Genomic DNA, 144,179 nt, shown 5'->3' with positions numbered 1-144,179 from the left:
CAGTCCTCGTTGATTAGATACAAATGACAGTTCATTGGGGAGATTTGGGGAAATGTCTCTAGAAAGGGATATAAAGCAGTGGCATGGGGTTTTTTTCTCTCTTTTTTTTTTGGATTTGAATGTTGTTGCATTAGAACTGCTGCAGCCATGTTGCTCTCATGGCAGAATGAAAGACAAAGTCGTTCTGAAAGTGCTGAGGAAGGCAGGTAACTTGGGTCCCTGTTGATATTGCCCTGTTGCTGAAAAATCTACCTCTGAATTTCTTGTTGTGAGGCAATAAGCTCCTTAAGCATTTTAGCTACTTTGTTTTTCTTGTTGTTGGAACTCTGTGACTTACAGCTCAAATCATCCTAACTGATTCAACCTATAATCAAATTTCAAAATGAATCTTTTTTTCGCCTTCCTATAGGAGATAAATAGCTCAGCAACATGATAGCTGCTACTTGGATAAGTAGAGCTTTGATATCACTCCTGCCCCATATAATGGTTCATTTTAAGGAGAAGGAGTACACACACAGACATGCACACATTCTGCCAAGTGCTTTAAAATAACTGTTTAGTGTTTCACTCACATTTGAATTAAAAGTTTGGAATGAATTTAAATATCTACCAATACGGCACTAGTTGAATATGGTATATAATGGACAATGGAATACTAGGCAATAGTTAAAAAGAATAAGATAGATCTATATGGATTTATCTGGATAGATCTTCAATATATATTTTATGTAAAAAAAGTTACATATTTATATATACAATATATTATTTCATATTTGTGTATATGTATAAATGTAGGTATATACAAATTATATTTTCACTGAAATATATTTATAAATAGAAAAGTTCCAGAAAATTTAACAACAAATGGATGGTGGTGGTTACCTTTGGGAAAAGGAGCTATCCTGGGGGAATTGAAAGGTATATTATAATTTTTGCTCTATGTATTTAAGTAATATTTGAATAAATTTACTGAATTTATTCCTGTGTTACTTATGTAATTAAACATAAAAAAAATCTACAAATCATGTTAAAATACTTACAGTTGCTTTTAACTCTGTGATTATTACTTCCCACCTAATCCATTAAACAAAAGTATGCATGTATTTGCTTACTTTTAGTGATATATTGAACAATATATAGAGTTTTTTTTGACTGTTGTGCACCTACTTTTCTCCCCCTTCCCCCTCCAAAAACACAGCTATTAGGCCCACATGTCCATTTTGTGAAACTTTTCTATTACGGGTAGTCCAAGAAGGGTGGATATTCCCTGGCTTCAGACTTCCGCTCTGGCCTCTAATCTGAGGGACCAATTCCCTGGTTTAGCCAAGAGTAGGAGGCGCTTGCTCCTGGAACTTTTACGTGAGTGATTCAAGGTGAAAATAGTGTTTGGGCGTCGGACTGGTCACAGAGAGTGGCCCAGTAACCAGATTTTTCCTGCCGTAGGGCATGGATCCTTTTGTGGCCCAAACTATGAGAGCTTCAGACCTCTTTGGGTTTCTGCCTGCTCTCCAAACCTTGCCTTGGGAACCCCCAATGTCCTTCCCACCTTTATGATTAGATAGCTGAGTGCACTTTTCTTGTATGCAGCCAAGAACTGACTGATACAACTAATATTAACTAAAATAGACCCGTCTCTTTTTCTACATGAAATGATCAATAATCACTAGAACCATCCTATGGGAAAAGACTATTTTTGGAATATGAATGTCCATAACAAAGTTTTAATTTGTGATTTATACAGCAGCAAGCCAGCTCTGGGGCTTTTTCTGTTTAATCATAGTAATGATGATGCATTATTCTTTTATATCCCTCAGACTGCATTTACTTTTGATAACATGAAGAAGGAACAGAATTCCTAAAGACCTAATGAATCGAGATGTCTTTCACCTGGAGATTGACTCTTTTAAAACATCCTATTTGTAACTTGCTTTATAGTTGTAAATTGTGGACCTACAGAATGGTTGTCATTGAATTTAGTCCCTGAAAGAAACTCAGTAATTATCTAGGAACATGCTCTTATTTTATAGCTAAGAAACCAAAGTCCTCAGTAAAAAGACTTACCCCAAATCACATAGCTATTTAAAAGCAGAGTTGGGCTTAAAATTCAAGTCTTCTGACTCCCAAGTCCAAAGTTCCTTCTCTACATGCCATTCTCCAGAGATTTCATGATAAAACAAAGAAAGATGGAGTTAAAACGTCACTTTGCTTTGAAAACAATAGTAAATATATTCATAATAATGCTTTTTAGACTATGGTAAACATTTACATTGTTTTGATTAACAAGTTTTAGGAAAATATGCCTTTAGATAAGAAATTGGAACAAGTAAAAACCATTTTTAAATGTTTTTCTTTTCTGCCCTTTTCCTTAATTCTACATGTCAAATACAGTCATTTCCCTAGAATATTCAAGGTGTAAATAAGCAGAAAACCCATATTTCACCTTTCTTTCTAAAAGTGTGACTGTAGCCTGGGGTTCTGCAGGACGCAGCTAACTGGGACAGCTTTAGTACTCTGGGGACAGTCTCCACATCTCCAGGCTTTACTACTTCATATTATTTTTCTTTTATGTGTGTGTCCTGACCCCTGAGTGAGATTACCTTCTCAGAGGGCCTTCAGCAAATATGTTTTGATGGTTTAACTTTCATTTGACAAACATGCACTGGGCATCTACAATGTGTCCTGCATTATGATGGGGATTAGTGACACAAGGATGAGAAATAACAACCTTTACCCTCAGGGAACTCTTTCTACTCAGCAACCTGAATTTTAAAGTGACAGATGGTAAGAAATGATATACAATCAAAGTAGGGTACTGTCATTCTTAAAAATCTATCATTATATCCTTAAGAACCCAGATTAAGAACCTCTGTTACAAACTTCTAACTAGGTTTTACTTTGAGCAGTCTGCAGAGGGCTGTATAATAGTCTGTGAAGGCAATTATAGTGGTAATTAAGACAAAATACATTTATTCCTATGGATAATAATGAAATTATCTCAAATACTACAAATCGGTAATTTAATTTCTGTTTTTTCCAGGACAAGAATACATGTTTTTAGCAAATATGGGCAAGAAAATGCTTAGAACAGATCAACGTGAGCCAAATGGGTAGAAAATGGGCTGAAACTTCTGTGAAGATTAAGGGAGAATGGGCAACATAAAAATTGTAGAGTGACAGGGCTGGCATGCTATGGACTTAGCATCAGCTTTGTCTTGGCAATGATATTGGGAGGTTCCATGTTTGTTACTGATGTATAGATACATTCATTCATTCAGCACATCTCTTTTGAGCATAACTTTGTGTCAGACACTGTTCAGACACCTGAGATACATCAAAACAAAGATGCCTGATCTTGTGAAGCTACATTTTTGTCTTTCTTGCTTACGACATTTCAAATTATTCTCTATACGTTCAGGATAAAATCCAACAACATTAGTGCAGCATACAAGGCCCTGCTGATTTCTGCAACTCTCGACACTCCTCTTACTCTAAGCTCCAGTCATGCAGAGCCACTTCCAAATTCTGAAAACAAGGAAAAGAAGTTCTGTCGAATCTTCACATTTCACACATACTCTTCCTTCTACTGAAATGATCTTCCCAACCCTTTTAACCACCTACTCAACCTTCAGGTCTCAGCCAGCTCAAATGTCATTTCCTCCAGAAGCTGCTTCTGACTTCCAGAATAGGTCTGGGCGTCTCTTCTGTGTTCTCATAACATCCTGTGCTTAACACACATCACACGCCATGGAATTTGCCTCTTTATCTCTTTGTCTCTCCAGAGAGTCCTTGAGATCAGGTACTGTGTCCTGTACACTAGCACATCCCTAGTGCCTCACATGGTGCCTGATACCTAGATATTTGTTTAAAATTGACAACACATGGGGAGCCAATGAGATGTTACCAGCCAAACGATTACACCAGCCATAGGATTTTTCTTCAAAGAATTCACAGTTGGTTGGCTGTCTACTACCTGAATCAAATAACAAATCTTTATCAGAATTTTCTCACCAATGGATTAGATACATTGTGAATTCCAGTCATATGCCTAGCTAGAGTTAGATGCTCTTTTGTTTTTAGGGGGAGAATCCTGGAGTTGAAGAGAGAAAACTAATACAGTTAGGGAGAAAGCTTGAAAACAAAACAATTAGAGAAAAAGCAGTACAAGGTAGATACGGACTGTCTGACTATGTGTGGCAGGTTATGCTCATTGTTGGCACTCAGAGGAAACAGAGACCACTGAAAACTGAAACAGTCATAGAAGAATTCATTGAGGAGGTTAAACTTGAGTAATCGCTGTAAGCTCTCCATGTGTAACATTTCGTCTAAATCTTACAGTTACTCTTCTTTGTGGTCATTATTGTTACCACTGTTATAGAGAAGAGGAGACATAAGCACAGAGAGGGTAAAGGTCTTGTTCAAGATCATGCAACTTATAAATAGTGGAACCAGAGTTGAATCCCAGACTTGTTCAACTCTAACCTCATGCTTCGTCTTGAACACTTCACTGGGGGTGAGGACATACATCCAGCTTTTGAACTGTGGCACTATTCTAAGCACCTACTTTAAAAAGGAACATACTCAGAACATTTGCTTCTGCACATGTTAGAGTAACTGGGATGAGACTTTACCATCAACAACAAGAAAACCAGAAGAAATAAATGAAACTTCTGTAAACATTGGACATCAGTAAATGTGGGGAAATGATCACTATGAGAGAGGCAGTTAAGTGAGGCGAACCCTACATTTTCCTTGGATTTCAGCCTGGAGGCATTTCTGGACTAAAGTACAGGGAAGAGACCCAGCCAGAACACAGTGGTCTCACTGAGTTGAGAAGAAATTGAGGAGTTGAGGGAGGCTGAGGTGGTTGGCATTTGCAGGGAAAATAGCAGAGAAGTAACTCAGGAAATTTGCACAGGGATACTTTTGATTCTTTTGCTGAATATTCAGCCACAAATGATGCTAGAAAAGGAACAAATAGAAAGCTCTAAGCTGAAGCAATTCTCATAGCTTATGCCAGGCTAGAAGACATTCGAGTTCTAATTAGCCAGAATAGAGGGTCCTCAATGAACACTTGGGACATTCAGTAAAGACCCTAGAAAGCTCATGTATAAGTGGTATGTTTAAACTAAACCCACCTCAGCAGAACTTTAAAAAAAAAACCTCAAAATAATCAAGCTGAACAAGTAACTTAACAACCTGACAGAAAAATGTTTAACCCTTTTTAAGAAAGAAAACAAAATCTGGCGCTCAAGAACATAAAATTCAAAATGTCCAGCATATGATAAATACAAAGAAATGAGAAAATGTAACCCATTGCCAGGAGAAAAAAAGCCAAGTCTACAAACAGACAAAGAAATAAATGAGATATAAAATTAAAAGAGTGACACTTTAAAAAATAAAAGATAGGTAGACTGAAGTTTTTTAAAGATAGATAGACTTTGAAGGAAAACATAACATAATGAGAGAAATGGAAAAAAGACCCAAATGGAAATTGTAGAGCTGAAAAATACAGTGCCATAAATGACAAATTCATTGGATTGGATTAAAAGAGGTAAACTTTGCAGGAAAAAAAAAAGATCAGTAAACTTGATGACATAGCAGTATGTATTATATATTATACTGTGTGAAGCACAGAGAGCAAAATGTCTGAAAAAAAAATGAACAGAACTTCAGTGACCTATGGGACAAAATTAAGTAGACTAGAATATGAGTAATTGGAATCCCAGAAGGACAGGAGTGGGGAGAGCAAAAAAAAAATTGAATAAATTAAGGCCTAAAATTTTTTCAAGCTATTTTGAAATTTTTCACTGATGAAAATTATAAATTGACTGATTCAGTAAGACCAGTGAGCTACAAGGAGGATAACACAAATAGAATCACACCAAGGTATACTAAAATCAAAATGATGAAAATCTGTGATGAAGATAAAATCCTTAAACTATTTATAAGGAAAAAAAAAACCACATTACATATAGAAAATCAGCGAATTACTGTAGCCATTCCATCAGAAATAATACAAGCCATAGGACACTAAAAACACCTTTGAAGTTTTCAAAGTAGAAATCGTTCTATCTGTATTTCTATATCCAATAAAAAGATTCTTGGAAATAAAGGGGAAATAAAGACATTTTCAGACAGACAAACGTTGAAAGGAATATGTCACCAACAGACCTGTTTGAAGATAAAGGTAAAAATGTTTCTCAGACAGTGCATGCAAAGAGGTGATTATAATGATTGGTCATGAAATTTAAGTTGAGTAAGGGAAGGAGAGAAGTCAAAGGGACAGGGTAAGGGTATATAGTCAATATACTGGCTATCAAGTTGGTATCATGAGAATGTTGAAACTGAGGTTCTAGAGGGAATGAGGTGGGAAAATAGGGTTATCAAAAAACCAAAATGTATAAAATTAAGACTATTAAAGGATTTGTAGTTACTGGTAATGATGAGAGGTTCATGGTAAGGACCATGGGAGTGGAAATTCTGTTAAAAATGGATGCTTGCAGAAATGATACATAACAGAGATATATCCACAAAGATGACATTTTAGCCACCATGACAGAAAAGAGGGGCCCTACATCTTTTTTCACCTACACAACTGCTGATTATCCCTGCAGGTACTTCATTCCAGCCGTGGTCTCCTACCTGACTTCTACTCGCTGTCTCAGGCTCAAGGGTGGTGGTGGACCCAGTTCTGACTTCATGGTAACTATTTTTTCGTGAGTGATGAGCTTGACAATATAAGATAAGGGCAGAATTCTATATCATTAACTGAAGTGTTGTTGTTAAAATTAAAAAAAATAATAGGAAGACACGGAGACAGAGATGGAAGCAGCCTTTACAAGCTCTTTAGGGGGAAATTGCCATTCCAGTTAGACCCATGGGCTGTCACCTCAGCAAACCCATGGCCAACCATTCAAACATTGTGTCACTAGGGACATGCTTGTCATTTTGACTAAGTCGTGCAACGTGAGTCTTCAACTGCAGGTCACTGTGACTTTTTGTCTGAGAAACTGATGGGCTGCTAACATTGGCTGAAACAGGCAAATGCTGGCTGCATGGACAGCTCTGTTGAGTGTTGCTGAAATTCTCCACTTTCAGAATAATTATCCTTAGACTTCCTCAGGATTTATATAGGTTTTTTCCTAAGCTAAATAACAACATAATGCAGGAGGAATAGAAAGACTATGATGGGGTGAGAAGAGAGAAGAATGAATCTGCTTGAGAATTTAACTAAGAGTAGATTTCAAATTAATTGGGTTATTCCATTTCCCAAAGACTATGATTCTGATCTTTCTGAAAAAGATTTTTTATCCACCAAGATATGGTAAACTGAATAAAATGACAGATGGCCCTCTTTTTGGTAGCTCACAAGAGTCCCTCCAAAATGTGACCAGTCTAAGTTCTGTGCTTTGTTCTAGAGATTGCTCAAGATTATCTTCCTCAATGAATCCTTCTATGACTGTTCCAGTTTTCAGTGGTCTCTCTTTCCTCTGAGTGCCAACAATGAGTATATCTGCCACACATAACTAGGCACTTCTACACTATCCTGTATTGCTTTTTCTCTAATTGTTTTGTTTTCAAGCTTGCTCCCTAATTGTATTAGTTTTCTCTCTCCAACTCCAGGATGGTCTCCCTAAAAACACAACAGCATCCAACTCTAGCTGGACATATGATTGGAATTCACGATATATTTAATCCATTGATGAAAAACATTTTTTTAAGGATTTTTTTTGGATGTGGACCATTTTAAAAGTCTTTATTGAACTTGTTACAATATTGCTTCTGTTTTATATTTTGGTTTTTTGGCCACGAGGCATGTGGGATCTTAGCTCCCTGACCAGGGATCAAACCCACACCCCCTGCATTGGAAGGTGAAGTCTTAACCACTGGACTGCCAGGGAAGTCCTGATAAGAAACTTTTGATAGAGATTTGATATTTGATTCAGGTAGCAGATACAGCTAACCAACTTTGAAATCTTTGAAGAAAAATCCTATGGCTGGTGTAATTGTTTGGCTGGTAACTTCTCATTGGCTCCCCATGTGTTGTCAATTTTAAACAAATATCTAGGTATCAGGCACCATGTGAGGCACTAGGGATGTGCTAGTGTACAGGACACAGTACCTGATCTCAAGGACTCTCTGGAGAGACAAAGAGATAAAGAGGCAAATTCCATGGCATGTGATGTGTGTTAAGCACAGGATGTTATGAGAACACAGAAGAGACGCCCAGACCTATTCTGGAAGTCAGAAGCAGCTTCTGGAGGAAATGACATTTGAGCTGGCTGAGACCTGAAGGTTGAGTAGGGGGTTAAAAGGGTTGAGAAAATCATTTCAGTAGAAGGAAGAGTATGTGTGAAATGTGAAGGTTGGACAGAACTTCTTTTCCTTGTTTTCAGAATTTGGAAGTGGCTCTGCATGACTGGAGCTTAGAGTAAGAGAAGGAGTGTCGAGAGTTGGAGAAATTAGCAGGGCCTTTGTATGTTGCACTAATGTTGGATTTTATCCTGAACGTATAGAGAATAATTTGAAATGTGGTAAGCAAGAAACCACCGTGGTCCCATCATTGAAAGAACACTCTAAATGGAATGTGAATGGAATGGAGGGCAGGAATAGATGAGAGGAGAGAAACTGGAGGTGAAAAAGTACAGAATTTTTTTAGTGCTATAATATATTATTTTTTCCCCACATTTTATTATTTCTGAAGTCTGCATTTATCTTACCATTGGTGGCATGTTTTAGATTAACCTGAAGCTTTTATTTTCTTTCTCAGTGATACAATAAATAATAGTGCAGTTTACATAGTATGGAGGCTTAGATTCCAGTAAACGAAGCCAGGAATTATTGCCCTCTTAACTAAAATAGTAGTAGCATGATGAAGAAAAGCGGATGTGAAATCAAGGGGTATTTTAGAATTTAGATCATCAGGATCTGATGATTGATTGCATTTGGAAACGTGAAATTGAGGAAGAAGTTGATTAGTTCTCCTATTTTCATTTTAATTTTTTCATTTGGGCAGTTGGGGGTGTGATAAAGAACTCAACAGGGTTTGTGGTGGTGAGGAAGGGAAAGTAATGGGATAGAGGAGATAAAAAGTACAGTTCTGTACATAATGAGTGTGAGGATTCTGGGGACCATCCAAGTTAGAATGCTCCATTAGGGTCTGTATCCACATCTCTGTTGATGAAACGAACCTGAACGAGAGATGTAGGCTCTTCTGAGATGGTTTTTAATCAGCAAACCCATTAAATAACCACAGATGCCATGCACTACGAGGGAAACAGTTTCCATTCAAAGACTACTCATGTCATTAGGTCTCATTCCAGAACAAAGCGTCTCTAAAGCATGAACTCTGATATTGAGTTCTCCATTTTCTGCATGTTGGGTAGATTTCCCTTAAGAAAAGTCTTATCTTCTCTTTCCTGGATCCTCCACATCTTCTAGCTTGTGTTTATTTTCACATTAATGTCACACTTTGTAGAAAAGTCAAATGTATACTCATCCTGAGTCCAGGAACCTAAATTTGAGAGAAATTAGCTGTTAAGTCTTATCTTCATAACTTCAAAGACCAGGAAGGAGGTGTATAATTGTCTGTAGGAATAGTAAAAAGATAAGAGAACGAATAGAGTCTGTATTCTGATCATGTCCCTACCTGCTCTCTCTCCATAAATTCTTCCTAGACTACCAGCGTCATCCACCTCCTGATTAGGCATCTGACAAGAACTTTGCCAGGCACTGGTCCTCCTTTCCCTGTGGTAGGGCTCAGAACCTTTGCAGGTACTGCTGGGTACATGGGTTTGCCTGATGGGTATGATCAGGAGACTCTGGGCTGAGCTCCTGGATCTCAAGTGCTTTCTGGATCCTGAATGGGGCTTTGGAGTAAGGACTGAAAAATCGCATATGACCTTTTTTATTCTTATGGTATTTACATTTTATCAGAAGTTTTCTTATGCATTATCTTATTTGCTCATCATAAGTACTCAAATAGATTAGTTTGATATTTTCACAGTCATTATATTTCCATCAAGAACGTTGAGTTTCAGAAGAGGGAAAGTTCAAAGACAGGCAGTCTTTGGCGTATTAGAACCCGAGTCTCCTGAATTCCAGTTCAGTTCTCTTCTTACTGGGAAGCTCTTGAGAAGAGAGGTCCTCTGGATCCTCTGATCTCAGATGTTATGGGGCCTTCAAAGTACCTCCCAGACTTTGTCCAATCTTGCAAAAACAGGAAGGAAAGCCACATATGGAAGTGTTCTCATTTACTGAAGTCTATATGTATTTCCTTCATATCTCTGTTGGAAATGTTTGGCCTATTTAAGCCTGTGCTTTCTGTAGTTCTCAAGGGTAAGCTATGCACATACTTAAATTGTGCTTATAAATAAATACAAATTATTAACCAGCCTATAATAATTTCCTACAGAAAGTGAATTTAATCATTACTTTTTTAACCATCTTCTAAGCAAAAAGTGATACTTACTCTGGGAAGGTGACTAATCAGTTCCTCCAGGGCTCAATTGAACTTGATAATTCTAATCTCTCTCAAATAAATTCAGTGACTGGAGAAAAGAGCATGTCTCCAGAGGTGACTGCAAAGGAAATAAGGAAGCGATAAGGAGGCCCAGTAGCCTATAAGCACCTATGCCCTTGGATATCATCTCCTGACCTATTTCTGAACAGGTGGCTGCCATCTTCTGAATGTCAGGGTTTGAAGAAATAACATTTTGAAAAAACACCAAAAATTTCCCAGAGAGATTATATCCAAATGTCAGGTGTGAGTTGTAGTAGAAAATAGATACTTTCTGGAAGCATGGCCTTTTTGTATGTGTGTGTTTATTTAAAAATGTATCTGCTGGCATAGAAGGCAAAAATCAAAACGGTTTATGGAACTGTTTATGGAACATGGCCATCCAAGTATTTTTCATCCACTAAAATATTTACTCACCATTTTCTAACTACCACATAGCGTATCAACCAACATCATCACACTGTAGGCTCTGCCAGATGTTGGTACTGTCCTCATCTGTAAGTATATCACATTAAATTATTTTATTTTACCCCTTATATCTTTAACAATAATAATTCTCAGACTTTCCTGACTGGCCTTACAGGTAGAATGCCAAGGCAGACACACCCTAAGATCACCCCAGGGAAGCACACCTTTGTGTAATCCTTTCCCTTGAATGCAGGATGGACGTGTAGTTACTTCTGGCCAATAGAATATGGTAAAGGGATGTCACTCCCTTGATTAGGTTACGTTATATGGCAGAGGTGCTGGGATGTCACTCCTGTGATTATGTGAGGTTATATAAGCCTCCTTCTCAGCAGACCAGAGTGAGAGCTTCTTCTGCTGGCCTGGAAGAAGTAAGCCAAATACAGTGGGACAGTATATGGAGGGGGACCTGTGGCAGGGACCTAGGGAGTCCTATAGGAGCTGGGAGCAGTATACAGCCAACTGCTAGCAAGACCTTAATCACACAGCCACTAGGAAAGACATTTTTCCAACAATCTGAATCAGCTTAGAAAAGGAGCACAGGCTCCAGATGAGAACTTGGTCCAGTTGACACCTTGATTGCAGCCTTGTGAGATCCTGAGTAGAGGACCCAGCTGTGTCCAGAATCCTGACCTATGGAAACTGTGAAATAATAAGTGTGTATTGTTTTTTTTTGGGGGGGGGGGTCCATTTGTTACACAGCGATAGGAATGAATATAGATGCTATGTCCTGCCTATCCTATTCATTTTCATTTCCCTATTGAAAGAACTGAGTGCTAACAGAATTGTAGAGTATTAATATAATTTTAAATGATTTCAGCTTTTAATAAACTTTAATAGCTCACTTAAGGTTACTAGTAAATAGTCAACCTTTTAATTGTATGCAAAAATGGAAGCCTAAGGAAAGGCAAGTCATTTGTGCACTCAGAGGGGATTCCGTATGGGAACCAATTGTGGGATGCTTGAGTGAGCTGAGGATTTGTGCTTTCTATTATTGCTTTCTATTTTAAAGCTTGGAATTTTTTTGGATATCTCAGCTGCTAAGCATTGTAAACACATAGGTGTTTTCATGACACTAATTGCTCTGTTTTCTGGAGTTATGATGGGTAATGTAATCAGAGGGGCATCCAATAGAAAAAGGAAATTGTAGACTGTGACATTATTCCTGAATAAGGCTGAGAACTATAATTTAATGTGAGGACCTCTCTAACTTGCTCTTTGTTTCAGTTTCTTTAAAAAAAAATAACAACCTAGATTTTTAAATTACAAAATTAATGTAGTTCCAAGGTAAAAATGTCAAGCCATGCAAAAGTACACACTAAAATATCTGCTTCTGACCTCAGATCTTGAACTCTTTCCCCACGGGCAACAACCGTCAGCAGTTCCTTATGCATCCTGTGAGGAGTGTGGGATGCATTTAGATGTTCACATATCATTTTGGAGATTTACGTGAACATATCTTTTTGGACATACTTAGGAGCACAAGACCCACTCTGTTTTCTCTTATTTTTTTGAGTGTAACAATATATCCTGGAGATTTTTTCTTATCAACAATGAGCTTACAGTGTTTTAAAATAATTTAAAAATATGACAATTTAAAATAATTCAAAAATATAACAATTTTAAAATATCACAATATTGCAAATATAATTTTTAAAATATAACAATATTTTAAAATATTTTAAAAAATATTTTTAAAAAATATTTTTAATTTAAAATATCATATATACCTTTATATATGTATGATACAAATTGTGTCATAAGAACCTTATATGTATTAACTCTTTTCTTCTCAACAACAATTCTATGAAATAGAGACTTCTTTTAGCACCACCTTACAGGTGAGGACACTAAGGCACAAGAGCTTTAGGCCCTTGTTTGGGGTCACAGAGCTATACCAGCCCAGGCAGTAGAGTCCCAGGGCTCATGCCCACTTAACCCTCTAACTGTACTGATACTTAGATTGTTCCCAGTTGTTTTTATTTTTTTTAATATGTCAAACTGTGCTTCAAAGCCTTTTTCGGGGTACATTTACAGTTGCACAAATATGAAAGTCTATCTGTAGGATAAATTCCTCAAGATCAAATTTCTGAGTTGGCGGGTATGCACACTTCTAGCTTTCATAGATACTGTCAAACTGCCTTCCAAGGAAGTTATGACACTGTGTACACCCACTGCCAGTGTGTGATAATGCCTTTTTCCTCACAACCTTGCCAAGACTGTATACTATCAAACTATTGCCAATCTGGCAGCTAAAAACTGCTATCTTTATTTTGCTTTAATTTGCATTTATTTATGAAAAGGATTGGGCATCCTTCCATCTACTTATAAGCCATATGTGTTTATTTTTTCAGTGAAATGCTTATTAATCTATATTTTCCTAAAGGATTTTGGGTATTTTCCTTATAGATTTTTAGGACAGTTTTATATTTTGAGGAGAATAGCCTTTTATTTTTGAATATATTACAAATATTCTCCCTCAATTTGATTTTTTGGCTTTTGTCTTCTATACTATTTGGTTTTAACCACACAAAAGTTTCAAATTTTCATGAGGGCAGTTTACCAACATATTCTTTTATGGCTTCTGGATTTTCTAGTCTTGATTTAAAAAGTTTTTTAACTTCAGAATTTTGAAAAATTGGGATATATTCTTTATTATGGTTATAATCTCATTATTTTTCCTTCCAAGTTTAAACCAGTTGAATTTATTTTTGTATCAAGAGTGAAGGAAGAATTTGACTTTACTCTTACTTTAAATAGCTAACTAGTTTATATTTCTGTACTCTTTGTAATCAGTACATAATCTGGCTACCTAGGCTTCCCTCTGCTCCCCACCCCTGCCTCTTCATTACTGGGTTTTTTTTTTCAGAATTTTCTGGCTATTCTCACATATTTATTTTTCCAACTAAACTTTATTTAAAATTTTATTTTTAAAATAAAAATTGTATATATTTGAGGTATACAGCATGATGTCTTGATATACGTGTACATAGTGAAGTGATTACTACAGTCAGGCTAATTAATATATCCATCTCCTCACATGGTTATCATTTGTGTGTGTGTATATGTGGTGAAAGCACCTGATAGCTACTCTTTTAGCAAATTTCCAGTATGCAATATGGTATTATTAACTATAGGCACTATGCTGCACATTAGATCTCTAGAATTTATTCATCCTACACAGCTGCAACTCTGTACCCTTTGATCAACATCTCCCCATTTTCCCCATCTCCCTGCTTCTGGAAACCATTGTTATACTCTGCTTCTATGAATCACCTTTTTTAGATTCCTCATGTAAGGGAGATCATACAGTATTTTTTTTAGTGTCTGGCTTACTTCACTTAGCATAATGTCCTCCAGCAATTAAAGTTGAAAAATAATTTGTCTCTTTACAAAAATATGTTGTTATTGTTAATGATATCACACCAAATATTTAGATTAATTTATAGGAAACTGTAATATTTATTATTGAATATTTTAAACCAAGAATAGATATATATTTCCAGTAGTTCATATGACTAAGAAAATTTTGAGGTTCTCTACCCATTTCTTTTTTTATTATCAAGTCATACATGAATGTGTGTACATGAGTGTTGTTGTTGGTAAATAGGATCTTCCCTTACACTGTGCTATTTTTCAAATGGTTATAGTTGTTTCTTTTTTTAAATTTTATTTTTGGCTGTGTTGGGTCTTCGTTGCTGTGCTCAGGCTTTCTCTAGTTGCGGCGAGCGAGGGCTACTCTTTGTTGCGGTGCGCGGGCTTCTCATTGCGGTAGCTTCTCTTGTTGCAGAGCACGGGCTCTAGGCAGGCGGCTTCAGTAGTTGCAGCACGTGGGCTCAGTAGTTGAGGCGTGTGGGCTCTAGGGTGTGTGGGCTTCAGTAGTTGTGGCACACAGGCTCAGTAGTTGTGGCGCACAGGCTTAGTTTCTCCGTGGCATGTGGGATCTTCCCGGACCAGGGATCGAACCCATGTCCCCTGCATTGGCAGGTGGATTCTTAACCATTGTGCCACCAGGGAAGTCCCGGTTATAGTTTTCATACAGGAAAGCAATTGGATTTTTAGGATACCAATTTTGTAACAACTAACAAATGTTTTGTTGTTTCTTTCCTTTCTTCCTCCCTCCCTTCCTTTCTTCCTTCCCTCTCATCTTCCTTTTCCCCTCCCTCCCCCGCTTTCTTTCCCTCTTTCTCTCATTCTCTTTCTTTTCTTCCCCTCCCCTCTCTCTTTCATTCATTCATTCTTTCTTCCTTTTGATTCTCTAGTGTTGTTCAGATAACAGTTATATCATCTGTAGATAATTTTGCCACTCTTTTCCTCTAAAACTCTTATTTTTTTCCTCTTAGATAATTGGATTGATTGGTACTTTCAGAACAATGTTGAATAATACATTAAAAAAAATTTTTACCTTGTTCTTGACTTAATGGGTAAGCTGTTGATTTTTAACCACTAAAAGGCTCTTTGCTGTAGGCTTCTAGTAAATCTGTTATCAATTGTATACCAGTTGTTAAAGGATATCTTCCAAATTTAGCCAGGAATTTTTGAATTTTACTAAACAGTATTTTTTATTATGTACAGAAATGATAACATGTTTTTTTACTTTACCTATTATGATGAATTATATTAACTGTTTTCCTATTATTACTTGTTTATGGTGCATTGATCTTTAAATGTGCTACTGAAATGTAGTTGCTAAGTTTTATTTTGAATATTTTTCATTGTTATTCATTGTAAATGAGATTGGTCTGTTGTCCTTTTTGTGGGCTATTTTGTCTAGTTTGGGTGTTAATATTATGCTGCCTTAGGAGAAAGTATTTTGAGACGTTCTTTCACTAGTTATGTTCTGGAACAATGTAAATAACACTGAAATAATCTGTCCCATTCACAAATATATTCAACTTTTCTTATTTTTTAAAACATTCTGGACTTTTCTCATTAGAGGGCAAGTTCTTATCAGACTCACCAGAATCTGATCAGATTCTCAAATGTAACTAGTCAATTTTAGCTTTCTGGAATTACTTTTAGCAATATTTCTCTAAAATTGTTTAGAAATGACATTTAGTTTTTCCAGATATTTCAAATTTATATGAAGAGTTTTACAAAATATTTTTGCTAATTTGTGCTTTTTTCCTTTTTTTTTTTTTTTTTTAGATTTGCTGGCAGTTTATATACTTTCATGTTGTTTTCTCCACTGCTCCAAGAACCGCCTCTTGTTTTGTTCATTATTTCTCTTATTTTATTTACATTATCGAAATAATTTTTACTTTTATCTTACCTTTGATATTTTTTCTGTATTGTTTTTTAACTTTATTAATATATTTTTAGTATTTATTCTTGAATAACATGGTATAAATTTCCACTGAGTATTGCTTTAGGTATATTACAAAAATTCTGATTAGTGGCATTATAAATATCATAATTTTGCAAAGTAATTTGGGGGTATTAGCAATGCTTTTTTTTTTTCTATATTTTTATTTTTTTTGCTTTTCCTGGGAGTATATTTATACATTTGAACATCCTTAAGTTACTATTACTTTATCATCCACAGGTAGAAGCTAGTGACTCTACCCTATGAAAGATAAAGAAATCTCAGTCTTTTTCTCCTATCTTCTGGAGCTCATTTCCTAAATTTTGTTAGTTAAATTATAACTTTTAATTTTACTTCATAATACTGGTATAATTATATTCTGTATCTATAATTTATTTAACATCTGTTTTCAAAATAATTCAATGCTTAGCATCTCTCATTTTTAAGTGGCTTGTCCAATTATTTCTTGGGGTTTTTTGGATTTTGTAATTCTATTTTTCTCCTCAAAATACATGAATGTCTATTTAAAAATCAAACTGTTTTATTCATATAATTTTCTTGTGTCTTTTCTTTTCGAGTGTGCTCCACTATCTTCTTCTCATCTGTTTTTTATGATTTTGCTATTTTATTTTCATTTTTAACGCCATTTTATTTCTACAAAGCAATACATACACATTGCAGTAGATTAGAAAATAAAAATAAGCAAAAACAAAATCACAAGATCACATTCCAACCCCCAAACATCACCTGTACAATACCACTAAATGGGTACAGTACATATCCTTTAGATATTTTCCACACATACATAAATATACACATACATAATAGTTTCCTTATCATCTAAAATATGAAAGTTCTTTATTAATAATCCAAGGCCATCCTGTTTGTATTCAGCCTTTAGTAGCTTGCTTTTTGGCCTGGATCATAGTACATTCTCAAACTTGAAGTCTAATAGTTTTACCAAATTGTGTTACTGTATTGGTTATTCTATAGTTTTCCCACCAGGGTGTGTATTCCCTTTTAACTTGCAGATTCTGGATTTTCTTTATTTCATTGTTCTGATATTAGAGTCAGAAAACAGAGCAGTTAAAAGCTTCAGGTATCTCTGAAAATAATCTTAAAATACAGGCATCCCTCGGTATCTGCCAGGGATTTTTTCCAGGACACTCCCATGGATACCAAAATCCTCAGTGCTCAAGTCCTTTATATATAATGGCTTAGTATTTGCATATAACCTACACACATCCTCCCACATACTTTAAATCATTTCTAGATTACTTATAATACCTAATACAATATAAATGCTGTATATATAGGTGCGGGCTTGTAGCAAGCTCAAGTTTTGCTTTTTGGAACTTTCTGGAATTATTTTTTTTAATATATTTGATCCACAGTTGGTTGAATCCTTGGAAACAGAACTGGGGATACAGAGCACCAACTACCTTGGACCATGGAAGGAGAACACACTGAAACCCTCCACAATGTTGGCAGTGTTGGCATTCCAAACCATATTTAAAGATGATCTCTCAGACCACTTTATTCATAGAAGTTTAACTTTATTGATACTTTTACAACTATTTCCATGTTAAGAAGAACTACCAGTTCTTTTTCAGTTCATTTCATTTATTTAAAAAAGAAGTCATTTCCAGGTCTTTCTCTTTTTACCTCATGGTGAATTTCTACCATAAATTTCAATTGGTGTAGAGTAATTCAAGAAGGATTTTTGCTGTACTATTTTTTTCGTATAGTTTCCCCCTTACTTCTTATTTTCCTATTTCTTTTTCTCTTTTTTTTCTGTCTCTCTCTACACGTGTGGCATGGAAACACATATGATAACACACTCATGCACACCCACACAGGCACATACATTTTCAGTCTTCCACTGTTTTTGTCATAAGTGTGGTGACAGTCTGAAAATTAATACCATCATATGGTACTGCATATGGACCCATATGGTCATTGTACAACTATAGAAAGTATGCTTCTGAGGTAAGAGGAGGTTGGAGTTTCTGTTGAAATTTCCTAGGGAAAGTAAGTGAAAGGTCCAATATAATCCATTATATTTAACAATAGTCCAAAACAATGTTTCAGGTTTCCTTTTTCTCTCTTCTCATAAAGATTCCAAAACAATCATGGAACACGGATAGCAACATGAGGTTACATGACAGAGGGTGGAGGAAAAGGATTAAAACAAAGCAAACTAGTTTTATAACCTAACCATCCTTGGAAAACCAGGCTAATGAAATGCATTTCCCTTCTAATGGTTTTCATTTCAGGGTACTGTTCGTTTTTTCCCAAAAATGTGATGAATTCTTGCTTTACAAATCATTTCAATTTCCTCTTATTGTCACATTCTGTGTAATTTTGCTGAGTTACTGGCTGTAATTGACTACAGTGATGGAGAATTATCACCACCAGTATTACCAGGGATCAGAAAATAGGACTGAAATCATATCTTCCACTAAGAGTTCTGTGACTTAATTTTCCTGCAGCTTAACTGATAAGGAAAACAGAAAATGACATGTTGCTTTATAATCTCATAGGCTTGACTGTGAAATGCCCTGTATAGAATCTTCTCAGGGTAGGTGCTCAGTAAATATTGATTTGTTATTGAACGAAAGAATGATGGACAAATAAAAGAAAGAAATTTAAAGAAATAATCATGAGGTTTAGACTCATTAGAAAGGACAATTTATGACTAGGATAATTCAGTAATTTCTTCCCTGATTATTTGGCCCAAATCCAAAACACTGTCCATATTGTGGGACTTGCAAACCTCTGCTACTGAGAAGGAGCAATTCTGAGTCCTTGGATGGATAACTTTTTGCACAATGGTACACATACACATACTCATTCACACATATGCAATCACACCCAGTGCAGAAACATTGTAGATTAAATTAATGTTGCTCTTGGTATTGTACTGTAATGATGGGAAAGACTGGGAAATGGATCAGCTCTCTATTTTATTGTTCATTATTGGCCAACTCAAGCTCAAAGCTGAAAAGTTTAACTCCCAGGCAGTCCCTTCAAAGTTTGGAGATTTATTCAGGATAAACATCTGGAAGACTGGAGGCTTATCTACATTATTCAGTCCCATCCAGCCCCAGATGTGGTTAGAAACATAACAAGATTCTTTCCTGTGGGAGAAAGTTGGACTTTTCTCTTGTCAGCAAAACTAGAACTGTTGGATTTTTTTTTTTAATTTAAGCAATTTCACAGTTTCTCGTAATCCAGCTGTGTCCAGGAAGTGACAATTATAATCAAAGTATAATTCATATGTTTTACACTCTTTCCAAAACCTTGGGAAATTAGGAGATGATGGAGATTTATGTGTATTTTTCATTCCTAATAAATTCAAATGTGATTGGATTGGTTTTTTGGGAAAGAGGGAATTGAATACCTTGAACCTATCTCTGTCAAAACAGAGACTTTTTTTATATCAGCTAGAATCACTCAGTAGAGTGCAAACCATTTTTGTTCTTTCGAGGAGATACAGATAAATGATTTGAAGGATATTTTCCAGAACCGAAATAATGGCACTATCTTGTTGTAAAGGGACAGAACTTTGGGTGGCCTGAGGACTTTCCTGGGCCACAGGCATCAATGAGTCTTGCTTCAGGGATGGTGGCTTTGGTATGTCATATACAGAATTCATCTTACAGGAGTTGCTAGTGTAGGTTAATTTTTAAAGCCCAGGATCTTACGAATCACTCATGATTTAGGGATTACTCCTGTACCCATTAGAATCACAGATTTTAATATAATAAGAAATTGAGATAATCTAGTCCAGTGGTTTTCTTAAAATAAAATTTTAGTGTTCAAATTTGAAATTCTTCAAACACACTGAAAATTATGGAAAATAACAACCTGCATTCACTACCAGTATTAAGCAAATGGTAACATTTTGCTATATCTGCTTCACATCTCTTTTTAAAAAATAGGAGAAAATATGCCTGATACAGCAAACCACCCCTCTTCCACTCCCCAATCCTTTTGCATATTTTTTTCCCCAGAAGTAACCTCAACCTTGAAATGCATACAGGGTTTTTAATCTTTTCTACATATGTCTTTATTCAGGAACACTATATGGTATTGTTTTACATGTTGTAAAATTTACATAAATTGAATCACATTATGAATTCCATTTTGCAAATTGGCACTTATTATTGATTTTTGAGATTTTTACTAACATGGTACATTTGCCATGTTGGTAAATGGAGATCTAGTTCAGTTATTTTAACTGCTGTATTGTATTCCATTTTACATTTGAGAAATGGTTAAGTTATTTCCCGGTTCTTATTATTCTGAACAGTACTTCAGTGAGCATCCTCACGCATGTCTCCTTGTGCACATATCCCCTGTGCTTCTCCAAGGTCAGGAAGGTGGAAATAAAAGTGGAATTTCTGGGTCATAGACTACTTACATTTTAAATTTTATTGGCTCTAGTTCAGTTGCTCTCCATCATGCTTGTACCAATTTATATTCAATTTACATTCACAGCTATTCAGTAATAGCTACCTGGCAAAGAGTTTGTACTCTTAGATTGATTAATTTTTGCTAATGTGACAAGTGTGAAATAGTATCACGTTGTAGCTTACTTTGCATCTCCCTCGTTTATTAGTGACATTGAAAGTCCTTCATCTCCCCTTCTGTGACTTGTCTTACTGTATGCATTGTTTATTTATTTTTACTGGTCTGTTATTTTTCCTCATGGTTTTCTATGACTTCTGTATATACCCTGGATTCTTTGCTAATTACATGGGTTGCGTTTGTCCTCTTCTAATTTGTGTCTTACCTTTCACTTTGTTGGCTATGTCTTTTGTTGAAGAGAAATTTTATCTTTATATTTACTGTGTCTTAAGAAATTCTTATCTTCTCCAATGTCATAAAATATTATAAACTTTCTTTGAAAGTTTTCATGTTACTGATTTTCTTCTTCTTTAATTCATCTGCATTTTATTTTTGTGAATGACATAAAGTAAGAATGGTTTATCTTTTTCTGTATAAATAGCCAATTTTCCAGAAGTATTTATGGAGTAGTCTACTCACAACCCATTGGCCAGATCTAGTCACATGGCCCCATCTAACATGAGGGGGCAGGAAATTCACTTCTACAGTGTGCCCAGAGTCAGGGAGAATTGCACACATTGATGAACAGCAATAATTACTTACATGGATGCAATGGTTTTAACATACATTCACAGATTCTTTGACACTCCACTTTTCAGAAGGTGGAGTCTAATTTCTCTCCTTTTGAATGTGAGCTAGACTTAGTGATGCACTTATAATGAATAAAATGTGGTAGAAGTGATGGTGTATGGCTTCCAGGATAAAGTCATAAAAAGCATTGTGGATTCCTCCCTGTTTTCTTTTGGATGACTTGCCCTCCAGGAAGCCAGCTGTCACACCCAAAGGATGCTCAAGCAGCCCTATGGAAAACACATGTGGTGAGGAACTGAGGCCTCTTGGCAACAGACAACACTAACTTGCCAACCATGTAAACAAGCCACCATAAAAGCAGATCCTCCCATCCCGGTCAAGCCTAAAGTGGACTGCAGCCTTGGTCAAAATCTTGACTGCAAATTGATGAGAAGTCCTGAGCCAAAACCACTCAGCTAAGATTTTCCTGAATTCCTGATGGACTGAAGTCGTATGAGATAATGAATGCTTATTGTTGTTCTAAGCCAGTATATTTTGGAGTAATTTGTTACACAGCAATAGATAATTAATAAATTGAGTTTTTCCGAATTTGAGAATTACGTTTGGTTCAGTATGACTTAAAATACAAGCCCTGTGACATGAATTATATCTAATTTAGTAGTTCTACGAGATCATCTCAGAGAAACTTAACAACCAGAGCAGATTAAACTGATGGACAACCAGAGGCCTGGAAACACACCTATGCCTGTTAAGGTGCTATGGACAGAAAAAAACAAAAAACAAAAGAGTAAACACTAAGAGGAACCTCAAATAGAAAGTTGTAACTGTGAGTGCTCCAGATTGCAGTGACTAACTTGCTATTCATCTGCTTTTTACACAGGCAACTCCATGGAACTATGCTTCAAATTGACTAGAGATTTGTTTATTTAATGTCATGTTATTGGGGAACAAGAGGAGGATCCAGCTAGTCTTTAGCATAGAAATATCACCACTGGCCTCCACACTTCATATCGTTTTGGGATGGTTAAAGTAAATAATGTGAGACAAGGTTTTGGGAGCACAAAAAAACTGTGCAAATGTATCACTGGAATTACAGATCAGCCAGAAAAGGTTAGGTTTTGCTGTGGTAATGGAAACTCCAAAATCTTAAAGCCTCATGTTAGTCAGTTTCAGGTTGGCTCTGGCTTTGTCATGTCATCTTCACTCTGAGACCCGGAAGGCAGAGCAGCCTCTAGCTGGAGCAGTGACACTTATCATGAGAGAGGAGAAAAAGCTGTGAAGGACTTCCTGGAAGTGACACTGTGTCAGGGGTCCCCAAGCTCACCCCTAGATATGGTGACTCACTAGAAGGACTCACTAAACTCACAGCATATACTCATACGGTGGTGATTTATTACAGTGAAAAGATACGAAGCAAAATCAGCAAAGGAAAAGGTGCATGATGCAAAGTCTGGAGAAAACCAGGCACAAGTTTCCAAGAGTCCTCTCCCAGTGGAGTCACACAGGATGGGCTTAGTTCTTCCAGCATCAAATTGTGAAAACATGTCTGAAGTGTTATTTGCTAGGGAAGTTCATTAGAGACTCACCACCCAAGAGTTTTACTGGAGGATAGTCACATGGGTACCCTCTGCCTAGCACATACCACAGTTCTGGACTCCAAGAAGGGGGCCCTGTGTTCAGCATAAGCCACACTGTTTGTGCAAACAGTTTGGGTACAGTGAGCTCGTCTTACCAGAGAATGATGGGAACATTCTGAAACCAAACTCCCCAACACCAGCCAAGGGCCAGCCTTGAAAGTGGGCCTTTCTAAGCCTAACCACCTCAGGTCTGCTATGTTTACTCACTTCTGCACAGATACATATCACTTCTGCTCACATTTCATTGGACATAGCAGGTCATATGGCCAAACCTGAAATCAATGCAATGAGAAAGTATAATCTTCCTGCAGGGAGTGGCAGGCAGTCCATAGTTTTGAACAATAATATAATCTACTACAGATTATTACATATAGATCTTCTAACAAAAAAACAACAAGAAGAAGGAATTTATACCTCCTATACATGTGTATATGTACACCTTATACATATTTTCACGGCCTGGGTTCAAGTAATTTAAATATTTTTGTTGAAATGAATTGAACTACATAATGACATGAAGGAAAAATGTAGCAACAGATATTAGAGAGACACTGAGTACTGATAAATAAAAAAGCAATCATTCTTTCTACATTATAATTTTCTTTTTTTTTCCAGATCAGATGGGTCTCTGATTCCTTTTGGAGGCAAGCACTTTCATTTTGTTTTTGACTTTCTCTGAAGCAGTGCTATATTTGTTAAAGCTCTAATTGTTTTGGGCACTTGTGATTAGACCCTGAAGGGCTGTTGCATGCCCTTTACTATGTTTTCTTATTGCTCTATCTTTTGAGCTTTCACCTGTATTTTCCAGTTCTGGCCTGCCTATGGGCTTCAGCATAAATTCCATCTGCAAAATGGTTTGCTCCAATGCTTTCCTCATCTCTCCTCTCAATTGTTTTTATGCTTCTTTTTATTATCTTTCCTCAGCTCTTTGACCTTTTATTCATTAGCTTAAACTACATGAGATACATTTTTTTTTTGGTTAAGGGTTAAGTCAGAAAAATGGAAAAGTGGTTGGCTTTTGGCATATGTATATTACATTTTTAACTTTTCTATTTTTGTATTTCTTGTATAGTTTGTTTTCATTAAAAAAAAATCTTGTTCCTCCTTCAAAAGAGAAGCAAGTTTAATTATCTAGAAATAGAAATAAAAATCCCAGTTTTAAAAACTGCAGCTTTTAACCTCTGCCTCTGCCACCAAAACAGTTATTTAATAGGAACTCACAATGTATGGAGGCAACGATATTTTGCAGCTTAGTTTTAGAAGATAACATCTCCCTTTTCAATGAAGGGAGGACTTTATGTGAGTCTCTTCTTTATGGTTAGATGGCAGAATGTTTTATTGCTATTCATAAAAGCCTGCATTAAAAGATTGCAATTGATTCTCCCAGAGTGGGATCTGTTTGGAAAACTAATTATCTCCAAAAGGCTGCAAATTGTCAAGAATCTGCCAAGAAGACAAATCAAGAATACCATCTAAATGACTTACTGCAGTAAGGGATACTTTGGAGCTCTTGGGACCTCCCCAGCAGCTATTTAAAGCCCTCCTGCTCCCTTCCTCTCCTCCTCCATTCCAACCTCTGCAAACTACCTCAGCTCGTATTTCACAGAGAAAATAAGCACCAACAAGGGAGACCTTGCTCAGCTCACTCTCCTGCCCTGCCTACATATTTATCTGCTTTAATGGCGTTCTAATGCTCTTTCCTTCCACCTCAGTGGAGGACTGTGCTCTGCTCCATCAGAGGCTGATCCTGCCTCGTGAGTTCCTGCAATTTCAAGGTTCTTGTTCCATCAAACACCTCTCCCTCATCTGCAATTCCCCCACTGCCTCTTTTTTGGCTCTTTCCTTTCAGCCTATAGATCTACTCAAGTTTTTTCAACTTCAACAACAACAGTAACACCACACACACACACACACACACACACACACACACACACACACACACACACTTGCTCCAGCTACTCTTTCTCTTTCTCTTAGAGAGGTTGTTACTGTACCATCCAACACTCTGTGCCGTGGCAGGCGAGGCAGTGCGCGAGGGATGCTGCTGCAATCTGAGTGCAGTTTGATGAGGGCTTCATCACGACCACTTCTACTTGCTTTTCATTTCTCATTCCACAATATATGCAGCACAGCTTGGTTGAGCATGTATTTTTGGTAAATACCTCAGCTAGTAAATACTTAAAAGGCAAAGAAATGATCTCCTTCCTTTCTCCCGATGGGGTAGATAACATGTACTGAGAACTTATTATGTGCTAGACACTGAGCGACACTGTTTATGTGGATGATCTCATTTTATCCTAATGATAACCTCATGAGACAGATAGTATTATCATTTCCTTTCTTCAGATGGCAAAACTGAGACACCAACTGTTAAGTAACTTGCTCAAGCTCAGACAACAAGCAGGCAGAACAGCCAATTGTTTCCTTTCCAAGACTTCAAGATCATCATTATCTGTCTTTGGGGGTTGGACACCATGTCCCTAGAATAATGCCAGCCCTCAGATGACAGGAGCATCCATTCTCTGCAGTTCTCCCAAGGTCATTGAGATACCTCATGTGCCGTCACGTCTGCTTGTTCATTCTCTTATCATAGTGGTTTTCAACCTAGGCTGTGCATGAGATTCATGCCTGGCCCCAATCCAGACTAATTTAATCAGAAGCCCTGGGTGGAGTGTGGGTACCTGTGTTTTAGAAAAGCTTCCTCCCCCGACAAATGATTGTGATGTGCAGAGTGGGTTGCCAGCTCTCTCTTCCCTCCATCATCCTACTTCCTGTTGCCTTTCTTCTTCTGTTTTATGCTTTTCTGTGTGGAGAAAAACATTGTATTTTGAACAACAAAATCGTTTGATAATCAGCTTCCTGTGGATAGTGTTACTGGGAATAATTTTATAATTGTGTTTATTTCACTAAAAATAAGTGCAGCTCATACTTGATTGAGTAAATACTTATGGTATTGTTAAAAGATTTTTAAAGGCGCAATTTTTCCCCTGGACACTAGAAAAAACATGAATCAGATGTCCTCAGGCTGTTTCTAGTCCAAGGTTCTACTAAGTCTTGGAAACATTCAGTGAATCAATGTTACCTTTTAGTTCCTCTACTCATACCACAGTTTCACACCAAGTATTCCATCGAATCACCAAGCTACTGAATGTGCTATATTGCAAGGAGGTAGAAAAGAGTTATGAGGTGACTGGCTTCTCTTCTTTGCCAATTTCAATTTAACTCTGATAGTCTATGAAACAAAACACCAAAACTAAATTTGAAAAAAAAACTAAAATAATAATTTAAAAAATTCTATACCACTTTGTAGAGGGAAAATAATTATTTTCAAAAAACATTTCTTACTTTGCTAATTTTGAGGATAATCTGTGGCTCTCCGCTGAGATTCGATTTTTTGTCCTGGTGGAGGTATCGATCACCAGAAAATTGCTGTACTGCCTTCTAAATATTGCACTTCATCCTCAGAATATGTACAGTACTTCTAAGATTTATGACACTAATGGAACTCTCCTGGCAGCAGTGTGATCCATTTTGCTGACGTACAGGAAGCAGACACAACTCTAATCTACTGTTGCACATATCCAAAGACTGAAGAAATCAGCATCCTAATTAGCGTGGAAACAAGAGATGTGGAAGCCTTCAGTCCCTTAATTAGTGTGGAAACAAAAGATGTGGAAGTCCTGTAGTAGAGCAATATAGAAAAGAATTAGTCTTGATCGTGTTTTAAAAAAAATTGAAACAAGCTTTGGCCATTACCTGCTACATCACTTTAATCAGAGGGCATCAGAAAATAAATTCAATTGGGATTTTAAAGGGCAACCTCTATTTCATAAGATAAAGTTTGTGACCTGCAAAATAACTGTATTTATAGATTTTAACAAGGAATAACTTGTACATTAAAAAATATAACTCTGAAATAGAGTGTGTCAGAATTAAAGAACACTAAACTAAAGTCAAATTGAATTTCAATCCCTGTTTTTCCATTAACTAGCTGCGTGATCTTGGGTCAATTACTCTGTCTTTCAGGGCCTCACTTCCTTTGCTGGACTAGATAATCTCCAAAGACCTTTCCAGCTGAATCATTTTATGATTTCATTAGATTTCCCATAGTAGAAGCTACCAAGTGAGCGGGAATTGTAATAAACAAGACTACTCTTCTCTAGTGAAAAGGATTACATGACTATAAGTCAAAAGAACTGCATTCTACTCTCTGCAGCACCACTTAAAAACCACCTGACCTGGGCAAGTTCTTAATTTCCTCATCTGTAAATTAGAGATAGTGGTACCTCAATGCATTGATAGGAGTTTTAAATGAAATGCCATATCTATTATTCCGCTTGGGTTGGCATAAATAAACATAAGTTGCGCTACTTAAATACCAGAGATTTATTTTCTTACAGTTCTGGAGGCTAGAAAATCCAAGACCAAGGACCAGCGGGGTTGGTTTCTGGTGAAAGCTCTCTTCCTGGCTTGCCAGAGGGCTGCCTTCTCACTGTATCCTCACATGGCTGAGAAAGAGCCCTGGTGACACCAGCCCTATCAGATCAGGGCCCCACCCTTATGACCTCATTTAACTTTTATCACCTCTTCATATGCCCTGTCTTCAAATACAATCACATTGAGGGGTAGGTTTTCAATATATGAATTTTGGGGGACACAACGGAATTCCTAGCATCATATATGAAAATTCTTTGTAGATACATACTACTAATGTCTAATAAGAATAAGGATCTGTGGCTAAATGGTCCTTCTAATGTTTGTGGGACTACCCAAAGTTATAACGTTTTTGAAGGACTATTTAGCAATATCCATTAAAATGTAAAGTGTTCATACCTTTTGAACCAGTATTTGCACTTTAAAAATTTCTACTCCCGAAGCACTCTTAGAATTACACAAAGATATATGTATGGAATAGTCATTTAAATATTGTTGAAAAATGGAAACGATCAATAAACAAATAATTTAATATGTTATAGTAGATCATACAATGAACATTTTATGTGTGATATATACCCAGAATATGAAATATTATATATCCGTTAAAACTATAAACACTGACATGAAAGGATGTTCAAGATCTGTTAGAGAATAAAGAAGTGCAAGTTGCAAATTTTCTATAGTATGATTGCTTTTTTGGGTAAAAAAAATATTTTGGAGGTATTATACATTAAACTGTTTATACTGGCTTTCTTTGAGTGGTTTGGAATTCCAGGAGACTTTCACTTTCCAAGTTATACTTTTCTCTAATTTTTAATTTCATTTTAAGGACATATATTACCTTTGTTTTAAGAACATAAGAGATTAAGAGACTGTAAACTATCTCTAGCTCAGACTCTATCAAATCTTCAGTTTATATTTGAAATACGTTTAAAATTATTTTTTATTTTTATTGACAAATAAATGTATGTAGTTTAAACAATTACAAAGCTTATTACGAAAAACAGAAGTCCCTGCCTTTGCCCCTTCCTACTCCTGGTCACCTGGGGAAAATTTATTCTACTGTGTCAGCAGTTTCACTGCATATTTACCTATGTGTTATGAAATAACATGCATATATTGATATTTGTTGATGGCTTCATTTTGGACATTATCTGCTGATTTTCATCCACAGAAATTTTAAACTTCCGTCTTTGCTTTTTGCCTCCCCCTCCCCCAAAATTACTCCCCAGCCTGTCACTTTATGGATATCACAACTTTGGCTTAATTAATATTCAGGGTTTACATTAGTATTACTATGTCAATATTGTTCATAGTTGAGCTACATACTCTTGTATTCCTGTAGTTACTAATTACCTTATATTTTGTCTGTTTAGTTTCCTATGCAAGTATCATTATTTCATTCCCAAATTTTTCCTTCAGAGTTCTAAAATTCCTATCAATATGGTCAAACACAACAGATAATGTATTAGTTTTATTTTAAGTGATGTCATCTCTCCTGGTGTGTCATACAGAAAGCCAGTAGATAGCAGTGTTTGGAGAGCTAATTCTCATGAAATAGTAACAAATTTCCCCCTTGCCTTTTTCTTTAACTTTCGGTCCTTTCCTCTGGGCACCTAGATCATTCTGTTCTTATTTTCTCAGGTAAAAAAATGACAGCAAAAAGGTAGAAGAGGAAGAGGAGTCTTTTCCTGACTTTGAATTCCAAAGTTTATACCCTGAGGAAATGAAAAGGGCTTATGGTATGTAAATCAAAATATTTTGGATAAAACCCCAAGAGTAAGAGACAAATGTCCCCAACTCCACTCCTCCTGCCAGACTAAAAGTCAGAGGAGAAATGATGGAAGAGAGGAGTCTGGGGTGACTGGGACAGGACGTAGCAGAGTCAGTGTTGACTGATGGCCTATTGTCCACTCCTATGGGCACTTCAGACCCCCACACATCAGGCTTAAGTTAACAATTCTTTTATCAGTTCCTGGTGAGAACATTCCTCAACAGCAGCCAGCATATCTTCCACAGAACACCCCAGGTGTGAGATGCCTGTGACTTTGTAAACACCCCCCCCCCCCGCCCCCAACTCCCAATGACACAGGACACTTGCAAACCTCAGAAGAGCTTGGGATCTGGATTCCTAGCACTTGGTGGTGCTGAACAAAACCAGCTTGATCTTCTTCATGACTTGGGTCAGTGCAAAAGCACAGTCGTATTATAAGTGCAAATGCTTTAGGACAAATCGAACTGTTATATAGGCTGTCTGTTAAAATTGTTGAACCAATGAGTTAGAGAATAAATGTAATGAAAAGCTCCCATAATGGCCCAGTGGAAGGAACAAGAAGCCTAAATTCAGGCAAGTCAATTAATTACTGTACCTGATTTCTCATCTGTAAAAGGAGGCGAGCAATAGCTTTCTACTTTTTAGAATGGTTCTTTAGCTGTGGTGTAAGTAAAAGCATATTGAAACTTTAAATGCATAACACTAGGTATTATTTTATATATATGCCAAATATTTGACCCATTCACTGATTTCATAATTCAGCAAACATAAGTAGGGTATAGACACTAAATTTGAGCAGAACAGCAAGAGCATATTTTCACAAGTAAGCCCATTATTAGTATTGCAGCATTTCATTTTGCAGCAGTATTTCATATTGCCTCTCCAAGTGATTACACCTGAGAAAGGTCACTCAAATGTTACATATTAATTCTAAATACTTCTCTAGGCTATTTAATCTGTATTTCAAACTCAGTGCCTACTTGTCAAATATAATCTGTAAACACTGATTAAGCCTCTGTGAGTACCACTGCATGCTTGTCACCCACAAAGCAAGTTATGAGACCTTGTCCTGTCACCTGAAAGCATTCAATCTGACCATGACTGAGTGCCAATTTTAATAGTAGAGGATCTCTAAGAGTCTAAACTTAAATAATATCATGGTGCCTCACGAAAAGCAAACAGTAAATTTTTAGGGATAATTGTTTTCATCCACCGTAGCTCTCTTCTTTGACAATGGGAAAGAAAGCAGAGAAGCGAAATCTACTTACAGAAGAATTCCAATTAATAAATATAGGAGGAATGAGGAAAATAGAAAGTCATCACTAGGCAAACATAACTGTTGCAGGGAAGGTCCACAGATGGATGCCAAATGGAAGTTTGAGGAGAAACTATATTTGCATAATCTCTAAGGGCAAGCTGGGTGAAGGGTATATGGGGACTCTCTGAACTGTTTTTGGGGGTTTTTTTTGCAACTTTTATGTAAGTCTGAAATCTTTTCAAAGTAAAAATAATTAAAAATATGGAAGAAATTTGTATTATAAATTTCCGTACCCCAAACATCTTTTTTTGGTTTCTTAATTTTACTTTAAAACTCATGCTTCATATCTTGTTGACCTACAACAGCATTCACCTTCCTTACACAAATCTTCCATATTGTTTCCATAGTTGCTCTGAAGTCCTCCCCACTTACCTTCTAGTACCAGTAGAGGACTGTAAACATTCAAGAAAGACTTCTTCAGGTATGTCTTGAATATCTACTATTTTCATGGAAGTGTGCTAACAGCTGCAAGGGACTAAAACTCAGTCTATAATCCAGTCCTCCCTCGAGGAGGTAATAAGCATGTTGGGAAGATAATAGTATGCACGTGAAAGAATAAAATAGCAACTTGTGAAATTATGTATGGTCATGCTTTATTTTCATGGTATTAGTTACAGGAGTTGATAGAGACAGAGAAAAGTGACACATTCATGAATAAGAGCAAGCTGGACCTAAAAAATATGTAGGTCTTGTATGGTGAGTGGATACAGAGAGTGTGTACAGTCTTTGTGGGAAGCAGTCATAAGACCCATCTGAATGGGGTGGAAAATTTGAGGTGATGAGAAGAGGAATGGGCCCAGATAGAGCTGAGCCAGATCACAGAGGGTTGTGAAAGCTAGACTGAAGAGTTTTTGGTCCAGACAGAAAAGGGAGGCTATTTCAAGGGCTTTGTTAGGGTCAAATTACTTTTCGAGCACAAATGTAAACATGTATGGTGGATCTCAAGCCAGAACCAGCTCCATTTTGAAAATCGTATATCTAATAATGGAACTTTGAGAAATCTTTTCTGAAATGCAAATTAAATTGTCCTCGTCTTCTCCACCCTACCCCACCCTCTTTCTCCCTAAAACATTCTAGAGGTTTCCTTTTACTTTTAGGATAAAGACCAAAATCCTGAACATGGCTCTAGGAGATTGGACCCCTCCCCATATGCCTAGATTTCTCTGTACCCTATTCCCCTCAAGGCTTGCCTTCTTTTGCTTCCTTCAGAACTCTCTTCTGTTACAGTTTGCATACGCTCTTCCCTTTGATTCATCCTTATCTCTTGACTAGTTTACTCCTTTTCATCCTTCAGATATCAGTTCAACACCCCAGTGATCACCTCCAATGCAGAAACCTTACTTTCTGCTCTGAATGGAATTATTCATAATACCAAGTATCTCAGTCTGTAAAACTGTCAACATTTGTGTATTTACAATATGGATTATTTGATTTAATTATGTGATTATTTGATTAATGCCTTTTTCCCTCATCAGACTGCAGACTTCTGAAGGCAGAGACTATTTTCATCTGTGTTTCCCATTGTATCTCCTGTCTCTTGCATATAATAGGTACTCAATAAGAATTTGCTGAATAAATAAGGAAACAAAAATATTAAAATACATTCATTTTCTCCATTCCTAAGACACTATTCTATTCCAATGATATGATCTTCTGAATCATGAGAAAAATGTCCTATCTCAACTTTGAAATTATAAAACAGGGAACTGTGCTCAATATTATGTAACAACCTAAATGGGAAAAGAATTTGAAAAAGAATAGATACATGTATATGTATAACTGAATCACTTTGCTGTACACCTGAAACAAACACAACAGTGTTAATCAACCATACTCCAATATAAAATAAAAAGTTAAAAAAAAGAAATTGTAGTATACTCCCAGTATTTTAACACTTTTGGAATGTGGGCTCTAAAAGTGTTATTCAGATGATTACACTGGATTGAATTACTAGAGCTTAAATAGAACTTGTTGATCAACAGATCGATATCCATGTTCAGGGCACTTTACTGAGCACTGTGAATTATTCCAAGCTAAATAATATATGGTTTCTTCCTAGCTTATAATCAAGTAGGGGATAAAGCTACCTATATTATATGATAGACAGTGAGGGTGCTAAGTACTATAGAAAGATGGAAAGGGGAAGAGTTATTCTGACTGAAGGAATCTGACAAGGCAATAGTGAAAAATAACATTTGAGTCAGGTCTGGAAGGATAGATGTGCTTTTGACAGCCACACTTTGGGAAGATAAAAATTCCAGGCAGAAGGAAAATAATAACTAAAACTACAAAGCACAAAAAGTGTAGAGCACTGTAGCAGAAAGGCAAGAGGGGATAGAGCAGAGGGTGAGTGGGCTGCAAGTACGTTGTGATAGGGAATAGATTAGAAAAGTGAGGTTTGAACTAATAATATGCTACACAGTTGGTACATATTTGATGGGTAATGAGCAGTGACCAAGGATAATGAACAGGGAAGTGCCACAATCACATGTGTGGTGTCCAGTGGTAATGTGATATGATAGATTAGAAGAGAGCTCTACAGATTAAAGAGGGTAGGAGACCAGTGGCAAGGAGAAGAGAAATTTACAATGGCCTGGGGGAAGCTAAGCAGGACCTGACTGGGTTAAGTAGCCGTGGAAAAAGAGAGGATAGTTGACGGAAGCATTCAGAATGTGGAAAGAATAAGATTCAGCAAACATTTAATATGAAAATTGAAGAATAGAAAGTTGGAAAGTTTTGATCTCATGGCTTAACTGATAATTTAACTAAATGCAAAACTAGTAGTGAGAACAGGTTGGTAAGAGTAACCTGTTCTTGCTGCCTTAAATCTTCTTGTAATAGTAATATTTTTAATATTATCCAAATCTCTTGATGGTGAGTAATTACATCATTCACATTTTTACATTATCTAATAATGTATTTGTCTGTAACTTTTGTTCATACTTGTCAGCTGTTGAGTCTTTTCTGATTTAAAATCCTGCAGAATTTATTGGTATTTATTCCTTTGCATGACTCCTTTTCACTGCCTCATTTTTCTAGTTGTCTGATTTTATTTTTAGCAAAACATGATTATGCTTTACATGTGGATCAGAGGATAACACCTTCTTTCTGCTGTCTGAAACCCTCTCACTTCCATTATTCTTTGAGCAATTCAACCCAATGGATGCTGAGTTTTTTAAAATATGTATTTATTTATTTACTTATTATTGAAGTATAATTGACTACAATATTATATTACTTTCAGGTATAAAGCATAGTGATTCAATGTTTATATAGATTATACTTCATTTAAAGTTATTACAAAATAATGGCTCTATTTCCCTGTGCTGTACAATATCCTTGTTGCTTATCTGTTTTATACATGGTAGTTTGTATCTCTTAGTCCCCTCCCCCTATTGTGCCCTTCCCCCCTTCCCTCTCCCCACTGGTAATTGCTAATTTGTTCTCTGTGTCTGTGAGCCTGTTTCTGTTTTGTTATATACTTTTTTTTTTTTTTTAGATTCCATGTATAAGTGAAAGCATAGAGTATTTGTCTTTGTCTGACTTGTTTCACTAGGCATAATGCCCTTTAGGTCCATCCGTGTTACTGCAAATAGTGGACACTGATTAAGTAAGTAACTATCTGCCCAACATCCTGGGAGTCTCAGATGATTAAGGCACTACCTTCAAGGAACCCGTATAGATGTAGAACTTCAATCCCAGTTAAATATAACATGATATAGAATATTATAGCACTAGTACAAATAATTATTATAATTATTCAATAATCATAATAATAATACAAACAACAAAAGCTACCCCTTACATCTCCTTTCCTTTCATTCATTCCTTCCTTTAACAACTGTTCTGAGAGCCTCTGCCCAGTCTTTAGCCAGGAACACGATTTAGAGCAGTGAACAAACCTGAGCCAAAATGCGCTCCTGTGGAGCTTATTATAGTGAAGGAAGCTTACACTAAAAGGTAATATGCAAATAAATAAATATAACGACTGTGTAAATACAAGCTGAGGACATCTTGTGAAGCACTGGTAATAATAATAGCTATCATAGGACTAATAGCAATATTTGGTTAGATCTTAGTTCTAAGTGCAGGTACTCTGGTTCCAGAGCTAATCACTTTATATTACATTATCTACAATGACAGAAAATATATTTTCTCAGGTGGGAGTATTTACTTATATAGTGTGATAAGCAAAGGCTTGTCTAAGAAGATAATGTTTAGGCTAAGACAAGGTGGATAAAAAGGCAAAATCTACACAAAGATTCAGGGCAGAGCATTTCAGGCAGAAGAAATAGGATGTAAAAAACCAGAAAAGAGCTTCGTATTTTCTAGGAATAAAAAATAGGTTAGTTGGCCTTCCCTGGTGGCGCAGTGGTTGAGAGTCCGCCTGCCGATGCAGCAGGGGACACGGGTTCATGCCCCGGTCCTCGAGGATCCGACATGCCGCGAAGCGGCTCCGCCCGTGAGCCATGACCGCTGAGCCTGCGCGTCCAGAGCCTGTGCTCCGCAACGGGAGAGGACACAGTAGTGACAGGCCCGCGTACCACAAAAAAAAAAAAAAAAAAAATAGGTTAGTTTGAGTTGAAGATAGTGAGCCATGGGAGAAAGGATTTGGATGGGATTGAAGAAATAAACAGGAACCAGATCATTCAGTAGGTCTTGTCGTATACAGAAGAGAGTTTGGCTTTTATTTTAAGAGAAATGAGAAAACATCATTTGCTATTTATATTTTTAAAGTATCCTTCTGGCTCCTATATGAAAAATGAATTAGAAAGTGCAAAAGGGGAAGTTAAAAGATAAGTGGCAAAATCAGGATTTGAATTCAAATTGTGACTATAAAGTCAAGACTTATACCTACCACATTACTCTATTCCCTAAGCTGTAGTAGATTTGCAACCTGGCGGGGGGCATTGTCCTACCAGGTATCAGAGATCCATAAATTGTACCCTTTCTTGAACTCTCCTTGCCTCTGTGACCCCCCACTCTGTCTTTTTTAGGTCTTGGGGCAGGGACATATTTAAAGGTTTTCTTGAGAAAAGAAGAAATGATGGATGTTAATGACTTTTTAGCTCATCCTTACTCTCTTCTTGTTTGAACATAACTTCCCATCTCAGCCACACTGGCATACAGTAGTGGTTTTTAGAGTATATAATTTAAAGTAGCTTTTATAGTACATAATTAGTTGCCTGGTGGGGTGCCGGTGGTCAAAATGCAAATATGTGACTCACACCCCCAGAGATTCTGATTCAGTATAACTGAATTGGGGCATTTTAAATAAGCACTCCAGTTAATTCTGAGCCAGATGATCCAAAGACTACATTGTAAGGCACCAGTTTACGGTGAATAGGTTTAAGATTTTATCCCAAGCATAGAATGATGACATGGACATATTGATTCTGTTAATATTATCAACATTAGAAGCCATCAATTGCAAGTAACCCCAGAATTTAGTAGCCTATATATTTTTGGTAGACATCACTCCCCAGTGCAATATAATACAATACACGGATCATCAATTTGATCCCTTTCTTCAAGCAAGAGACCAAAAAATTTATATAAACAATTTCCTGACTGGTCAGTCCCCATGTGGGCTAAATATATCATGCAGATTAATGATAGAAGGGTTTTTCCAGCTGGGTAGAAACAGAATATTGCCTTCCCAATATTAATACAGGGTTACATACAAGATTCAAGTAATTATTGCCCAATAACTCTTTTGGAGGTAGTTTTGTAATATAGACAGGACAAAGAAGTAAATAAAAAATGAAAGTGAATCAAACTTCTTCACTACACATCTTGTACAAAATAATTACTAACCTATATAAGTGGTTATTTAAAAGGCAATAATAATAGCCAATAAGATGAATCACAATTATAAGTCATTCTAAAAATCAGCACCCTAATTATATTTTGGAGTCATATTCTGAAGAACACTCTTTACTGTAGGAATCACCCAGCTTGCTCCTTATAGCTGTGCCTTTTGTAAAAATGGCATACATCATTAGTGATTTTCCTGCCATCTTAAATCTTTTCCATGGTTAATATCATGCATAATTAGGCCTTAGGACATCTAAAATATACTGACTTTTTATCTTTTACATTGGTCTTAACTAGTCTGCATTTTACATTCTCTAAATGAATGAGGTAAAGAATCAGGACACATGTCTGTTCTATGATGCTCAAAATTGCTAATTATTAGAGAAATGCAAATCAAAACTTCAGTGAAGTATCACCTCACACTGGTCAGAATGGCCATCATGAAAAAGCCTACAAACAATAAATGCTGGAGAGGGTGTGGAGAAAAGGGAACTCTCCTACACTGTTGGGAATGTAAATTGGTACAGCAACTATGGAGAACAGTAGGGAGGTTCCTTAAAATACCAAAAGTAGAGCTACCATATGATCCAGCAATCCCACTCCAAGACATATATCCAGAGAAAACCATAATTTGAAAAAATACACGCACCCCAATGTTCATAGCAGCACTATTTACAATAGCCAAGACATGGAAGCAACCTAAATGTCCATCAACAGAGGAATGGATAAAGAAGATGTGGTGCATATATACAATGGAATATTACTCAGCCATAAAAAAGAATGAAATAATGCCATTTGCAGCAATATGGATGGGCCTAGAGATTATCATACTAAGTGAAGTAAGTCAGAGAAAGACAAATATCATATGATATCACTTATATGTGGAATCTAAAAAGATGATACAAGTGAACTTATTTACAAAACAGAAACAGACTCATGGACTTTGAAAACAAACTTATGGTTACCACAGGGGAAAGGTTGGAGGGGAGGGATAAATTAGGAGTTTGGGATTAACATATATACACCACTATATATAATATCGATAATCAACAAGGACCTACTGTATAGCCCAGGGAACTCTACTCAGTATTCTGTAATAACCTATATGGGAAAAGAATCTGAAAAAGAATAGATATATGTATAAATGAATCACTTTGCTGTACACCTAAACCTAACACAACATTGTAAATCAGCTATACCCCAATATAAAATAAAAATTAAAAACAAAAAAAGAATCAGGACATGTGTCTGTTCAGGACCAGTTCTGATTTTGTGTCAGCTCCAAACTGGTCTCTTGAGAACAGCAATATTACTCCCAAATCTTAATGGTCTCAGTTACAACAAATATATAATAACTGAAAGATATCTCAGTATGTGCTCTATAGAGGCAGGATTTTATTAACCAAATTTACAGATGGTTTTAAGAATTACTCATATATTTCATGAAAAAAGTATTCATTGAGCACCTAGTAAGTATCAGGCACTATTCTACGCTCTGGGGCAACAGAGATAAAAAAAAAGAAAGTGTTTCTGCTCCTGGAAATTACACACTAGGCAGTGAGATATACAATATATAGAAAAACAAGTATAATATGATAGATAAGTACAATGCAGGAAAATGAAGGTTAGGGGAATGGAATGTGACAAAAGTGGTCAAGGATGACCTCTCTAGAGATGACAACATGTATGCAGACACTTGAATGAAGTAGACAGTGAGCTATTCAATTATCTGGGGGTGAGAAATCTAGGCAGAGGAAATAGCAAATGAAGAGGCCCTAGATAGGAACATAACTGGTACATCTGAGAAACAGATAGGAGGATAACAAGGGGAAGATTAATAGAAGATGGGATTGGAGAAGTAGCAGGAACCAGGTTGTATAGGGCCTCAAATTGCCTTGGTAAGTAAGGACTCTGAGTAATATGAGAAGTGTGGTCGATTAAAAATGGCCAAATATTATTTGCTAATCCCTCCATTGAGAGGTGGAGTCTAATTCCCTCCCCTTGAATCTGGGCTGGCCGTAGTGACTTGTTTAACTAATAGAATGCAGCAGAAGTGATATTTGGAAACAAAAATGGGTCATAATAAGTCTTGAAACTTCCACCCAGGTATCTTGGAACCTACCAGCTGCCATATAAGGAGTCTGACAACTCTGAGATCACCAGGCTGTGAGGAAGTCCAAGCTAATCATGCAGAGAGCTCTGTAGGGAGAGAAACATAAGACGATGTCCAGCCAGACCAGCTGTTCCATCCATTCCAGCCTAGCTACCAGATATGAGTAAGGAAGTCATCTGCGTCAATCCGACCTCAACAGATGTCAGATGAAGAAGAACCAAGGCCCCAGACATATGGCCCTAGCAGAGCTGTTCTAGCCACTTCCAGCCATTCAAATGGGCACAGCTGCGGCTCACTAGGGAGCAAAGGTGAACAATCTCCACTGTGCCTTTTACCATTTCTTGACTTACAGATCATGAACATAATAAAATGGTAGCTATTTTATACCTCTAATGCTTGGATGATCGATTTTGCAGCAATAGATGACCGGCACAGGATAGATGAGAACAGGAAAATGTAAACTTGATCTATACTCTAAAAGGATGCCTCTAGCCACTGAGTGGGATCTAGACTTTCAGGAGAACAAGAACGAAAACAGGATGATCAGTTAATTCAACTAAAATTGAAGCAAGAGAAAATAGTGATTTGGATTAAAATAGTGGCATAGGAAACAGTAAGAAGTGTTTGAACTTGAGATACGTTGTGAAGATACTTGACAAGGGCTTCCCTGGTGGTGCAGTGGTAGAGAGTCTGCCTGCTGATACAGGGGACACGGGTTCGTGCCCTGGTCTGGGAAGATCCCACATGCCGAGGGGCGGCTGGGCCCGTGAGCGATGGCTGCTGAGCCTGCGCGTCCGGAGCCTGTGCTCCGCAACGGGAGAGGCCACAACAGTGAGAGGCTTACGTACCACAAGAAAAAAATAAAAAAGATAAGCTGACAATATTTGTTCAAATTACAGACAATATCTTTTTTTTTAACATCTTTATTGAAGGATAATTGCTTTACAATGGTGTGTTAGTTTCTGCTTTATAACAAAGTGAATCAGTTATACATATACATTTGTTCCCATATCTCTTCCCCCTTGCGTCTCCCTCCCTCCCACACTCCCTATCCCACCCCTGTAGGTGGTCGTGAACCACCGAGCTGATCTCCCTGTGCTATGCAGCTGCTTCCCACTAGCTATCTATTTTACGTTTGGTAGTGTATATATGTCCATGCCACTCTCTCACTTTGTCATAGCTTACACTTCCCACTCCCCATGTCCTCAAGTCCGTTCTCCAGTAGGTCTGTGCTTTATTCCCATCTTACCCCTAGGTTCTTCATGACCCCTTTTTTTTTTCTTAGATTCCATATATATGTGTTAGCATACGGTATTTGTTTTTCTCTTTCTGACTTACTTCACTCTGTATGACAGACTCTAGGTCCATCCACCTCACTACAAATAAATCAATTTCGTTTCTTTTTATGGCTGAGTAATATTCCATTGTATATATGTGCCACATCTTCTTTATCCATTCATCTGATGATGGACACTTAGGTTGCTTCCATGTCCTGGCTATTGTAAATAGAGCTGCAATGAACATTTTGGTACATGACTCTTTTTGAATTATGGTTCTCTCAGGGTATATGCCCAGTAGTGGGATTGCTGGTTCGTATGGTAGTTCTATTTTCAGTTTTTTAAGGAACCTCCATACTGTTCTCCATAGTGGCTGTATCAATTTACATTCCCACCAACAGTGCAAGAGGGTTTCCTTTTCTCCACACCCTCTCCAGCATTTATTGTTTCTAGATTTTTTGATGATGGCCATTCTGACCGGTGTGGGATGATATCTCATTGTAGTTTTGATTTGCATTTCTCTAATAATTAATGATGTTGAGCATCCTTTCATGTGTTTGTTGGCAATCTGTATATCTTCTTTGGAGAAATGTCATTTTAGGTCTTCTGCCCATTTTTGGATTGGGTTGTTTGTTTTTCTGTTATTGAGCTGCATGAGCTGCTTATAAATTTTGGAGATTAATACTTTGTCAGTTGCTTCCTTTGCAAATATTTTCTCCCATTCTGAGAGTTGTCTTTTGGTCTTGTTTATGGTTTCCTTTGCTGTGAAAAAGGTTTTAAGTTTCATTAGGTCCCATTTGTTTATTTTTGTTTTTATTTCCATTTCTCTAGGAGATGGGGCAAAAAGGATCTTGCTGTGATATGTCATAGAGTGTTCTGCTTATGTTTTCCACTAAGGGTCTGATAATGTCTGGACTTACATTTAGGTCTTTAATCCATTTTGAGTTTATTTTTGTGTATGGTGTTAGGGAGTGTTCTAATTTCATACTTTTACATGTACCTGTCCAGTTTTCCCAGCATCACTTATTGAAGAGGCTGCCTTTTCTCCACTGTATATTCTTGCCTCCTTTATCAAAGATAAGGTGACCATATGTGCATGGGTTTATCTCTGGGCTTTCTATCCTGTTCCATTGATCCATATTTCTGTTTTTGTGCCAGTGCCATACTGTCTTGATGACTGTAGCTCTCTATATAGTCTGAAGTCAGGGAGCCTGATTCCTCCAGCTCCGTTCTACTTTCTCAAGATTGTTTTGGCTCTTCGTGGTCTTTTGTGTTTCCATACAAATTGTGAAATTTTTTTGTTCTAGTTCTGTGAAAAATGCCAGTGGTAGTTTGATAGGGATTGCACTGAATCTGTAGATTGCTTTGGGTAGTAGAGTCATTTTCACAATGTTGATTCTTCCAATCCAAGAACATGGTATATCTCTCCGTCTATTTGTATCATCTTTAATTTCTTTCATCAGTGTCTTATAATTTTCTGCATACAGGTCTTTTGTCTCCTTAGGTAGGTTTATTACTAGATATTTTGTTCTTTTTGTTGCAATGGTAAATGGCAGTGTTTTCTTAATTTCACTTTCAGATTTTTCATCTTCAGTGTATAGGAATGCAAGAGATTTCTGTGCATTAATTTTGTATCCTGCTGCTTTACCAAATTCATTGATTAGCTCTAGCAGTTTTCTGGTAGTGTCTGTAGGATTCTGTATGTATAGCATCATGTCATCTGCAAACAGTGACAGCTTTACTTCTTCTTTTCTGATTTGGATTCCTTTTATTTCCTTTTCTTCTCTGATTGCTGTGGCTAAAACTTCCAAAACTATGTTGAATAAGAGCGGTGAGAGTGGGCAACCTTGTCTTGTTCCTGATCTTAGTGGAAGTTCTTTCAGTTTTTCACCATTGAGGATGATGTTGGCTGTGGGTTTGTCATATGTGGCCTTTATTATGTTGAGGAAAGTTCCCTCTATGCCTACTTTCTGGAGGGTTTTTATCATAAATGGGTGTTGAATTTTGTCAAAAGCTTTCTCTGCATCTATTGAAATGATCATATGGTGTTTCTCCTTCAGTTTGTTAATATGGTGTATCACGTTGATTGATTTGCATATATTGAAGAATCCTTGCATTCCTGGAATAAACCCCACTTGGTCATGGTGTATGATCCTTTTAATGTGCTGTTGGATTCTGTTTGCTAGTATTTTATTGAGGATTTTTGCATATATGTTCATCAGTGATATTGGCCTGCAGTTTTCTTTCTTTGTGACATCTTTGTCTGGTTTTGGTATCAGGATGATGGTAGCCTCATAGAATGAGTTGGGGAGTGTTACTTCCTCTGCTATATTTTGGAAGAGTTTGAGAAGGATAGGTGTTAGCTCTTCTCTAAATGTTTGATAGAATTCGCCTGTGAAGCCATCTGGTCCAGGGCTTTTGTTTGTTTGAAAATTCTTAATCACAGTTTCAATTTCAGTGCTTGTGATTGGTCTGTTCATATTTTCTATTTCTTCCTGGTTCAGTCTCAGCATGTTGTGCATTTCTAAGAGTTTGTCCATTTTTTCCAGGTTGTCCATTTTATTGGCATAGAGTTGCTTGTGGTAACTCTACAAGCTTGATCCTTTGTATTTCTGCAGTGTCATTTGTTACTTCTCCTTTTTCATTGGAGAGTCTTGATTTGAGTCTTCTCCCTTTTTTTCTTGATTTGAGTCTTCTCCCTTTTTTTCTTGATGAGTCTGTCTAATGGTTTATCAATTTTGTTTATCTTCTCAAAGAACCAGGTTTTAGGTTTATTGATCTTTGCTATCGTTTCCTTCACTTCTTTTTCATTTATTTCTATTCTGATCTTCATGATTTCTTTCCTTCTGCTAACTGTGGGGTTTTTTTGTTCTTCTCTCTCTAATTGCTTTAGGTGCAAGGTTAGGTTGTTTATTTGAGATGTTTCCTGTTTCTTAAGGTAGGATTGTAATGCTATAAACTTCCCTCTTAGAACTGCTTTTGCTGCATCCCATAAGTTTTGGGTCCTCGTGTCTCCATTGTCATTTGTTTCTAGGTATTTTTTGATTTCCTCTTTGATTTCTTCAGTGATCACTTGGTTATTAAGAAGTGTATTGTTTAGCCTCCATGTGTTTTTATTTTTTAAAGATCTTTTCCTGTAATTGATATCTAGTCTCATAGCGTTGTGGTCGGAAAAGATACTCGATATGATTTCAATTTTCTTAATTTTACCAAAGCTTGATTTGTGACCCAAGATATGATCTATCCTGGAGAATGTTCCATGAACACTTGAGAAAAATGTCTATTCTGTTGTTTTTGGATGGAACGTCCCATTAATATCAATTAAGTCCATCTTGTTTAATGTATCATTTAAAGCTTGTGTTTCCTTATTTATTTTTATTTTGGATGATCTGTCCATTGGTGAAAGTGGGGTGTTAAAGTCCCCTACTATGATTGTGTTACTGTCAATTTCCCCTTTTATGGCTGTTAGCAGTTGCCTTATGTATTGAGGTGCTCCTATGTTGGGTGCATAAATATTTACAATTGTTATATCTTCTTCTTGGATTGATCCCTTGATCATTATGTAGTGTCCTTCTTTGTCTCTTGCAATAGTCTTTATTTTAAAGTCTATTTTTTCTGATATGAGAATTGCTACCCCAGCTTTCTTTTGATTTCCATTTGCATGGAATATCTTTTTCCATCCCCTCACTTTCAGTCTGTATGCGTCCCCAGGTCTGAAGTGGGTCTCTCATAGACAGCATATATATGGGTCTTGGTTTTGTATCCATTCAGCCATTCTGTGTGTTTTGGTGAGAGCATTTAATCCATTTACATTTAAGGTAATTATCAGTATGTATGTTCCTATTCCCATTTTCTTAATTGTTTTGGGTTTGTTATTGTAGGTCTTTTCCTTCTCTTGTGTTTCTTGCCTAGAGAAGTTCCGTTAGCATATGTTGTAAAGCTTATTTGGTAGTGCTGAACTCTCTCAGCTTTTGCTTGTCTGTAAAGGTTTTAATTTCTCCATCAAATCTGAATGAGATCCTTGCTGGGTAAAGTAATCTTGGTAGTAGGTTTTTGTCCTTCCTCACTTAAAATATGTCCTGCCACTCCCTTCTGGCTTGCAGAGTTTTTGCTGAAAGTTCAGCTGTTAACCTTATGGGGATTCCCTTGTGTGTTATTTGTTGTTTTTCCCTTGCTGCTTTTAATATGTTTTCTTTGTATTTAATTTTTGATAGTTTGATTAATATGTGTCTTGGCGTGTTTCTCCTTAGATTTATCCTGTATGGGACTCTCTGTGCTTCCTGTACTTGAACTATTTCCTTTCCCATATTAGGGAAGTTTTCAACTATAATCTCTTCAAATATTTTCTCAATCCCTTTCTTTTTCTCTTCTTCTTCTGGGACTCCTATAATTCAAATGTTGTTGCGCTTAATGTCGTCCCAGAGGTTTCTGAGACTGTCCTCAGTTCTTTTCATTCTTTTTTCTTTATTCTGCTCTGCAGTAGTTATTTCCATTATTTTATCTTCCAGGTCACTTATCCGTTCTTCTGCCTCTGTTATTCTGCTATTGATCCCTTCTAGAGTATTTTTAATTTCATTTACTGTGTTGTTCATCGTTATTTGTTTCCTCTTTAATTCTTCTAGGTCCTTGTTAAATGTTTCTTCCATTTTGTCTTTTCTATTTCCAAGATTTTGGATCATCTTTACTATCATTATTCTGAATTCTTTTTCAGGTAGACTGCCTATTTCCTCTTCATTTTTTAGGTCTGGTGCATTTTTATCTTGCTCCTTCGTCTGCTGTGTGTTTTTCTGTCTTCTCATTTTGCTTATCTTACTGTGTTTGGGGTCTCCTTTTCACAGGCTGCAGGTTCGTAGTTCCTGTTGTTTTTGGTCTGTCCCCAGTGGCTAAGGTTGGTTCAGTGGGTTGTGTAGGCTTCCTGGTGCAGGGGACTGGTGCCTGTGTTCTGGTGGATGAGGCTGGATCTTGTCTTTCTGGTGGGCAAGTCCATGTCTGGTGGTTGTTTTGGGGTGTCTGTGGACTAATGATTTTAGGCAGCCTCTCTGCTAATGGATGGAGCTGTGTTCCTGTCTTGCTAGTTGTTTGGCGTAGGGTGTCCAGCACTGTAGCTTGCTGGTCGTTGAGTGAAGCTGAGTCGTGGTGTTGAGATGGAGATCTCTGGGAGATTTTCGGTGTTTGGTATTACGTGGAGCTGGGAGGTCTCTTGTGGACCAGTGTTGTAAACTTGGCTCTCCTTCCTCAGAGGCACAGCAGTGACTCCTGGCTGGAGCACCAAGAGCCTTTCATCCACACTGCTCAGAATAAGAGGGAGAAAAAATAGAAAGAAAGAAAGAGAATAAAATAAATTAAAATAAAATAAAGTATTTAAAATAAAAAATAATTATTAAGAAAAAAAATTTAAAAAAAAAACAACGGACGGACAGAACGGTAGGAGAGATCATGAAAGCAAAGCTATACAGACAAAGTCTCACACCGAGGCATACACATACACGCTCACAAAAAGAGGAAAAGGGGAAAAAATAATATATCTTGCTCCCAAAGTCCACCTCCTCAATTTGGGATGATTCGTTGTCTATTCAGGTATTCCACAGATGCAGGGTACATCAAGTTGATTGTGGAGATTTAATGCGCTGCTTCTGAGGCTGCTGGGAGAGATTTCCCTGTCTCTTCTTTGTTGACACAGCTCCTGGGGTTCAGCTTTGGATTTGGACCCGCCTCTGCGTGTAGGTCACCTGAGGGCGTCTGTTCCTCCGCCCAGACAGGAAGGGGTTAAAGGAGCAGCTGATTCAGGGGCTCTGGCTCACTCAGGCCGGGGGGAGGGAGGGGTACGGATGTTGGGCGAGCCTGCGGCGGCAGAGGCCAGCATGACTTTGCACCAGTCTGATGCAGGCCGTGTGTTCTCCCGGGGTAGTTTTCCCTGGATCCTGGGACCCTGGCAGTGGTGGGCTGCACAGGCTCCCGGGAGAGGAGATGTGGATAGTGACCTGTGCTCGCACACAGGCTTCTTGGTGGCTGTAGCAGCAGCCTTAGCATCTCATGCCCGTCTCTGAGGTCCGCGCTGATGGCCACGGCTTGCGCCTGTCTCTGGAGCTCCTTTAAGCAGGGCTCTTAATCCCCTCTCCTCACGCACCAGGAAACAAAGAGGGAAGAAAAAGTCTCTTGCCTCTTCGGCAGCTCCAGACTTTGTCCCGGACTCGCTCCCGGCTAGCCGTGGTGCACTAACCCCTTCAGGCTGTGTTCATGCCGCCAACCCCAGTCCTCTCCCTGGGATCCAACCGAAGCCCGAGCCTCAGCTCCCAGCCCCACCTGCCGCAGCGGGTGAGCAGACTAGCCTCTTGGGCTGGTGAGTGCTGATCGGCACCGATCCTCTGTGTGGGAATCTCTTCGCTTTGCCGTCCGCACCCCTGTGGCTACGCTCTTCTCTGCAGCTCCGAAGCTTCCGCCTCCACCACCCGATGTCTCCGCCCGCAAAGGGGCTTCCTAGTGTGTGGAAACCTTTCCTCCTTCACAGCTCCCTCCCACTGGTGCAGGTCCCGTCCCTATTCTTTTGTCTCTGTTTATTCTTTTTTCTTTTGCCCTACCAGGTACGTGGGGAGTTTCTTGCCTTTTGGGAGGTCTGAGGTTTTCTGCCAGCGTTCATTAGGTGTTCTGTAGAAGTTGTTCCACGTGTAGATGTATTTTTTATGTATCCGTGGGGAGGAAGGTGATCTCCGTGTCTTACTCTTCCGCCATCTTCTCAAATCCACTCCTACAGACAATATCTTTATGTCAATTTCAATCTTGAAAACATTTAAAAAATATACTAATATTTCATGTATTACACTTACTTAGAAATACCCGGAGCATATGACCAATCTAAGGTCTGTTAAATAAATGAAAATATATTGAATCTTTCTTTGACTCAGAATCTGTCTGTAGGTCTGGTTAATCATTTGAAGCATCAAATAATATCATATTTTCATTGTAGAAAGTTTTATTCACCCAGGGCTTGCCCTAGAAGCTTTTAGTGTGTGCCTTTTTTTTCTCCACAGAACTCATTTGTTAACTTTTTTTAGTTCTTTCAACAACTATTTATGAAGAGCCATCTATGGATACATTGCTAGGTATTCAAGATACAGTTGTGAACAAGAGTAGGCATAGTTTCTTTTGATGGAAGGTAGACTTTTTTTGAAGGTGGATTTTAAACAAATAACCATCCAAATAACTATGACAAATTCTGTATCCACTGTCAGGGTGATAATAGGAAGTTTTGACTTAGCAAGGTGAACAAAGGTTTTCCTCAGGAAATTGAAGAATAAGTTGAGATCTGGAAGCAAAGTCAGAGTTAATTACTGTAAAGTAATTAACTTCACAGTGCAAGAGTACTCTAGACAGACAGAAAACCAGTGCAAATGCTGTATTGTCTAGAGCATGATATACTAATGAAACTCAAAGAAGAACTCTCCAACCTCTGCAATTTGGTCTTCTCACTGAAACTAGAATGATCTTTCTGAAATCTAAACATGGAATCTCCTACTTGTCTCTTAAAATGCTAGATGGCTTATCCTCCTAAGTGCAACACAGATGGTGATTCCATTTACTGCTTTCAGAAGCTTTGGAAGAGACAAAATAAGTTAAGTTTTGGGGAGAAGAAAATGAGTTAAGTTTTGGACATATTGGATTTAAGATGCTTTTGAGACATGCTAATGGATATGTCAAAAGTGAATTAGATATATGGGTAGGAAGGCCTGTCTGGAGATGTGTAAGTTATCAGTCTATAAGAGATACTCAAATGGCATGGACGAGCACTCTCACAGAGAGATCATGAAAAAAGAGGAGACTGAGGACCACACTTTAAGAAACCCCAGTGGAGAAAAATATACATCTAAGAAAGAGACAAATAGAAGTTGCCAAAGAGGTAAGAGAAAAACCTGGGGACTATAGTACCATAAAGGCCGAGGGAAGACAATCTTTCAAGCAGATGTGCATGGTTGACTACATGGGACACAGCTGAGGGTCAAGAAAGCTAAACAATTTTTTGGATTTAGGACACATAGGGAGTAACGGGTGGTATAAGGAAAGAACATTGTTCTTGAAATACAAGAACTGATATCTGTCACCTGTACCACTAGGCAGACCTGTTGGCCTGTTTATCCATCTTCTCTGTGCTTCATTTTTTCATGTAGAGCCTCTTGAGCCCTTTCCCAGATTTACTTACAGATCCAGCAACAACTTATTGAACTCCATGAATTATAAAACATATGCTGATCTCCTTAAAGTTTTCAACTATAACTTCCTTAAGAAACATAGTTAAGCAAGTAAACACATGAAAATATATTCAACATAATTGGCCATTAAGGAATACAAATTATAAACACAATGGGATACCACTACACACCTATAAGAATGGCTAAAATTAAAAATAGCAATAGGGCTTCCCTGGTGGCGCAGTGGTTGAGAGTCCGCCTGCCGATGCAGGGGACACGGGTTAATGCCCCGGTCCGGGAAGATCCCACATGCCGCGGAGCGGCTGGGCCCGTGAGCCATGGCCACTGAGCCTGTGCGTCCGGAGCCTGTGCTCCACAACGGGAGAGGCCACAACAGTGAGAGGCCCGTGTACCGCAAAAAAAAAAAAAAAAAAAAGCAATAACACCAAATGCTGGTGAGGATGCAGAGCAACTGAATTACTCATGTATGTTGCTGGGAATATAAAATGGTACAGTCTCTGTGGAAGAAGTTTGGCAGTTTCTTAAAAAGCTAAACATGTAACTATCTTGCAACCCAGAAATTGCACTCCTGGGCATTTATACCAGAGAAAAGATGATTTATGTTCATATGAGAACCTGTACGTGAATGTTTATAGCACCTTAATCTATATTTGCCCCAAACTTGAAACAACCCAGGTATTCTCCAGTGAGTGAATGATTAAACAAACCATGGTGTATTCATACCATGGGAGTATTATTCAGAAATAAAAGCAGTGAACAGTTGATACATTCAACAACTTGGATGAATATCCAGATAATTATACTGAATCAAGCTAGTGGGAAGCAGCCACACAGCACAGGGAGATCAGCTCGGTACTTTGTGACCACTTAGAGGGGTGGGATAGGGAGGGCGGGAGGGAGATGCAAGAGGGAGGAGATATGGAGATATATGTATATGTATAGCTGATTCACTTTGTTATAAAGCAGAAACTAACACACCATTGTAAAGCAATTATACTCCAATAAAGATGTTAAAAAAAATTCAATCACAAGTGGTTACATACTATATGATCCCATTTATACCACCTTCTTGAAGTGACAAAATTATAGAAATGGAGAACAGATTAGCAGTATCCAGGGGTTAAGGAGGGGGTGAAGGCAGGAGTGAAGTGAGTATGGCTATAAAAGGGCAATATGAGGGATCCTTGCAATGATGGAAATGTTCTGTATCTTGACTATATCAATATCAATATCCTTCTTGTGATATTGTACTTTAGTTTTGCAAGATACTATCATTGGGAAAACTATGTAAGAGGTTAACAGGATCGTTTTATATTATTTCTTACAATTGCATTTGAATCTACAATTATCTCAAAATAAAATTTTTAATTAAAAAATAAACATGTTCAGGAAAGAAACTGTGACATAAAAGAGAAACATAGATGAAATGTTACAGTATAGGGAGGGAGAACTTATTTAGATGGGGAACTTGGGAATGATTTCATGTAACAGATGGGTAGGATCTGAACATTCAAATCTAGGGGAGGACGTTCCAAGCAGAGAAAATAGTATAAGATATGAGGCCAGAAAGCTTGTGACATATTCGGAAGCCATGTTTAATTTCACTGGCGTCCCATGTTATTGTAGGACAGCAGTGAAATAAGATTGGAAAAATAGATTGCAGAGAGACTGTGGAAAGTTCCAAATGTTGTACTAAGGGATTTGTTTCTGTGTGTGTGTGTGGACCCTCTAGAGGATTTAAGGTGGGAAACAATGGCTGACATTTTGTTTTGGCATCAGAATGTTGGAAATGGTTGGGGGCAGGTAAAGATATGGGAGGCAGGAAAACCAGTTGAAAAGGATGGTGATCATTTAGGAGTTTAGGTAAAGGAGTACAGTGGCAGTGGGAAGAAAGAGGTGGTTCAGACCCAAAGCTGTTTCACAGTTGTGTCTTTACCTGTACTAAGCACAGCACCTGACCCACAATGTTTAATAAATATTTGTTAAACACAAACATGAAAGGATATATAAAGAAGCATCTTTATGGATATAATAGAAGCATCCTGGGCTTCTATTTGTGGCAGTTTTACTACCTGGGATACTTGCTGTTTGAAGCCTCCAGCCTATGTAGTAGACATTTTACCTTTTCCAAAACTCTCACATCTGCCGTGAGAGTTTCAGAAATTTACTGTTTGCTCAGAATAATCCCATGTGCCCTGTTGAAGTCCATGGTGTATGACTTACTTTTTTCAAGTTGTTGATAATATATCGTGTCATTCCTGTCTACACCTTCATGGCACATGTTGAAGATCTCTTAAGTTCAGTCTCACAGTTCCTCATCTTTGAATTTAACTTCCAATGCTCTCTAGCCAAAGACCTCCGTAAACACATTTGTTGTATGTTACGTTCATTATTACATTGATTATTATGAACTAACAATTTAGGTTAATTACCATAGCAGCAAGGGAAATGAAGGTGTTAGAAAAGGATTTGGGCTATGATTGAATATCTTAATAAATCTTATCTAGGAGGAAGGCAAACTAGATCCAGGCTAGCACTGTTAATTGGTAAAGCAGCAGCAGTCACTCTTTATAGGGCAACTAGCATGGGAAGCTGTACAGGACAAACCACTCAGCTTCTTTAACAAACAAATTACAAAAGAAAGAAGGGCAGGGGGAAGCCACAGTCACTCATATTGGCCAGAAACGGAACGTGTTGTCACTTTTGCGGCTTGGACGATGTTCATGTTTTGCTTGTGTTCAGACATGCTGGCAGAGTGGTCTTGGTTTTTGCCTTGATCTATCACAGCCTTGTGGAGTGGCCTTGTCTGACGTTAATGTTCTGTGAAATTGTTTATGCTTGTCAGGAGGACATCAAAGTCTTACTGTGACTGCAAATACAACTTATAACAGCACCAAAGCATGATAATACCAGGCAAGCTCCTGGGTGCCAGGGGATACTTTTATCTTTCTCACACTAAATACGCATTAATTTCTTCTCCAAATTACTGTAGTACTACATCTTACTGTGAGATTTCATTAGATGCAGCTTCCTTAGTATTAGACTACAAGTGTACTGTCTCTCCTCACAGAGAGGATAAGCATTATAGGGTAGTGACCACAGCTTAGAGCTTTTGGTCTCAATCTTGGTATTTAAAATCCTCTAGATCCAATTCCAGTAATAGATGTTTACTGTTAAGTTTTTAAATGAATGAATGAATGAATGATTTGGGCTCAAATAAAACTCATTTCAGAGTTTTTCAATTCTAAAGAATTAAAGGAAAAGAAATCAATTCTTGTTTAAATCAAATAAAAAGATGTTTTCCCTTCATATGATAAATCAAAGAAGAATTGAGGTGAAAGTAAAGTTGATCAAGTTGATGCAAATATTTGAGTGAAGAAAAGTCTTGCTAGTGCAGTTGAGACATCAGTAATAAAAATCTTTAGCTAGATATGAGGCATTATTCAATAAAAAATGGAAATTGCTTTTTTTTTTTTTTTTTTACCGTGCGCGGGCCTCTCACTGTTGTGGCCTCTCCCGTTGCGGAGCACAGGCTCCGGACGCGCAGGCTCAGCAGCCATGACTCACAGGCTTAGCCGCTCCGCGGCATGTGGGATCTTCCCGGACCGGGGCATGAACCTGTGTCCCCTGCATCAGCAGGTGGACTCTCAACCACTGCACCACCAGGGAAGCCCGGAAATTGCTTTTTATTTCAAAACTTGATGGAATATTTCACCTGCCAAAAAGAAAATTTATTCATTTGGATATTATCTTCTAATACACGACTAAATCTTCTCCCTTCCTCTAAATGCTAAAGTATTCACTATCTCCATGAGTTTCTGTGAATTTCAAATTTAATTCATAGATGCATAAAAATTGATGTTCCATTTTCATTTACATGTTTTTATTTACTTTCTTTTGAACTAGGTATATTCCTAACAGTTGGTAATCACTAAAATAAATACCATAAATAGAGCACTTAATAAAATCAGGGGGGAAATATATTAACATTTTTAGAGTACTGTGACTTAAAAATCTCTCTGCAAATAACTCAAAATATGGAGGTAATATCACTAGGATAATAAGTTATATCTATATATGTGTTTATACCTAGAGAGATTTTAAGGAAGTGGATCACATGATTATGGCAACTGGCAAGTCTCAAATCCATAGGGCAAGCTGGCAGACTGGAAATTGAAGTAAAATTCGATGTTGTAGTCCTAACTTTGAAGGGTGAAAACTCAGGCAGTCTGGAAGCAGAATTCTTTCTTCTTCAGGAAACAGTCTTTGCTCTTAAGGCTTTCAACTGATTGGATGAGACCCACCCATATTATGCTTTACTTAAAGCAATTTACTGTAAATGTTAAAGTTATTCATGCATTAAAAACACTTTTGCAGCAACATCTAGAGTTTGACTAAGCAACTATTTTCTATAGTCTAGGCAAATTGATACATAAGATTAAACATCACAATATATTTTTGACTACTCATTGACCTGATGCAAAAAGCTTATATTGAAAGTTTCCCTCTTGTAAAACAGTCAATTTTTTAAAAAATCAACTTTTCAGTGATATTTTAGTAGCAGATATAATCATTCTGTTGTATAGATGAGGACACAATATTTGGGGAGTTGAATGATTTGCTTGAGATCATTAGTAAGTCTGTGATGTAGCTTTTTAATAAAGAATCCAACCTTCTGTTCTCAATCCAGCATATCAAGGCCACCCTATTTCTGTGAAATCTTGGTGTGCATGACAATTCCTTACACATTTTAAATGTCTCCTTTTGTTACCCACTGAGGCATTAACACCAGCCATCCGTAGATGCTTTCATTATAGTCCCCAACTAATGGCAGTTTTTCTCCAAGCTAACAAATGTCTTCCTACTTCTAGATAATGTAAGGGTAACCCCCATTCCCACTCTGTTAGAACATTGGACAGTCATCGTTGCTTCTTATCTCTACTTTGGCTCCTTTGATTTATGATAGTCACAATTCCTATTTTAAAGAAGAGTCAGAGAGCTAGATAGAGGGCTCTAGCAATTGGTACTTTCTCTCCTCAACTTCTACCTACCCAAATCTAGTTTCTTACTTTAATACTGTACTTTCCAAGGTTCAGATTCAGACTTCTAATGCTGTCACATGCCACGCCCCTCAATTTTGTACTTGCCGCTTATTCAATATTCCCATTGATTCTGAATCCTGTATTGGCCATTTAATAGCTTCGTGATTTTCTGAGATTCAATTTTCATCTTTTGTTAAAATATAGGCGCAAATTCTAACCTCACAAGATTTTTTTTTTTTTTTTTTTTTTTTTTTTTTGCGGTATGCGGGCCTCTCACTGTTGTGGTCTCGCCCGTTGCGGAGCACAGGCTCCGGACGCGCAGCCTCAGCGGCCATGGCTCATGGGCCCAGCCGCTCCGCGGCATGTGGGATGTTCCCGGACCGGGGCACGAACCCGCATCCCCTGCATCGGCAGGCGGACTCTCAACCACTGTGCCACCAGGGAAGACCCTCACAAGATTTTTTTAACATGATGTGTGCTATATACATACCTCCCCACAGTGTCTGGCACCTATTTGCTGTTTGATAAATGCTAATTACCTTACCACCCACTTACGATTTTCTAAATCTGCTTACATAACTCTTAATCTGCCTCTAGCCCCATATTCTCTCTTCCCTGATCAAATTGAGAAATGCCATTTTCTACAGTAGTTAGGATCACGATAATAAAGAGTGACAGGGTGAGAGTGAAAATATTATTTTGCCCCATTGTAAAGCTTTCAAGCTAATCCTGAGTGATAATGACAAGCTCTGAATGGATCCCCAATCAAATTCTACCACTTGGAGTTAGAGCAGCAGGTTGCTGTTGGGAGGTAGAGGGTTGGCTTGAAAGAAAAGTGAAATAATGAGGAATCCAAAATTGAACTCTGAAAAATTATTGAGTCAAAGTGGAATCAAACTTCCTCCAGGGCAATTACTTGTACTATTTAAACTTCAGTTGCTAAAAATGTGATAGATGGAAATGATCGGTGACTATTTCATGTACCACTCTCATAGGTAAAACCTGAAATGAGGAATAGTCATAATTTTTCTATTTGTCAGGATAAATATTCTGTGAAATGGTGCATTGTTTAGAGTACATGACATCTGCCATCATGAGATTGAGTATTAAATGACGCCTAGTCACCTATCTTCCTAACAATTGTCACAACCGTATCTTCCACAATTATTTGTCAAGAGGTGCATGAAGAGAGCGTTCAGTGCCATATAAAATAGTATACACACTGGTGTGTTTAAACATGCATGCAGACCTTCATATTGTAAGTATCAGAAAACCTATAAAGTTACATTCTAATCTTATAATACTTGAGATAATTTTTACTTCTAAATGTAGAACATGGATAGTGATGTTGGTAGTGATGATGATGATGATGATGATAAAAATACGTTGCTATTGTACTCGGGTACCTACAGCAATTTATACCTCCTTCTCTTAGAGCACATAGCGCATATTTGTAGTTAATTTATTTATATGCCTGTCGCTTTCACTAAACTGTGAACCCTTTGATGGCAAACTCTATGTCATCCATCTTATCTTGGTGCTGGACATCTGCCTGACACATAGTAGACGGTAACCATACATTTGATGGATTACATTTTGTTAAATGATAGAAGGAAAGAACTCCATCATATCATGATTTTAGCGTTTACTGCACTCAAGGCACTATATGAAGTCTTATGTTTAGCTAAAGCCGTTTAGACACAGACTCTATCCTCATGCTTCTTATAGTGGCTGATTTAGAGAGTTTGAGTATTTACTGCCACTTGACTCTGAGCTTCCCTTTCCTGATGGTCTGGGTGTTTTGAGGAGCTGTTTCCCATTAGGCATGTACCTGAAGGCTCACCCATGATTTTGAGCTTGGGAAAGCTAACTGTAACCTAGTCATAAAGCCAGCTAAGATATCCAGATTGCTTCTAAAACATGTATCAGCTTGTATACAGTCTCTTGAGAATTTGATTTCCAGGTGTAGTTTTATAGACCAAATATCCACTGTGCTAAAGAATTTAGTCATCCAATTTGAGATTATAGGAGGGAAAGAAGGAACATTATTAAATTGTGCACCCAGCTATATGCTTTAATTACACAGCAAAAAAAAAAAATAAAATGAAGTTAAAAGCTATACTGTGTCCCAAAATATTCGTAAAGTCATGTCCATTAAATGTTAGAAAATGATGTGATATACTGTACTGCAGAGAACTCTCAAATCATCTTATTCATTTTTTCTGTTTGCTATAAAAAAATCACAAGCAAGTCAATTAAATGACAGAGTGCTGGGATTTTAAAACGACATATGCTTTAGTTTCATTTGGCTTTTAAAATCTTAGGCATCAAAAATAATTTTAAAATATCATGGACTATAAAAAAGTAATTGATTTCACTCAATTCCAAGTGTCAAATTATGGACAGTAGTAAGGTATTCATGAATTGTGGCCATTCTGCAGCAAATATGCAGAGTTGGCAACATTTCTACCAAAGACAGCTCAACTAATGGTCTCCATGCTGATCAACAGAAAACTATTTGAACTGTGATAAGGATCTTCTAGAAGTAGTTTTGCATTTTTAAATTTTAATAACTTAGGTTATATGTATATTAGAAGGAAAGATCTATTAATGACACCTAAAAGCAATTATTGTAAAGTTCAGGACCATTATAATATGTACCTTTACACAATATATTTTCATTTCTGGCCTGGAAACTAACAACAATAATAACAAAATAGCTGACACAAAGCCCAAGGCTACCAGAATATCAACTCTCAGGAAAAAAGGAAAAAGACAAAGAACTACAAAACCAAATATAGACTTTTTTTTTTTTTTTTTTTGCAGTACACGGGCCTCACTGCTGTGGCCTCTCCTGCTGTGGAGCACAGGCTCCGGACGTGCAGGCCCAGCGGCCACGGCCCACGGCCCATGGGCCCGCGGCATGCGGGATCCTCCCAGACCGAGGCATGAACCCGTGTCCCCTGCATCGGCAGGCGGACCCCCAACCACTGCGCCACAAGGGGAGCCCCAAATATAGACTTTTTATTAGATTTTTTAAGTAAAAATTTTAAACTACTACTGACTTATTTTTCAAAATAAGATTTACTAGATGTAGAATCAAATAAAGCATGGGTGGGAGGGGTAAAGGTGAAAAAAATTAAAAAGAACTGACTTGTAGATATCACTGTGCTATTTCCAAGTGTTATTGTGGAAACAATTGTTTAAATACAACCCAATCTCTAAATGTACGCTTGTCTTATTTCCCTCCCTCTCACTTTAGACTGTAAGCTCTGGAAGAGCAAGAATTGTGTAATTAATAATACAGACTGTATAATAATATACGTGTGTATATCATTAGGGCCATTTGCTAAACTGAATTGTGGGTACAAAAAGCCTTCCACAGTTTTATAAGGAAAGACCTGTGGCCACAAATCAACACCTTCAGTCTCATGCACACACTTAAAGTGAGCTATATTCGTTGGTTGCATTTTTAAAATAAAACAGAGAGGGTGCTTAAAACTATTTGTACATTATGTGAAGGAAATGTTATTCTGTTGTTCATCAGCATACTTACTAGACTTAGTTGCTCATATATTCTTTGGTATTTAATGAACTCTTATCTAATATAAGAGGTCCTGTGTTAATTGGAAGAAGATCTTCAGCATGAGAGAAATGTTTTTCAGTGGCTGATGAATCACTCATTTTACAAACAAGTAAAAATAAATGGAAAGACATCCCATGTTAGTGGATTGGAAGACTTAATATTGTTAAGATGTCAGTAATACCCAAAGTCATCTATAGATTCAAGGCAATTTCTATCAAAATCCCAGTGACTTTTTTGGGGGGCAAAAATAAGAAAAAGTCCATTTTACAATTTGTATGGAATCTCAGAGGACTCCAAATTGCCCAAACAATCTTGAAAAAGAAAAACAAAGTTAAGCACCTCACATTTTCTGATTTCAAAACTTACTGCAACGTTACAGTAATAAAAACAGTGTAGTACTGGCATAAAGACAGACATAGAGACCAATGGAATAGAATAGTGATCCCAGAAATAAACCCTCACATATACTGTCAGCTGATTTTTTTTTAAACAACTTTATTGGAGTATAATTCCTTTACAATGTTGTCTTAGTTTCTGATGTATAAAAAAGTGAATCAGCTATATGTATACATATATCCCCATATCCCCTCCCTCTTGCGTCTCTCTCCCACCCTCCTTATCCCACCCCTCTAGGTGGTCACAAAGCACCAAGCTGATCTCCCTGTGCTATGCGGCTGCTTCCCACTAGCTATCTATTTTACATTTGGTAGTATATAAGTCCTTGCCATTCTTTCACTTCATCCCAGCTTACCCTTCCCCCTCCCCGTGTCCTCAAGTCCATTCTCTACCTCTGCTTTCTTATTCCTCTCCTGCCCCTAGGTTCTTCAGAACCATTTTTTTTTTTTTTTAGATTCCATATATATGGGTTAACATATGTTATTTGTTTTTCTCTTTCTGACTTGCTTCTTTCTGTATGACAGACTCTAGGTCCATCCACCTCACTACAAATAGCTCAACTTCATTTCTTTTTATGGCTGAGTAATATTCCATTGTATATATGTGCCACATCTTCTTTATCAGTTCTTCTGTCGATGGACACTTAGGTTGCTCCCATTTCCTAGCTATTGTAAATAGTGCTGCAGTGAACATTGTGTTACATGACTCTTTCTGAATTATGGTTTTTCAGGGTATATGCCCAGTAGTGGTATTGCTGGGTCCTATGGTAGTTCTATTTTTATAAGGAAAGTCCTTACTATTCTCCATAGTGGTTGTATCAATTTACATTCCCACCAACAGTGCAAGAGGATTCCCTTTTCATGACACACTTCCCAGCATTTATTGTTTGTAGATTTTTAAATAATAGCCACTCTGACTGGCGTGAGGTGATACCTCATTGTAGTTTTGATTTGCATTTCTCTAATGATTAGTGATGTTGAGGATCGTTTCATGTGTTTGTTGGCAATTTATATATCTTCTTTGGAGAAATGTCTATTTAGGTCTTCTGCGCAATTTTGGATTGGGTTGTTTGTTTTTCTGATATTGAGCTGCATGAGTGGTTTGTATATTTTGGAGATTAATCCTTTGTCAGTTGCTTCATTTGCAAATATTTTCTCCCATTCTGAGGGCTGCCTTTTCAACTTATATATAATTTCCTTTGCTGTGCAAAAGCTTTTAAGTTTCATTAGGTTCCATTTGTTTATTTTTGTTTTTATTTCCATTTCTCTAGGAGGTGGGTCAGAAAGGATCTTACTGTGATTTATATCATAGAGTGTTCTGCCTATGATTTCCTCTAAGAGTTTTATAGTGTCTGGCCTTACAATTAGGTCTTTAATCAATTTTGAGCTTATTATTGTGTATGGTGTTAGGAAGTGTTCTAATTTCATTCTTTTCCATGCAGCTGTCCAGTTTTCCCAGCACCACGTATTGAAGAAACTGTCTTTTCTCCATTGTATATTCTTGCCTGCTTTATCAAAGATAAGGTGACCATATGTGCATGCGTTTATACCTGGGCTTTCTATCCTGTTCCATTGATCTATATTTCTGTTTTTGTGCCAGTACTGTACTGTCTTGATTACTCTAGCTTTGTAGTATAGTCTGAAGTCAGGGAGCCTGAAACCTCCAGCTCCATTTTTCTTTCTCAAGATTACTTTGGCTCTTCGTGGTCTTTTGGATTTCCATACTAATTGTGAAATTTTTGTTCTAGTTCTGTGAAAATGCCATTGGTAGTTTGATAGGGATTGCAATGAATCTGTAGATTGCTTTGGTCAGTATAGTCATTTTCACAATGTTGATTCTTCCAATCCAAGAACATGGTATATCTCTCCATTGTTTTTATCATCTTTAAGTTCCTTCATCAGTGTCTTATAGTTTTCTGCATACAGTTTTTTTCTCCTTAGGTAGGTTTATTCCTAGGTATTTTATTCTTTTTGTTGCAATGGTAAATGGCAGTGTTTCCTTAATTTCTCTTTCAGATTTTTTGTCATTAGTGTATAGGAAGGCAAGAGATTTCTGTGAATTAATTTTATATCCTGCTACTTTACCAAATTCATTGATTAGCTCTATAGTTTTCTGGTAGTGTCTTTAGGATTCTCTATGTATAGTATCAGGTAATCTGCAAACAGTGACAGTTTTACTTCTTCTTTTCCAATTTGTATTCCTTTTATTTCTTTTTCTTATCTGATTGCTGTGGCTAGGACTTCCAAAACTATGTTGAATAATAGTGGTGAGAGTGGGCAACCTTGTCTTGTTCCTGATCTTAGAGGAAATGGTTTCAGTTTTTCACGATTGAGAATGATGTTGGCTGTGGGTTTGTCATATATGGCCTTCATTATGTTGAGGTAGGGTCCCTTTATGCCTACTTTCCAGAGAGTTTTTATCATAAATGGGTGTTGAATTTTGTTGAAAGCTTTTTCTGCATTTGTTGAGATGATCATATGGTTTTTCTCCTTCAGTTTTTAATATGGTGTATCACATTGATTTATTTGCATATATTGAAGAATCCTTGCATTCTTGAGATAAACCTCACTAGATCATGGTGTATGGTCCTTTTAATGTGCTGTTGGATCCTGTTTGCCAGTATTTTGTTGGGGATTTTTGCATCTATGTTGATCAGTGATATCGGTCTGTAGTTTTCTTTTTGTGTGACTTCTTTGTCTGGTTTTGTTATCAGGGTGATGGTGGCTTTGTAGAATGAGTTTTGGGAGTGTTCCTCCCTCTGCTATATTTTGGAAGATTTTGAGAAGGATAGGTGTGAGGTCTTCTCTACATGTTTGATAGAATTCACCTGTGAAGCCATCTGGTCTTGGGCTTTTGTTTGTTGGAAGATTTTTTAATCACAGTTTCAGTTTCAGTGCCTGTGATTGGTCTGTTCATATTTTCTATTTCTTCCTGGTTCAGTCTTGGCAGGTTGTGCTTTTCTAAGAATTTGTCCATTTCTTCCAGGTTGTCCATTTTATTGGCCTATAGCTGCTTGCAGTAATCTCTCATGATCCTTTGTATTTCTGCAGTGTCAGTTTTTACTTCACCTTTTTCATTTCTAATTCTGTTGATTTGAGTCTTCTCCTTTTTGTCTTGATGAGTCTGGCTAATCAATTTTGTTTATCTTCTCAAAGAACAAGCTTTTAGTTTTATTCATCTTAGCTATTGTTTCCTTTGTTTCTTTTTCATTTATTTCTGATCTGATATTTATGATTTCTTTCCTTCTGCTAACTTTGGGGGTATTTTTGTTCTTCTTTCTCTAATTGCTTTAGTTGTAAGGGTAGGTTGTTCATTTGAGCAGTTTCTTCTTTCTTTAGGTAGGACAGTATTGCTATAAACTTCCCTCTTAGAACTGCTTTTGTGGCATCCCATAGGTTTTGGGTCATTGTGTTTTTATTGTTATCTGTTTCTAGGTATTTTTTAATTTTCTCTTTGATTTCTTCAGTGATGTCTTGGTTATTTAGTAGCGTATTGTTTAGCCTCCATGTGTTTGTATTTTTTGCAGTTTTTTTCCTGTAACTGATATCTAGTCTCAGCGTTTTGGTTGGAAAAGAAATTTGATATGATTTCAATTTTCATAAATTTACTGAGGCTTGATTTGTGACCCAAGATATGATCTATCCTGGAGAATGTTCCTTGAGCAGTTGAGAAGAAAGTGTATTCTGTTGATTTTGAATGGAACGTCCTATAAATATCAATTAAGTCCATCTTGTTTAATGTATCATTTAAAGTTTGTGTTTCCTTATTTATTTTCCTTTTGGATGATCTGTCCATTGGTGAAAGTAGGGTGTTAAAAGTCCCCTACTATGATTGTATTACTGTTGGTTTCCCCTTTTATGGCTGTTAGCATCTGCCTAATGTATTGAGGTGTTCCTATGTTGGGTGCATAAATATTTACAATTATTAAATCTTCTTGGATTGATCCCTTGATCATTATGTAGTGTCCTTCCTTGTCTCTTATAACATTATTTTAAAGTCTATTTTATCTGATATGAGAATTGCTACTCCAGCTTTCTTTTGTTTTCCATTTGTGTGGGATATCTTTTTCCGTCCCCTCACTTTCAGTCTGTATGTGTTCCCAGGTCTGAAGTGGGTCTCTTGTAGACAGCTTATATATGAGTCTTGTTTTTGTATCCATTCAGCCAGGTTATACCTTTTGGTTGGAACATTTACTCCATTTACATTTAAGGTAATTATTGATATGTATGTTGCTATTACTATTTTCTTAATTGTTTGAGTTTGTTTTTGTGGGTCTTTTTCTTCTCTTGTGTTTCCTACCTAGAGAAGTTCCTTTAGCATTTATTGTACAGCTGGTTTGGTGGTGCTGAATTCTCTTAATTTTTGCTTATCTGTAAAGGTTTTAATTTCTGTGTTGAATCTGAATGAGATCCTTGCTGGGTAGAGTAATCTTGGTTGTAGTTTTTTCCCTTTCATCACTTTAAATATGTCCTGGCACTCCCTTCTGGCTTGCAGAGTCCTGTGATCCAGGAACTCTGGATCCTAGGAGAAACAACCCAAGACACAAAAATTAAATACAAAGTAAAAAAAAAGGAGCAAGAGAAAATCAACAAATAACATACAAGGGAATCCCCATAAGGTTAAAAGCTGATCTTTCAACAGAAACTCTGCAAGAGATAAAGCTCTTAAAGGAAACAGGGGAGAAGCTTCATCACATTGGATTTGGCAATGATTTCCTGGATTTGAGATTAAAAGCACAGGAAACCTAAGAAAAAGTAGTAAGCTGGACCTCATCACAACTGAAAAATTTTGTACATCAAAGAACAATATTAAAAGAGTGAAAAGGCAACCCACAGAATGGAGTAAATATTTACAAATCCTATATCTGATAAGGAGTTAATATTCAGAATATATAAAGAGCTTCAGTTCAACAACAGAAAATCAAACAACCCAGTTGAAAAAGTGGGTAAAGAACTGAATATATATTTCTTCAAAGAATATATACAGATGGTCAATAAGCACATGAAAAGACGTTCAACATCATTAGCCATTAGGAAAATGCAAAAAATTAACATAGAATTATTGTAAGATTCAGCAATTCTGCTTCAGCAATATATGCCTCAAGTAATTTAAAGCAGAGACTCAAACAGATATTTGTACATCAATGTACACAGCAGCTTTATTCACAACAGCCAAAATGTAGAAACAATTCAAATGTATATTGATGGATGAATGGATAAACAAAATGTGGTATCAACATATGATAAAATGTTATTCAAACTTAAAAAGGAATGGAATTTTCACACATGCTACAACATGGAGGAAAATTGAAGACATTAAGCTAACCGAAAGAAGCCAGACACTATAAAGTACAAACACAGTACGATTCCACTTACATGACGTACCTAGAGCAGTCAAATTCATAGAGGCAGAAAGTAGAATGGTGGTTGGCCAGGGGCTGCAGGGAGGGGAGAATAAAAGTTATTGTTTAATGGGTACAGAGTTTCAGTTTGGGGAGATGAAAAACGTTCTGGAGATGGAGGACAGTGATGTTTATACAACACTGAACTGTACACTTAAAATGGTTAAGATGGTAAATTTTATGTTATGCATATTTTACCAAAACAAGCAAACAGACAGGCAAACCATCAATAGCCTAATGGATGAAATAAAGATTTAAAATCTCATGGAGTTTCTCAGAAGAAAAGGTCTCCACAATAGTAAGTGAAAAGGCAAGACATTGTTCAGATTCTACCATTTATCAATTAAGAAGGAGGTATCATCACTGAAAAGACAATATTTCACAGGTTTGGCTTGAAACACCAGGATTGTCGATTTAAATACAAAAGTCCCCATTCTAATGTATGTCCGGTAATGCTGCTGAAAAAAAAAGGAAATCAGCAAAAGCTTATTTTTTTCTCTCTATTTTAGTTGCATGCAATTTTCAGAGCTCTTACGGATTCCCATGAGAAATAGCTTTTGAATTTATAGATTTACATCTATACTCTTCTTCCATGTTCTTTTAAGAAAGCAATCAAAGCTGTTGCTGAGAAGTGAAAAATGACAGATATCACTAGGAGAGGTTTTTTCAAGGACAGGGAACTGGTTTTTATTGAAGGGTAAGCTGTGTGTGTGACCCAGAACACAGTTGGAAATCTTTGGGTACCACTAATCTAAACTACTAACACCTTGAAAGCTTCCTGCTGTAGTAATTAGCTAACCCGAGAACTCAGAGGTGACTTAATCAAATAGAATATAATGCTTGTATAATGTATGTTATAAAATTAGATTTTAATAAACATTTGCAATGGTTCCCACTTCCGCAGAAATGTAAAGCAAACTGTAGAAAGGTCAGTCTGTTAGCACAAACAGCTTTTCTTAGCAACCCAGCATTGAACTTGGAAGGCAAAAAGGAGCTCTGCCTGAAATCAAGGCAGAGACAGACTTTTCCTAAGGAGAAGCCTTGGAACTCTGCTCCACCGGACCAAAACACCATTGTTCTGTAGTTCAATCCAAGTCTGTTTTCCTCCCACTTGCAACATTGCTGTAGCTACTTTGGGGAGAATAAACCATAGGAGAGGAAAATTAGTTTTTTTTGTTTTAAATTTTAATTAAATGTATATTTCTATGTGGGTGTGTTTGTTTTGCTCTTTATTTTCCCCCTAGTATTCCTAGCTATTTTCAGCTAAATTATGTGATGAGTAGGAAAGATTTTAAAAGTCTTTTGCTATATCTATCTATCTATCTATCTATCTATCTATCTATCTATCTATCTATCTATCTATCTATCTATAGTACCCTGTGCCCTGTGGGGTGGAAGAAGAGACACTGGAGTTATATAGATTCTTTATTAATTTTTTCCCCAAAGAATAGTTTTGTTTTCAAAAGCAATAATGAGCCCTGAAAACCCTCAGATCCTGAGGGGAAGACACTACCATTCTAAGCGTACTCTTTATTTTCTGGAAATAAATTCATTACATAAATCACTACTTATCATTTAGAATAGTGCTTCTCAATTTTTCTGAATGTATTAGGATCACCTAGGAAGCTTGAAAAATACTGGTGTCCTGGCCCTTAAATGTGAATCAGCATCTATGGGTTCCTGACATTCATGTTTTTAATAATTTCTCTAGTGATTCTGATCTGACCCAACGCCTCAGAACTATCAACACTCTGGAAGACAAGTAGTTAGCATCATTGTGCAAATTTCCCACTCTAAAGCTAAATGGAGTTTTTCTGGTCCCCACTCTTTCTGTTGACAACAGTTAGTGGCTCCTTGCGTTGACCAAAGTTCATGAGTTTGTAATAATACCAACTAGTGAGCTCTTGAACTACCTAAAGAAATTATATAAGCATCATATACTTTTATTTGGAAGCTGTGGACAAACTAAGCAACGAGAACAAAGAAGCCGATAACAATTTACTTGCTGTGGTAGTAGAGAAACCCACTACGTCATACGGTAAATGGAGAACCTGCCATATTCGACCTCCATATGCAGATCCTAAGGGCTTTTCAGTAAGCCTAAGTAAAGAGGGAAACTCTTGGTTATGGAAGTTTTCTTGAAACAGGTTGAAAATTTCTGGCAACATCTAAACTATTGACTTTCCCGAGATTAATTAGTACTTTTGAGGTAATTGGGAAGCATAGAATCTAAACTTTATCTTATGTTATCTATCACGAAGACATAGATTTTTCTTTAGACTAATAGCATTTCCACATAAGCACATATGAAATTAACTCTCATTCTCTATTGCCTTAACTCTTGCTCTTCAAGAAGTTACCAAGTTGCACGGCATCTCCACAATTACAGATTTATAACAGGGAGAGAAGAAACATGTTAACACACAAAACCCAACCTCTAAAAAAAAGTAAGGCAAGTTTATTCCCATTTTCCAAGCAAGGCCTATGGCAGAGTCTTAGAGTAAACAAAGAAACAGGATTATTTTATTTTTCCAAATGTTAAAAAGCACAAGATCAAAGTTATTGCATTTCTTTGCTTTTGCTTTTCTATTTATAAAATGTTTGCAAAATGCCAAATTTAGGCTCTTGATTTTTTGCACAGGGCATGGGCTCAATTCAGTCATCATGGTGCTTCTGAGATGGCAATGTTAATTCTACAGTAGCAATAACAACAGTTGGAGCTCCTGGGAATGCCTTCAGCATCAGTTCCTTCTTTCCTGCTACAGTTACCATTTTGATTCTGTCTTAATGACTCCACGTTCCTCAGTGGCAGAGTCAGGGCACATTGCTGACTCCACCCAACAGAGCAGATTAGGACTGTAAATCTCAGGGCACAAACTGCTTACAGACATCTTCTGTTGAGTTGTTTCTCTGTTGTAATTACAGATGAGCATGCACTCTAGGCTCTTTTATGCTCTGGGGAAATCACATGTGTGTCTGAAAGGCATTGTCACTCTAGGTTTACATTCACTTCCTATCAAGGCTTTTTTTTTTTTTTCAGATTGTAGTAAATTCAGCTCTTTACTAGAGAATTCATTAGTTTGATGATGTCAAATGGAAAGTGTGATCCCTGGACTCCACACTTTCCATTTACTAAAGAGCAAGCGAACAGGAAGAGGGAAGTCCAGAGTACTTTACTAATATGACTAGATTCTTGGTTAAAGTGGATGCAATATTAATATGGGATCTAACTGTTCGACTACTAAGAGATTAAGCAGTTATGTATAGATTATTATAAATTTCTCTCTTACCAGTGTGTTATTTTATCACACATACATGAAAAGTAATCTTTTTATTGGGCTATTTTATATTATGTTAGGCTGTTAAAATTATTTTTACTTCTTCCTTCCTTTTCTCTCTTTCTCTCTCCCTTCCTTTCTTTCTTCTCTTCCTTTCTTTCTTTCTTCTTTCTTTCTTTCTTTCTCTTTCTTTCTTTCTTTCTTTCTTTCTTTCTTTCTTTTCTTCCTTCCTTCCTTCCTTCCTTCCTTCCTTCCTTCCTTCCTTCCTTCCTTCCTTCCTTCCTTCCTTCCTTTCTTCCTTTCTTCCTTTCTTCTTCTCTTCCTTTCTTCCTTTTTCTTCTCAACTTCAAATACTCCAGCTTTGGGAGTGTACTGATATCCAGAATTACACAAGAGATGTTTCCTCCAAATTAGGGACACCATCAGGATGAACATTTTATCCAGCATTAAAAGTCAAGTTCAAATACATATACAGTTCTTAAAAACTTAGCTCAATCAAATAATTAAGTAAGAAGAAAATTTTCCACATATATTAAATAGGATATATGTCTGACAATACAATATATTTCCAATAAATATTTTCAATTATTATTTTTATTTATAACCTGAATTACCTAGTCCTTGACTCCAAATATTACTCAGCTTCAGTTTTCTTCCAAACTTGGAAACTTCATTGTTTTTTTCTTCTTCTTATTTTTTTATACAGCAGGTTCTTATTAGTCATCAATTTTATACACATTAGTGTATACATGTCAATCCCAATCGCCCAGTTCATCACACGACCACCACCACCACCCCACGGCTTTCCCCCTTGGTGTCCATACGTTTGTTCTCTACATCTGTGTCTCAATATCTGCCCTGCAAACCAGTTCATCTGTACCATTTTTCTGGGCTCCACATATATGTGTTAATATACGATATTTGTTTTTCTCTTTCTGACTTACTTCACTCTGTATGACAGTCTCTAGATCCATCCATGTCTCAACAAATGAATCAATTTTGTTCTTTTTTATGGCTGAGTAATATTCCATTGTATATATGTACCACATCTTCTTTATCCATTCGTCTGTTGATGGGCATTTAGGTTGCTTCCATGACCTGGCTATTGTAAATAGTGCTGCAATGAACATTGGGGTGCATGTATCTTTTTTGAATTGTGGTTTTTCTCTGGGTATATGCCCAGTAGTGGGATTGCTAAATCATATGGTAATTCTATTTTTAGTTTGTTTTTTAAGGAACCTCCATACTGTTCTCCATAGTGGCTGTATCAGTTTACATTCCCACCAACAGTGCAAGAGGGTTCCCTTTTCTCCACACCTTCTCCAGCATTTGTTGTTTGTAGATTTTCTGATGAAGCCCGTTCTAACTGGTGTGAGGTGATACCTCATTGTAGTTTTGATTTGCATTTCTCTAATAATTAGTGATGTTGAGCAGCTTTTCATGTGCTTCTTGGCCATCTGTATGTCTTCTTTGGAGAAATGTCTATTTAGGTCTTCTGCCCATTTTTGGATTGGGTTGTTTGTTTTTTTAATATTGAGCTGCATGAGTTGTTTATGTGTTTTGGAGATTAATCCTTTGTCCATTGATTTGTTTGCAAATATTTTCTCCCATTCTGAGGGTTATCTTTTGGTCTTTTTTTTTTTTAACATCTTTATTGGGGTATAATTGCTTTACAATAGTGTCTTAGTTTCTGCTTTATAACAAAGTGAATCAGTTATACATATACATATGTTCCCATATCTCTTCCCTCTTGTGTCTCCATCCCTCCCACCCTCCCTATCCCACCCCTCCAGGCAGTTACAAAGCACCGAGCTGATCTCCTTGTGCTATGCGGCTGCTTCCCACTAGCTATCTACCTTACGTTTGGTAGTGTATATGTGTCCATGCCTCTCTCTCGCTTTGTCACAGCTCACCCTTCCCCCTCCCCATATCCTCAAGTCCGTTCTCTAGTAGGTCTGTGTCTTTATTCCTGTCTTACCCCTAGGTTCTTCATGACATTTTTTTTAATTCCATATATATGTGTTAGCATACAGTATTTGTGTTTCTCTTTCTGACTTACTTCACTCTGTATGACAGACTCTAGGTCTATCCACCTCATTACAAATAGCTCAATTTCGTTTCTTTTCATGGCTGAGTAATATTCCATTGTATATATGTGCCACATCTTCTTTATCAGTTCTTCTGTCGATGGACACTTAGGTTGTTTCCATCTCCGGGCTATTGTAATTAGAGCTGCAATGAATATTTTGGTACATGACTCTTTTTGAATTATGGTTTTCTCAGGGTATATGCCCAGTATTGGGATTGCTGGGTCATATGGTAGTTCTATTTGTAGTTTTTTAAGGAACCTCCATACTCTTCTCCATAGTGGCTGTACCAATTCACATTCCCACCAGCAGTGCAAGAGGGTTCCCTTTTCTCCACACCCTCTCCAGCATTTATTGTTTCTAGATTTTTTGATGATGGCCATTCTGACTGGTGTGAGATGATATCTCATTGTAGTTTTGATTTGCATTTCTCTAATGATTAATGACGTTGAGCATTCTTTCATGTGTTTGTTGGCAATCTGTGTATCTTCTTTGGAGAAATGTCTAGTTCGTCTGCCCATTTTTGGATTGGGTTGTTTGTTTTTTTGATATTGAGCTGCATGAGGTGCTTGTAAATTTTGGAGATTAATCCTTTGTCAGTTGCTTCATTTGCAAATATTTTCTCCCATTCTAAGGGTTGCCTTTTGGTCTTGTTTATGGTTTCCTTTGCTGTGCAAAAGCTTTTAAGTTTCATTAGGTCCCATTGTTTATTTTTGTTTTTATTTCCATTACTCTAGGAGGTGGATCAAAAAAGATCTTGCTGTGATTTATGTCAAAGAGTGTTCTTCCTATGTTTTCCTCTAAGAGTTTTATAGTGTCGGGTCTTACATTTAGGTCTCTAATCCATTTTGAGTTTATTTTTGTGTATGGTGTTAGGGAGTGTTCTAATTTCATCCTTTTATATGTAGCTGTCCAGTTTTCCCAGCACCACTTATTAAAGAGACTGTCTTTTCTCCATTGTATATCCTTGCCTCCTCTGTCAGAGATTAGTTGACCATAGGTGCATGGGTTTACATCTGGGCTTTCTATCTTGTTCTGTTGATCTATGTTTCTGTTTCTGTGCCAGTACCATATTGTCTTGATTACTCTAGCTTTGTAGAATAGTCTGAAGTCTGGGAGTCTGATTCCTCCAGCTCCTTTTTTTACCCTCAAGACTGCTTTGGCTATTCGGGGTCTTTTGTGTCTCCATACAAAAGATTTTTAGATTTTTTGTTCTAGTTCTGTAAAAAATGCCATTGGTAATTTGATAGGGATTGCATTTAATCTGTAGATTTCTTTGGGTAGTATAGTCATTTTCACAATATTGATTCTTCCAATCCAAGAACATGGTATATCTCTCCATCTGTTGGTGTCATCTTTAATTTCTTTCATCAGTGTCTTATAATTTTCTGCATACAGATCTTTTGTCTCCTTAGGGAGGTTTATTCCTAGGTATTTTATTCTTTTTGTTGCAATGGTAGATGGCAGTGTTTCCTTAATTTCTCTTTCAGATTTTTTGTCATTAGTGTATAGGAAGGCAAGAGATTTTGGTGCATTAATTTTGTATCCTGCTACTTTACCAAATGTGATTAGCTCTAGTAGTTTTCTGGTGGCATTATTTAGGATTCTCTATGTATAGTATCAGGTAATCTGCAAACAGTGACAGTTTTACTTCTTCTTTTCCAATTTGTATTCTTTTTATTTCTTTTTCTTCTCTGATTGCTGAGGCTAGGACTTCCAAGACTATGTTGAATAATAGCGGTGAGAGTGGACATCCTTGTCTCGTTCCTGATCTTAGAGGAAATGCTTTCAGCTTTTCACCATTGAGAATGATGTTTGCTGTGAGTTTGTCTCATATGGCCTTTATTATGTTGAGGTAGTTTCCCTCTATGCCCACTTTCTGGAGAGTTTTTATCATAAATAGGTGTTGAATTTTGTCAAAAGCTTTTTCTGCATCTATTGAGATGATCATATGATTTTTATTCCTCAGTTTGTTAATATGGTGTATCACATTGATTGATTTGCATATATTGAGGAATCCTTGCATCCCTGGGATAAATGGCACTTGATCATGGTGTATGATCCTTTTAATGTGTTGTTGGATTCTGTTTCCTAGTATTTTGTTGAGGATTTCTGCATCTATATCCATCAGTGATATTGGTCTGTAATTTTCTTTTTTTGTAGTATCTTTGTCTGATTGTGGTATCAGGGTGATGGTGGCCTCATACAATGCATTTCAGAGTGTTCCTTCCTCTGCAACTTTTTGGAAGAGTTTGTGAAAGATGGGTGTTAGCTCTTCTCTAAATGTTTGATAGAATTCACCTGTGAAGCCATCTGGTCCTGGACTTTTGTTTTTTGTAAGTTTTTTTTTTTTTTTTTTTTTTGCGATATGCGGGCCTCTCACTGTTGTGGCCTCTCCCATTGCGGAGCACAGGCTCCGGACGCGCAGGCTCAGCAGCCATGGCTCACGGGCCCAGCTGCTCCATGGCATGTGGGATCTTCTCAGACCAAGGCACAAACCCATGTCCCCTGCATCGGCAGGCGGACTCTCAACCACTGCACCACCAGGGAAGCCCTGTTTTTTGTAAGAATTTTAGTCACAGTTTCTATTTCATTACTTGTGATTAGTCTGTTCATATTTTCTATTTCTTCTTGGTTCAGTCTTGGCAGGTTATATCTCTCTACGAATTTGTCCATTTCTTCCAGGTTGTCCATTATATTGGCATAAAGTTGCTTGTAGTAGTCTCTTAGGATGCTTTGTATTTCTGCGGTGTCTGTTGTAACTTCTTTTTCATTTCTAATTTTATTGATTTGAGTCCTCTCCCTCTTTTTCTTGATGAGTCTGGCTAATGGTTTATCAATTTTGTTTATCTTCTAGAAGAACCAGCTCTTAGTTTTATTGATCTTTGCTATTGTTTTTTTGTTTCTATTTCATTTATTTCTGTTCTGATCTTTATGATTTCTTTCCTTGTTCCAACTTTGGGTTTTGTTTTTTCTTCTTTCTCTAGTTCCTTTTGGTGTAAGGTTAAATTGTTTATTTGAGATATTTCTTGTTTCTTGTGGTAGGCTTGTTTAGCTATAAACTTCCTGCTTAGAACTGCTTTTGCTGCATCCCTTAGGTTTTGGATCACCAAGTTTTCATTGTCATTTGTCTTTAGGTATTTTTTGACTTCCTCTTTTATTTCTTCAGTGATGTCTTGGTTATTTAGTATGTATTGTTTAGCCTCCACATGTTTGTGTTTTTTTATGTTTTTTTCTCTGTAAATGATTTCTAATCTCATAGCGTTGTGGCCCTTCTCCATTGAATCTGAATGAGATCCTTGCCGGGTAGAGTAATCTTGGTTGTACATTCTTCCCTTTAAGGGAAGTGTCCGACTATAGTCTCTTCAGATCATCCCTTTAAGTATATCGTGACACTCCCTTCTGGCTTGTAGAGTTTCTGCTGAAAAATCAGCTGTTAACCTTATGGGAGTTCCCGTGTACGTTATTTGTCATTTTTCCCTTGCTGCTTTCAATAATTTTTCTTTGTCTTTAATTTTTGCCAATTTGATTCCTGTGTGTCTTGGCGTGTTTCTCCTTGTGTTTTTCCTGTATGGGACTCGCTGTGCTTCCTGGACTTGGGTGGCTATTTCCTTTCCCATGTTAGGGAAGTGTTTGACTATAATCTCTTCAACTATTTTCTCGGGTCCTTTCTCTCTCTCTTCTCCCTACTGGGACCCCTATAATGCAAATGTTATTGTATTTAATGTTGTCCCAGAGGTATTTTAGGCTGTCTTCATTTCTTTTCATTCTTTTTTCTTTATTCTGTTCTGCAGCAGTGAATTCCACCATTCTTTCTTTCAGGTCACTTATCCGTTCTTCTGCCTCAGTTATTCTGCTATTTGTTCCTTCTAGTGTAGTTTTCATTTCAGTTATTGTATTGTTCATCTCTGTTTGTTTGTTCTTTAATTCTTCCAGGTCTTTGTTAAACATTTCTTTCATCTACTCGGTCTTTGCCTCCATTCTTTTTCCGAGGTCCTGTATCATCTTCACTATCATTTTTCTGAATTCTTTTTCTGGAAGGTTGCCTATCTCCACTTCAGTTAGTTGTTTTTCTGGGGTTTTATCTTATTCCTTCATCTGGTACATAGCCCACTGCCTTTTCATCCTGTCTATCTTTCTGTGAATGTGGTTTTTGTTCCACAAGCTGCAGGATTGTAGTTCTTCTTGCTTCTGCTGTCTGCCCTCTGTTGGATGAGGCTATCTAGGAAATTTCATTGTTATCCACAGGGTTTGGCTGAATCTTTTTCTTCAGATATTATCTATCAGTAAATAGGCATAGGTCTATCCTTAAGCAAAATAAAAACACTCTACATGTATGGAGTTGAGAAGTATTATGATCTCAGTTTTAAAGACTAGAAAAGGGTGTCTTGAGGTAGATAGAGGCACAGAGGCAAACCTGCAAGGGGCTCAGATCTGTGGCTGCCTAGACTAGGGAGCTTCACACCATACTCTCTACTCCAGTGGTTCCAGGGGTTCATGGAACATTAAAATAGGTATATTTGGGGAACCAAACTAGAATTGGAATTTTTTTTCTTTCCCAAGTATGTTGATTAGACAGTACTGTCCACCATCTGCTGTCACCTTATTTCATTAAATCGAGTAAATTTATTGCCAAAAACATAGGAAGGGCATGATTTCAAAATAAATGGCAGTCTTTAAGTTAAATAAATTCAGTGCTATGAAAAATGAACTCCATTGCTCTTATTCTCCCCACTGTCTTGGGGATGGTAATGCTGCTCTGTCCTCAGCTCTGAGATCTGGTGTAGTTTTGGAAAGAATATAGACTTTTTGACCCAATACTGTCCTGAGGTTAAATTTTTGTTTTCTTATTCAGTAGCTAAATGGCCATGTGCAAACCAGCTTAACTATTCTGAATGTCTGCTTCTTTGCTTCTATAAAAGAATATAATAAATCTAGCTCTCAGTTAAGTTGTCCTGAATAAAATAGATAGAATATTTAAAATATCTAGAACTTTGGCATGAATAAAATAAAACCTAGAAAACTTTACAACATTGCATGCATTTCCAAAGAAAATAAAACAGAGTGTGGACACTGCAAATAACTTGAATTCCATCAATAGGAACATTTATGTAAGTTATGATACACACAAACTATGAAAAATTATGTAGTTATTAAAAAGAATGAACTAGATCTATATGTATTGACCCAGAGAGGTGTCAATGATTTACTTTTCAGGTGAAAACATAGGTTGCAAAGTAATGTATATAGTATAATATAATCCCATTGTGTAAAAAGCATTTAGGCAAACAATATGCAAGCATTTATATTTGGAATACTTATGAGAACAGAGAAAATTACCGAAAGATGTTTTCACTCACTTCTCCAACATCATATACTCACTCAAGTGCCAACTTCTCAGCAAGGTATTTCCTGATGGCACTATTCAAAACTGTTCACCTGCCCTGTACCCCTGCTCCTTCTATCCCCTTCCCTGTTCTATTTTTCTCCATAGCTCTTATCATCTCTGATATAATATTTATTTTACTTATTTAGTTTAAACTGTCTGTCTTCCTCCACTAGAATGTAAGCTCCAGGAAAGCAGGTATTTCTTTCTGTTTAGTTCACACACCAAAAACACACCTCTGTCATAATAGGGCCTGATAAAAAGCGAATAGTCAACACATATTTGTTGAATCAATACACAACAAAACTATTGTGGATGCTGATTTTAGAAGAAGAGGGTGGTGTTGGGGGGGTGATAAGAATACAGTTGACTTTATTTTATGCACTGGTTGTGTTTGCATTCTGTGAAAATGTACGCATTGCTTTTGAAATCTAAAAGAACAATATAATAATTTATTAAAGAGCAGTACACCTAGTATACTTCCTGACATTACCTGATACTCAGTGAATGACTGTTCCTTTCCTCCCTCACAATCTCCTCCTCATCCCCAGCTCTGCAACACATATGCTTTTCCCTGTGTGCCCAGGAAAGGATTTTCTTTGTCTTTTAAAATTTAGTGTGAATTTATAATAACCTGTTAACTACTTGAAGGTGGTTTGCATTTAACTGTACAGCAAATTTCTTTCGTTTTCTTCTGGAAAAGAAGATAGAAAACAATGACAAAATGGATCTCTGGGGCAGGCTGGGGATAAATTTGGGTTACAGGGTAGCAAAGTGATGAGAGAGCAAACCAGGGAAGCAGTGAGGAGGTGGAGGAGGAGGATAAGGTGGCTATGGGCTGGAGACAGCAGATGCTGGGGGCTGGACCCTAAACAAGACGAGGAGAAGGGGCTTCCCCCTGAAAATGGCTTGTTACTCGGGGCAAGGAGATTGGTGTGGAGAAATGAGGGAGAATAATGGGCTCCTGGTGCCTATTCATGAGACCTTTTGGTTATCACAAATCATGGTCTAGGAGGTTTGTGAGATCATCTATTTTACTGCCCTCAAGTTACAAATGAGAGAATCGAGACCTCGGGAGCTCATCTTCCTAGCTCTTGCACAGACATTTCAAACAGTGGTTATACTTGTGGGAAGTATGGCTCTCTATCCCTTCTTTGCAGGGCAACAGGTGTGAGGTTTTCAGAGCCTGGGGTAATGCACAGTTCTATGCCCCTGAGCTGCTAAGAAAGTAGCCACTTCTATAGAGTAACTAGTATTTTAATGATTCTGAACCCACCAGGGAGACATAGGTGGTACATGAAATACCCTTTTCTGAAGAAAGAACTGAAACATCATTGCAGATCAGAGGGTTATTCCTGTTAGGTCTGAGTTGAGAGATCCTGTGAGATGCCACAAGATGTCATATCCGAGGCCAGGTTTATGGACTTGAACCTGAGTTAAGTGGTCAGTAGGGAATAATCTCAGCGTGACATGAAAGGTACTTTCACAAATCTCTTTCTCCTTATCCACTTGAAAAAGTTGTCTTGCTACTGAATCCCCTGACAACTGGTATTTCTTACCAACATAAACTTTTGGAGCTTTTGCACTTTATTTAAATCTGTTTGTGTTTCTTTGTGGGCCTTATGAATGCCAGGCTGGAAAGGACGGGTAGCTTAAAAATGATATTCTCTAAATCTTCACCACCAGGCTGAAAACGAAGTGAATGTCAAGATCTGCGGTATAGGATAATAAATTTGATTAGCAGAAAACGCTCATGGGTGAGAACATTGGAACAGGAAGCAGCAGTATACCATGGCTGGTGTGGCACAACTGAATGTCAGCGCTTAATTGCAAAGCAGGAGGCCATTATCCACTGGCAGCAATTCCCCCGGTGACGTTGTTTGTTTTACAACAAAATATTAAAGCAGTGGGAGAGCAGTGCACTCAGTAGCAAGGCACTGCCTCTAACAGGGGCTCTCTCCTGCACCACCCCCAACCCCAGGGTGCCACAGCTTCACGATGCCTGCCTGCCTTTGTGGACTGGGGAGTCTGGAGTGAGAGGCAGAACACGGAAGGGGGCTGTGCCCGGCATAGGGCACCTCTAGGCTTCTGATCATATATGTCTGGATGTGTGGCGTTAGGACTTGGATTGACAAGTCTTATTCCTTTGCCACTAGCTAGCTGTGAGATCTGGAGCAAAGTAAGTTGACTGACCTATTGGGCAGCCATGAGAAGGAGTCTTGCAGACGTCCTACCTCAAGGAGAGTAATGGACACAGGGTCCCAGCACCTGAAATCCATCACAAGGCTATTAAGGCAGCCACATCCCTGGGAGATAAGGGGCAGCTTGGTGACCTTGGCTCAAGGAGCTCCCTGGTTGAACATCCTTAGTTCGGGGCTGAGACAGTGGCAGAAGACACATTCCCCCACCTACCTCATGGGCTCTGACATATTGAGAAGTCAAATACACATTTGACTCATTTCTAGTATTCTGGGCAGTTGTGTTTTATTCCAGGATGATATAGAAATATTCAAAAAAGGTTAGAATCTCTTCTGTGAAGTATGGAAGAGGGGATTAGTTCTCTGGCTCTTTGAATTCCCGTGAACACATCACCTCTCTCAGTGATACCTGAATTTAAGCTGTACTTCTAGTTGTGTTCCCTGTTAAAGTAATCAACGAGCAAGCAGAAGAAATTGGAGAAGGAAGGGCTTCCCTGTTCATGGACTGAGAGCATGCTAGTGCAGACCACCATCCAAGTGCTCGTCCTACTAATAAGCAAAACAGAACAGTCTCAGCCTGGCACAGGGATCAGGAGTCTTGTTTTTAATCAGATTTATTCCAGACACATGGGAGCCATAGAAATCTATAATTAAGGAAAAGTAATCAAATTCAGAGGTGAGAGTTTATCTCTGAAGCATAAATATATGATGAATATATATAACAAGGGCTATACTTCTCCAGGCAAGCAGACATTTTCCAAAGGCCAACTGGCAAAAATGGAATCTAGTGATGGTGACCAGCAGTGTTAATATGATCGTATCAGGGATGAGGAACATTTTTGAAGTCATCTCTTACCAGCAATTCTGAAGGAAGATGGATTTTCGAAAGGACAGTTAAACCTTCACCATAGTTATGCTTTTAAATCTAAGCTAAAGACTTTCTTTATTGAAGTCTAACCTATGTACTTTCCTACTTCAGCCATTTAGCTTCACAGACATAATTTTCATCAGAAAAAGCGTTTATTTTGTTGTTCTCAGAGTCCAAGTGTTTTTCAAAGTTCTTTGGCTTTTGACCTTGGACCAATCACAGTATCTTTTTATGCATGCGCCTGCCCAGGAGGATGTTAATAAAAATGTTCTCCGTGCCCAGGTGGGGAGCAGCACTTTGCATAACTGTCCCAGGGCAAGATGGTTGGGTGACTTACCATTCAGTCTAAATGTGTCAGAAAATTTAAACCCACTTATACACGCATTAGGAAAAGACTCACAGATGCTGTTTTTTTTTTTTTTAACGTCTTTATTGGGGTATAATTTCTTTACAATGGTGTCTTAGTTTCTGCTTTATAACAAAGTGAATCAGTTATACATATACATATGTCCCCATATCTCTTCCCTCTTGCATCTTCCTCCCTCCCACCCTCCCTATCCCACCCCTCTAAGAGGTCACAAAGCACTGAGCTGATCTCCCTGTGCTATGCGGCTGCTTCCCACTAGCTATTTTACGTTTGGTAGTGTATATATGTCCATGCCACTCTCTCACTTTGTCACAGCTTACCCTTCCCCCTCCCCGTGTCCACAAGTCGATTCTCTAGTAGGTCTGCATCTTTATTCCCATCTTCCCCTAGGTTCTTCATGGCCTTTTTTTTAAATTTCAAATATATGTGTTGCCATACAGTATTTGTTTTTCTCCTTCTGACTTAGTTCACTCCGTATGACAGAATCCAGATCCATCCACCTCACTACAAATAACTCAATTTCCTTTCTTTTTATGGCTGAGTAATATTCCATTGTATATATGTGCCGCATTTCTTTATTCATTCATCTGTTGATGGACACTTAGGTGGCTTCCATGTCCTGCCTATTGTAAATAGAGCTGCAATGAACATTTTGGTACATGACTCTTTTTGAATTATGGTTTTCTCAGGATATATGCCCAGTATTGGGATTGCTGGGTCATATGGTAGTTCTATTTTTGGTTTTTTAAGGAACCTCCATACTGTTCTCCATAGTGGTTGTATTAATTTACATTCCCACCAACAGTGCAAGAGGGTTCCCTTTTCTCCACACCCTCTCCAGCATTTATTGTTTCTAGATTTTTTGATGATGGACAGTCTGACTGGTGTAAGATGATGTCTCATTGTAGTTTTGATTTGCATTTCTCTAATGATTAATGATGTTGAGCATTCTTTCATGTGTTTGTTGGCAATCTGTATATCTTCTTTGGAGAAATGTCTATTTAGTTTGTCTGCCCATTTTTGGATTGGGTTGTTTGTTATTTTGACATTGAGCTGCATGAGGTGCTTGTAAATTTTGGAGATTAATGCTTTGTCAGTTGCTTCATTTGCAAATATTTTATCCCATTCCAAGGGTTATCTTTTGTTTATGGTTTCCTTTGCTGTGCAAAAGCTTTTAAGTTTCATTAGGTCCCATTGTTTATTTTTGTTTTTATTTCCATTACTCTAGGAGGTGGGTCAAAAAGGATCTTGCTGTGATTTATGTCATAGAGTGTTCTGCCTATGTTTTCCGCTAAGAGTTTGATAGTGTCTGGCCTTACATTTAGTTCTTTAATCCATTTTGAGTTTATTTTTGTGTCTGGTGTTAGGGAGTGTTCTAATTTCATTCTTTTACATGTAGCTGTCCAATTTTCCCAGCACCACTTATTGAAGGGGCTGTCTTTTCTCCACTGTATATTCTTCCACCTTTATCAAAGAAGAGGTGACCATATGTGTGTGGGTTTATCTATGGGCTTTTAATCCTGTTCCATTGATCTATATGTCTGTTTTTGTGCCAGTACAGTACTGTTTTGTTTTTTTAAAAATATATTTATTTATTTTTGTTTGTGTTGGGTCTTCATTTCTGTGCGAGGGCTTTCTCTAGTTGCGGCGAGAGGGGGCCACTCTTCATCGCAGTGCGCGAGCCTCTCACTATCGTGGCCTCTCTTGTTGCAAAGCACAGGCTCCAGACGTGCAGGCTCAGTAGCTGTGGCTCACAGGCCCAGTTGCTCCGAAGCATGTGGGATCTTCCCAGACCAGGGCTCGAACCTGTGTCCCCTGCGTTGGCAGGCAGATCCTCAACCACTGCACCACCAGGGAAGCCCCATACTGTCTTGATTACTGTAGCTTTGTAGTATAGTCTGAAGTCAGGGAGCCTGATTCCTCCAGCTCTCTTCTACTTTCTCAAGATTGTTTTGGCTATTCGTGGTCTTTCGTGTTTCCGTAAAAATTGTGAAATTTTTTGTTCTAGTTCTCTGAAAAATGCCAGTGGTAGTTTGATACGGATTGCATTGAATCTGTAGATTGCTTTGGGTAGTAGAGTCATTTTCACAATGTTGATTCTTCCAATCCAAGAACATGGTATATCTCTCCATCTATTTGTATCATCTTTAATTTCTTTCACCAGTGTCTTATAATTTTCAGCATACAGGTCTTTTGTCTCCTTAGGTAGGTTTATTCCTAGATATTTTATTCTTTTTGTTGCAGTGGTAAATGGGAGTGTTTTCTTGATTTCACTTTCAGATTTTTCATCATTAGTATATAGGAATGCCAGAGATTTCTGTGCATTAATTTTGTATCCTGCTACTTTACCAAATTCATTGATTAGCTCTAGTAGTTTTCTGGTAGCATCTTTAGGATTCTCTATGTATAGTATCATGTCATCTGCAAGCAGTGACAGCTTTGCTTCTACTTTTCTGATTTGGATTCCTTTTATTTCCTTTTCTTCTCTGATTGCTGTGGCTAAAACTTCCAAAACTATGTTGAATAATAGTGGTGAGAGTGGGCAACCTTGTCTTGTTCCTGATCTTAGTGGAAATGCTTTCAGTTTTTCACCATTGAGGATGATGTTGGCTGTGGGCTTGTCATATATAGCCTTTATTATGTTGAGGAAAGTTCCCTCTATGCCTACTTTCTGCAGGGTTTTTATCATAAATTGTTGTTGAATTTTGTCAAAAGCTTTCTCTGCATCTATTGAGATGATCATATGGTTTTTATCCTTCAGTTTGTTAATATGGTGTATCACATTGATTGATTTGCATATATTGAAGAATCCTTGCATTCCTAGGATAAACCCCACTTGATCATGGTGTATAATCCTTTTAACGTGCTTTTGGATTCTGTTTGCTAGTATTTTGTTGAGGATTTTTGAATCTACGTTCATCAGTGATATTGGCTTGTAGTTTTCTTTCTTTGTGACATCTTTGTCTGGTTTTGGTATCAGGGTGATGGTGGCCTCGTAGAATGAGTTTGGATGTGGTCTTCCCTCTGCTATATTTTGGAAGAGTTTGAGAAGGATAGGTGTTAGCTCTTCTCTAAATGTTTGATAGAATTCGCCTGTGAAGCCATCTGGTCCTGGGCTTTTGTTTGTTGGAAGATTTTTAATGGCAGTTTCAATTTCAGTGCTTGTGATTGGTCTGTTCATATTTTCTATTTCTTCCTGGTTCAGTGTTGGAAGGTTTGCATTTCTAAGAATTTGTTCATTTCTTCCAGGTTGTCCATTTTATTGGCATATACTTGCTTGTAGTAATCTCACATGATCCTTTGTATTTCTGCAGTGTCAGTTGTTACTTTTCCTTTTTCATGTCTAATTCTACTGATTTGAGTCTTCTACCTTTTTTTCTTGATGAGTCTGGCTAACGGTTTATCAATTTTGTTTATCTTTTCGGAGAACCAGATTTTAATTTTATTGATCTTTGCTCTTGTTTCCTTCATTTGTTTTTCATTTATTGCTGATCTGATCTTTATGATTTCTTTCCTTCTGCTAACTTTGGGGGTATTTTTGTTCTTCTTTCTCTAATTGATTTAGGTGTAAGATTAGGTTGTTTATTTGAGATGCTTCCTGTTTCTTAAGGTAGGATTGTATTGCTGTAGACTTCCCTCTTAGAACTGCTTTTGCTGCATCCCATAGGTTTTGGGTTGTCGTGTTTTCATTGTCATTTGTTTCTAGGTATTTTTCAATTTCCCTGTTGATTTCTTCAGTGATATCTTGGTTATTAAGTAATGTTTTATTTAGCCTCCATGTGTTTGTATGCTTTTACAGACTTTTTCCTGTAATTCATATGTAGTCTCATAGCGTTGTGGTTGGAAAAGATACTTTATACGATTTCAATTTTCTTAAATTTACCAAGGCTTGATTTGTGACCCAAGATATCTATCCTGGAGAATGTTCCATGAGCACTTGAGAAGAAAGTATATTCTGTTGTTTTTGGATGGAATGTCCTATAAATGTCCTATAAATATCAATTAAGTCCATCTTGTTTAATGTATCATTTACAGCTTGTGTTTCCTTAATTATTTTCAGTTTGGATGATCTGATTGGTGAAAGTTGGGTGTTAAAGTCTCCTACTATGATTTTGTTATTGTCGATTTCCCCTTTTATGGCTGTTAGTATTTGCCTTATGTATTGAAGTGCTCCTATGTTGGGTGCATAAATATTTAGAATTATTAAATCTTCTTCTTCGTTTGATCCGTGATCTTTATGTAATGTCTTTCTTTGTCTCTTGTAATAATCTTCGTTTTAAAGTCTATTTTATCTGGTATGAGAATTGCTACTCCAGCTTTCTTTTGATTTCCATTTGCATGGAAAGTCTTTTTCCATCCCCTCACTTTCAGTCTGTATGTGTCCCTAGGTCTGAAGTGAATCTCTTGTAGACAATACAGGTCTTTGTTTTTGTATGCATTCAGCCAGTCTATGTCTTTTGGTTGGAGCATTTAATCCATTTACATTTAAGGTAATTATCAATTACCATTGTCTTAATTGTTCTGGGTTTGTTATTGTAGGCTTTTTCCTTCTTTTGTGTTTCCTGCCTAGAGAAGTTCCTTTAGCTTGTGTTGTAAAGCTGGTTTTGTGGTGCTGAATTCTCTTAACTTTTGCTTGTCTGTAAAGATTTAAATTTCTCCACCAAATCTGAATGAGATCCTTGCTGGGTAGAGTAATCTTCATTGTAGCTTTTTTTCCTTCATTACTTTAAATATGTACTGGCACTCCCTTCTGGCTTGCAGAGTTTCTGCTGAAAGATCAGCTGTTAACCTTATGGAGATTCCCTTGTGTGTTATTTGTTGTTTTTCCCTTGCTACTTTTAATATTTTTCTTTGTATTCAACTTTTGATAGTTTGATTAACATGTGTCTTCGCATGTTTCTCCTTGGATTTATCCTGTATGGGGCTCTCTGTGCTTCCTGGACTTGATTAACTATTTCCTTTCCCATATTAGGGAAGTTTTCAACTATAATCTCTTCAAATATTTTCTCAATCCCTTTCTTTTTCTCTTCTTCTTCTGGGACCCCTATAATTCGAATGTTGGTTTATTTAATATTGTCCCAGAGGTCTCTGAGACTGTCCTCAATTGTTTTCATTCTTTTTTCTTTATTCTGCTCTGCAGTAGTTATTTTCACTATTTTTTCTTCCAGGTCACTTATCCATTCTTCTGCCCTTAGTTATTCTGATATTGATCCCTTCTAGGGTATTTTTAATTTCATTTATTGTGTTGTTCACCATTGTTTGTTTGCTCTTTAGTTTTTCTAGGTTCTTGTTAAACATTTCTTGAATTTTGTCCATTCTATTTCCAAGATTTCGGATCATCTTTACTATCATTATTCTGAATTCTTTTTCAGGCAGACTACCTGTTTCCTCTTCATTTGTTAGGTCTGGTGGGTTTTTGCCTTGCTCTTTCATCTGCTGTGTGTTTCTCTGTCTTCTCATTTTGCTTAACTCACTGTGTTTGTGGTCTCTGTTTCACAGGCTGCAGGTTTCTAGTTCCTGTTGTTTTTTTTTTTGTCTGTCCCCAGTGGCTAAGTTTGGTTCAGTGGGTTGTGTAGGGGGTGGGGGGGGACTAGTGCCTGTGTTCTGGTAGATGAGACTGGATCTTGTCTTTCTGGTGGGCAGGTCCACGTCTGGTGGTGTGTTTTGGGGTGTCTTTGGCCTTATTATGATTTTAGGCAGCCTCTCTGTTAATGGATGGGGTTGTGTTCCTGTTTTGCTAGTTGTTTGGCATAGGGTGTCCAGCACTGTAGCTTGCTGGTCGGTGAGTGAAGCTGGTTCTTGGCCTTGAGATGGAGATCTCTGGGAGATTTTTGCAGTTTGATATTACGAGGAGCTGGGAGGTCTCTTGTGGACCAGTGTCCTGAACTTGGCTATCCCACCTCAGAGGCACAGCCCTGATGCCTGGCTGGAGCACCAAGTGCCTGTCATCCACACGTCTCAGAATAAAAGGGAGAAAAGAAAGAAAGAAAGAAAGAAGATGATAAAATAAAGTAAAGTAAAATAAAGTTATTAAAATGAAAAATAATTATTAAAAAAAAATTTTAAAGTAAAAATAAAAAAAAAGAAAGAAAGAAGAGAGCAACCATACCAAAAAACAAATCCACCAATGATAACAAGTGCTAAAAACTATACTAAAACAACAACAAAAAATACAGACAGACAGAACCCTAGGACAAATGGTAAAAGGAAAGCTATACAAAGTCACACACAGAAGCATACACATACACACTCACAAAAAGAGAAAAGGGGGGAAAAAATATATATCATTGCTCCCAATGTCCACCTCCTGAATTTGGGATGATTCTTTGTCTATTCAGGTATTCCAGAGATGCAGGGTACATCAAGTTGACTCTGGAGATTTAAACCGCTGCTCCTGAGGCCACTGGGAGAGATTTCCCTTTCTCTTCTGTGTTCCCACAGCTCCTAGGGTTCAGCTTTGGATTTGGCCCCGCCTCTGTGTGTAGGTTGCCTGAGGGCGTCTGTTCTTCTGTCAGACAGGAGCAGGTTAAGGTAGCTGATTCGGGGGCTCTGGCTCACTCAGGCCGGGGGGAGGGAGGGGTACCAAGTGTGGGGCGAGCCTGTGGCGGCAGAGGCCAACGTGACGTTGCACCAGCCTGAAGTGCACCGTGTGTTCTCCCCGGGAAGTTGTCCCTGGATCACGGGACCCTGGCAGTGGCGGGCTACAGAAGCTCCCGGGAGCGGAGGTGGGGATAGTGACCTGTGCTCGCACACAGGCTTCTTGGTGGCTGCAGCAGCGGTCTTAGCATCTCATCCCCGTCTCTGGGGTCTGCGCTGATAGCCGCGGCTCACGCCCGTCTCTGGAGCTCCTTTAAGTGATGCTCTGAATCCCCTCGCGCACCAGGAAACAAAGAGGCAAGAAAAATTCTCTTGCCTCTCTGGCAGCTCCAGTCTTTTCCCGGACTCCCTCCCAGCTAGCCATGGCGCACTAGCCCCCTTCAGGCTGTGTTCACGCCGCCAACCCCAGTCCTCTCCCTGCGATCCGACCGAAGCCCAAGCCTCAGCTCCCAGCCCTGGCCACCCCGGCGGATAAGCAGACAAGTCTCTCGGGCTGGTGAGTGCTGGGCGGCACCGCTCCTCTGTGCGGGAATCTCTCTGCTTTGCCCTCCGCACCCCTGTTACTGCTGTTTCCTCCGTGGCTCCGAAGCTTCCCCCGCTGCTACCCGCAGTCTCCGCCCGCGAAGGGGCTTCCTAGTGTGTGGAAACTTTTCCTCCTTCACAGCTCCCTCCCACTGGTGCAGGTGCCGTCCCTATTCTTTTGTCTCTGTTTTTTTGGGGAGTTTCTTGCCTTTTGGGAGGTCTGAGGTCTTCTGCCAGCATTCAGTAGGTGTTCTGTAGGAGTTGTTCCACGTGTAGATGTATTTCTGATGTATCTGTGGGGAGGAAGGTGATGTCCGCGTCTTACTCTTCCGCCCTCTTGAAGCTCCTCCTCCTATAATCCAGGTGCTGGTTCTTAATACTCATTTTTATTCTAATTTGGCAGTTCCAAATGGAACCTAACTGCATTTTTTCTGAAGGCAAGAGCTTTGGGCTATCAGGGTAGAAATGCAAGGACTCACAGGTGCCCTGGAGAAGAATTTGGTCATCTCTTCCCTTTACGAATGAGCAAACCAAGGTGCAGGGAACATGGCTGGTGGGGCTCAGAGCTGGCTAATTTCCTCAGGCCCCATTCTGGCCATCCTAGAATATGCTCTGACGGCTTGCAAAACTTCAGGAGTAACTTGCCACTTGGAGCTGTGCTGTGTGACCCACCCTGCCACAATTTGGAATTAGAGAATTCTAGAGCTGCCTGGGAGCTTTTAGCCTCACCTGCCCAGTTCACAGAGGTAGAAATGAAGTAAGGCTAACAAAGTGGTTATTTTCTGGGGGTCTCACAGCTGGATTAATAAGTATCTCTAAAGTGTTCCACACACCCAGAAAGGTGAAGCCAAGAATAAAGCCCACTTCTCCCAAGTATAGTATTCATCACAGGCCAGGCTGCCTTCCTATTCTGTCACACTTCAGTGAAATTAATTTTGGAATCATTTTTGATCAATATTTAATTTTACCGATACTTACCCTAGTAATAACATTTAATTCCATCAATGGATAATTTGATAAATACTTAATTCTTACTTTTAAATATATTAATGTTTGAATTTTGGTGGGGGCAGCGTATTTGCATTAGATTCCTCTCCCTTTCTGTGTGCTCTTTCTTATAGCAAAGATTTGTAATTAGTTTCTAAGCCAGAAAGAAGTCAGATCCTCCTGTGAGGAAGACCTTTGTGCTGTAAAAGGTGTCTGTTTACTGGGGAAAACATGGCTTTGGTAAATTTTCATAACAAGAATCATTCCCCTGGCTTTGAAGCTTTTAGGTACAGCTCTGCTTGTCCCATAGTGGCTGGATTAGTTAGAATTACAATCCGTTTTTTGTCTCAGGGCACTTCTTCAGCTGTATCCTTGGAACCAGAGGACTCAGCAAGGCATTTCTGGTTGCTTCTCGAAGCTTTGAAAGTATTTCATAATGTGTGCCTGTGAGCGTATGTATATGTATTTAGCTAACATTTACTGAGTACTTTATTCTGTACCAGACACTGAGCTAAGTACTGTACATTGCTTAGTTCACCCTTAGGAGAATGTGTTATGTTCACCATTTTAAGGATAAAGAAACTGAGGCCTTTGAGAGGTTAGGGGACTTACCTAAAGTTGCATGGATAATTTGTGGCAGAACTTGTCTTCTGAGTCCCAAACCTGCATTTTCAAGCTGAGTGCTCTACTGTTCTCTTTTTGAAGGAGGCATAGCCTGTCTCACATTCACGTCTGGAGTTCTCAGAGGAAGCTTTCCAATTTCTAAATCTTTAAAAATCACTTCATCTTCCACAAAGAAAGCAAGTACCCACCTGCTGCTGCCTATTGTGTCCAGAAAAGATAAGAATTTTCTTCTTTTGCAGAGCCAATTGCTTTAGTGTTTCTTTCATCTGTTTTCTAGGAGCAAAGGAGATTTTTCAAAAAGCATTAATCTCACAGAAAACATACCTCTGCACTGAGGGGAAGTTTGGTTTTTCCCTTTAGTCTAATCTCTCTTTAAAAATGATGGATGAGCCTTTATGCTTATGAGCTGTCCCTTCTCACATCTTGAATTTTCCTATGCAGAGAGGTAATCTTCTAAGCTGAGGTTCCGTAAGTTAAGAATCTCCTAAGAGCAACATTCTCATACAGTTATTATACCTCATTTTATTTTGTTTCATGGATCTAAATATTGTTAGTGACTAGGGAAATAATTCACTAAGAAATGAACATTTGACAGACAAAAGAAGAAAGGAGCATGTACTAGTATTCTTTTTACAGATGATTCTAAAATTGGTTCAGTGGTTTCTGCTATATTACAGCACAATTTTGTCTGGTAGGATTAAGTTAAATTTTTTTTTGTATTTAAAAAATTGTAATAATACTTGTTAGTGTATATTTTAAAGTAGCCCAGCATGGTCTGTTATGAAATGTAAGTATGGTTCAACAATAGAAATGTTCATTAAATATTAACATTAAAGTAGTTAGAGTAGAAAAAGAAAGCTATGACAATATTGATAAGTACCAAAAAAGCATTTAGTAAAATTCAACAGTCATTCTTAAAAAATAATGTTGAAAAGAGGAAGAGAAAGAAATACCCTTAGCATTAAACACACACACATGCTCACAATTCAGAAACTAATGTCAAATATACTTAATAGTAAAACATGAAAAGAATTCCATTAAAGTAAGACCAACACTAGGCTGATCACTGTCAATGCTGTTTTTTAAGTTAGCCTGAACTTTTGGGAAAAGAAAAAGCACAAGTAATCATAGACATATTGTGTGTTTGGTTTCTAGGTTAGAGTGACAGCATTTTTGGTGGTCTTAGTATGTTTTACAATGCAGCAGTTTATTAAGGACCTGTGGAGGGTCATGAAATTGGGGGCATCATCACATTGGATGTTGGGATCAACTCCTCGCTATTCCCTGCCTTGAAAATGCCCCCGACACCTGTTGGGCATCACTGTGGCTGTACCTGGTGTAACTGCCATTTTGGTTTCCTGTAACAGACACTGCACTTCTGCTTCCCCAGATCAGATTAGCAACCCTGGTTTAACTTCTCAATAAAGTTATTGACCCCACATCAATGTCTCAGCACACCCACAACTCAGCTTTAGCAATGAGATCTAAACAAGTTCCTCACACAGCCTAGCAGAGAGGTGGTACAGCACAGTGGTTAAGCATGCACGTTCTCTGGGACCTCACAGTCTGGATCCAAATCTTGGCTCTGCCAGTTACTAGCTGGGTGACTCAGGGCTTATTACTTAACTTCTCTGTGCTTCAAAGTCCTTGTCTGTAAAATGGAAATGACAATGCTAATAGTATGTACTTTATAGTTTTGTTGTGAGTATTAAATGAGTTAATGTAAGTAAAGTGCTAAGAAGAGTTTGCCACGCCTGCTAATGCTTTTGTAAAATGTGACCTATCCAGGTAATGTAGTGAATTTGTGTCAAATGCATAAACACACCCTCATACAACTTCTATGAGTAACCCTCACTACCCACCATCCTGCCTAAACCAGGAGTCAGGTCAAGTCACTCCTTCGCACCATGTTCCAGCCACATAGGACGCTAACGTTGTCTAATCTGACTCCCTCATTTTACAGATGAGGAAGCTGCAAGCTAGAGGTGAAGTCAACTTGCCCAAACTCGCAAAGTTAATTGGTAGCCAGTTCAGAGCTCATATGCCTTTGGTTTTATAAAGAACAAACAGTCTGAATGTTATTTTATTCCCACTCTTTTAATGAAGTTTATGCTCATAAAACAACAGTAATAATGAACAATAAAACCACCCAATCTTACCAGGGTATTTCCCTTAAGGGAGAGTTGAATGTGACATATTTTCTTTTTTTTTTTTTTTTTTTTTTTTGCGGTACGCAGGCCTCTCACTGCTGTGGCCTCTCCCGTTGCGGAGCACAGGCTCCGGACGCGCAGGCTCAGCGGCCACGGCTCACGGGCCCAGCCGCTCCGCGGCATGTGGGATCTTCCCGGACCGGGTCACGAACCCGTGTCCCCTGCATCGGCAGGCGGACTCTCAACCACTGTGCCACCAGGGAAGCCCGTGACATATTTTATAATTCTAAATTACTTCGAACATATAAGCAAACAAAATGATGACATGGCATGTTTGGATTTTCTTTACCACTGATTTCTTTGAAGTTCTTGAAACTATGAATGCAAAGTGGAATAGTCCTCTTACTCACATCTCCCTGAGACTCATACAAGGTCAAACTCATTTAATATGTGATGAATATTGAAGGGAAAGTGACTCTGTCACCTACAGTTCATGACATAAAGCTTAAGTTCAGTGTTCCAAATCTTGGAACAGAAAAATAAGACCAAACTCTCTATTAATAATCCTTCCCAACCATTATTTCCCAAGAGACTCTTACATCGTTCCCATGTCACACTCAATTTGCTTCAATAATCATCAGATTTATTTCCAACCTCATTCTCCATTTTGAAAATTAGATTCTGACTTCCAGCACAGGTTCCTTTTCAAATTAAACACTAGGGGTTAGCTTCTAACTGATATGTTAAATAGTCTTAAATAGAAGTTGTTCTAATGTTCGTAGCTATATTCAGTATTAAGGGGCAGAAAATGCTAGCTGTCTGTGAGAGGTCCATCATTTATTATTTGTTAATTATAAAGCTAGTTAAAATGGGAAATTGAAAGGCAGATCTCAAAGATGATCAATTACAAGTATTTTACATGGAAATTACAAAACACATTATCCTAGTCCCCTGATTCCCTGCAGTAAACAATTTTAAAACCATCACCACAACCTTATGCCAGCCTTGTCAGAAAGAACCTTTGACTCACTCATTGATGCCTGAAATCTACAGTTAAAAAGTAATTCTTTAGGTCGGTGTTTTCCAAGTGTGGTTAATTTTCAGAGTCACCTGGGTTCCTTGACACCGGGGTTCCCTGACACCTGGGTTCCCTGAGATCTGCTGAATCAGAATCCTCAGGAGTGGGATTTAGGAATGTGCATTTCTCACAAGGATTCCAGATGTTTCTGAGAGTTCACTACACTTGAGAAGCTCTGCTTTGATTTAAGATTTATATTCTCTTATTAAGGGGCACACCTCTGCCAAATTCAAGATATTGAAGCTCTGTAGTGAGCTGTTTACATCTGAACCTATGTGATTTTTATACTAGAACAATTCTGAAGCAAGAGCTGTGAGTAACACCACTGAGGAAGAAAAAAGAGAGTACAAAGAGGGAAGACAAATTTCCATAATAGTGCCCAATAGTGGGCTTTGTACCCACTCCTTTGTTTTTCAAATTTATTGAAGTATAGTTGAATTACAATGTGATATTAGTTTAAGGTGTAAAACATAGTGATTCACTAGTTTTGTAGATTACATACCATGCAAAGTTATTATAAAATATGGATTGTATTCCCTGTGCTGTACATCATGTCCCTGTAACTTATTTATTTTATAATTGGTAATTTGTATCTCTTAATCCCCTTCACCTATTTCACCCCTCCTCCCACCCTCTTCCCTCTGGCAACCACTAGTTTGTTCTTGTATCTGGGAGTCTGTTTCTGTTTAAGTTTCAACATATAAGTGAAAGCATAAAATATTTGTCTTTGTCTGACTTATTTCACCAAGCATATTAACAGTCAGGTCCATCCATGTTGTCATACATAGCAAGATTTCATTCTATTTTATGGCTGAGTAATATTCCAGTGTATATATACCACATCTTCTTTATCCATTTATCTGTCAGTGGACACTTAGGTTGCTTCCATATCTTGGCTATTGTAAATAATGCTGCTCTGAACATTGGAGTGCGTATGTCTTTTTTGAGTTAGTGTTTTCGTTTTCTTTGGATAAATATTCAGGAGTGGAATTGTTGGATTGTATCGTAGTTCTATTTCTCTTTTTTTGAGGAACCCCCATACTGTTTCCCATAGTGCTGTACCAGTTTAGATTCCCACCAACAGTACACAAGGGTTCCCTTTTCTCCACCTTTTCATGAACACAATTCTTGTCTTTTTGATTGTAGTCATTCTAAGAGGTGTGAGGTGCTATCTCATTGCGGTTTTGATTTGTATTTCCCTGATGATTAGTGATGCTGTGCATCATTTCATGTACCTGTTGGCCATCTGTATGTCTTCCTTGGAGAAATGTCTATTCAGGGCCTCTGCCCATCTTTTTAGATTGTAAAAAATTGATTTGGGTTAGTTCTTAATATATTTTGGATATTAACCTCTTATCAGATATATCACTTGCAATTTCTCCTATTCAGTAGGCTGCCTTTTTGTTTTGTTGATGTTTTCCTTCACTGTGCAAAAGCTTTTTAGTTTGGTACAGTTCCATTTGTTTATTTTTGCTTTTGTTGCCCTTGCCTGCTTTTTCTTCTAGGAGTTTTATAATTTCAAGTCCTACATTTATGTCTTTAATCCATTTTGAATTTATTTTTGTATATGATGTAAGAAAATGTTCTAGTTTATTGTTTTACATGTAACTGTGCAGTTTTCCCAGCACCACTTATTGAAGAGACTGTCTTTTACCCATTTTATATTCTTGCCTCATTTGACATAGATTAATTGACCATTACACGTGTGGGTTTATTTCTGGTCTTTCTATTCTGTTCCATTGATATGTGTGTCTGTTTCTGTGCTGATGCCATACTGTTTTGATTACTACAGCTTTATGAATAGTCTGAAGTCAGGGAGCATGATACCTCCAACTTTGTTTTTCTTTCTTAAGATTGCTTTAGGTATTCGGGGTCTTTGGTGGTTCCATACAAACTATAAGGTTATTTGTTCTAGTCCTGTGAAAAATGCCATTAAAATGTTCACTGAACTTGGGAAAAGAATAAAGGAACACAGTGAGAACATCAACAAAAAAATGTAAAAAAGAACCACTTGAAACTGAAGAATACAATAACTGAAATGAAAAGTACACTAGAAGGAACTTTGAAGGCCAGAAGGGAGTGGAATGATATATTTTAAAAGCTCAAAGGAAAAATAACCTACAACCAAGGACACTCTATCTGGCAAAGTTATCATTCAGAATTGAAAGAGACATAAAAAGTTTTCCAGACAATCAAAAACTAAAAGAGTTCATCACCACTAAAGTGGCCTTACAAGAAATGTTAAAGTGTTTTTTTTTTAAAAGAAAAGAAAAAGGCAAAATAAGAAATAAGAAAATATATAAAGAAAAATATCTCACTATACCCAGCCTTGGTAGCAGCAGGGTAGGTGGAAACTAAACTCTGCTCTGTAAATATGCTCTTGTTTCTGAGCTTTGTGATAACTTTCTGGAGTAGAAATGACTGGATTGTTTAAAGTGTATATTTTTGTCAGAGTTTATAGCAAAATGGATGTTTCTTTTTGGAAAAGGACAAGCAGAATAAACTAATTGTTATGTATGTTTTAAATGCACTGAAGATGTGACTAACTTGACTGCTTAGGTATATTATATTCTAAAATTAATTTTTTCTTAGATTAAAAAAAATAATACCATAGTGCAAAATAGTTTCCAATGTATACTAGTGTGTCATTTTCTAAATTTGCATGCAGGATATATTGAAATCTAAAGCATACATTTCCCATTAGTGATTATGGCAATCTAGGGTTTTGGTTCCCTTTAGAATAGGTTTAGGGTGTATGAGTGAAGTGAACCTCTCAATACTGAAATGAGAGAATAAAGATCATACTAGAGAATCTAGCACAGGCTTCTCCAATAACAAACAAATGGGTGGGGCTTCCCTGGTGGCGCAGTGGTTGAGAATCTGCCTGCTAATGCAGGGGACGCGGGTTCGAGCCCTGGTCTGGGAGGATCCCACATGCCGCGGAGCAACTAGGCCCGTGAGCCACAACTACTGAGCCTGCGCGTCTGGAGCCTGTGCTCCGCAACAAGAGAGGCCGCGATAGTGAGAGGCCCCCGCACCGTGATGAAGAGTGTCCCCCGCTTGCCACAACTAGAGAAAGCCCTCGCACAGAAATGAAGACCCAACACAGCAAAAATAAATAAATTAATTAATAAACTCCTACCCCCAACATCTTCAAAAAAAAAAAAGAAAACCACAGCTTTTCTCCTTTTAAAAATAAATAAATAAATAAAATAAACAAATGGATGGCTAATCAAACAAACATTAGACATCTGTGTCCACGACTGCACTACTGTAAGAATTTTTTTTTTTTTGCGGTACGCGGGCCTCTCACTGCTGCGACCTCTCTTGCTGTGGAGCACAGGCTCCGGACGCGCAGGCCCAGTGGCCATGGCCCATGGGCCCAGCCGCTCCGCGGCACGTGGGATCCTCCCGGACGGGGGCACGAGCCCGTGTCCCCTGCATTGGCAGGCGGACCCTCAACCACTGCGCCGCCAGGGAAGCCCAAGTATATCTTTTTATTTGGACTTTTTATAATATGATAAAACCAGAATTACTTGTACATGATGTGAGAGGTTCATTTTGAAATGACTTAACTGTGTTGTATTTTTAAAAAATTATGTTGCAGGCATGAGTTTATTTAATTTCAGGTAATTGTATCCAAATCCAAAATCTTGAACAGATCACAAAATGGTTAATGCAGTTGCAGGCCTTATCATCTAATATAACTTTTCTTTAAATTATAGAGAATGGAAAAATGTCTGTTTAATTTTTTATTCTCTCCTTATTTTATGACTGGTACTGACTGCACTTTGGATCATACAAGTTATTAAATAATAAACTATAGAGCTGAAGTATAAATCAAAACCATTGAAATGACCTGAGACAATATAATAAAGAATAAATAGTTAAGTGGATGAATGCATAGATGGATGGATGGATTTTAAGCAGAAGAGAGACACATCTTTCATATTTCATAAATGTCACTTTACTGTTCGTGCAAAAAATGGACTAAAAAAAAATTAGAAGACCAATAAAAGAATGACTTGGTAAAGAACGAGCAGTGTCCCCCTAAAATTGATGGCACAAGAAGCATTTTGAGCAAGAGGACCCACTGCCGACCTCATTGGTAGGTAACCTCACTCTGTGCTCTAGATGTAGGGACTAGTGTTTTTATTTTACAGCAACTACTAGGTTCCTTGACCTCTTGTAGTGAATTAGTTGTGTCTAAAGGATTTTAATACAGGTTTCTCTGACTCTAAAATCACAGCACTGTGCATGTGTGCTTTTGTGTGTTTTTACATCTTATGTACATTGTATGGTATTCTAATTAAACCCTGGGAATTGGTAAAGCTGTTAGTATTAGTAACTAATACTTTAGTACATGAACCCACTGCAAATAAGGAGAAGGATGTGACTACATAACATAAAATTTTACTGAAAATTAGTATGACTCTTTAACATAAACAATGAAAATAATATCAAACACTAATATTAATCTGAGCTTGGCAGTTATTTCTGTTAACCACAGTTAATGTTAAATAAAAATATGTCTGAATGTCTTATATAAAATAAATAATACACGTGGAGAGATTTTCTTTGGGATCAAAATCAAAAGGGAAAGGCTATATTAGATATGAATTTTTCAATGTTGAAGCTATTTAAGAAAAATAATATCCCTGTTCTGAAGGTGTAGCTGAGAAAACTTTATTACACCAGTGATTTCTTTGCTCTATAAAATTATGTGAGTACATACCCTTTATTGAGCAGATTTATATTATGGTAATATCATTATTTTTGTCATGAATATAATTATTCAAAGCTAGTCTTTCAGTCATGACTAATTTTGTACTGTGGTGACTCATATGTCTCACTATTAAATAAGGAAATATGTACTTTTAGATTTTTTAAAGGTAACTAAAGCTAAAGATTTGTATAGTTAAACTTTAGTTATATTTCTGTTTACTTAGATATGTTCAGCTAAATATTATAAATATAATGTGTGAACTGTTTTGGCATTATTTAAAAAGATAAAGTGACAATTGATAAAGACAGAGATCTCTGTTCAATGTTAACCCTCAGGTTTACTTTCACCAACTTGAAGTCTCATCTTGGTGGATAAATTGCCAACATCATGACTCGGTCACACAGACTGGCCTTGAAACTGGGTCATACATTTTGTAACTCTAACAAAAGTGAGCCCTTTGGACTGATCTTTCTTGCCCTAAGCATCAAGGGTGTACCAGAAGTCCCCAAACAAAAAAGAAAAACTGATTTCCATTCTGGTGGAATATTTGTCCAATAACAAGTGTCTCAAATAGTCATGTATAAAATGAAGTAATACTAATGCCTGACTGTCTCATTAGGTCTGGTAGGTTCTGGCTGGCATAAAACCTACACAAAGAAATACTCAATAAATGTTAGCTTCCACTTTAACACAGAGATAATATTTCACTAGAAAAACAAGCCATTCTCATGCCTCAGTTTGGTTTAAATTTCAGAAAAGTTTTGTGATTCATGAAAACACAAGATGATGAAATTATAATAAAGATTTTGGAATAGACCTTCTAATGAGTAAGAGTCACTTTGATACTATCAGAGTTGTGCAATGACTCTCATAATGGGAATTTTTTTTTAAGAATGGATATAGGCAGTCACCAAACTGACTTCTGTTGGTCTACTGAATAACTCTATCAATAAAGTTAGAATTATTATGACTATTGCTTAAATCTGTTTTTGAATAAGATTGCCTCATTATACTAATACTAGATATTTAGAATAGGGATAAGACTTTGCATGTGGGAATTATTAAATAGGAAAATAGCAATTTGACATCTGCAAGTGGCTCTGTGGTTATAGGTTAGGATTTTCCCTACTTTCCAAGACTCACTATTGGGACCCACTGTTTGATTGTTCAGTCATTTCTACTCCATTTTAGAATCATTGCCTTTGGACTGCTTAATGATCCAGGAAAACTCTGTTTGTTCAGCCGAGAAATAAGAAACACGCTTGTGAAAGAGCGGTAAGTTCTCTTGGAGATGCTGTAGTTTTGTCCAACCCTCCAATACACTGATAATGAAGTCCAGAGACTTATTCAAAATCACACAGAGAATTAGTGGGCAAGGTTTCTTGACCATTAGTCCAGTGGATGTCTGCAACAGACATCCCATTACTTCCTGCTTAGTGTGTACAGAGTAAAGGACCTCGATGCGACAACCTTTACCCAACGTGCAATCTTGCATGGTCATCACTGAATTTAAGTACTGAGAATATGAGTCTGGAACAGACCTTGTCTCACACTGTGAACTAGAGATGCACCAGGCGTCCCAGTGTGGAATTGAGGATCCGTTTTTATATAAAGCGTTGTTATGTATGAGTGCTTAGCACTTGATCATGCGATAGGCTGATTAAGCCCTACTGAAGGCACCAGCACAGCTATGGCACGAGGAATGAAAAGAATTCATCTTCATTTTGGATATACTTATCTAAAATGTTTGCAGTCAGAAATTTAAAAGGTTATTTTAATTATTGGATGTAGACAAATTTTGTGTCTTTCAAAAAAGGCAATGTATTATCTTGAATCATGTGTAAGGGGATCACAATCTTTACAGTATTTAGGTCTTAATAAAACCTAGTGGTATTTCATGTAAACTACACTTTAAAAACTTTTTTGTGGGTAGACCTGTGGACCAACCCCATGTAAAACATTATCTACCTGGGGAAATTAATTCTGAGCTCCAATCAATCAATTTATAAGTTTTCTAAACTATTAAAAAGTTAAGGACTTCCCTGGCAGTCCTGTGGTTAAGTCTTCGCCTTCCAATGCAGGGGATGTAGATTTGGTCCCTAGTCGGGGAGCTAAGATCCCACATGCCTCGTGGCCAAAAAACCAAAACATAAACAACAGAAGCAAATTGTAACAAATTCAATAAAGACTTTAAAAATGGTCCACATCAAAAAAAAAAAAAAAAAAATCTTGGGCTTCCCTGGTGGCCCAGTGGTTGAGAGTCCACCTGCCGATGCAGGGAACGCGGGTTCGTGCCCCGGTCCGGGAGGATCCCACATGCCGTGGAGCGGCTAGGCCCGTGAGCCATGGCCTCTGAGCCTGCGCGTCCAGAGCCTGTGATCCGCAATGGGAGAGGCCACAACAGTGAGAGGCCCATGTACTGCAAAAAAATAAATAAATAAAGCAGACTAAATTTAAATGTTTTTTGTTTTGAAAACTGTTCTCTGACATAACTGGAAATGTCTTGTGTTGCTGGAAACCCATGGTTAGAAATAAGCAGCTCATGTAAAGGAGAAGTAGAAACTTCTGTTTTCCTGTCAAATTCTTCCATTTGCCTATGTGACATAGGATCACCCTTCAGTCACTGGTGTCCTCAAATACTAAGACAAGGTCCATAAGGCAGAACTCTCTTGGCTCAGGAAAACTGCAAAGGTGATGCAGGGGTGAGCCAGGGTGGGCGTGATGATGGTGAAAAAACTATACCTCCTCCTCCTACCTACCAAGAGAGAATTGCCAGCAATATTTTAAGTGCCAAAAATGATCTCATAAATTCCCACAAATGAATCAGTAAGGCAGGAAAATGGCAGAATTTTGATAATCAAATTATGTGAAAACAGATGTCATTAATTAGCAGACCTAATTTTTAAAGTTTGGGCTTCAAGCTCACTTTCTACAATTTTCTTGTAGTAAAGATGTACAGACAATTAAACAGTTTTTTGATAACTAACACTTAAACTGTTCTTTGAACATAATATTTGAAATGATATGATGACAGGGATGATGGAAAGAGGCAGTATTTGCATCCCTGATTGCACATGCACATTGTGGCCCATATCTAATCTGTTTTTATATTAATGATTCCAATAACTTATTACATTGTGGATAAATCTCTTCTAGCTGCATATTCTTTCAAATTTGGAGCAAGAAGCTCTGTGTAGACCATACCTTATACAATTCTATGGTCATTTTAAAAGTAATAATCGAATTGGCTTTTTTATAACACATTTATCTCATAGAAATAGAACACTTAAAGTGATAAAAAATGGTTTTCTCAAAATGTGTCAAAATAGAAAAGATTTAAAATTTAATAGGGGTGCTTGAGGGTTTGTGTGTGTGAGTGTGTGTGAATCTCCAATAAACCTCACTGTAGTACAGCATGACCTGTTAATGTAGACATAAGATTTTTAGAGCTAGAATAAAGTTGGGAATTAGAAAGCTGACAAAAACTCCTCCTGAGTTAAATGCCTTAAAGCCATGGGCTTTTCTCCATCAGAAGGTGACACATTAACTTGCCTCATTCAATCACCTAGCCACCCAGTGTCTACTGAGCACCTACAATATGCTAGGCATTGCACTGAGGGTAGGATACTCTGTCCTTGAGAAGCTCAGAGTTAACTGGAGAAATAAGTGGGAATAAATAGCTATGATGAAATATTAAAGTTACATAATAAAAGTATGCATAAAATTCTAAGAGGGCATAAGAGAGGCAGTTAATTATGCCCTAGGAAGGCTTCACACGGAAGATGATATTTAAATGGGAGCTTTAATGATGAGTAGGCATTGAGAAGACGGAAGAAACAGTTGAAATTTCGAGCCACTGGAAGAATCTAGCACAAGGTGTTTTGCTCAGAAAAGGGCAAGGGGTCTATGTGGCTTGGACTTGGGGTGAATGCATGGTGCAGGGATCCTTTCTAAGCGGTCGTAACTAAAGAGTAGCATTCTCTCACAAGAAATCACTCATCATTCATTCACCAAATATTCATCAAATATCACCAAATATTCATTGAGTGGAATTTTTTGGCCAAAGCCCTGTCTTATGTTCCCAGAGTAAATTTGCTTCTTGTCCACCAAAGATTTCAGTTTAGATGAGAAGTCAATATGTAGTGTGTTAACTGAGCAGTCTGGGCAGGGGGATGGACAGAGTTGAGGGCAGAAGGATACAAAGTAACAGCAAAAGCACCAAAGTCTGGAGCAAGGCATTATAGGGAAATGCAGCTGAACTCACTTCATAGACCCTGAGGACCTCACTGCATCATTGTACAGTACAATCATTCACATTCATCATGTTCCTCTGAGTCATCAAGAAAAAGTTACATCATAGAATTTTATAATCAGAATAGAACTTAGAGGTCATCACATCCTCTCTGCCCCAAATCACTGCTGAAAACTAAGATCTAGCTTTTCCTCTCTGGCTGAAAGTGAAGTGAACTTCAGTATTTGAGAGCAATTAGTTTACTCTCATTTTAGATAGCTCTGAAGGTGGTAAACATCCTACTATGTTCCCCTAAATTCTGCCTCCCTGTTTGTTTCTTCCCACATGGAGTTCCTGAGAGAAGGGGATAAAACTACTCTCTTCTCTTCAGAACTTGGATTCTATTTGATATTGGAGAGGGGATAGGAAAATGTGTCTGTAGGAGCTTTCAGCCCTCTAAGGCCTCTGAGGTACAAGGAACTTTTAAAAATACTGAACAACCATAGTGATACCCCTGCAGGTATCCTATCACTTGTTTTATACCTGATGACCCATATGCCGAGCTATAGCCATGCTAGCCAGGTTCCACAGTAATGTGTCTCCTGTGTGGTTATGAATATAACTCACAGTGGTATTTCCCCTTCTTGAAGATGCAAAACCAGTGTGCCAAGTGACACACAGCCAATCTGAGGCCCATCCTAAGATTCATCTTGTATAATTCATAAACACAAGAAAAAAATGCTCCAATAAAGATGTTAAAAAAAATTAAAAAAAAAAAAAGAAAAAGATGGCACAGCTCTTCCTAGAATAGGAGTGGTGCTCACCTCACCCAGAATCTCCTCATGTGATGCGGGAGGGGATAAAGCTACCCTCAACTTCTACTGTCAGTAAAAGAACTGGGGTCAACTGTGCAAACCGGTTGCGATTGCTTACTAAGCACAACTGTTTCCTAATTTTTCATCATTCTAATCACCTTGAAGATTCCTTTCCTTATTTTTACTTATTCATATTCATGGAGCTTCAGACCAAGCTTGTGAAGTGGATGTGTTCCACTCTCTGAAAACCTTTCAGCATCTTCTCCTCTCTTCCATATATTTCAGGGCCCTTTTGCTGCCTCTGGCAGCTCAGGAACATGCCTTCCCCCTCCGCATAAACTACCTCAGTGGGCCAGGCTGTACCTAGTCAGTTATAATGTGTCAAGCATTGAGTTAGGGTATAAGAGTAAACAAGAAAACCTAAAAGCCTGTTCTCCCTGGGCTTAATAGTCTAATGGCAGAGGCAGATAAATAAGCAAACAGTTTTAAGGGTGTGTGACAGCTTTATGATTTAAAAAGTATACGCTGGGCTATAAGGAACCTAGAAGTTGCCTGGAAGACTTTCTAGAGGAAAAAGCTAAGACCTGAGGATTAATCCTCATAACAACCTCAAGAGGTAGGAACAATTGATGTTTATCTATTATGCCCATTTCATGTCAAGGGAGGCATCGCAGATCAACGAGGAAGGAAGAAGCAGACTGAATATTTCACCTGTTAGAGCTGGAATGGCTTACAATAACTTGATTCTATTAAACATTTAGTTCAACTCACTTTGTTCAGATACCGTGCTCTGGCAGAGACTGTCCTTTGAGTAACAGAACCGCTCACCTCTGCTGTACAGCTGAGTTTTAGCAGGACACATGGCCACCTCCTTAGAGACTACATTTTCCAGCTTCTCTTAAGGTTGGTCATGCTACAATATTCAGGACAATGGGATGTGAGCAGAGTATTTTGTGAAACTGCTGATCATAGCTTTAAAGCAGAAACACACCTCCATCCCCTCCCCCACATCTTCCTTTTGCTCCATTGCCTCTGGCTGGAAGATGTGGATGGTTGTGAGACAGCTCCCACCAGGTGGACAAGGGCAGCCCTGAGGGATAACGATATGCCACCACAGCAGAATCCGGATCCCTAGATGGCCTCCTGGAGCAGAATAGCCTGTCCAGTCCGGATGGTTATGTGAAAGCCATGGTATTCTGGCATTTGTTAAAGCAAAATAAAATGGAGACCAGACTTGAAAATCCCCCAAGCAGACAAAACCATTTGAGCCGTGTAAACAAAACTAAATCTAGCTTATTTCATGAACGTTAAGTGAAACTAAACTTAGGTTATTTCTTATAGATGCCTCAGATAATCATAAAAGATACTTAAGTCATCTTCCTAAAATGATGTTAAGATAACCACTTTTAACCAATCTCCCACCATCTGGAACCCACATTGTAATAATTAATCATTGTAAAGGTTAAACAACTCCTCATTTTCACTTTATAAGCCATCCTGTAACGTCATGCCTCTGAACTTCATCTCAGCTTTGGAAGACTCCCAATTTGTGAACTATTCTTTTGAGCATACTAAACTCGCATTAAATACTATTTTACTGATCTGCTTTTTACTGTTTCTGGATTTTTGACAGGTTTTCTGTGATATATTAGCCTATACCGTAAGTAACACAAATAATTAATAGTCAGCTTTCTAATAATTGACTTCCAATGTCATTGTTCCAATAGAAAGAGAATTAACATTTTTAAGGATTTTTGTCCCTGTAACAGGAATTAATAGTTATTAACTAATAGATTAACCTTGTGATTATAATTTTATTTCCCATGTAATTCTGCTTCTGGAGAAAGATAGGCTGGTCTTGCATATGTAAGTGTTCTGGGTTGAGATCATTATCTTGCAAGCTTGGTTAATTGCCCATTCACCTCTTGATACACAGGTTGACAAAATTTAGTCTCTCATTCTGCAAGACTGAGAGCCAGACTTGACTATAGTAAAAAAAAAAAAAAAAAAAGAAAAGAAAAGAAAAAAAAATCACTAAAGTTTTCTTTCAACGGACAATGAACTCACCCTTCTTTGATGGACCAGTTCAACTTCCTCAAAGGTTATACATATCACTGAGTAGCCATCGTGTGAGCTATGATTTTAACTTAATTGAGTTTCTATGTAAATAAAGCAGAAATAAATAAAAGAGACAATATTGTATTAGTAAAATCTCCATTATAAACCTTTTATTTTTTCATGACAAAAGCAAAGGTTGAGTTTAGCCTAATTCTCTGAACTGCATGTTCTCATTTTCAGCACCCCAAATTTTGTAGTGTCATGATCTTTTTTTACCTTCTCTATATTTTTGACTTTTTATTTTTAACTTGTTCCTTTTTGCTACCTCCCTATTGGGTAGGCTACAGGAGAAAGGGAGGTTATTTATGTCAATTTTCAGTTATAATAAAGGAGAGTGTTTTATTTGGCAATAAAAGCTGGGCAGCAGCTGGCAGTATAAATTCATTTTCAAATAGTCTTGGCAAACAATTGAATCCAACCTCCACGGCAAAACTTGATCAGGCCTCAAATGTCTGCTTTGGGGCCCCCTGAAATTTTTGATGTTCTAAATTACTCTTCTTAGGGTTCACATGCTGTAAGACATTCATTTTATTTTGCAGTAAAACAATATAGAGAAGGTGTATTGGAGTGTGATGTTATTGACGATGTAGGGGCCAAACATATGGCAAACTAAGGTCTCTCTCTACTTCTATTATACTTATGAACAAGACTTTGAATGAGATGATTGCATTACTAAAGAAGCTCCATCAATCACTGTTCAGATGTTTAAATATTACAATTGGAGGTACTGTAGCTTACATTGAATAGTTTCACCATCTGTCTCAACAAAGAACATTTGGGAAATTTGTTTTATATGCTGTGTAATCTTCTATTATGGGGGATTTCCCACAAAGGACTCTTATTTGCCTGTTAACTGAACTACCCTTGATAATTTTAATGATCCAGGAAAAGGATCCAGCAAAAAGAAATTGCATCGCTAATTTCTCAAATCAAAGGAGCAGTTTTCAATATATAGCAATGCCCTTACCATTTGGGTAAACAAAGCGGAGATATATTCTTTTCAGAAAATTTGAAGTTCATTCAGATATACCAAACCCTGATCATTGTGTAGAGAACTGTGTCGGTGTTCTGCTCGGACAGCACGGAAGCAGAATACAGACACTTGGAGTGTACGCCATCCGAAATCCAGTAGAATGCACAGCAGGGCCCAAGACTTGATAGCTATTTTTTTTTTAACATCTTTATTGGGGTATAACTGCTTTACAATGGTGTGTCAGTTTCTGCTTTATAACAAAGTGAATCAGTTATACATATACATATGTTCCCATATCTCTTCCCTCTTGCGTCTCCCTCCCTCCCACCCTCCCAACCCCACCGCTCCAGGCGGTCACAAAGCACCGAGCCGATATCCCTGTGCCATGCGGCTGCTTCCCACTAGCTATCTACCTTACGTTTGTTAGTGTATATATGTCCATGCCTCTCTCTCGCCCTGTCACAGTTCACCCTTCCCCCTCCCCATATACTCAAGCCCGTTCTCCAGTAGGTCTGTGTCTTTATTCTTGTCTTACCCCTAGGTTCTTCATGACATTTTTTTTTCTTAAATTCCATATATATGTGTTAGCATACGGTATTTGTGTTTCTCTTTCTGACTTACTTCACTCTGTATGACAGACTCTAGGTCTATCCACCTCATTACAAATAGCTCAATTTCGTTTCTTTTTATGGCTGAGTAATATTTCATTGTATATATGAGCCACATCTTCTTTATCCATTCATCCGATGATGGGCACTTAGGTTGTTTCCATCTCCGGGCTATTATAAATAGAGCTGCAATGAACATTTTAGTACATGACTCTTTATGAATTATGGTTTTCTCAGGGTATATGCCCAGTAGTGGGATTGCTGGGTCTATTTCTATTTGTAGTTTTTTTAAGGAAACTCCATACTGTTCTCCATAGTGGCTGTATCAATTTACATTCCCACCAACAGTGCAAGAGTGTTCCCTTTTCTCCACACCCTCTCCAGCATTTATTGTTTCTAGATTTTTTTATATGGCCATTCTGACTGGTGTGAGATGATATCTCATTGTAGTTTTGATTTGCATTTCTCTAATGATTAATGATGTTGAGCATTCTTTCATGTGTTTGTTGGCAGTCTGTATATCTTCTTTGGAGAAATGTCTATTTAGGTCTTCTGCCCATTTTTGGATTGGGTTGTTTGTTCTTTTGTTATTGAGCTGCATGAGGTGCTTGTAAATTTTGGAGATTAATCCTTTGTCAGTTGCTTCATTTGCAAATATTTTCTCCCATTCTGAGGGATGTCTTTTGGTCTTGTTTATGGTTTCCTTTGCTGTGCAAAAGCTTTGAAGTTTCATTAGGTCCCATTTGTTTATTTTTGTTTTTATTTCCATTTCTCTAGGAGGTGGGTCAGAAAGGATCTTGCTGTGATTTATGTCATAGAGTGTTCTGCCTATGTTTTCCTCTAAGAGTTTGATAGTTTCTGGCCTTACAATTAGGTCTTTAATCCATTTTGAGCTTATTTTTGGGTATGGTGTTAGGGAGTGATCTAATCTCATACTTTTACATGTACCTGTCCAGTTTTCCCAGCACCACTTATTGAAGAGGCTGTCCTTTCTTCACTGTACATTCCTGCCTCCTTTATCAAAGATAAGGTGTCCATATGTGTGTGGGTTTATCTCTGGGCTTTCTATCCTGTTCCATTGATCTATCTTTCTGTTTTTTTGCGAGTACCATACTGTCTTGATTACTATAGCTTTGTAGTATAGTCTGAAGTCAGGGAGCCTGATTCCTCCAGCTCTGTTTTTCGTTCTCAAGATTGCTTTGGCTATTCGGGGTCTTTTGTGTTTCCATACAAATTGTGAAATTTTTTGTTCTAGTTCTGTGAAAAATGCCAGTGGTAGTTTGATACGGATTGCATTGAATCTGTAGATTGCTTTGGGTAGTAGAGTCATTTTCACAATGTTGATTCTTCCAATCCAAGAACATGGTATATCTCTCCATCTATTTGTATCATCTTTAATTTCTTTCATCAGTGTCTTATAATTTTCAGCATACAGGTCTTTTGTCTCCTTAGGTAGGTTTATTCCTAGATATTTTATTCTTTTTGTTGCAATGGTAAATGGGAGTGTTTTCTTGATTTCACTTTCAGATTTTTCATCATTAGTATATAGGAATGCCAGAGATTTCTGTGCATTAATTTTGTATCCTGCTACTTTACCAAATTCATTGATTAGCTCTAGTAGTTTTCTGGTAGCATCTTTAGGATTCTCTATGTATAGTATCATGTCATCTGCAAACAGTGACAGCTTTACTTCTTCTTTTCTGATTTGGATTCCTTTTATTTCCTTTTCTTCTCTGATTGCTGTGGCTAAAACTTCCAAAACTATGTTGAATAATAGTGGTGAGAGTGGGCAACCTTGTCTTGTTCCTGATCTTAGTGGAAATGCTTTCAGTTTTTCACCATTGAGGATGATGTTGGCTGTGGGCTTGTCATATATGGCCTTTATTATGTTGAGGAAAGTTCCCTCTATGCCTACTTTCTGGAGGGTTTTTATCATAAATGGGTGTTGAATTTTGTCAAAAGCTTTCTTTGCATCTATTGAGACGATCATATGGTTTTTCACCTTCAGTTTATTAATATGGTTTATCACATTGACAGATTTGCATATATTGAAGAATCCTTGCATTCCTGGAATAAATCCCACTTGATCATGGTGTATGATCCTTTTAATGTGCTGTTGGATTCTGTTTGCTAGTATTTTGTTGAAGATTTTTGCACCTATGTTCATCAGTGATATTGGCCTGTAGTTTTCTTTCTTTGTGACATCTTTGTCTGGTTTTGGTATCAGGGTGATGGTGGCCTCGTAGAATGAGTTTGGATGTGGTCTTCCCTCTGCTATATTTTGGAAGAGTTTGAGAAGTATAGGTGTTAGCTCTTCTCTAAATGTTTGATAGAATTCGCCTGTGAAGCCATCTGGTCCTGGGCTTTTGTTTGTTGGAAGATTTTTAATGGCAATTTCAATTTCAGTGCTTGTGATTGGTCTGTTCATATTTTCTATTTCTTCTGGATTCAGTCTTGGCAGGTTGTGCATTTCTAAGAATTTGTCCATTTCTTCCAGATTGTCCATATTTTTGGCATAGACTTGCTTGTAGTAATCTCTCATGATCTTTTTTATTTCTGCAGTGTCAGTTGTTACTTCTCCTTTTTCATTACTAATTCTATTGATTTGAGTCTTCTCCCTTTTTTTCTTGAAGAGTCTGGCTAATGGTTTATCTATTTTGTTTATCTTCTCAAAGAACCACCTTTTAGTTTTATTGATCCTTGCTATTGTTTCCTTCATTTCTTTTTCATTTATTTTTGATCTGATTTTTATGATTTCTTTACTTCTGCTAACTTTGGGGGTTTTTTGTTCTTCTTTCTCTAATTGCTTGAGGTGCAAGGTTAGGTTGTTTACTCGAGATGTTTCCTGTTTTTAAGGTGGGCTTGTATTGCTATAAACTTCCCTCTTAGAACTGCTTTTGCTGCATCCCATAGGTTTTGGGTCATTGTGTCTCCATTGTCACTTGTTTCTAGGTATTTTTTGATTTCCTCTTTGATTTCTTTAGTGATCACTTGCTTATTAATTAGTGTATTGTTTAGCCTCCATGTGTTTTTATTTTTTACAGATCTTTTCATGAAATTGATATCTAGTGTCATGGCGTTGTGGTCAGAAAAGATACTTGATACAATTTCAATTTTCTTAAATTTACCAAGGCTTGATTTGTGACCCAAGATATGATCTATCCTGGAGAATGTTCCATGAACACTTGAGAAAAATGTCTATTCTGTTGTTTTTGGATGGAGTGTCCTATGAATATCAATTAAGTCCATCTTGTTTAATGTATCATTTAAAGCTTGTGTTTCCTTATTTATTTTCATTTTGGATGATCTGTCCATTGGTGAAAGTGGGGTGTTAAAGTCCCCTACTATGAATGTGTTACTGTCGATTTCCCCTTTTATGGCTGTTAGTTTTTGCCTTATGTATTGAGGTGCTCCTATGTTGGGTGCATAAATATTTACATTTGTTATATCTTCTTCTGGGATTGATCCCTTGATCATTATGTAGTGTCCTTCTTTGTCTCTTGCAATAGTCTTTATTTTAAAGTCTATTTTGTCTTATATGAGAATTGCTACCCCAGCTTACTTTTAGTTTCCATTTGCATGGAATATCTTTTTCCATCCCCTCGCTTTCCATCTGTATGTGTCTCTAGGTCTGAAGTGGGTCTCTTGTAGACAGCATATATATGTCCTTGTTTTTGTATCCATTCAGCCAATCTGTGACTTTTGGTGGGAGCATTTAGTCCATTTATATTTAAGGTAATTATCGATATGTATGTACCTATTCCCATTTTCTAAATTGTTTTGGGTCCGTTATTGTAGGTCTTTTCCTTCTCTTGTGTTTCTTGTCTAGAGAAGTTCCTTTAGCAGTTGTTGTAAAGCTGGTTTGGTGGTGCTGAACTCTCTCAGCTTTTGCTTGTCTGTAAAGGTTTTAATTTCTCCACCAAATCTGAATGAGATCCTTGCTGGGTAGAGTAATCTTGGTTGCAGGTTTTTCTCCTTCATCACTTTCAGTATGTCCTGCCACTCCCTTCTGGCTTGCAGAGTTTCTGCTGAGAGATCAGCTGTTAACCTTATGGGGATTCCCTTGTGTGTTATTTGTTGTTTTTCCCTTGCTGCTTTTAATATGCTTTCTTTGTACTTAATTTTTGACAGTTTGATTAATATGTGTCTTGTCATATTTCTCCTTGGATTTATCCTGTATGGGACTCTCTGTGCTTCCTGGACTTGATTAACTATTTCCTTTCCCATATTAGGGAAGTTTTCAACTATAATTTCTTCAAATATTTTCTCAGTCCCTTTCTTTTTCTCTTCTTCTTCTGGAACCCCGATAATTCGAATGTTGGTGCGTTTAATGTTGTCACAGAGGTCTCTGAGACTGTCCTCAGTTCTTTTCATTCTTTTTTCTTTATTCTGCTCTGCAGTAGTTATTTCCACTATTTTATCTTCCAGGTCACTTATCCGTTCTTCTGCCTCAGTTATTCTGCTATTGATCCCATCTAGAGTATTTTTAATTTCATTTATTGTGTTGTTCATCTTTGCTTGTTTCATCTTTATTTCTTCTAGGTCCTTGTTAACTGTTTCTTGCATTTTGTCTATTCTATTTCCAAGATTTTGGATCATCTTTACTATGATTATTCTGAATTCTTTTTCAGGTAGACTGCCTATTTCCTCTTCATTTTTTAGGTCTGGTGCATTTTTATCTTGCTCCTTCATCTGCTGTGTGTTTTCCTGTCTTCTCATTGTTTTTATCTTACTGTGTTTGGAGTCTCCTTTTGCAGGCTGCAGGTTCCTAGTTCCCGTTGTTTTTGATGTGTGTCTCCAGTGGCTAAGGTTGGTTCAGTGGGTTGTGTAGGCTTCCTGGTTGAGGGAACTAGTGCCTGTGTTGTGGTGGATGAGGCTGGATCTTGTCTCTCTAGTGGGCAAGTCCACGTCTGGTGGTGTGTTTTGGGGTGTCTGTGGACTTATTATGATTTTAGGCAGCCTCTCTTGTAATGGGTGGGGATGTGTTCCTGTTTTGCTAGTTGTTTGGCATAGGTTGTCCAGCACTGTAGCTTGCTGGTCGTTGAGTGAAGCTGGGTGCTGGTGTTAAGATGGAGGTCTCTGGGAGATTTTTGCCATTTGATATTATGTGGAGCTGGGAGGTCCCTTGTTGACTAGTGTCCTGAAGTTGGCTCTCCCTCCTCAGAGGCAGAGCCCTGACTCCTGGCTGGAGCAGCAAGAGGCTTTCATCCACACGGCTCAGAATAAAAGGGAGAAAAAGTAGAGAGAATTAGTAGAAGTAGGAAGAAAGAACGAAAGAAAAAAAGGAGGGAAGGAAGGAAGGAAGATAGAAAGAAAGAAAGAAGAAAAGAAGGAAAGAAGGAAACAAAGGAGGGAGGGAGGGAGGAAGGAAACAAAGGAGGGAAGGAAGGAAAAAAGAAAGAAAGAAGATACAGTAAAATAAAATAAAGTTATTGAATTAAAAAATAATTATTTAGAAAAAAAAAGGGACGGATAGAACCTTAGGACAAATGGTGGAAGCAAAGCTATACAGACAAAATCTTACACAGAAGCATACACATACACCCTCACAAAAAGGTAAAGGGGAAAAAATCATAAATCTTGCTCTCAAAGTCCACCTCCTCAATTTCGGATGATTCATTGTCTAAAGGAGGGAAGGAAGGAAAGAAAGAAAGAGAGAAAGAAAGAAAGAAGATGAAGTATAGTAAAGTTATTAAACTTAAAATTATTAAGAAAAAAATTTAAAAAAAAAACTAAACAATGCACGGATAGAACCCTAGGACAAATGGTGGAAGCAAAGCTAGACAGACAAGATCTCACACAGAAGCATACACATACACATTCACAAAAAGAGGAAAAGGGGAAAAAATCATAGATCTTGCTCTCGAAGTCCACCTCCTCAATTTGCGATGATTCGTTGTCTATTCATGTATTCCACAGATCTAGGGTACATCAAGTTGATTGTGGAGCTTTAATCCGCTGCTTCTGAGGCTGCTGGGAGAGATTTCCCTTTCTCTTCTTTGTTCTCACAGCTCACAGGGGCTCAGCTTTGGATTTGGCCCTTGGAGGGCGTCTGTTTTTCGCTCAGACAGGACGGGGTTAAAGGAGCCGCTGACTGGGGGCTCTGGCTCACTCAGGCCGCGGGGGAGGGAGGGGCATGGCGTGCGGGGCGGGCCTGCGGCGGCAGAGGCCGGCGTGACGTTGCACCAGCGTGAGGCGCGCCGTGCGTTCTCCCGGGGAAGTTGTCCCTGGATTCCGGGAACCTGGCAGCGGCGGGCTGCACAGCCTCCCCGGAAGTGGGGTGTGGATAGTGGCCTGTGCTCGCACACAGGCCCCTTGGTGCCGGCGGCAGCAGCAGCCACCTTAGCGTCTCCAGCCCGTCTCTGGGGTCCGCGCTTTTAGCCGCGGCTCGCGCCCGTCTCTGGAGCTCCTTTAAGCAGCGCTCTTAAACCCCTCTCCTCGCGCACCAGGAAACAAAGAGGTAAGAAAAAGTCTCTTGACTCTTCGGCAGGTGCAGACTTTTCCCCGGACTCCCTCCCGGCTAGCCGTGGTGCACTAACCCCTTCAGGCTGTGTTCAAGCCGCCAACCCCAGTCCTCTCCCTGCGCTCCGACCGAAGCCCGAGCCTCAGCTCGCAGCCCCGCCCGCCCCGGTGGGTGAGCAGACAAGCCTCTCGGGCTGGTGAGTGCCGGTCGGCACTGATCCTCTGTGCGGGAATCTCGCCGCTTTGCCCTCCGTGCCCCTGTTGCTGTGCTCTCCTCCGTGGCGCCGAAGCTCCCCGCTCCGCCTCCCGCAGTCTCCGCCCGTGAAGGGGCTTCCTAGTGTGTGGAATCCTTTCCTCTTTCACAGCTCCCTCCCACTGGTGCAGGTCGTGTCCCTATTCTTTTGTCTCTGTTTTTTCTTTTTTTTCTTTTGCCTTACCCAGGTACGTGGGGAGTTTCTTGCCTTTTGGGAGGTCTGAGGTCTTCTGCCAGCATTCAGTAGGTGTTCTGTAGGAGTTGTTCCACGTGTAGATGTATTTCTGGTGTATCTATGGGGAGGAAGGTCATCTCCGCGTCTTACTCTTCCGCCATCTTCGATAGCTATTATTTATATTACAATAAATAACAATAGATCCCTATAAGAGGCTTCAGTATTATGCAAAAATATTCATTGATGGCTGTGGACTCTGAACTGAACTCAAGTCAGCTATCCGCTATGACCAGCTTAAGTTTCATAATTTTATTTTCAAAACATAAGTTTTCAAGTTGCTAAAGGCAGTATTTAAGATTAAAATCTTTAAGGTTTTTCTCTAAGATTAAAATCTGAAGATTACTGAGAGCTTCACCGTGGACATACAATATGTTCTTTTCTTTACAAGGAATTTTCAGTTTGTTAAAGCAAGACATAACACAAAAGGCTTCTGAAAATAACAGATTTCCCAGACCACTGGGGATGTGGGACACATTTAAGCCAGCCAAACAACTGGACTATAAGAAGTTGTCAATATATTTCCCCACGGATTCTTTGAAGAACTGAAAACTGGTTCCAAAGGTGAACCACTATCACTGTAGTCATTAAAATCCAGTTGTTCCACCAATTTGAATGCTAGGTATTGGTTTTAGTTTTAAAAAAGGAAGCATTAATATTGTATTCAAACTAACTGTACTCAAACTATCATTTATCTGGTGAGTTACACCAATAGTTTTGGAGTTAAAACTTCTCTGAATGCAGAGGTGAAAGAAAAATTTAAATAAGTACAATTTACAAATGTTCCCACTTTCAAGAAAAGGGGCCTTTACAAGAAAAAACAGAGTTTCTTGAATAACAATCATTATTCAGGTAGTTTCTAAAGTGTGGTTTCCTACCAAAAAAACAGAAGGCTCACATGCTTCAAAGGAAAGCTGAAACTATATGTCTGCTATATGCCAGGCAGTGTGCTAAGTAAACACTTTACATAATTATTACATTTAATCCTCAGAACAATCCTATGAGGCAAAATTACCACCCCTTTGCAAATGAGGAAATGGAAATTGAGAGAGAATATGTAATGCCCAAGATGACAGTTATATAAATATAAGAACTGAGACTCAAAACCAAGTCTAAATAATCCAAAGTCCATTTTTTCTATTGTGCCATAAACTGCATGTCGTTATATATTGGCCAGACAGTAAAAATGACTTCGTATAATTTTATTTAAAAAGTTAATACAGCACAACCCTAAAAAATCACCCATGTTAGCAAGCTAGAGGCTAAAAGCAATTTAACACTGAATTTGCAGCTGTACTCATTGAATTTTATTTGGTCTCCAACCCCTCCTCCTTTTTTCCCCCACCACAGGTGAACTGACTCCCCATGCCAGCTCCATCCCACAACTCATATCCTGGCCTTAGTTGGGACAGGTTTCAGTAAGGGAGCCACAAATCTGTGTGTGGTAAATAAAACAGTGCACCCCTTCCCCCCCAAAGATGTACAAATCCTAACCTTCAGAACCCGTGAATCCTGGATTATCCAGGTGGACCCAATGCAATCACAAGGGTCCTCATAGAACCTAGAAAAGACAAGGAAACGAATTTTTCCCCTACTGCCTAAAGAAGTAACAAAGTCGTGCCAACACCTTAATTTTAGAGATTCTGACCTCCAGAACTGTAAGAGAATAAATTTTGGTGATTTGTTACAGCAGCAATAGGAAACAGTACACTGGGTCCTTGCCTCAGCCCCTCCATGCTGATCTTGGCTCTGATCCTGAGCTCTAGGTCTGGTAAACAGGTGTTTGTTTTTGTCCTAGTATCTCAGTCTGCATTGCTGAATATCCCAGATCTCAGCCTTTCCAGGAATCTCTTTTTGCCCAAGTGACTTGAAAACCAAGTACAGCTGGAAAAAGAAAAGTACTTACAGTTATTATTACACATTTCCCACTGAACAAGTGGTAGAACAAAAATAAATCTTTGTTCTATGTATTTTGTTGAGGACAGTCTTAAGAAAAATGAGCTTTGTTTCCCAAGATGTATTGAATTATTATTATTTAGGTGAAAGAATAGGGTACATAAACATGGGTATGGAGTAACACAAAGGCCCACCTGTTAACGCTAACACTTTAGAGCTCGGCTACTGCTTGATGTTTTGAGCACTTCCTCCTCTTAGGGGATGGAAGACTGGGATCTGAGCTAAAGCTTTTCCTTTTGCGGTACGCGGGCCTCTCACTCTTGTGGCCTCTCCCGCCACGGAGCACAGGCTCCGGACGCGCAGGCTCAGCGGCCATGGCTCACAGGCCCAGCTGCTCCACGGCACGTGGGATCTTCGCGGATCGGGGCACGAACCCGTGTCCCCTGCATTGGCAGGCGGACTCTCAACCACTGCGCCACCAGGGAAGCCCTAAAGCTTTTTCTTCCTAAAAGATTTCCCAGGCCAACTGCCTGATTCTGAATTTCTTGTGTTTTAACTATAGTGTTTTTATTTTGAGATTTGTATTTTTATCTATTTTTATCGGTACAGAATATTGTACCAGATAGCTTGAACTTTGCCTAGCTACTGTCTTCCCAAATGTAAACAATTTCCACTCCGCAATGCTCGCCTTCCCCCAGCTCCCCTTTCTCTTATGGAAATTGTGGGAACATTCTCTCCTTTATTGCGCTGTAAATCATAGTATTGTTCCATATAAGTCAAGAGAAGGAATATGAGTTACCTGTAATTTTGCTAGATCCATGATTGGCATTTATCGTGAAGATAAAATGAATATTTACTCTAGTAATTTCTTTATCCATAACCAGAATACATTGTAACTTAGTCTTCTGACTTGACTGCTTGAGCAGAGTGGCAGATGCTCTCCTGAGGTTTTTTTGTCATAGGAACAAGATGATTTCAGGCTCCAGCAGAAAGCACAGTTTATTAACTCACTTACTGGGGAGTCCAGGGGCTTTAAACTTGGCTGAATCCCAGGGCTTAAACCACATAGTGGGGCTTCTTGCTCCCTCCTCTAGGTCCTATGTCTGTTCCTACTAGCTGCCGACATTCTCCTTCTTTCCTACAGATGAGCATTTTCTGAGGAAAATGCACACGCCTTCCCCCTCCCCCGTTCACCATCTGTATTTAGCAGTCCAAGGGGAAGGGAACATCTTTCAACTTCTTTTTACCAGCATCCATATATCAAGTCCAAAGAACTCTGATTGGTCTCACTGGTCTACATGCTCACTCCCAGACCAGTTACTGGTTCCAGGAGAATAAGATATTGTAGTTCAGTAGGATAGGCCTTTATCAAATGGCTATCTCTGGGCTAGAATGAAGTGATGAAGTCCTGAAACTAAACATGTTCACAGGGTGGGGTGGAAAGTTCCCAAAAGAATGTATGGTGGCCAGTCTTAGGAAAAGACTTACCTCTCTTTATTTTTGTGTTCCTAGAGCTAACTGTAGTACTTGACCAATAGTGGTAATCAGTGTTGGGTGAGTTGAATTAAATTGAATTGCATTACATTTTAGCTTTCCTTATTATATGAGTCATTATAGTATAGTGTGGTGGTCAAGAGCATCACTCTGGAGTGAACTGACTGGGTTTACATATCGGCTCTGTCTCAGTTTCCTCATTTGTAAAAAGGGGATAACAATGGTACCTGTCCTTTAGGGTCATTTGGCCAGAGGAGTCAATACAATTAAAACACTTAACATAGTCTGTGGCATATAGTAAGCAGTCAAAAGAAAGTTACACATTATATTTGTACACTTTCATTGTGTGTGTATGTATATAAATATATACACAGAGACTTTCTTATATGTATGTGGGCATATACATATATATGTGTGTGTATATGTATGTGTAAACATACACATATATACACGTATATTATATATATATTTTAATTTTTTAAAAAAATTTATTTATTTTATTCATTTGTCTTTGGTGGTGTTGCTCAGGCTTTCTCTGGTTGCGGCAAGCAGGGGCTACTCTTTGTTGCGGTGCACAGGCTTCTTGTTGCGGTGGCTTCTCTTGTTGTGGAGCACAGGCTCTGCACACGGGCTTCAGTAGTTGTGGCTCGCAGGCTTAGTTGCCCCGTGGCATGTGGGATCTTCCCGGACCAGGGCCCGAACCCATGTCCCCTGCATTGGCAGGCAGACTCTCAACCACTGCGCCACCAGGGAAGTCCCACACGTATATATCTGAGTGGATGAAAAGCATGCATATGTTTTTTATTGGCATATTTATACCCTAGTAAAATATCAGACTCTTTGCTAGATTCAGTGGATTCAAAGATGAAGAAGACATATCCCTTGCCCTGAAGGAGCTCATGAATATAGGCATTATGAATGTCACACACATACTCTAATCAAGCTGGAAATCTTTCCTGGGAAATGTTTGTTTGTCATATGTTAAAAAACCATGACAGAAATGTCAAGTAAACTGGGTTCTAGACCTAGTTCTTCAATACTCCTTCAAGTTTACATTTTATAACTTTTCTGACAATTCAGTTACACTAACTGAACTTGGTTAAGCATCTAAGAAAATACGCCCATATGGAACAAGCCCAAGCATTAATACAAATGACTTATTTGTAAACTAAACTGAAAACAGGGATAGGAGTGGGGCGGCAAGTTCCCCCAAAAAAGTGTTGTGGCCAGTCTTAGGAAAAGATTTATCTCTTTTTATTTTTGTGCTCCTAGAGCTACATATCAATAAATGTGTGTAGTAAATATTGGGTGAGTTGAATTACACTGAACTTCTAACCAGGACTGATTAGAAAGACCATTCAAAGCCATACATTTATACATGTATATAATATAATCTTGTCCCACCTTCTCCAATTTTGGATATTACCTTTTCTTAATTAAATAGCTTACTTATTTTCCAAACCTGCAGAACATGAGAAATTCTAAATTAGAATAAAAGTAACTTATCTTTTCCATTTATAGAAGTATCTATCTGTATATGGTTTAATAAAGAGATTATCCATATATTCTCCATCCAAGATAAGTAGAGCATTTGTCAGTATTTTAGGTGTTTCCCTTTGTGTCCCTCCCCAATTATTGCATTCCCTTCTTATCCCCCACTATCCTGCCTTTTGCAATAAACATCCTCCTGGGTTCTTTACAGTTTTATCACATGTTAGCTTTGTTTGTTTGTGAGCATTGTGTAAATTGAAACTTATTTAATAGGTAGTTCTGTGACTTGCTCCTTTATTTTGGAGATTTGTTTGTGTTGTACATATATATAGCTACAGTTCATTGATTTTCACTGCTGTTTCATTGTGAATATACCTTAATGTATTTATCTGTTGAACTGTTTTCTTCTGTCAGTTATGTTAATTGAAGCTATCTTCTTCTTACTCTGTCTCTCTCTTTTTTTTTTTATAAATTATTGTTTTTATTTTTGCTGTGTTGGGTCTTCGTTTCTGTGCAAGGGCTTTTTCTAGTTGTGGCAAGCAGAGGCCACTCTTCATCGTGGTGCGCCGGCCTCTCACTGTTGCGGCCTCTCTTGTTGCAGAGCACAGGCTCCAGACGCGCAGGCTCAGTAGTTGTGGCTGACAGGCCCAGTTGCTCTGCAGCATGTGGGATCTTCCCAGACCAGGGCTCAAACCCGTATCCCCTGCATTGGCAGGTAGACTCTCAACCACTGCGCCACCAGGGAAGCCCTTACTCTATGTCTTGTATTTTCCCTCTCTTTACAGTATTTTGATGAACAGAAGTTCTTACTTTAATATGGTTGGTTGAAAAAGGTATGGCTATAATTTGGGCATTTTGTGGATTGTTAAAATTTCTTACCCCAAATTCTTCAAAAATTATCTCATATTTTCTTCTAAAAGTTTTGTGCTTTTGCCTTTTACTTTAGGTTTTAAACCTAACTAGAGCTGATTTTTCTCTATGGGTGTGTAGGGAAGTGGGAAAGAGGTATGGATACATATTCTTCCCCCATCTTGACCTCATATGGATAACCAGTTGTCCCAGAATAATTAGTAAAATCCATCATTTACCCACTTGTTTGTAATGTCAGACCATTCCTTCATCAATTGTTCATGTATATTTGAGTCTGTTTCTAGGCTCTGATTTAACATATTTTTGTCTATTTATTTGCCCCTGTGCCGAAACCATATTACCTTACCTACTATAGCTTTATACTAAGGCTTGCTATCTGGGAGAACAAGTCCTCTACTTTGTTCTTCTTCAAGAGCATCACACAGAACCATATGTTTGTATAAAATTCCTGGTCATGCAAAGTACATGTGCCAGCATCCACTGAGGCTGCCATCTCTTACACAACTAGAGTGGAACTCTAGGTTGGATGGCACAGAGCTCTGTCACTGGGCTGACTCCTTTCTCCTTTGCGTGTCCTTGTTTTTCCTTCTCCTTCTATCTTGTACAGTGCATTTCTCTCGTCTTTATGAGCTTGTTCATGACTAAACTTTATAGCATTTCCTATATAGAGAGAAATTGGGAGAAATTACTTCTAACAATGAAAGCCAATGTTTTCACAGTGAGAGAATCAACTGAAAAATCTTATTTATGGAAACTTACATTGACTTGGTTGCTTAAAAAAATAATGCCTGGATCTGTGGGTAAAACCATTCATTAATCTTTTATGCACCTCCCTACCCCAATTTGGGGTTCCTTATGGTAACCGGTGCTTATTCCTTAAGAGCTTTCACAGTGACAAAGCTCAGCCACACTGATCAGAACAACAAGAGGGAGGAATGGGCGTGGAAGTAGCACCAGCCAGGAAATCTGGTCACTGACCCTCCACTGACTTGGGGTGGTTGTTGGTCTCACTCCTACTCTATTTTTAGTTTCTTATCGAAAAAATGTCAATGGCTTGGGCAGTGAAAATTCTGTGATTCTAGATACATCTGTAAAATTACAAGAGCTATAGAAAGGAATATTTCTTGTTCGATTTCCTTCATCTCTGATATTTTCTTCCCCCACTCTTTGCCTTACAAACATTTTTTGATTAAACTTTAAATTGCAAGGCCAGAACTCTCTTACCCCACTTAATAGGTTTTTCCTTTTTTTTTTTTTTTGCCTGGTTTTCTACACTTGTCAACCAGTGTGATTTAAAAAAAAAAATTTTTTTTTTAAATTATAGGCATAGCCTGTAGACTCATTACTGCTATTTTTATTTTGTGTTGCCAAGAGACAATCTGAGTGACATACACAAGACCTGAGCACTGCAGTTCAGGATTTCACAAACTCAGTCTTTCACAAAAGACTCATTGTTTCTTCCCCAACTTTTCAAATTTATTTTTAATAAAATATTTCCATGTTGATTGTAATATTTCCCTGTTAACAGTAGAAAATGGTCAGCTATTCTTGTTTCAGAATGAAACAAACCACAACAATCTCAGGCCATATTCTGTTAAAGGGAGGAACAAAAAAATCATCTGTATTAACTCTTTTAGGCAGACTGGGTACCATTAAATAAATTTTTACTCTAGCTTGGGAAATCTCAGCTTGTCAGTATGAAAGAGCTCCTGTAACTCTGGAAGAAAAATTTATTCAACGCACATGGGAACAAGGCCAGTATACCTTAAAATAAGGGCAAATGTAAGTGCACCTGAGGATGAATGAATGCCATTCATGGATTTGAGTCCTAGTTCTTATTCTTCAGTTTCTTACTAGCGTGTATGCATGGAAAACAAATAGGTGATTTCTTCCAAAACAACTTGTAACCGAGGGCATGAACTTGCCTAAAGGTGGAGGTGCTGACCTATCCACCTGTCATCCAACTTTCTACATAAAGCCCTATTGTAATTTTCTAATGACCCCTTAGTGACCTTAAAACGTTAATGTAGCTTCTGAAGGTACCTGACTCTCTCCCAGTGATTGATAACATAATTCAGTAAGTCTAACTTTTCTGAATGAGCAAATGAAGCTTACCTTTTTATGAGCTATGTATATACACAAACTAAAGCAGTGAAATTATCCTAAATTATTATTGATCGGTAAATAGTGTACTGTACCAACTCTTGATCTCAAAGCTAAATGTCAATAAAGACTTCAGTTAGTAAATATTTTCATTATAAAATTGAATTTTATTGATGTCTTTTTTGCATAATCTATTTAATATTAAAATTTATAAATTGAGTCTACATATTTTAGTACCAGTAAAAAAAGCGCAAAATGAATTCTCTGATTGCTATTGCCATATTTACAAAGACACCAAGAAGCATGGGGTAAGATTTGCTTTAAATGTGTGAATCCTATTGATTTCCCATTGGGTGTTCGCACATAAACAGCTAAATTATTTGGCAACCTCTTCTGGGGTTTCCTCTTTCCTCACTACCTACAGTAGATTATTCTTTAGCTTTGTTCACTTTTCATTTACAGCTTGATTTAATGAAATCTTAAAAAGGGTAGTTTTCTCATTCATTCCAGATGAAAATGGTAGTGTAATTATTACCACTTTCAAATTTGTCTGGCTTTAACTTTCCTCATCTTTATAATCTGGTACATTCAAATGAAATTTTAATTATGCATAAAATTAATAAAGAGCAGTTTATATTACCAGTGGGTGTCGACCAGTTGGTGATAAATAGAAGACTGGATCCTTGATGAATTTTTTTTATAACAGGAAAAATAATTAAATGGCCATATCATCATTATCAAGGAGGAATTATTGAAGTATTGCTTCTTACGCAAAAGCCTTTTGTTCAGCTATTTGAAAATGAAAATTAGAAACTTATGCATAAGTAATTGGGATGAGCGACTGGTTCCTAGGTTTTATGCACCAAAATATCAATCAAATAGCCTTTGTATGGGTGTAGGACTTAAAATATGATGGGAAAAATATTGTACAAGAAAGAATTAGAAGTACACAGCCCCGGCTCACCAGGAGGCTGTGTGTGAACATTGAAACAACATCAATACACACAGGTAGGGGAGAAATCTTTTAGGGTGAATTAGGTAAAAGGAAAAAATAGATGTCTGTTTTTTTGGGATTTCCAGACTGTGATGAAAAAATGGACTATGTCCACTGAGACAAGACTTGGTGAGCTACAATATCACATCTGTAGTAGAATCAAAGTTTACATTATATTCAAATACAAGGGGTAGTACTTTTGTTTTCCTTTTATTTTCTTGTTATGGTTCTTCTATGCATAGAAGATAGGACTTAAAAACCACAAATTTGAAAGATACAATTCCAATTTTTAAACGTTTTGCCATATGTGCAAGCATATGTATTACCCATTCTGTTTGAACCACTTTAAAGAAAAAGATAATTTGAGAAACACAGTAGTAAGTCAGACTTCTACCAATTGTTTTAAATTTCGGTATCTAGTCCAGGATGTCATACATTTATTCATTCATGCCCTAGATATATGTTGAGCACTTATTAAATATCAGGCATGCATAGTAGGTTTATATGTATTTATTTCACTTAATTTAAATAACAATGAGCCAGCTAGCTAAGAACTTGTGTTCCAGTGTTAACAGAGCATAGAAAATCTCGTCCCATCTGTGACGGCATAAAACTTGAGAGCACAGTTGGCATTTATATTTTACTTGGAGGAGAGCATCAGAGAGTTCAGAAGATTTCCCCCCCTACCCAGTTTTTGAAATAGGTCAAAAAAAGTATATCTCAATGAAAAACACCTACAATACTTATGGAGGAGGATAAAGTAAAAGCATTTGGTAAAAAAGCATTCTCCAACAGATAAGAAACAATACTTGACCTTTGCTTTCTCCAAGTCATTAATTCTAAGGTTGCTGCCTCTGCTGGGTCATTTTTATTTCGCGTTCACAAACATTCACCTGCTTGATCATTCCAGGCCTGTTTGGCAGGGCTGGAGGCATGGCACCTATGCTGTGAGGTGCTGGCAGAGGAGAAAGCGTTCGGTCCTCTAACTGCTGCTGGAGTAGACCTGAAACTCTCACCTAGAAGGTGTTTATCTAGCTCTTCTATCAATCTCTTCCACCTTGACCATTCCTCAATCCAAACGTCGCCTCAGCCCAGTCTGTTTCTTCTATACACGGCTTCTGAGACTAGATTTTAGAGGCATTTTCCCCCATTCCAGGCCATTCTGGAAATTGTTGTTAACCTAATTTTACTTGAATGAAAATGGTGATGGGGTAGGAAGAGGAGTTGTTGCCTTTCTAATACATTTTCCCAGAAAGTTCTAAGTCCTCCTTCCCATCTTTGGGCGGCAGGGGAGGGATGGTGTCAGGGTAGTGGGGTGGGGAGATATAAATAAGGTGGGGGGTTGTGCACACATCATAGTAATCGGATGACAGTTTCACCTTTTCTGGCCTGGGCAGAAAGTCAGTTTTATTTTTCTAAGCCAGTGTAGCATATAGGAGAAGTTTTGGCCTCCATGTTTATTTAGAGCTCTTCACCTCGGACATGAGGCCTGGACTTCCTCAGTTAGTGCTTGTGGATGTTTTACCAATATTTGATTAGGGAATCTTAAAAAAAAAAAAAAAAAAAGCCAAAGAAATGAGCAGAAAGACACACACACACACACACACCATCATGTGGGCTAGGTATAAAAAAAATAAGAAAATAAAAAATTAAAAGAATTCAAGAAATCCCAGGAAAAAGAGAAAGCATTCCTTATGCATGTAGGAGCAGAATATCTCTGTTCCTGGAGCTTATGTGGCATGTGGATGAAGGTTTTGGGAAAAGAGGAGGCTGAGAAGCATATACATTTTACTAGTGAGTTCTTTACCAGTAGTCTGCTATGAGTTAGCTGCATATCCCTAAAGAATTCACTGCCCTGGTCTGAGTTTTCTTGTTTGTAAAAAGATGATGTGACCTTTAAGGTTTCTCTTAGCCTTACCAATAATGAGAATAATAATAACTCATAATAATAGCTATTATTTACTGAGAAGCTACAGTATTTGATATAATTCTCCCAAGCAGTAATCAATATCTCGATTAAAAGGTGAAGAGATTGTGGTTCAGATGTTGAGTGGTTATCCACAGTTCTGTATTTTATATACAAAATATTTTAACAAAATGAAATTGTTAAAAGAAATGCATACCAACTAATAATTAGCAATGCATGAATTATTTGTATATTTAAAATTTGTTGCCTGATCTTATTTTAGTAAATGTTTATTTATGAACCTATTATTCAGCAAATGTTAAAGTAGTAGGGTGTAAAGCACTAGACTAGAACAAGGAGATCTTCCCAGGAATGCTGGGCAGATCTCTTCACCTCTGTGAGCCATTTTCATCACCTCTGAACTAGACCAGAGTTTCTGAATACAGACTACAAAGACGGAGTTGTGAAACTCCAGATATTATATGAAACACCATAGAAGTTTGTATATGCTTTGTGTTGATATATCTGATATTTTGAGGAGAGGGCCCCAAACATTTACCAATGTCTAGGACAGTGATTTTTAACCAATAAAAATTGAGCACCACTATTCCACATGATCTTGAAGGAACTTTCCTTCCCTGCCTTGGTGTTTAGGTATGCAGATTGTCTTGGTTCTCCATGATTTGCTTTCTATTTGTGAACTTTATTCTTCTGAGAATCATGTTTTTTTGTTTATTTGTATGTTTGTTTTCCAATTCTCTGTCTACAGTGGCCCACATGAGGGGCATTATATATGGTATTTCAGAAACATTCTTCTATGTCCTTCCATTGACACTCTTTTGAAACTCCACCCGAATTCTATCACAAAAACCTTAGGCCAAAGAGGTAAACAAGAACACATCAAATATCAAGTCTCGTACAAGGAAGAGTATATCCAACTCCACATAGTCCTTGCTTTGTAATGTAAGGATGCACCGTGGAACATAGTCTGAAGAAACCAGTTACATGAATCATGTATGAAGCACTGTACCTGCTCCTATTTTCAAAAGGACATATTGACGAATGAAACTCCTCAGATGGGAGAGTAGCATCCCTAGCATATCTGACAACCAAAGCAGATCAGTTTTCAACAAACACTCCTTTATATGGTGAAATGGTTCTCAGTAATAATTATGAAATGAAACATATGATAATAATAATGGCCAGAAAAGAAATATTCTTTACAGCAAAAATAAATATTAAGTCCAAAAAAGAGAAAGAAAAAAAAGTAATGGATTATTTAATTATTTTAAATAATTATTTTAAATATTATTAAAACTATTAAATTTAATTATATTAATGTCTTTTTTGAAAGAAAAAGGGAGAGAAACAGGAAAGAAAAAAAAAAAAAAACACTTCCAAAGGGTGAAATCCTCAAGATTTAGCAAGTGATTTGCACTTAGAATGACAGGATTGAAGAAACTCACATTTTATTTCTTCGGCTTTATGATCACTGTGAGATATCATTGCTTATTTCCAATCTACTGTTTAAATACAGAAATATGTATCGATAGTACCACAGGGATTGCAGACACGAACTGAGCCTGAAGCAAGTTTAAATAATTCTGATCTCTGACAAACTTATTCTTGTACTGAAAATGTGTGGCTGAGTCCTGGAGGAAAAGTATAATTGGAAATGCTCTGAACTAAATTCCATGTAGAATAGAGTTTTTATCAAATGATAAGTAATAAAATGTACCAATATGAGCTTTATAGATATATCAGTAAACTCAGTTGTAACTATAACAATTGTTTGAACATAAACCAGCACAGTATTTTTTTCAATGCTGAGTATTTTATCACTGACAACGCTTAGGACTGTTGGTGCGTGGTGATAATAAAAACAGAGGAGCGTTCTGTTGACTTTATTACTTTTAAATTAACTACAGTCAGTTCACCCCTTTGATGCTCATCACCAGCATGGGCCAATACCTGTCCTTGATAGGACAGGAGAAGAAGGAATTACTTTCAGTTTTTAAAAATAATTTACCTTTACCTTAAAAAGAAACATATTATAATTATGTTACCAGACTGCCTTTTATGCTGCCCAGGATGCTAACTTACGAAAAGTTACCAAGCTTACAAAAGCTTTTCCAGAAGGATGGTCTATGAAAAGCCTTTGACTTGCTACCAATGAATATATGGTAAATGTCCTCCAAGATCTTAGATTAGCTAATTTTGTAGCAATCAATTCCTTCTGTTTAGGAAGGTATCAGATAGAAGTCACAACCATGCCAAACACTGTTTCTGCAGCTTCTCTGAGCCAGGACATCTCTAGCAGTAGACAGAAAATTATGCTTGTCATTCTCTTTTAGGAGCAGAGTTAAAATGAAAATGTGTGTCATGTTGACCACTCTCTTCTGTTCCATTGATTTTATCCGGGCGTTAGAGTTAAAAGACAATAGAGAGTAGCTCCATTAATGGAAACTGTATGGTCTGACATTAGTTATGTTTTCATTAAGCTTGTGGTAAGTAATTTAGTGTTGCTCCAGCATTTAAGCCAAAAGATAGACAATTACCATGATTGTATATACTATACTGAGATAGTTTTGCCTCTGCCCACACCAATCTCTCCTGCAAAAACAGAATTTCTACCACTGCATTAAAAACCAGAACACAGCTCTTGTTCTGACACTTTGAAAAAAGACCTTTTCAAGCTTTGCTTGGAGTAGGTTAATAACTGAAGACTTTGTGGGTTTGGGGAGTCTGAACTATTCAGATACTTGCTCATTTTTAAAATGGACACCTAGAAAAAATACCCTAAAATATCGGGAACGTTTTAATAGTTTCAGTTAATTAAACTTGTATAATCAAGAGGTGAATAATACAAACAATATGTATGTGTGAATTTGAAACAATGCACTAGTCTTTCTTTTTTGAGAGGTAAGATGGTCTATTTTGTTTGCAGAAAATGTGAGTTACATGCAGAAGGGTTTCCGCAAGCAAGCAGTTTAGGGAATATTGAGTTTTTTTAAGGCTAACAGTTTTTTTTTCCCTCTAGTGTTACTCACAGCCTTCAATATGCTAATTTGCTTTCAATATGCTAATTACACCCAAGATGGGGATATGGTCTGATGTGTTTCCAAATTGACTACAGAATTCTTTTTTTCACAACGTATCTTTTGGAACTTAGCATTCCATAGACCCTACTTTGAGAAACTCCTCATCTCTCTTCACCAGGTCTCAGATGGAACCCAGGGAAAAATGGCATGTTTCTGTCTCTGAGAGCTCTCTCTATCAGATTCCAAATCTTCTGCTTAGGAATGTGGGTCACATATTTTCCTGATACTACTAAGGGAGATCACCAGACATAATCTGCCTGTTAGGATCAGACACCTATAACATGTTCCCTGAGGAAATGTGATACCATGGGAAGAACAGGAGCTTGAAATAGCATTTTCATGCCTTAATTATGACTGTCATATCATAGATGTGTAGTAACTATCAGTTAGATCCTCTCCCCAGTTATCTGTCTGAAAAATAAAGATTTCTTTATGTTAAATTTGCTTCAAACGGAATAATCTTAAGTGTAATCCTGGAAGCTCCCTAAATGCTATTTGTTTTTCAGGGGATGCGTTTATATGAGCCTCTAACGTGTAGTCCAGTTTAGATGAAGAAACATTAAAATGATTTGGTAATAAGACACTCTCATCTATAAGACAAAAGCCATCAATGGATGGATATTTATTATTCAGTAATATTCTTGGAAACTGCCAGTCCTGAGATTGACTTCCAAGAGAGATTTTGAAAGAATAAATCACAGTTTGACTTAATCATATTGTCTTGGATCATCCAATTACGCAAAATGAATTTGAAGCTAAGACATTTATAAGAAAAATCATGTTATTTAAAATTATGGTGACTTAACTTGATTTGATGCAAGGGCATTATGTTTCTAGCTTTTACGCAAAATCTACGCTAAGGAATTTTGATGTGTGTGAGATTTGAACTCTTCCAAAATTTAAGATGTATGCCCTATAATTACTAGCATTGTCAAACCCAGGTTCGTGTGCCTGATACAGTTAGGCCTAGCAAACAGAAACCTCGAAATTTGGAGTAGATATTGCAGGGCCAAGGAAGGAGAATAGGGTGGCTCATGCTCAAAAGACCTGAGCTCCCCAATGGTTTTCAGGGAAACGTTTTTATAGGTAAAATTTGGGGGGAGGGCTGCATGGTGTGTGGCTCTCCTCTGATTGGTTGGTGGCGAGGTATCAGGGTGGTGTTCTAGGAATCTCAATTACCAGCCTTCTGATTCCAGCCAGTCTGGGGTCCAAGTGCTTCTGCTCAGCCTGAAGTTACCATCCTCCACCTGGGTGGGGGCCTTAGCTCCTGCAGAACTCAGAGATACCTTGTTATGTATATAGCCTAAGGAGGAACCAGGACCCAGCTTTAAGGTTGCACCGTTGTTTCTTAACTGCTTCTCCTTTGTTTCTGCATTCCCTCCCTTCCATAATTAGTAACTTTGAGTCTGTCCTTTGGAACTCAGGGAAGGTCTAGGAGGTTGAAACCCTTTTCCTACAAACAAGAAAGGTGGAGGTGTGGGGAGGTGGACATGGAAAGACTTTTGCACCTGGGGAGGCGCCACAGGGTCTTGCTCGGTTTCAATCCCCCCCTTTTCTTTGATTCCTCACTCTTGAGGAGAACAGGTGTTGGAGAAGAATGGTAATAACGTTTTGGATAGAGAGGTTAATCATAAACTCAGCAGAGGAACTTGGTTTTAGGGGGACTCGGTTTTAGGGGGACTCGGTTTTAGGGGGACTCGGTTTCACTTGCATAGGACAGAGGGTGGGCTCTAACAGGAGGGAAGGAACATGGATTGTATATCTCCTATATATGAGGAACATAGATGTTTTAACTCTATCAGCAGCCCTATGGAGGGTCTATTATTATTCCAGTTTGACAGCCTGTGCCCACAGATACTAAGTAAAACAACCAAGGTTACATAGTTATTCAGTCTGGACAAAGGATTGGGAACCTAAATCTGTTAGGCTCCAAAGTCCATATTCTTTCCATCAGTAAGTGGTCTTGAAGTAACAATAGGATTTTGTTTTATTTTTCATAGTATTTTAAAAACATACAATAGTAAAGTTCCAAGTGGATTTAAAATTAGTCAGTTCGCAAAAATTAATTTTTACAGGTGACTCTTACACAATACCTGTTATACTAAGACAACAGGTGGTAAGATGTGCTGCCCTTGTTCTTTTCAATTCCTGCACATTATGGACACTCAACACATATTTAAAAAACAATCCACAAACAATGCCCACAATGACTGGGCCCAGGTATTTTTAGGTTGTTATATAAAACACTCATTCATGAAGAGTCATGGCAGGTTTAAATTTGCTTAATGTTCACTCAAACTTTTTTCTCTGGTCTTCACATGACATTTCCGTTTCTTTCATTGTATTTTTAAATCTCAGAAAAATGTATTTCTTTGAATTTAAGAACCTATTTCTAGTGGCCTGAAAGTTTTATTATATGAACTAAAAAGGAGAGACAAGAATTACTCACAAGAACAAAAGGAATGTTTATTTAGTGAATCAGAAACAAATTAAGGTAGAGAACATAGAAAATAAATCAGCATTTTTACAGCATGTACAATGTTGCACACATATCTGTCACTTTGAAAAATGGCTCTTAAAATTTGCTAATAGTATTTCCAAATTGCTAAATTGATTGTAATTAAGTATTCAAGTAATAATTTAAAAACTGCTCATTTTGCAATGCTTACTTGAAGCAAAAAAGAGAAACCTAGGCAGATCAAAGCATCTCCTAGCATGGGAGGAAGGACCAAGAATAAGATGCATTGTGTCTACTCTCTACCAGCCTGATCTGAAAGAAATTGGTTTATAATTTCATTAAATAGAAATTAAAAGCATGTGTTCTGTTATTCATATATAAATACTAAATTAAACATTTATATGTGAAGCTAGGAAATATATATAATTTCTAGAGAAGAAAATATACTGGGTGATTGAATTAAAATGAGAATGAAATATTACCCCATTTCATCAGTTCTAACTGACAGATTGTCTATATCTGAAAATATTTTGACACTTTAATTTAATATTTGAAGTCAAAGTTTAATACCAAAAACTGTGTGAAAAAAAAAATATAGAGTTAATTCTGATCTGTGTTACTAAAGGACTCAGATTGGACCAAGATGTGGTAGGCAAATAATGCAGACTCTGTTTTACTCAAGATTTCCAGCTCTCTCCCACAAAACTCTCACCACAGCTAGTCAGTGGTAGCACATTTAAGAAATATCAGTTTTATTCTCTGTACTTGTACTTCCCTAATGAAGGTCCCAATGTTGTTGAAAATCCCCATTCCTGAAAATGTTTGTCCCTATTCTTTTGATCTGCCCAAGGATCACCTTAGACAGGACTTCATCTTCAAGATACAACTCAAGGGCTTACAGGCCCACTCATCTGTGATCATTAAAGACTTCAGCACTTGGCTAAGTCTTCACCTCCCGGTCCCCCTACAGTTTCACTGGCCCTGTAGATGAATGACTCTACATCCTCACCAGTGGTTTTGCTTTTACTCCACTCCAGTCACCCACAATCATACTATAGACGTTGCCCTTCCCAAGTCTCTTCCACTGCTGAAGTGTTAAACGCCGGCATCCCTCTCTCTGTCAATAACCTTGTAGCCTTCCATTTCTTTCCTTTTCTTCTTACTCACATTATACCTATTCTTTGACCTCATTGAGACTTCTTATCTTTTCACTCTTTCTTTTCCTCCCAGTTAGTCCAGTTAGTCCTCCCAGTTAGTCAATTCCCTACCAGATTCACTTCTTTATGTAAAATAAAGCCAAGACTTCAGTAAATCTGTTCCTGGACAACTTCTTCTGTCACTGAGATACTGGTTTCTAATAAGTGAATCAAAACTTATTTATTCATCGATGCATTCTTTCTTTATTTTTTTCTTTTTATTTTTTTAACATCTTTATTGGAGTATGGAGAAAAGATGAACATAAAGGATAAGCAGATGATAAATGTCAGCAGAGAAATTGAAACTCTAAAGAATTCAATTTCTAGAATTTATAAGCATATATCTCAAATGAAAAATTTACTGGATTACCTTAATAAGAAATTGGAGACTGTAAAGAATAGGTCACTGAACTTGAAGACAGATCATAAAAATTATCCAATCCGAAAAATGTAGAGAAAAAAGACTTGCAATTAAATTAACAGAGTCTTAGGGACCTGTGGGACAAGAGCAAGCAATCTAACAAATGTGTAACTGGAGTCCCAGAAGGAAAGGAGAAAGTTAAGTAGAAACAATACATGAACAATGACCATAAATTTACAAAACTTGGTAAAAACGTTGACTTACAGATCCAAAAACTTAGGAAACCTCAAGTAGAATAAACATAAAGCTAACCATACCCTGGCACATCCTAATCAAACTGCTGATAAAGAGAAAATATTAAAAGTAGTCAGAAAAAGTACACATTACATACAGGAAGACACAGATAAAAATGATGGCTGAGAAATCAGAAAAATGCAGACCAAGAGAAAGTAGAATAATATCTTTAAAAAGCTGAAAGGAAAAAAGAAAAAACATTAAACAGGATTCTACACACAGTAGAAATGTCCTTCACAATGAGAGTAAAAGACATTTTCAGAGGAGTGAAAACAACAAATTTCATCTCAGCACACCTGCACTATAAGAAATGCTAAGGCTAGTGGGAAGTGATACCATATGGAACCATGAATCAATAAGAAGGAATGAAGAGCACTAAAAATGGTAAATACGTGGATCGATATAAATAGTTATCTCTTTCTCTCCTCTTAATTCCTTTAAAAGATTACTAACTGCTCAAAATAAAAATAAATGTATGTGGTCAAATTTATATAATATGAAGAAGTAAAATATATGGTAACAATTGCCCAAAGAACTGTGGAATAAATGGAATTGTACTCTGATAGGATTCTCATGTATTACATGAAGTGGGACAATATTAGCTGTAAGAACACTAAGTTGTGAATGCATAATCTTTAGTGAAATAACTAAAAATCAGTAATACAAAGAGCTTCATTAAGAGTCACATCTCAGACCTAACAAATCTGCCTCGAGATTGTCTTGAAGATACTCTCTGGCAGGTCAAATCAGAGTGCCTTCATGAACCAGGTACCATGATGGTAGTGCTTTATCATGAAATAGCTGATACGGCTTCTTGGCCTCAGATTGTCTATGGCTTCCCATACAAAAATGGTTGTAACTTTCTTATTTATTTCTGTTAACTGCCATTCTTTTTGCTTCTTGAGAGTGAGAACCATGTCCAAAATAACTTAGAATGAAAAAGTGTCTCTTCTTTGAAGGAAAAAAAAAGAATTATTGACAATTTCTTTAATCCTTACATTATGTTCTGTGGGAAAATCAAAAAAGTGACCCTAGATGGAGATTGAGTAATAGACTTAATGGTATGTTCTAGGTAACTACATGGACTTAACACTATTGTTAGCATAAGAAGAATTAGGGGAATGGTAATCCTTTCTCCTTCTACAGTGATTTTTCTAATACCTTGAAATATTTTATACTCTGATTGCATAGGGGTATTTTATATTCTTTATAGCTATTTTTAATAACGGCAAGGTTCACCTTCTGAAGTGCTGTGCTGGTTGACAGAACTCAAGCCTGGGACTTATAACATCAAAAGAAGTTCTGATATTTCCATTTAACTCTAGCCTTTTATTCACATTCTTTTATGTTTTCTTTTCCAGCCATTCTTTCATTTTTCCAGTGGTAATGAGAGAGATGATTGGTTAGAATAAGTCTTTTAGTCAAACAAATAAGCTGACATCTGCCTTTGAGAGCAGTTTTAATCTTCCTTTGTGCTGAGGTAAATCAGATGCCTGTCAAGCCACGAAACGTTTTACAAATTCATTCATTTTCTCTCCTAGTAAAATATGCACTGGTTTAGGCATCAAGACCACACTGTAGAGAACTGTGTCCTTCTGAAGTCGAATAAATCCTTGAACACATTGTCATTCAAGGAGTAGAGCAGGGATGCTTTAAAGCGATATTCTTCTGGAGACTTCCCCACTGATAAAAGGAAAACTTTTGCTCATTTGCAGGAACAAGAGAAGTTGAAAGATTCATGTTCCTCAAAAAGAATAAGTAAAATCACATTTCACAGACCAAGACATTTGAGGTTATTGTATTGTACAGATCCACACCAAACAAAGAGGCATGCATTTACTCTTTTGTTCATCCAACATGAAGACATTGCATATTGCCTGGATTCTGACCTCAAGGATCTTACCTCCTTTGTAGGAGACATACACATCTACAAATACTTATAATACAATGTGAAAAATCAATCATTAGTATAATCCCCTGTGTACTAGAGAATTTAACCTTGCCAAAAGGGATATCTGGCCTTTGCCCTTGGTAGGCTTCTGGAGGTGTTCTCTAAACGCTTGGAATATCATGCCAGGTAAGAGTGTCTTTACCTGCTGGAAAGTCAGATAAATAGCACTGGGGTTTAGGGTGGAGGCTTTGGGTCACACAGTATTAGCTTGATTTCCTGAGGGGCTGGAGCTGGAGATCAGCCACTGATCAGTCAACTAAGCTTAAGTGATGAAACCCCCGTAAAAACTCTGGACACCAAGGCTTGAGTGAATGTCCCTGGCTGGCAACATTCCATGCTATCATCAGACATCAGTGCTGGGAAAGTAAAGCTTTCCATGACTGAATGGGGAGAAAACAACTGGAAGCTCTGAGCTTGGTACTTTCCAGGATTTTGCCCTAGATACTTCTTCCCTAGGTTGATTTAATCTGTATCCTTGTAATAAACCATAATTGTAATGATAACAGCTTTCAGTAAGTTCTGCGAGTCTTCTGGTGAATTATCAAAACTGAGGGTGGTTTTGGGAACTCCCTGAACTTGCAGTTGGTCTCAGAAGTGAGGATGGTCTTGTGGACTGTGCTCCCTCTAATACCACATCCCCTATATCCTCAATGTCTTCCAAGATCTTCACCCTGCTCTGACTTAAACCTAGCTTTCTTCTAAGAACACTTCTTCTTCTGAAGGCTTCTCAGATAGTGGCTGTTTCTCTCCCACTTTAACGTCTGGACTTAGAGGTAGGATAGGTGCTCTCCATTCTCCTCATTGCCATTATGGACCATTCTCGTAGCCGCTTCAAGAAAACCTCCACTTTAAATCTCATGCTGTCACTTTCTGCCACCCACTACCCTTCAATGTTACAATTATTTACTTCCCCATGCCCTAGATTACTCTCATACTACAGTTGACCCTTGAACAATGCAGGGGTTAGGGGCACCAGCCCTCCTTGCAGTCAAAAATCCAGTATAACTAATAGTCGGCCCTCTGTTTACATGGTTCCTCCATGGTTCCAGTTCCATATCCAAGGATTCAACCAACTGCAGATCCTCTAGAAGTGTAGTATTTACTATTGAAAAAAAAAAAACCCAGTATAAGAGGACCTGTGCAATTCAAACCTGTGTTGTTCAAGTGTCAGCTGTAATTACTTTACCTGTTTGGTGAATGTGTGACTTTTGTTAGAGAAGTAGCAACCTGAACAAAATCCAGACCCTGATCTGCACCAGTCAAGACCCCTGTCCAATCTGGGTTCTCCCCACCCCGAGTTGATGCTTCCATTGATCAAAGGCCTACTTTCTCTAATGTGATTTTTATTGAGTTCTTTGAGGTAGTTTGATCACATAACACACCAAAGTTTTGGTTTTATATAACTCTGCATTCTTTTTGACTCCTTAGTCATTTCATGAGATATATCAGTGGTCAAAGACCATTCCTAGGAATATATTTACAACCCATTCATTTTTTTGGTTACACTTCAAACAGTTATTAAACCCTGCTATGTGCCCAGGAATGTGATTTTTTTTACTTAAGATTCAAAGATAAAAGAAATTATACTTGTCCTCAGTAAAATCACTGCCCAATCCGGGGCAGGGCAGGAACTTAAATATACATTGTAGCACAAAGTGATACTAAAGCTATCGGACTAAAGCTATTGGAACACAAAGGAGGGAGTTCTGATGGAATCTGTTGGTGGTGGGGAAGTCAAAAATCCCGTGCAGAGTCACTGTGAGAAATGAAGGAAGGTTAAGGCTGTTGCCTTTGACTCTGAAAGAACACTTAGTGCTACCAGTTGGAGCACAGCCAAAGGAGATGAACCTGAAAGTGGGGAAGGAGTGAAATCATGTTAGTCAAAGAAAATGGAGCCTTAAGCCTGAGAAAGAGAATTGGTGTGGAAATGATAGTTGGGTTCAAATGTGGGAAGTGCTGTCTTTCAGGAGGATGAATGTGATTCTTAGCAGCCCCAGACTGCAAAATTTAGAAATTATCAAAAGTATCAGGTTTCAAATCATCTGGAGAAGTTTTGTCTCCCTTGGAGTGTCCTAAAATGCAACGACTGCTTCAGGAGGTAATGAGACCTCTGTCACTGGAGAGGCTTAGGGATGGTTTGGACATGTCTTTCAAGGGATGTTTTAAGGAGGATCAACTGGTCATTTAGTGATTGGACTAGATGGCTTTTATAGCAGCTTCTGTTTCTGAGGTTCTACACTTCTGTGCCTCTCTTGGCTGTCTGTCATCTGGCACAACCCAGGAAGTAAATGAGGGTGGGGAATATTACTCTTCCAGAGGTACACACTTAGTTTACACAGCCTTTCCTTTCCTCTGTGGCATTTCTTCCCTAATCTACACAGAGCATATGCAATCAGCAAATTTAAAATGTAGAGTTATTTTAATACAGTGGAAGAAAATGTCAACATAAGTAAGATAGAGTAGGTAGGTTTTAAGTTCATAGCCTAACATTATTTAATTAGCTTGGCAGGGATTTAAAGAATTAGCCTCTTGCAGACAATTCCTTTTCACCCTCTCTTATTCACTGGGCTCCTCTATCTGTATCACCAGGGTTCTGAGTGCTGACAACAGAATCCTCTCTGGCTGGTCTAAGGAGAAGATGAATTTATTTAAATAGTACAAGCAGGTATTTTATATAAAATATTAAAAAAATAAAAGAAAGATTATCAAAACTCACCCTCTTCACACAGGTGCAATACACTTGTAGAATGTTCTTACTTTATTAGTTTCTTGGGGCTGCTGTAACAAGTTACTAAAACTTGGTGGTTTATAATCACAGAAATTTCTTCTTTTACAGTTCTGGAGGCCAAAAGTCCAAAATTAAGATATTCCAGAGCCATGCTCCCTCTGAAGCCTACAGGGGAGGATCCTTCCTTGCCTCTTCCAGCTTCTGGTGGTTCCTGGTGTTCCTTGGCTTGTGGCAGCATCACTCCAGTCTCCACCTCTACATGGCCACCTTGCCTGTGTATCTTTCTCTGTCCTTGCCTTTTCTTAAAGAGCACTAGTCATTGGATTTAGGGCCCACCTTAAATCAGGATGAATTCATCTCAAGATCCTTACTGATTACATCTGCAAAGACCCTTTTTCCAAATAAGATCACATTCTGAGGTCTTGGGTGGACCTCAATTTTGGTTAAACTCTATTCAAGCCAGTATTCTTGCCATAACTGAAACTGGGGTCCACACTGAGGACCCTGAATTTCTCTCTCAAGAGCATCTCAAGAGCATTCTTCCAGGGCTCCCATTGCCCCTCTTCCCTATTATTCCATTATTCCTCTGTGTTTATGTGAAAAACACATCCTCCTTTGAGATCTGTATCCTGGATATTCCTTCTTCTTTCCTTTCTTAGCTATTAAAAGATAGACATTTCCAGAGTATATTTAAAACAACAATGGCAAAATTAGCTATACATTATTTATGAGAGTGTGGTGGTTTTGGACTATGTCAATTTAGCTGAGCTATGACTGTTGCTGTAGGTTGTCAGGGTAAAATGAGCATAAGTGAAGCAGCAGCCATTACTCTGTGAAGGTCCTGGAGGTTAGATGTAGGGAGAGAAGAGACAACAGCTGTCCCTACCCTGATGCATGAGTTCTTAGGTTCCTGCTGTGACAACTGGATGGGTCTGGTTTCAGGAGTCCTGCTTAGTGACTTTCCCAACTTCCTTCAACTCTCTCCCTCAGACTGCTATATTCCCAGCTTTCCCCACCATTGTGGAAGGTATTATAGCTATAATAAACCCTTTAGTCTGTAATATTTATAGAGATTCTACTTCCCTGATTAAATCCTGGCAGATACAGATAGAAACACAACAGCATTCCCCAGTAGCATGTAGATTACATACAGCAGACTTTTGGGGGGTTTTTTGTTCATTGCTGTGACCTTAGAACAGTACCTGGCATAAACTAACTGGTCAATGCATTTTTTTAGAATAAATTTATAATAAGCAGAGTTCAGGAGAAGGTGGTGATGGAGGTTTGAAAATGTTGAGTTGGATAGGCACTTGACCATCTAAGTGAAGGTGTCTAATAGGTAGTTGGTACTCAGGAAATGCCTGGGGTAGGGATAGATATGTGAGTCATCAGCCTAAAGGTAAAGTTGTAGCTGTGATAATGCATGAGATTGCTCTTGGGGAGTGGACAGAGGGAGAAGATGCTTGAGTGTAGAACCCCAGGGAATATCAACTTAAGTGACGTGCAGAGAGGTAAGAGGAAAATTAGACAAGAGAATGTCAAGGAAACATTGGTAGGATAAATCATTAAGAAGGAGAGAATATTAACATTGTTATATGCAATTGGAAAGTCCCTAATATAAGGTCTGAAATGTTTCATTATATCTAGCAAAAGGAGAACAGTGATGACCTTAATAAGAGCAGGTTGATGATAGAAAACGAGATAGCAAGTGCTGATTGTTCTTCCTGAAGTGTTGGCCCTGAATGGAAGGAAGGTGCAAATAAAGGGGCATAGAGGGGCAATGGAGGGTTGTTTTTTCTTTTTTTTTAAATGAAAAGCACAGTCTTTTAGAACAGCACACATATTTGTGTGTGTGTGTGTGTGTGTGTGTAATTAAATATTGCATCTACTGGAATATAGACAACTGAATTGAAATCTGTTATTTACTAGCTGTGAGATGTCGGGCAAGTTACAAAAATCTTTTTATGCCTCAGTTTCCTCATATGTTAAATGGAGAGGTTCGTGTCCTTACTTCATATTCTTGTGAGAATTAACAAGATTTAACTGAATTAAACAAAAAATTAATAAAATGAAATAAGAGAAAATCCTTGGCAGCATGCCAAATGCCTAAGATCAATACATGTTATTGGCTGAGATACTTGCTGATGCTAAGGAGGAAAAGCAAAGAGACAGTCCACCACAAAAGAGGGAAAGGGGACAACTTGTGAAGGAATTCCCTGAGGAAGCTGGAGGGCAAGAGATCCAAAGCAAAGTGGGGAATTTGCTTAAGAAAGAGATATGTTTTCCCCCAAGATTAGAGGGAAGGAGAGAAAGATGAGTTTGGTTGTTAATAGTTTGTGGTGGGGGGGTTGGGGGAGACTTCCGTGGCGGTCCAGTGGTAGGACTCCATCCTTGCGTTGCAGGGGGCACGGGTTTGATCCCTGGTCGGGGAACTAAGATCCCGCAAGCCCTGTGGCATGGCCAAAAAACAAAAACCAAAAAACTTTGGGGAATAGAGTGAATGAACATGAGGGATTTTCTACCTCATAGATGAACTCTGTTTTTTCTGTGAAACATCAGAGGTCCAGCGAGAGAGAATTAAGGAAAGACAGAATGAAGTAGCGTACTTGAAAGGAGTGGTACTGATTTGAAGTAGCAGTTGTGGGGAATAGGAAAGGTGACTGTGTAGGGATAGATCAAAGTCTTGTCAGGCGAGGTTATGGGTCCAGTTTGAGATGAAAAGCGATTTTCAGTAGTAACAATCCCACGCTGTTGAGGAATTTCTCTAGCCTCCATTCAGCAGCTTGGGTTTAGAGATGGAGAACATGGATAGGATTGGTCAGGGGTGGCGATTTTGCTGGGCAACTGCAGAAATGAACAGGGAAGCAAGGATGTTGAGAGTGCTAGTAAGAAAGTATCTAGAGTAGTGCATCCTGGGTCTGGTCAGAATAGGGAAACCTGTGAAGTCATGAGGGTCTGACGTTGGAAGTTCTGACCTGAAGAGCATACATGCTAAGACAAGACGTGAACTATCTGGAAGAGCTGATGCTTGTGTTTAGGGCACAGATTTTTCTAAAGTTGGCGAGAAATCCTTCCTGCCATTTCTGGTGCTTCCTTTCCTTCGAGGTTGTGTCAAGCTCCAAGGGTATTTCACACCCACATCTGAAGTATCTGGAGACTCTTCTGGACCTTGGTTGTTGGTCTACATTTGTTACAGCTCAATCATCCAGGGACCAGCTTTCACAGGCCACTATTCGGCTGCTCCCATGCTTGTTCCAGGTACAGAACTCATGGATGAGACTGGTAGCCCTGGGTCTACACTCAAGCCTCCCCGCTATGGGATGTGGCCAATGACTTCAGGGTCCTGCCATACTTGTAGAGTTCTTCCAGGGAGCAAAGTCAAGAGGCTCTCTATCTTTGGAACCCACAGACCTCTCCCTTGCCCTGACCCCATCATGTTGCCAGGGAGCTCCTTTTATTCTGGAGGAATATTTCTTCTCAAAATGTATTCTCTCAGTTGGCCTAAGCCCTACAGAATAAAAGCCTGGAAACCAGCCACATACCACACTGAGGCAAGAACCTAACAGTGTGTTGCCTATTGAGCTGGGGAAATAAAGGGATAAAAACATTCATTCAAATCTAAAAAGAAAAGAAACAACAAAAACCACTCACATAATATTTTAAAGGATGCGCTTAGTTTGTTTACTATACTGCGTGGGAAAAAGGATATATATATATATTTTTTTTTTTTTCACTCAAGAGTATGAAAAAATTCATTCACTGGGAGAAAGGACTGAGTCATTTGTATGCGGAATTCACCTCTGAAAATGGCAGAAAGGGAAGTGTCTGTACTAGAACCAGCACCAGTGGTCTTTTTATCCTGTTTCTCAATTCCAGGAAAAAAAAAAAAAATCCACAAAACTGCAGTTGTTAAACTGGGCATTAAGGACACCTCCATATGTTAGTAGGAGTTAATCAAACTTTGGAGAAGACATTGCATCTTAAATCCTGTTACAGAGTTCTTTCTAGAGATCATCTATTTAAAAAAATTAACTGGAATTTTGATAGCACCATGTTGTTGCTGCTTGATACAAACAAGTGATTTGATGGGGCACAATGGTGTTCGTTATCCAGATTTCTGCAATAATATCAGATTTCTGCAGTAATATCATGTCTCCCCAAATAAAACAAACTGTTTCAAAAATATCCCTTATATACATTTTTTCATTTCTTCTTTTATCATTCTTATAGAGAACTGCAGTGTCAAAGCCTGCCCTGAGGGGCCAAATCAAGGTATTATGCATCAGTGGAAACCAGGAATTACTGACAGTGTACATAGTGGCAGTGGCCTGAGATTACTCTGTCATCTATGTCATCTAATTCCCCTCTAGAGACACAAGGTCTTATCCCATCCACACCCAGCTCCCCTCCCCAGACACACTCGGACACCTCTTGTATTCTCTGACAAGACAGAGCAATATTTCATCAGTTCTCCCTAGCCACTCAACCCTGGTTTTAATATAGCTGGAATATTTTGAGGAGCTTTATCAAGATGTAAACCTTATCATCAAGGCTTAGTTCAAAATTTAAGTTGTTCCAGCTGTCAGGCGAAATACAACTATGTCAAATCCAGAACTTCTCTATAGAAGTTCTCAATGTTAAAATCTCCCTCTGGTGGATTTTAAGAGCATGTGTTCTCACAAAGAGATTTGGATAGAATTTTCCAAGAAAATAAATAGGTGCTAAAATGTTGCAGGTGTGAAAATTACATCTAAGAATCTCTAAGTTTAGAGCTGATAACATAGCAATTAAACTTTTACCATCAAAAAATAATAATTCCAGTGCTAAAGTAGAATTGTTTTGGACAAGTGTGAATATTGAACTTTAAAATTTTGTTCTCTTATGTGACTACCCCAAGTGAGTTAAGGCATCTTTATGAACTGAAAATGCTGATTTCCCACTTCATTGTTTAGTGAAGAGAAGCATGACGTTTCAATTAGGAAAGAATGTGCCCCTATCTGAATGAATCTGGCATCTGTATATTCTCAGCTTTGTTACAGCTGTCAGTCAAATCAGTCAAGGTCCAAGTGCCAAGCCCTTAGACCACTTGAAATGTACATGCACTTGCTTTAAAGAAGAAACATTTATTTATTTTTTAATTGATTTTGTTTCAGCAGCAATCCCTCTCCCTGTCCTGGGAATACATTTTGGCTGTAATTCTGTGGAGTCAGTACAAATTTCAAAGCAGCTCCCAGTCCTTCCCCTCTATCAAGCGACTCTGCTGACCCACTGCTTGGTATACGTTTATCTGAGGTAGGGCAAAAGTAAGCCATGGCAAGAACACAGGAATACAGCAGGAAAAAAAAACTACACAGAAATTCTCATGCAAAACGAAGTGCTAAGCTGCCTGCAGTGCTGACCATTACACGTTTACAACTGAAAAATGGAGGTCAGCAGTTAATGAAAAATGCATTTTCTTTGGCACAGATATATCAATGGCTCAGTCTTAAATTGTTTGCAATAATGTTTTATTAAGGCTAATTTTTTTCAAAACACATTATTCTAAATTTCTAACCAAGGGCACATTTGTTTTTTTCAAATGATTAGGCAATACAAATAAAGGGGGAAAATGAAGTAATTGTTGGACTCATTGAGGAGAGCATAAATAACAAAAATGACAGATTTGCCTTTTATGTAACTTCTTTACATCCAAAACCATCTTTTTATTGAGTGAGTTCTGTAAGAGATAAGACCACAGAAGTGTGGAATGGTCGTTAAGAGGATAAGCCCTCTGCTAGATTGCAAAAACAAATCTGAGCTCTGACTTTTTTAGCTGTGTGACCTGAGCCTCTTATCTAACCTCTCTGTGCTTTGATTTCTTCATCTGCAAAATGAGGGTAGTAAGTAGAAACTTCCTCATAGTGTGGTTGGAAGTTCAATACAACAAAACTGAGTGGAAAGTCTTAATACACATGGGTCTCATAAATTTTTGGTTCACTTTCAGATATTAACAGTCTCATTTTCAGACATTATAAAAAGCAATTCTTTCTAAATTGAAATGTTAATTTCTGATTCAATTTAAAGCTCCCTGTCCCTGTACCAGCTTCAGCCTGACCCATGCTTGGATTCTACAGTAAGGAAGAGGCGAGTGGTTGGATTCTTTATTATTTCTTCTTTTTAAAAATTTTTAAATTGAAGTATAGTTGATGTACAGTATTATATAAGTTACAGATGTACAACACAGTGATTCACAATTTTTAAAGGTTATACTCCATTTATAGTTAATATAAAATATTGGCTATATTCCCTGTGTTGCACAATATATCCTCGCAGCTTATTGGAGTCTTTATTATTTCTCTACATTATTTTCCCTCACTCCTTTTTTCTGCCTTTGGCACCTGTGAGGGAGAGGGAAGGGCCTTAAGGGACAGGAAGGCTCTTCCTTGATTGGCAATTATAACTGTGCATGGGTGACCTCTGGGAGTGGCTCTTTCTCTTGTGGAATTCCTTGGTATGTTCTTCAGCATCACCCCCATGCCTTTCTAGAGACTTCCCCTGTGCCCTTCTCTGGCCCAGCAACCTCTGCCAGCTGGTCTTGCTCCCCCCCAGCCCCTCCCTCTGGTACACGAACTTCCTGCTGAGGTCATCTCACTCCGCCAGGCAACCTGGGTCCCTCCAGGTGCTCCCACCTGTCTGCCTGCTGTGCTGTCCATTCCAGCTCACAGGAAACACCGCCTCTGCCCCACTTTGAGCTTTTTCCAATTGTAGTCTTTCCTCTTCACTCTGTCATCAGAAGTTCCAGCAGGTCTCTTGCTCACCTTCAAATTTTCCAAATAAGAATCAGGCACCGTCTCTGTGTCTTACCAACCTCAGGGGACATCTGACAAGCTCTCTAAGTGGTTTTATAGAAGCCCCCATGCTTTATTGACTGGGTAGGAAGTCACTTTCCATCTTCCGTGGGAGGGAAAGTGCACAGCACTCTGACAACTCTCTCTAAGGAAATAATCTCCCTCAATCTTACTTTCTTCTCTTAAATATAGAGTGGAAGTGGGTGATGGGCTGAGAGAGGTGGACCAGCACCTCTGTTTAGAATTTGAAAACATTTTCTGGGAATCCCCTGGTGGTCCAGTGGCTAGGACTCCCCGTGTTTCTACTGTGGGGGGATGGGGGGAGGAATGCAGCCCAGGTTCCATCCCAACTACAGTTATCTGCTTGGGGTCTTGGAGGTCTCACTGGAAATTGAGACAAAAAGAAAGGTTATAGTAAACTCAGACTGTGCCTGTGTAACAACTGGGTTATTTGAAGCAACGAATACAGTGGTGCGTTCAAATCCTTATGATGTGGATGGACTGGATTGACTTTGGCATGATGTTGATAGAAGTGATTAACATTTTAGAGTTATTTTAGCTGAATGTGTGACATGCACTAAAAGCCTGTGGTGGAACACAGTTCACAGAGCTGAATTATGAAACTGTGTAGGCAGGAGGGAAAAGAAAGGATAGGTAACATGCACATAGTAACTGCTCAGTAAATATTTCTTAAACTGAATAAGTGCGTGCTAGACCTACTGTATTATGTTCTTGAGCAAGAGGCAAAAACAAAATTGTTCTTTTGACTGATTAAAAAATAATGTTACATTGTAATTCATACTTTAGACATTATTTTATATGGGTATCCCCTGCATACTGAAAGTTCGATTTATGCCACATCCCTTTTATGAAAGACCTACATTAGTAACTGTTTTTGCTAAGGGAAAGAAATCCAAAGAGGATTTTTGCTTCTACGAAAAAAAGCAAAAAGCAAAAATAGCAGTCGGCGTTTGTTTTGCAATGAATGATTATATATAGAGGCACCACGCAGCCGAAGTAGGGAGAGAGGCATAGCCAAGGTCCTTCCCCAGAACTACATTCAACATCTCAGCATCAAGCACCATAGCTTTGAAAAGTGTCTGTGAGCATCTGTGTTTTATCTTGATTTATTTTGCGTATCTGTTAGCAAAATGCGTCCTAAGGTAATTGCTTCTTTGCTTTATGCCATTTCTGCTTATGAAAGGTTTCAAAGGAATGCTCTACTTCCAGATAGCAGGGGAATCCTGTGATACTAAATACTTATATAATGCTTACCACATGCGAGACACAGCTCTAAACACTTTGAACATATTTAGTTCTTTTAACAATCCTGTCAGGTAGATGCATTATACGTCACAAAAGAAACGGAGGCACAAACAGGTCAAATAATCTGCACAAGGTTAAATTCATGGAAAATATGTAATTTAAACTCAAAAGTTTGGCAGTAGACAACTATACCATGCTTTCACAAACAGTATGGTTTTTTGTAATTTACATGACAATAGCGATTTCAAGAGGTGGGCATAGCAGACTCAAGCACACTCAAGAGACCACATGGCCATGGGGCTATAGGGGTTTCTGGAAGAAAGTAGACTACTCCAGCTCCTGTTTTAGTTCCTTCTATCACCTTCTATTGGATACATTTTCTTTACTATTTAATTTGCATCACAACATGTTAATTTCTAGAATAAATTTATTACTGTTTCTCTGAAAGCAAAAATAATTAAGGAGAAAATAAATTAGCAAATGCCCCATTAAATAGATCAGACACTTTATGGCCTGGAGTCTTTTCTTTTTTTTAAATGAAAAAAAAAAAGCTTTTATCACTTTTATTTAAAAGCAATACACACTCATGACTGAAAAATTAGAAAATCTCTATGTACAAAAGGGAGATGTCATCCATTACACAGCTGCCTCATGATAACCACTTTTAATATCTTAGTAACTGCCCTTTCAGACCTATGCAGACATATGCTCGTTTGGGGGTGTGTGTGTGTGTGTGTGTGTGTGTGTGTGTGTGTGTGTGTGTGTGTGTGTGTGTGTGTGTGTGTGTATTGGCTCATATAGCTTTGAAATAGACTTTTCACACAGCAATGTTTTGAATGTTTCTGTGTCTATAAAAATTCATCAGCAACATCAGTTTTAGAGTTTAATTACTGTTCTGTTGTATTAAATACAAGAAATATGCCTCCTTTGCCCCATCCAGTTTTTCACTGTTAAAGGTGTGACAGGCGATTGTTTACTGGCAAATTTGGGACCCAGATGTTAACCACATTTCCATAACACCTCACCCCCATCGTTCTTCCAAGGGCCTGAGCCACCTTTTGTGCTGTTACTTCTTTGCTTCAAGGGTTATTTATGTAATAGTTTGCTTTGCGACTAGAGGAGGAGCAAAATTTCATTTTGAAATGGGGAAGGGCCAAGGGAACGGGCAGAAAAGGAAACAATGGCTGGTACCACATCCTCTCTGCATATTCTCAGTGGCCTGGGTCGAACATCTGTGCTCAGAGTTCTCCCAAAGACCCAATTGTTTTGTTTGGTTGGCTTACCCTGAGGGTTATAAATCCAGCTTAGAATCTATTAATAAAATATGCCCTATCAGGCTTCCCTGGTGGCGCAGTGGTTGAGAGTCCGTCTGCCGATGCAGGGGATACGGGTTCGTGCCCCGGTCCGGAAAGATCCCACATGCTGCGGAGCGGCTGGGCCCGTGAGCCATGGCCGCTGGGCCTGCGCGTCCGGAGCCTGTGCTCCGTAACGGGAGAGGCCACAACAGTGAGAGGCCCGCGTACCGCAAAAAAAAAAAATGCCCTATCATCTTACCTTCGTTAGGACCTGGTAAAATTTGAATGTAGACTCCGGCACTCCTCACGAGCTCTGCACTGGAATCTGCCCACTTCAGTTTCCACCCCTGGCTCTGTCCTGCACAGTGAGCAGCCTCATGTACAGAGTAGAGACACCTTGGCCTCCCCTCCAGCCTAGAGGTGTCTGTATCTGCTCTGCAGTCGGCCACACTGGGCCTGGAAGTGGGCTTGGGACCCCTGGGCAGGGAGTGACAGGGGCTGTGCTCTCTAGGAGGTGCTGAGTCAACTGAATCACTAATTATTCCCTTTTTTTTTTTTTTTTGGCGGTACGTGGGCCTGAAGTGTGCCTGGCACCCCTGCTTCACACGTGCTGCTATAACTGAAGTTACAGTACTCCCTAACCTTCACATCCTCCAGGGCTGCTCTTTCATCATCACGTTCCCTGCCCTTTTGATCTAATCTAGGTCAAATACACCCACCCCTCCAGCACTCTCTGGTCTCTTGCCCCTACTTGTCTTCTTAGAACTTACCACTAAATGCAGTTACATTACCCATGTGTCCATCTGTTGACTCTCTTTCTGCCTCACTAGAATTCCGCTGGAAAGTAGTTAATCTTTGCAACTGCATCTCCAATGCCTAGAACAGTGCCTGCCAGAGTGGGCACTCAATAAATATTTGTTAAATTAATGAACAAATTACTCAGTTTTGATTAAAAACACAGCATTATTCATACATAATGGAATTCTGATATTAATTTCCAGTTCTTTCTCACTAAGAAATGGGGACCTTAAGTGACGATATACAATTATGTAATTATGTCAGTATTCTACTATAGTCTGAATATTTCTATGAATTTTTAAAAAAATCATAGGATATAGTATCAGAAACCAGTGTTCTGGCTAATTGCATGAGCAGTGAAATTTCAGTTCACCCAGGCAGCTGTCAAAGAATGGTGACTTCCTGATCAGGCCAGGTGGTCCCACCTGGACTGTGCAATCTTCTCACCTGCTTCTCCCAATAGGAAATAGGGGTAGGCATTCTCGCTGCTTCCTCAAGGTCAAAGTGAAGTACCATCCCTTCCCCACTCCTGCCCCAGCAACTGCCTAAAGAAAGGAGAGAGCAGAGGCAGGGCACAGTGTAGGTGGTGAGGTTGCCAGTCCTCAGGAGGAGGGAGTGAGCAGGCAATCCAGCCATTCCCTTCCTGGACCACTCTCAGTGGTTCTGAGTCCACCACCCATGGCCCATTCTTCCTGCTTCCAGCAGAAGACAGACATGTAAGCAACACAGACATGCCACTGACCAATTCCAACTTAATTGTGGAAAAGGAGAAAAGACCAGCATTTAAGTTGCTTCCTGTCATCTAAGTAAAGCAGTGTTTTGGCTGATGGAGCACGTGCCTAGGCAGGTGTTATGATGGCTACATAGATTTAAATCTCTCTCTAATTATATGCCTTTTGTTTTTAAATTAAGAATAAAACGTTTTATATCTTAAAGAAGGCTACATAGCTTTCACCTGCAAAATGGCTTTACTTTCCACACCTGGCCCTTTGCTGGCTTTGGGTTGTTCCTTAGCTGGTGAAGCTGACTGACAGATACAGCCCACTCCAAAGGAACAGCCCTCTCTCAAAGAATGGGTGATTTGTTGTAAATGTTTAGACACTCTGCTCAAAAATCAAACATCAGTCAAAAGAAACAAAATTATGATTTTGTGCCTTTGAAAGCTTTTTTTTTTTTTTTTTTGTAGTTTCTGCTAAAAAGAAAAATGCCACCAAAGTGCATCGAAACCAATGCAACCAATCTTGAAATCCTTGACTAACAGAGACTACATTACAGAAGAATGTATTACTGGGCGGGACTACTCAAAATAATACAGGTAACGTGTGGCTGCTTTTGTTTTATTTTTATTTATCCATCAATAATAGTGAAAACTTTTCTGTATGTGTTGAATTCTTGTTCTCAGAAATATCATTTAGTAGTAGAGAATCCATAGAGATAAATGGGAGTTGTTGCACCATGTGTGTTTTTTGAAAACACACAAAAAAAGACGCTGTCCTGCTGTTTCACAGAGAGGCAATAGGAAAATCAGTGAGCTAGGGCGGGTTTGCTGAGATTGGTGATGAACTGAACCACACGCCATCAGGGCTCTTGTGAAGCGATGGGGCATCATTGGGAAATGAGGTCCAGGATTGTTCCTTAGCCCTATAGCTACCTTTGCACTCTGGTGACTTTCTTATTAGGCTGTCATCATGTTAACTACTTAATGACAGATGGCCCTTGAGTGACCTATACCTCTGCTGTGGGTCATATTGCTGAGCGGTGCCCACCCCTCATAGCCAGTTTGGTCCCATCTTCCAAGACAGGTGTGTGTAAACACAACTCTGATGATGCCAGTGCAGAGTATGTTCCAGGAAGCGTTCCCTTTAATTCCTGGCCCCAGCCAGCCCTTTACCACTGACCTGGATTAAAGGAGCTCATTTGAGGATCACCATAGGATCCAACTGGAAAAAAACACATTAGTAATGATTTTGACAGAAGCAGAGTTTGAGTTCCTGTTAATTACTATTTCACCAAACCAACTGGGACATAGGGCTGCAGTGAGAAAGAAATGATCTTCCACGTATAATGGTTTTCACACTGCATGATACTAGTAAATAACTATCATTAGCTACTAAAGTATGTACTACCCATTTTCCA

The 144,179-nt window shown here is 38.1% G+C and overlaps 1 long non-coding RNA gene across 1 annotated transcript; it reads left to right on the top strand.

The window, feature by feature from the left end:
• Window positions 1-29,162: 29,162 nt before the first annotated feature.
• Window positions 29,163-143,353, top strand: LOC137227655 (uncharacterized). Its single transcript, XR_010944953.1, has 3 exons — window positions 29,163-29,268; window positions 30,966-31,039; window positions 143,230-143,353. It is a non-coding gene; the product is annotated as an uncharacterized lncRNA (long non-coding RNA).
• The last annotated feature ends 826 nt before the right edge of the window (window positions 143,354-144,179 follow it).

The sequence above is a fragment of the Pseudorca crassidens genome, chromosome 1 (assembly GCF_039906515.1).
Source record: "Pseudorca crassidens isolate mPseCra1 chromosome 1, mPseCra1.hap1, whole genome shotgun sequence".
In the NCBI taxonomy this organism is placed as follows: domain Eukaryota; kingdom Metazoa; phylum Chordata; class Mammalia; order Artiodactyla; family Delphinidae; genus Pseudorca; species Pseudorca crassidens.
The sequence above is the reverse complement of the archived record's forward strand: the minus strand, read 5'-3'. Positions and strand labels throughout refer to the sequence as shown.